The sequence below is a fragment of the Lynx rufus genome, unplaced genomic scaffold (assembly GCF_022079265.1).
Source record: "Lynx rufus isolate CCGP_SWC_20201006 ecotype Redwood Valley unplaced genomic scaffold, mLynRuf1.p SCAF_12, whole genome shotgun sequence".
NCBI lineage: Eukaryota > Metazoa > Chordata > Mammalia > Carnivora > Felidae > Lynx > Lynx rufus.
In genome coordinates, this window is record NW_025814826.1 from 6,751,237 (window position 1) to 6,895,415 (window position 144,179).

A 144,179-nucleotide genomic window follows, 5' to 3' on the forward strand; every position below is an offset into this window, starting at 1 on the left:
TGCTGACCTTTAAAACTCTAGACTTTAAGACCTGCTGGTTGCAAGAACTCATGAAATTCAGCCCCTCTCATTTTCCAAGCCAATGGCTTGGGGAAACGTTATCCTTATACATTCTCCTGTGTGCCTCTGTCTTTCCCACCCTTCTCTGTGACCATAGCTTTCTCCCCTCCACAGCAGCTGTGATCTATTTCTTCCCTAAACCACATCTCTGCACATCCTACCTTCTTCAATGTGGCCTCTTCTCTCTCTTTAGTTGTAGAGTTTGTTCTGTCAGTCTTTGGGTATATTCCTGGGGTATTTAGGATGATTTGATAGTTATCTAATTCATGGGATGTGTTCATGGGATGAGGCAAGCCTAGGTTCCTCTTACTCCACCATCTTCCTCTCAAGTTGTAAGTTCTTTATATACTTTGGACTATTCCCTTAACAGATGTATGATTTTTAAACATATTCTCCCATTCAGTAGGTTGCTTTTTGTTTTGTTGATGGTTCCTTTTACCATGCAAAACTATTTAGTTTGCTACAATCCCATTTGCTTATTTTAGCTTTCATTTCTCTTGCTTGAAAAGAGTGTGCCAGAAAATATTACTAACACTGATGTCAAAAAGGTTACTGCCTGTGGTTTCTTCTAGGTGTTTTTGTTTGTTTGTTTTTTTTGAGGTCTTACATTCAAGTTTTTATTGCATCTTGAACTTATTTTTTTACCCTTTTAAAAATAATATTTATTTATTTATTTTTAGGTGGGCGGGGGCAGAGAGAGAGAGAGAGAATAAGTGGGGAAAGGGCAGAGAGAGAAGGAGACAGAGAATCCCAAGCAGGCTCCATGCTGTCAACTCAGAGCCAGAAACAGGGCTTGAGCTCAAAAACCAACCATGGGAACATGACCTGAGTCAAAACCAAGAGCAGGACATTAAACTGACTGAGACACCCAGGCCCCCCCATTTTGAACTTAGTTTTGTTTATCATATAAGATAGTGGTTCAGTTTTATTCTTTTGCATGTAATTGTCCAGTTTTCCCAACATTTTTTATTGAAGAGACATTCTTTTTTTGGTACATTCTTCACTGGTAATCTCATTGGTAATGCTAGAGAACATCAGCTTCCGTGTTGTACAAAGGCAGAAAGAATGAGAAGCATCGATTAATTTAAGAAGGTTGAATTCGTTACCCCTCAACAACTCCCTTATGTGTTATCTCACTGTGACAAAAACTGGAGAAGAAAAAAATCTACTAGTTTTCAATGTTTCCAGCACCTTATTTATTACCTCACGTCAGTTTTGGGAGGAAAACACTGTTTTCTCCTAATTTAAAAAGAAAGTCCATTTAACCTGAGTCTGTATCTATAAGACAGTTTAGCATACTCATGCACCTCCTTGCTTGCTTTTTCAGCTCCTGCCTCTTCTCCTCTCATTCTTCTCTCTTTTCCTTTTATAGTCCCACTCTCACCATTATGGACTTAGCATTGAGTCTTCTTGGCTTGCCTTGAAGCTTCTTAAGGATTTTGCTTTTGCCCTACAAGTTGCTCAGTTTGGTCTGTAGAGAACTGGGTCTGTCAGCTCTATGCAGTTTTTCTTGACAGGATGTTAATTCCAGCAGGCACACGAGACTTGGAGAGATTTAGCTAGGGGGTGATTGATGAGACAGGACTCTTAGTTGAAGCAAGAGAACCCCAAAACTCAAATAAGCTCAAGTAGGAATGATAATTAATTATTGGGGAGAGGGTTCTAGAAGTACCACGCCCTCTATTTTTTATTCCTCTCTGTTTACCACTGAATTGTCCATCTCCTCACATCTGTGGCGCTATAATTTGCCAACCTTTAGGTTTGGGTGAACTCCTGTGTTTTGCTGAACATCCCTTGGCAATTAACTCTATATTTATGGGCAAGGCAGTTAACTAGTCTGAAGTACAGTGATCGGGACTTGAGGGAAGGTGCTGGGAAGATCTTTTTGTTAAGGCATTTGTGGACACAAGGGGAAATTGACATCAGCTCACTGCGATAGCTCAGTGGTCTTAGTCTTGGAGGCTGGAAGAATGCCAGGAAGCCAAAGAACTAGAAGCTTGGGCGTGAGAAGTATCAGGATGATAATGACAATCTGCTCAGCCCTGGAAGACCACAGTGAGAGAGGCAGGAGAAGATAGAGAGGTGACCCCAATTGATCTCTCATTATCCCCCTAACAGTTGATTCAGGGAAGGGGACAAGAGGGGTGAGGAGAACTCTGTAGCAGACTTTCTGGGAAAAGCATTTTTGTTCCTAAGGGAGTGCCATAGGAAAAAATGGACTGCCTCCATCCACTGGATGGCATTAAGCCTGGAACTGTTGAGGATAAAGATGATATTTAGGAGAGCAGAACAGAGAGATGGAAGGAACCTGACACCTGGTTGACTAGTTGAGCTAATGAGCTAACCAACCTGAAGCTTGCCCTGTGTCTACACATACTGTTATGTGAGATAGCACACATCACTATTGTTTAACATAGGCATAACCAGAGCACAGGAGTTGCAGCCCAATTCAACCTGACACAACTTGATACGAGATTATGAAGCAAATCAGTTAGATGAGATTATTTAACTACAGAAATGAAAGAGGAGGTGGGGAGAAAGAGAGAGTGAGAGGAGACAGTTATATTGACAGACAGAGGGAGAAATATGGAGATAGAAAACCTATGAATATGTGTAAAAAGGAAGAAAGTGTTAGAAGCATCTACTCAATAGCAACTCAATATATATTATAAAGTATATAGTGGAATTTTGGGAAGTATGAAACGCTAGACTCTACAACTGTAGGAATATGATACCGCACCAAAGACCATAGGAGAAAGTACAACTCCTTGAATTACTAGTGACATTCTAGTCTCTTTACATTTTTTTTAATATGAAATTTATTGTCAAATTGGTTTCCATGCAACACCCAGTGCTCATCCCAACAGGTGCCCTCCTCAATACCCGTCACCCACCCACCCCTCCCTCCCACCCCCCATAAACCCTCAGTTTGTTATCAGTTTTTAGGAGTCTCTTATGTTTTGGCTCTCTCCCTCTCTAACCACTTTTTTTTCCTTCCGCTCCCCCATGGTCTTCTGTTAAGTTTCTCAGGATCCACATAGGAGTGAAAACATATGGAATCTGTCCTTCTCTGTATGACTTATTTCACATAGCATAACACTCTCCAGTTCCATCCACGTTGCTACAAAAGGCCAGATTTCATTCTTTCTCATTGCCACGTAGTATTCCATTGTGTATATAAACCACAATTTCTTTATCCATTCATCGGTTGATGGACATTTAGGCTCTTTCCATAATTTAGCTATTGTTGAGAGTGCTGCTATAAACATTGGGGTACATGTGCCCCTATGAATCAGCACTTCTATATCCTTTGGATAAATTACTAGTGCTATTGCTGGGTCATAGGGTAGATCTATTTTTAATTTTCTGAGGAAACTCCACGCCGTTTTCCAGAGCGGTTGCACCAGTTTGCATTCCCACCAACAGTGCAAGAGGGTTCCCATTTCTCCACATCCTCTCCAGCATTTATAGTCTCCTGTTTTGTTCATTTTAGCCACTCTGACTGGCATCAGTCAGAAGTGATATCTGAGTGTGATTTTGATTTGTATTTCCCTGATGAGGAGCAACGTTGAGCATCTTTTCATGTGCCTGTTGGCCATCCGGATGTCTTTAGAGAAGTGTCTATTCATGTTTTCTGCCCATTTCTTCACTGGATTATTTGTTTTTCAGGTGTGGAGTTTGGTGAGCTCTTTATAGATTTTGGATACTAGCCCTTTGTCCTCTTTACATTTTTTAAATGCTTATTTATTTTTGAGAGAGAGAGAGAGAGAGAGACAGACAGAAAGACATAGAGACAGAGAGGCAGGGCATGAGTGGGGGAGTGGCACAAACAGAGGGAGACACAGAATCTGAAGCAGGCTCCAGGCTCTGAGCTGTCAGCACAGAGCCCAGTGCAGGGCTTGAATCCACGAACTGTGAGCTCATGACCTGAGCCAAACGCTTAACTGACTGAGCCACCCAGGCGTCCCTCTAATCTCTTTAAAGAAGAGATTCTTTTACATATGGCAACTCTTAGTAGTTTGCGTCTTTAAAAATCTGCTCTACATTGGGGCGCCTGGGTGGCGCAGTCAGTTAAGCGTCCGACTTCAGCCAGGTCACGATCTCGCGGTCCGTGAGTTCGAGCCCCGCGTCAGGCTCTGGGCTGATGGCTCAGAGCCTGGAGCCTGTTTCCGATTCTGTGTCTCCCTCTCTCTCTGCCCCTCCCCCGTTCATGCTCTGTCTCTCTCTGTCCCAAAAATAAATAAAAAACGTTGAAAAAAATTAAAAAAAAATCTGCTCTACATGAAGAATTACATACTTTTAATAGCAAGGAGGGATGATAATCCATATTTGTTTTTGTTACTTTAAGTATTTGAAAACCTACTTCCAAATTCGCTGGGCGGTATCATCAATTTTCATACCTACAGGATGTCCTCCTCTCAGCAGTAACCAGCCTGCAGGAAATGGGAATTTGGAGAAATCGTCAAATTTCAACTCCTTAGTGACTATTGAGTATTTAATGAAATTTATCGCCCTGAGAAGACATGAGTGAGAACGCCATAAATCACAAAATGGTAGAATCTTCACTATTTCACATTTTTACCTAATCTAATAATTTTTAATGCAGGATGGACTGTTGAAGGATGATGGTGAACAACCTCTCACTGGTTTTGAAAGTTTATCAAAACAGATTTTTTTCCTGCAAAAAAAAATGTGTCTCTTACATCAGGCAAGTTTGCCAAACTTATTCAGAGCTGATCAAACGCTCTTTTACATGGCCTGAGAAACGTGTTCTTTTTTTCTTTCTTTGGTATGGGAGTTTCAGAACTGGCACCCCAGCACTGGCACAGGGAAAATGAAAAGCACATGCTGATTGCCTGCTTTTGTGGCTGTATTGCACACTGCAGTTATCTCCATGTGGGGGTGTTTGTCTGGGGGTCCTACAGCTGCCTGTGGGTGAAACAGCAACTGCACATGAGCAGTGCACAGATGTTCCTCTTAAACACTTTTAAAACTAGGGCAAATAACAAAACAATTGGTTTGTCAGCTTGGTGCTTGTATCCCAGCCAGCATGGACTTCAGATGACAGTCAACTTGAGGACTGGCCTAAAGGTTATTTTTCCTTAATCCATTATAGTATAAACAGAGCATAGGAGGTTATATTAGTTATGTTAGTTTGCTGGGGTTGTCATTCCAAAGTATGCAACAGAAATGTATTATCTCACGGTGTGGAGGCCAGAAATCTGAATCAGGTGTCGGTTCCCTCAGAGGGCAGTGAGGGAAGGATCCGTCTAGGGCCTCTCTCCTTGGCGTGCTGATGGCCATCTCCATGTTCCCACGGGACTCCCCTGTGTCACAGACTATGAGTCTGGAGTTCTCCCTTGTCCAGCAAGAGAGTGGATGCAGAATTGAATACGAGAGAGGCTACTGCTTAGGAGGAGACAAGAGTCCAGATCAGGAGTTTCATTTCTGTATTTGTTGAGCTCACAAGATATTACCCACGTGGTAAACGTGAAGAAAACAATCAGACAGTAATCATCAACTTGTGTGAGTAAGAAGCAAAGGGTCTGGGGGGCAAGTGGAGTTTGTCATCATGGTGCATTGGCACCAGATGGAAAGTAGTTCCCTGCAGGTTATAACAAGTTACTTGTGATCCCATTACAATATTTTATTTCACCAGCTAACCTCAGGGGCTTTCACCCTGTGGTGGCGGCTTTCCACCATAATCTTTTTTTCTAATCCGTTTATGTAAGTAGAAGCCTATTTCCCCACACCCCTGTATATGTGCCTGGGTCCTAATTTTTTCTTATAAGGGCACCAGTCATATTGAATTAGAGTCCACTCTAACTTAATCTCAGTCTAACAATTACCTTTAAAGATCCTATCTCCACATAAAGCTGGAGGTTCTGGAGGTTAGAACTTCAACATATGAATTCCGGGGGTGGGGGGTGGGGGTGTGCACAACTCAACCAGTAACAAGGATGAAACATTTTTATTATAAGTAATTTATATATAGAAAGCCAAAACAAAATTACAATATGTGGGCAATGCCAGGCCTCAATTTATTAGATATAAATAAACTTAGATTTCATGAAAGAAAAATACTGCTAAAGTAATCTGAATATTTTCCAATGATAATGAATTTATACAAAGTAACATGTAACTTTAGCAGTTTCTTGGGTAATTCAATATCACAAATGCTTTTCCCCTTGAGGTATGTAAGAGTGGTTTTTTTTCTTCAATATTTCAGTTCTACTGGCCTGATAAAGTTCTCTGCTGAGCTGCACATCTCCTTTATGAAACAGATAACTGCATATTCCCTGGGATGATCCACGAGTACCTCAGACTTCATCCCAAACCCAAGTTACAAGTCCAGTTAATGGACTCTGCTTGTAAATCTCAAGTTCCTTTCAGTAAAATGATACAAGACTGACCGAGCAGTTATCCTAAGGGCATCCCCCTCCCACCACATTTTATTTTGCCCAATAACATGCTATGTTATTATATCTCTTCTCTCCATCTCTCACTTTTATCCTACCTTCATTCCTGCCTTCACTTCTCACTCAAAGAAACAATTAAGACTCCTACTCTAGTAATGTAAAAGCACAACTTGACCCATCAACTGGCACATAAAATACATGACGCTCACACGTACGTGTACCACATGAATTGGTCCTCAGTCCCCTTCTGTGTCATTATAAGAAGAAATTGGAAGAGGTGCTAGATTATTTTTAAATCTAACTTTAAGACAAACTGAATAAAGGGGCATCTGGGTGGCTCAGTTTGTTGGGCATCTGACTCAGCTCAGGTCATGATCTCATGACTTGTGGGTTCAAGGCCCACATCAGGATCTGTGTTGACAGCTTGGAGCCTGGAGTCTGCTTCATATTCTGTGTCTTCCTCTCTCTCTCTGCCTTTCCCTGCTCGTGCTCTGTTTCTGTCTCTCGTTGTCTCAAAAATAAGTAAACATTTAAAAAAATGAAACAGCAACAAAAAAGACAAAAGGAATAAAAAATTAATATTGAGTTATTTTCTTAACTTTAAATATGGTTAATTGACAAAAGTTATACTTAATCATAACTTTTTGGGACTGCTTCTATTACATTAAAGCAGATTAGAATTAAACAAGGCAGAAAGTTGGTTTTTCATAATATAATGGCAATTGCTGACTTGAGAAAATAGCTCTAAGTCGAGTGATTGAATATTAAGGATTCTTAGCAATGGTAGAAATTTATAGCATCTAGAATATATCTCCTGAAATAATTATTAGTTTTAAAATACAGAGTATTGGGGAGCCTGGGTGGCTCAGTCGGTTAAGTGGCCGACTTCGGCTCAGGTCATGATCTCGCAGTCCGTGATTTCGAGCCCCGCGTCGGGCTCTGTGCTGACAGCTTGGAGCCTGGAGCCTGCTTCCGATTCTGTGTCTCCCTGTCTCTGACCCTCCCTCATTCATGCTCTGTCTCTCTCTGTCTCAAAAATAAATAAACGTTAAAAAAAATACAGAATATAATTTGGTAAAGGGCTCCTTTTTTGAGCACATGTGAAATATCTTATGAACAGTGGTGTCATTTCCAAAATTTTGAACGTAACATGGTAATTCACAATATGATCACAATCGCTTCTTGAAAAGAAACCTTATGCCAGTCAGTCTACTCTATCAAGCATATTTTTTTCAACCTATTTCTTGAGGTATACCTGACATACGCTAAACTACATACATTTAAAACGTGCAATTTGATAATTTTTCACACTTTTATACTGCTTGAAACCATGACCTCAATCAAGATAATGAAGATCTCCATCACACCGCAAATTTTCTGGTGCCTCTGTGGTCCTCTTTTGCCTCTCTCCTCCCACCCTTTCCCCTAAACTCAGGTGACCACTGACAATGTGACTTAAGCTAAGTCCTGAAAAACCGCAACAATTAAGAAACATCCCATCCTTTTGTCTTCCAAAATCTCTCCACCCCTTTGTATTCCAAAAAAGAGCTCACACTAAAGGACTGCCTACCCTGAGCTAAGACCCATCTGCACCCTTCTTAATGATTCCCAACAGAGAGATGGATGAACCTCTTGTCGACCTGCCTTCTTTTCTCTGAGATAGTCTTCATTAATGAATGCGATAGCCTGAATAAAATCATCTCCTTAATTGTCCAGTGCACTTGGATTTGACAGCATGGTGCCTTGGCTCCATCAGATTGGACCTTGACTTTGAATTTTCATTTACTCCATCTGGGTGACAAGATCTTCAAAGGGCTCCATTCCTGGTTGGCCAGCTGGGGACCGAGCAGTGAGAGGAGCTTCTGGTTCTGTGGTCTGACTCCTGCCAGAACTCTCTTCTGGAAGCATTGTGAGGGTTTGGTTTTGCTTCCTTTCGTGTACTTGATTTCTGGTACAGGCTTTTTTTTCTTTTTTAAGTTTAGTTATTTCCTTTTTTTTTTTTTACATTAAATATAATTTATTTTATTTTTTTAAATTTTTTAATGTTTATTTATTATTGACAGAGAGAGACAGAGCATGAGTGGGGGAGGGTCAATGAGAGAAGGAGACACAGAATCTGAAACAGACTCCAGGCTCTGAGCTGTCAGCACAGAGCCCAATGTGGGGCTCAAACTCACAGACAGCAAGATCATGACCTGGGCCGAAGTTGGACGCTCAACCGACTGAGCCACCCAGGTGCCCCATAAATATAATTTATTGTCAGATTGGTTTCCATACAACACCCAGTGCTCATCCCAACAGGTGCCCTCCTCAATGCCCATCACCCACTTTCCCATCTCCCCACCTCCCATCAACCCTCAGTTTGTTCTCAGTATTTAAGTCTCTTATGGTTTGCCTCCCTCCCTCCCCTCCCCCATGGTTCTCTGTTAAGTTTCTCAGGATCTACATATGAGTGAAAACATATGGTAACTATCTTTCTCTGCCTGACTTATTTCACTTAGCATAATACCCTCCAGTTCCATCCACGTTGCTACAAATGGCCAGATTTCATTCTTTCTCATTGTCAAGTAGTATTCCATTGTATATATAAACCACATCTTCTTTGTCTATTCGTCAGTTGATGGACATTTAGGCTCTTTCCATAATTTGGCTATTGTTGAAAGTGCTGCTATAAACATTGGGGTACAAGTGCCCCTTGCATCAGCACTCCTGTATCCCTTGGGTAAATTCCTAGCAGTGCTATTGCTGGGTCATAGGGTAGTTCTATTTTAAATTTTTTTGAGGAACCTCCACACTGTTTTCCAGAGTGGCTGCACCAGTTTGCATTCCCACCAACAGTGCAAGAGGGTTCCCATTTCTCCACATCCTCACCAGCATCTATAGTCTCCTGATTTGTTCATTTTAGCCACTCTGACCAGCGTGAGGTGGTATCTCAGTGTGGTTTTGATTTGTATTTCCCTGATGAGGAGTGATGTTGAGCATCTTTTCATGTGTCTTTTGGCCATCTGGATGTCTTCTTTAGAAAAGTGTCTATTCATGTCTTCTGCCCGAATGGCCAAAGTAATATTGAAGAAGAAAACCAAAGCAGGAGACATCACAATCCCAGACTTTAGCCTCTACTACAAAGCTGTAATCATCAAGACAGTATGGTATTGGCACAAAAACAGACACACAGACAAACGGAATAGAATAGAGACCCCAGAATTGGACCCACAAATGAATGGCCAACTAATCTTTGACAAAGCAGGAAAGAATATCCAATGGAAAAAAGGCAGTCTCTTTAAGAAATGGTGCTGGGAGAACTGGACAGCAACATGAAGAAGAATGAAACTAGACCACTTTCTTACACCATTCACAAAAATAAACTCAAAATGAAGGACCTGAATGTGAGACAGGAAACCATCAAAACCCTAGAGGAGAAAGCAGGAAAAAAACCTCTTTGGCCCCAGACGCAGCAATTTCTTACTCAACACATCTCCAAAGGCAAGGGAATTAAAAGCAAAAATGAACTATTGGGACCTCATCAAGAAAAAAAGCTTCTGCACTGAAAAGGAAACAATCAACAAAACTAAAAGGCAACCGATGGAATGGGAAAGGTATTTGCAAATGACGTATCGGATAAAGGGCTAGTATCCAAAACCTATAAAGAACTCACCAAACTCCACACCTGAAAGTTATTTCCTTTTAAAGAGAGAGAGAAAGAATGAGCTGGGGAGGTCCTGAGAGAGGGAGAGAGAGAGACAATCCCAGGCTGTATCCACACTACTGGTTCTGTGCGGGCCTTGAACTCAGAAACCATGAGATCATGACCTGAGCTGAAATGCAGAGTCAGACGTGTAACTGACTGAGCCATCCAGGTGCCCCTGGTACTGGCTTCTTTTGGTTTTATGGTCAATCCATTTTGTGATCTCTCTAAGTGCACTGATGGTTTGTAGAGATCTTGTAACTATTTGTTAGTCTGCTCTATTTTATCTATTTTGATTTCAAATCAATTAAGGATTCATACCCTTTGGGAAGAGAACAGCTTTTTTAAATGTACCAGTGAGTATGGCACCTGGCTGGCTCAGTTGGTTAAGCATCCGACTTTCGATTTCAGCTCAGGTCATGATTTCATGGTCATGAGATCAAGGCTCAGCATGGAGCCTGCTTGGGATTCTCTCTCTCTCCCTCTCTCTCTGCCCCTCCTCCATTCATGCTTTCTCTCTCTGTCTCCCAAAATAAATACATAAACATTAAAAGAAAACAGTAAGTATGCAATCCTGCGTTTATCTTTGACCCATGGCAAAATTTTGAATTGAATTCATAAAGCTACACTGTCTATGTCATATTTATATGTCTGTGATTGTGTGAGTGTGTAACATTTCCCTACATTTGGATAGTATTAATAAATTAGATTACAAAATCTCTTAAATTAAAGGAACTATACTCTGACTGACTGCCTTAGAGACAATCTAAGCTAAATATATCTGAAATACCTAGAAATTAAGAAAATTTAACTTCCAGTACTTTTCATGCTCTCAAAATTTATATTCTTCTTAAAACCTGTTTATTTATTCATTTTGAGAGAGAGTATAAGTGAGGAAGGGGCAGTGAGAGAGGGAGAGAGAATCTCAAGCAGGCTCCACTCTGTCAGCCCAGAGCCCAACACCAGGCTTGAGCCCATGCACCGAGAGATCATGACCTGAGCTGAAATCAAGAGTCGGACACTTAACCGACTGAGCCACCCAGGCGGCCCTCAATATTTCTATTCTTATAGAAACCAACTCAAACAAACATTCTCTCTATTGCAACAGGCTGAATAAGATCATATCTTTCTCTGGTACCCTTTATCCTTGACACCACTTTATACTTTCTAGAACTATAGATTACTTTTAATTTTTTTTAGAATTTTATATAAATAAAGTCATACAGAATATACTGTTTCTTCTTTTGTCCGGTATTTTTCTCTCACCATGATGTTGTTGCATGCATCAATGGTTCACTACCTTTTATTACTGAGAAGCATTCTATTGCATGAATGTACCACAATTTGTTTTTCCATTTTCTTCTTGCTGGACATTTGGGTCATTTTTAGTTGAGTGCTATAACAAATAAAACTATTACGAACATTCATGTACAAATATTTTTATGGATGCTTTCATTTCTCTTGGGTCAATACCTAGAAGTAAGAAGGCTGGTAGAAAGCAAAGTTAAATTTTTAGCTCTGTGTTAATTTTCCCTTGTTAGAATTTCTTGAAACTGACCCTTCGCTGTATGACCAATGTGATGATTTTAAGTAGAAATTTTCCATAGAAATTTTCCTAGGCTAACAGGATGACCTTAATAATCTTTTTGTAAAGAATAATGAATTTTTAAAAATCTATTTGCCTTCTACACTTATGGACTTTATAGAAAAAATAGAGAGAGAGAATGTGGCCTGTAACATCTGTAAGTTGCAAATAGTATTTTCAATAGCATAAAATTATCATAATGAGATGCCATTAACAAGATATTACACTAATGATTGTAATAAACACAAATTAATAGACCAAAAGTGTACTTGATACAGGAAAGTAATATGAGGTTGATGGTGGGGGATATAAAACATAGGTAGTTGAAAGAAGATAAAAGAGGTTAAAAAAGGATCTCAAAACTGTTATTCTGGGGGCCCTGAGTGGCTCAGTTGGTTAAGTGTCTGACTTCAGCTCAGGTTCGTGGGTTAGAGGCCTGCATTGGGCTCTGTGCTGATTGCTCAAAACCTGGAGCCTGGTTCAGATTCTGTGCTTCCCTCTCTTTCTGCCCCTCCCTACCTCGTGCTCTGTCTCTGTCTCTCAAAAATAAATAACAAAGGTTAAAAAAAACCTGTTATTCAAGAACATTTCTTTATAAATAATATCCATGCCTCTTACCAGTTTCTTCCCATCAGCCTATAATCACATTCAAGTTTCTTCCATGAGAAACAAACAAAAGGATTCCTTTGAACCTGCTTGTCCTTCTAGCTGCTGGCTTGTCTCCTTCTCTTCTCTCTTCTGCCCCTGACACTGACAGTGCTAATGCTCTGGGAAGGTCCTAAGTGACCTACAGATGACCTTATTCAAAGGACAAATTTCCATTGTCTTTTGGACTTGTTTTTTACATTCAGCATTGTTCATTATATTCTTCCCTGAATATAATGGGCTTTTCCCTGAATTCTATGATGCTATTTTTCTCTTAATGCTTCTCTTACATTTCTGGCTTTTAGTTCTTGTTTTTTCTTTGTAGGTCTCTCTCACCCACCCTTTAAACATCCGCTTTCTAACTACTCTTCACTTTCTATATACTCTTGCTTTAAGGCTATTTCGAGGACTTCAGCTTCCTTTGAGTAAATTACAAACACAGGGGCCCGTTTAAATGGAAGCACTAGGAAAAGGCAGCCATGTCCGCTGGTGGCACACTCCAGGCCAGGGCACAAGGCTCATGATGACCAGATTGCACCCCCATTCATCCCCTTCCAGGCACCACGGAGCCTGGACATAAGCCACTCAGCTGCGCGGTGGCCTCCTCTCTCATGACAGTTCCTTTCTCCTTGCTGATCTCATTGTTTTGGGAAATGCAACTTAAAAGACGAAGAAGGGGCCAAAATGTCTAGCTGCACGCTAGTTTTCCTGTTTTAACTCACCGTCCCTTCCTTCCACTCTGATGAATGAGATTGGCATCTATGATCACAGCAAAGTTTAGATCCTCCTTCCACGTTTTCTGAGAACAGCATGGTGCACAGAAGTACCCGGTAGTGTTTTCTGGATACAATTACAGGCCTTTTTTTCCTTCAGCGTGGTTTATGGGAAACGTTTCAACTGTTAAGATTTTCCCACTCATCTCTCCAGTGATAACCTATTTATAAAAATACATGTTAGGACAATTATTGAGGACGTATAAGGGGAAGGTAAGGAGAAGGAATTTACTGCTGTAAGAAATGGCTGCTAATGAATTCTGTGTACATTTAAATACTAACATTTTGTAAAATCTCTTTTTAATATTTGTGTTTCCTGATTTTCAGTGCATTTTTTCTATAGTTACTTCTTTTTTTATGTTTTTATTTATTTTTGAGAGACAGAGAGAGACAGAGCATGAGTGGGGGAGGGGCAGAGAGAGAGGGAGACACAGAATCCGAAGCGGGCTCCAGGCTCCTAGCTCTCAGCACAGAGCCCGACGTGGGGCTCAAACCCACAAACTGTGAGATCGTGACCTGAGCCGAAGTCGGATGCTTAACCGACTGAGCCACCCAGGTGCCCCTTTCTATATTTACTTCTTAATGTATTTGTGTGTCAATAAAGAATAATTTGCAAGACGAAATACAACCAGGTATCAAATAACAACAAACATTGTCATTGTCATTTTCACCAGGAGTCACACAAAAACGAGCACGGTGGAGACGTTTTTCCTGTGCCTTTCATGAAATGTAATAAAGCAGGGCTATTTCCAATATATATTAAAAGTAGTCACATGCTTTGCATTTCTGTCCGCTTTTCCACAGAGCCAAGAGAGAATGAGTCCATTACCATAAATTATATAGTCAAAATTGTATCCGTTTATTACTCTTTTTAAATGAAATGAATAGTTTATGAATTAGTAACAAAATTGTAAGCATTTATAATGTTGTATTCTTTGTCCAATTATTGCTAATGTGACTCTTATAAAGATAGATGAAGTTTCACATATTTTTAAAAAGACATACACTGTGAATCAGAGAAAGGAGTTTATTCAAGAATCTCTCATAATAACTAGGCTGCCATACATGTGAGTGACGAACATACTTTATACATTATGTTAAGTTCTTTAGAAGATATGTTAAACATTAAAACTCAGTACAATCTCTGCATGTACCAGGAGGTTTCCCCTACCCCGCCCCCTTCCCTTGAATTCGTTAATCTAAATACAGAATGGACAGGCTTGGGGGCAGGGAGACCTACCTGGCTTTAGTTCCGGGGCTGTGTGAGCTCAGGCTAGCTCATGAACTTGTCTGACAGGTGTTCACAAGTGGAGGAAGTCATGTGGAATTCTGCCATGTCTTTGAGTGTTGGCCAGAATCCTGGAAGCGGGGTTTTAGAGGGAGAAGCCACCAGAAGAACACGGTCCCTCTGGGAACCCTAATGTGTGCGAGGGAAAGTGCTGGATGCCAGCAGCACACGGGGCGGAGACGAGTTAAATCTCAATTCTCTTCAATATCCCAAGGATTCTGAAACTAGCCCTTGAGGACTTTTCTAATACTTGTAAGTAACGCTGCCCGGAGCTATTATTTAATCTTGTGGAAGTTCAGTGAAACGGACCCCACAAACTCAGTTCCCGAGTGAGTGTCACTTCTAGGCTAGGACACTTCTGCCCTCTAGACACCAGGAGCTTGCCCTGTGTCTGGTCTTGCTCATCCTATCTCTCATTTGTGCCATTCTTGTTTCTGCAACTTTACTTACTTTCCCTTTCCTACCTTTTGCGCTAGTTAAATCTGGCCGAGTGATATTTGCCTCCCCAGACCTGATCCTCTAAAAAAAAAAAAATGCATTTTTTATTCCTCTTTTCACTGTTTCCTTCACTTAGAAAGCCCATCTTCCATCTAGTTTTCCAGAATTCTATCCGTTCCTCAAATCCCAGCTTAAATATTGTTGCCTCCACAACACTTTCTTTGGCTTCATCCGGCAGAGTTGATCTTCCCTCTACTATAGCACTTAATACATCTGGCTTTGCGATGCAGTGAGGAGAAAAAGAACTTCCTCTTACGTGATTGTGCTTGGAGTAAGTGCCGGGGGCACCCCCCAGTCCCTCACTACCGGGCTGAAGCACTGACACCCCTTCACCCCAGTTTCTGGGAGTGTGGCTAGCCAGCTTGCAGCTGGGCCCTTGTCTTGAAGTAAGCTGCCTTGGCCCGGCCATGCCCCCTCCACAGAGCTGGTAGGGTCTAAGGACTCATCTATGGGCGGGGGGAGTTTCAAGGCCCAGCTCCCTTGCCTCAGTGTGGAGCCATTTGGGCTCCAGAGTCCCCGCTGAGCTCAGCTGAAGTCTTTGCATGGACCGGATCACAGCTCAGCTCTCCCATCTGCCCAGTTCTGCTCCCACAGGACGTGATTGTATGGACACTCCCACTAAACATCCTCCATGCAAATTTGCACCTCAGTGTCTCTTTCCTGGGATCTCACTTCTTCCTTACTAGATGTGGCTGGCAGCGTGTGTTGGTTGGTTGGAATAAAACAGAGGTTGAATGCATTGAACAAAACAGAGGTTCCCAGTTCTGCCCCCTACCATAGCCCAACATCAAAAAGAAATCCAGTCCAGGTCTTGTCCTCATCAGAGATGAGCTTTGAGTTGTTCAAGGAATTCATATAGGAGACTGGGCCTTTTATTCCTAGGTGGAAATGCAACAAATATTGAATTAAACTGATACTTTAGATAGTGGGAGGAACTGAGGCCAAGAAATGTTGTGAAGGGGCGCCTGGGTGGCTCAGTCGGTTGAGCATCTGACTTCGCTCAGGTCATGATCTCGCAGTTCGCTTGGACTTCCTTCTGAGGCCCTACTTTGCCACTGAAGTAAAATTCAAATATCCGTTGTTGGAGTGGCTGGTGGGCTTCTCCTGATCCTCACTTTCCCTTTGTTCCAGAGACTTCTCTCTGGAATCGGAGCACCTTTTTGCGGGGGTAGCCTGGAGCGGTAGTTTCAAGAATTGCCTTTGAAACTGGGGCTTGACTGTCTCTGGGATCACTTGAAACCTGGGCATCCCCGCCCTGTAGTCCAAACAAAAACACTGGGAGAAACGGAGAGTCAGTTCGGCACTCTCTGGCTTCTCTCGCCAGTGATGTGACCCAAACATGTTTAGGAGTCCTGATGGACCTGCCTAAGTCAGCAGGGCGACTTAGGTTCGAACATACCCAGAGTGGCTCTAGTATTTGTCACATGCTGAGAGTGTAGCTTTGTGGAGCTCACTATTTCCATCTTCTCTGATAGGGCATTCGTGCACCCGCTGAAGGGAGGAGACCGCATTCCCTTGTGGCTTGAGAAGATGTCCTCCCACACGTCGTCTTGTGAGGAGGTTGCACACTGATGGTCACATTATGTTGTACTCTTTTCCGAATACTTCTTTGGGTTTCCCCAGGCGGATAAAAGTAAACTTAAAAGGTGTAGTTTCAGCAAAAGCCTTCAAATGTTTTAGGGACCATTAAAGGACATTATTAAGAGAAATTGTTCTGGGTCTGCAAAATAGAGAGTAGATATCAACTGACTACAAATCTACCAACCAGGGCTCTGGGCCAAATTAAATCAGAGAATACATTGGACTAATTTTCAAATAGAAATAATGCATAGGGTTGACTGGAAAAGAATTATGAGGACAAAAAAGAGGGAAGGAAAACAAATTAAAATAGGTTGTGGAAAGGTGATGAAACTGGGTCGGTGTTGTCACAGTGCGTGAAATACATAACCCTCACCCCTGCATTTTAATGAGCTCCTCTCGACAGGCCGTGTAAGCCAACCTTCTTACTAAAGAGTAAAGCATTTATCTATATGTGACATAAGCTTTCCTCACATTGAGTTCCGTAACTAAATCAGGTGCTTGAGGAATCAAATATAGAAACAGCCTGAAATTCATGAGGGAACATGCAGAAAAATGATATGCACTATGATAGGAAATGAGTTTTGAAATTAAGAGCATCGTGGGAAATGTGTATAATTCAGTCATAGGAACAGGCTAAAAAAGGCTATTGAAAAGTTGATTTACTCATTGTTTAGTGCCACATCCAAATGTAATTGCAGCGGAGAAATTAGCATTAGATTATTGCATAGCAGTTTTGAAAAACTGTCTTGGCCAATTTGTTTTTCTAAATCTATATAACATTAGCTAACATGAGTCAGGCTGTAATATTTTTCAGGCTCTGCCCATTTAGTGCCAAAACCTTTAGAGGAGAAGTAGAAAAAAAAAAAAACAAACCTGTGTTCAAACAGATACAGATGTTTTTAACTCTATATCAAATGTCTTACCTAAGTGCCTTACAGTTTTTGCTAATATGAATCATTATTTTACATGTTTGGGTGAAAGTGAAAAACGATGATTTGCGATTGAGATGTTTCAAAGTGAAATGTAGAGGAGGACGATCCCATCACCGGACTGCCTGCGGGTGCCTGGCCCTTCTATGCCCTCGAAGTAGGAGATCATGTACCTAGATGGGAAGATGGATGTTAGCTGAGCCTATTGTGTTCAACATTTCACAATAGATGTAATTCAAACTATTATGCTGTGTGCCTTAAACTCACACAGTGATGTATGCTGATTAGTATTTCTCAAACTGGAAAAAAAAAAGAGGTCAGGTGTAGGCAGGGTGGTGAAGTGATAAGGCTTGTATTTAGCCACGCCCCTACTCTGCCCACCGGCTACTCCCCTTCTCCCTGTGCTGCCTTACTTGGGTCCTTCACCCAAAGTCCCTAAGACCAGGACTCCAGGGCATGTAACATTGGGAAATGCTCCCGGGAAAAACTGGCAGGGGAGTTTGGAAGGAGGGACGAGGAGGCCCTCAAGGGTGGGATGTCAAGAAAGTCCACGGAGAGGGTGCACAGAGGGAAACTCTGGCTCAGCCCCACAGGAGAGCCTTGAGACATTGTGGGTCCCCTTCCGAGAGGGGCGATCCGAGAGTTAAGAGAGCCGCGGTAGTCTTCCCCCGGGTTTGTGCAACAGTCAAGAGGGGTCAGGGGTGAGAAGATATGGCTCCCTTGGCAGTTCCAGCTGGGCAGCAGCAGCAGCCTTGCCGAGGGGACCCCAGAGCGCCACTGCCCCCAGACCCCCGGGGCAGCGCTGGAGCGAGAGCACCACACCCTTTCCCAGCCTTCTCAGCAGCCCCACCGTCTTCCTATGAGACTGCAGTTCCTCGCTCCTTCTTCAAGACCCTAGCCCAAAGCCAAAGAGGCGGCCAACAGCCACATGAAAACGTGCTCAGCGTCGCTCGTCACCAGGGAGACAGAAACCAAAGCCACAGTGAGATGTCACCTCCCACCCGACAGAATAGCTGTGACCAAAAGACAAGAAATAACGAGTGTGGGCAGAGATGTGGAGAAAATGGAACCCTGGTGCACGGTTGGGGAGAATGGAAATTGGCGCAGCCACGCCGGAAGACAGTGTGGAGTTTCCTCAAAACACTGAAAATAGAAAATAGAACTACCCGATGATCCAGCAATCCCACTTCTGGGTCCTCGTGCAGAGAAAACAAAGACGCTTGCTTGAAAATGCACCCCCATGTTCGCTGCAGCATTGTTTACAAAGCCAAGACAGGGAAGCAACCTAAGTGGCCATGGACGTAGGAATGGATAAAGAAGGTGTGGCATATATATATATATATATATATATATATATATATATACATATACAGTGGACTGTTAACCCTAAAAAGGAATGAAATCTTGCCACTTGTAACAACGTGCATGGACCTTGACAGCATGACGGTCAACGAAAGAAGTCAGACGGAGAAAGACGCACAGCGATCTCACGCAAATGTGGAATCTGGAAAACAAACGCATCACACACACACACACGAACCCCAGCTCACAGATACAGAGCGTTTGGATAGGGGGTGGGCAAAACGGGTTAAAACGTACAAACTCCTAGCTATACAGCAAATAAACCCTGGGGATGTAACGTGCAGCATAATGACTGCAGTTAACGATGCTCTATTGTGTATTTGAAAGGTGCTAAGAATAGATCTGAAAATTTTTCATCACAAGAAAGTAAATTTGGGCACGGCAGTGGATGTTAACTAGACTTGACTCGCTGGTCATTTGATAATATACACAAATATAAAGTCAGGATGTTATACACCTGGCACTGTTATGTAACATGTCAACTACACCTAAGCACAAAGCAGAATAACAACTAACTCAGCCAGACCTCAGAGCCTCTGGGATCTGTGATGCTCGACGTTTGGGCTCCTGAGCCCCTGGCCTCTCTGACTCCCTTTCCTGCCCACACGAGAGGATTTAGCACAGATCCGGAAAAAAGCCCAGCTGTGATTATTCAAAATACGCAGAAACGGGCAGAGGGGGCTTGAAAAGTCCTACCGTGTGCCAGGCAAAACCGTCTGCCATTAAACCCGAACTCATTCGTACTTTGAAACAGCCCGACCTCGCCTCCACTGGGTAGTGGAAGAAAGGGGGTGTCCTCTGTTGGCTCAGGGCTCCCCCACACAGGGTGGGGCAAGGATCCCAGGGCCTAGAAGCGAGAGAGCGCGGGGGGCTGAGAGGGGCGTGGTCTGACCCGAGGACAGTTTGGGTGGGAGAGGCTGGAGCTGTGCGTCTGGTCCCACGAGGCACCCAGAGGAGGGAGAGGGGCCGGAAGGGAGGGAGAAGCCCGGAAGGAGGAGGGCTGCCGGGAGGGCAGGTCTGCTCCCCGCCTCACCGCCCACACCCGACTCTACTGGAGTGAGGTAAGTCGAGGTCACTAACGCGGCCGCAGTAAGCAGGACTGTTCTCTCTGGGGGCTGGTTCAAGGGACTTGGCTGAGCTCTGTGGCTCTGGTTTTTGCTCTTTTCCCTTTCTTGCCATCCTTCTCTCAGCCTGGGATGCAGGAGAGATGGCCGGAGATCCGGCAGCTATTTTGACTCGTGATGGCCTTATGGCTGCAACCTAGGGGTAGGGTCAGAAAGGGGCGCCAGGGTGGCTCAGTTAGTCAAGGCTCCGCCGCTTGATTTCAGCGCAGGTCGTGGTGTCCCCCTGGGTGAGATCAAGCCCTGTGTTGGGCTCTATGCTGACAGCACGGAGCCTGCTTGGGATTCTCTCTCCCTGTCCTCTGCCCCTCCCCTGCTCATGCTCTCTCTCTTTCTCTCTCTCTCTCTTTCAAAAATAAAATCAATAAATAGAAAGGTGGATAGAACTAGAGAGATCCAACTTCTTGGAGAGAGAACGAGAGAAAGAACTTTCCATGATGTTAAAGCTCCCCTTAATTGGGTCTCACTGTTAGCTTCAAATAAACCAAATCTGGGCGCCTGGGTGGCTCAGTCGGTTGAGTGTCTGACTTCGGCTCAGATCATGATCTCACAGTTCGTGAGTTTGAGCCCCGCGTCGGGCTCTGTGCTGACAGCTCAGAGCCTGGAGCCTGCTTCAGATCTGTGTCTCCCTCTCTCTCTGCCCCTCCCTGCTCACGCTCTGTCTTTCAAAAATAAACATTAAAAAAAAAAAAAACAAATCTAACACAATTAAGTGTTTGCTCTTTATATTAAATTGGAAAATCTTGGATGGGTCTAGAGGCTATAATATGCTAAGTGAAATAAGTCAGTCAGAGAAAAACAAATACCACATGACTTCACGCACATATGACATTTAAGAAACAAAACAAATGAGCAAACAAGAAGAGAGAAAAACAAAAAAGAAGTATACAGAACAAGTATACAGAACAAAGTGTTGGTTGCCAGGGAGGAGCTGGATTGGGGGATGGGTGGAATAGATGAAAGGGATTAGGAGCACACTGGTCATGGCGAGCGCTGAGAATCATGTCACCTTGTTGAATCGTTCTATTTCACACCTGAAACTAATATAACACTGTACGGTAATTATACTTGGAAAAAAAACATAAAAAACAAAACCCAGCAAAATTAGAAAATCCTGGCGTAATTATTAGTCATTCAGAGGATAGCAATTGTTCAGGGGCTCTGGCAGGAAGTTCTGGATATCTGATTGAACACGGACCCAGAAATAATGCCAAGATTTCCCACTTCTTCGTAATTTCAGTGCTTCAAAGGTATTAAGGTGACAAATGCCTCCCACTGAAACATTGAGAGGTTCAATGTTCACTTGGATAATAGCTGGAAATGGATTTCTGATCCGTTCCTTGGTCGCATGTGTCTCTGAAAGCATTTTGGCACGTATTTGATCTTAGTATAGCTTGGAAGTATATCCAATAATGGGGCATTGGTTTCTTTCTCCACTGAGTGAAAAAATCATCAAGTTTTGTGCAAGTATTAACTCCAGGTGATTGAACTGTTTGATCTGTAGTTTGCTTTATTCAGGAAATTCTGTCTTATCCTCAACATTAGAAATTATGATATTTTGCTTTTAAAGCTATAGGGTCATCATACTTCTGACACTATCTTTGAGATCCCAACTTAACAAAGCTGCATGAAATCTGAGAGATGATTTCATTAGCAGTATCAGGGTAATTAAAAATATCTTTATTTCATTCTTCATTTAAGGAAAATCTCGATTAGGGGCGCCTGGGTGGCTCAGTCAGGTGAGAAAGCGACTTCAGCTCAGGTCATGACCTCTCCGCTCGGTTCCTGAGTTCGAGCCCCGCGTCAGGCTCTGTGCTGTGAGCACCAAACCTGCTTTGGATCTTCTGTCCTCCTCTCTCTCTGCCCCTCCCCTGCTCGCTCTATCTTAAAAATAAAATAAAATCATTAAAAAAGAAAGAAAGAAAGAAAAATCTCAATTAACACGTACGTCTTCCCTTTTATTAGAAAGCGCACTTCAGGGTGAAAAACCAAACTCACTTCCCGGTTCTTTACAAAGAACGCCAAGAATGTGTATATTTGGTGTCCGAAGGTAATTTTCCAACTTTCGCTGTTTCCTTCAACACGGCATTAAGATCAAGAAGCATATTGCAATGCCAGCTGCCCCCTGTGAATGAAGTGGTTTGTGGGTTGGCATTCAAGTTGAACCAGCTCATTCCAGTACTAACGCCCTTCCTTTTTTCACACTTAGCAGGTGCTCCATTAGTACTGATACTAAGTATAAATAATGGCTTAAAAATTGTCATTCGTTCGGCAAAAAAAAAAAAAAATCTCACAGATTTTGGGCGATAAGAGAAAAGGCTCCCCCGTTAGCTGTGTGGCAGTGTTTGGAGACGCAAGCTCCAGACCCCAAATGGTGGGGTTCAAACCCAAGCTCTGCCACCTAGAAGCTTTATAATTCCAGTTTATTGATTGATTTATTAAGAGTGCAGTTTGTGGCTTTTAGTTTTTTAATGCTTATTTATTTATTTTAGGGGAGAGAAGGGGGGGAGAGAGAGAGAGAGAGGGAGAGAGAGAGAGGGAGAGAGAGAGAGGGAGAGAGAGAGAGAGAGAGAGAATCCCAAGCAGGCTCTGTGCTGTCAGTATAGAGCCTGATGTGGGGCTCAAACCAACGAACTGTGAGATCATGACCTGAGCTGAAATCAAGAGTCTTGGGTGGTTAACCGACCGAACCACGCAGGCGCCCCACGTGATCCCAGTTTAGGAAATCCCTACATGCTTCAGTCTCCCCGTATATCAGTGGGGAGAGTGTTCGTGTCTGCCTCACGGGAGTATGTTTTCTAGGTTGAAATACTTGTGTTGGAATTGCCGTCTCTTCGTTTCCACGTCGACGAATCAGTTTTGGGCCCTTGCTTCACTTCTGTATCAACAAAACAAGGCAATGAAAACGTAATCAACGCAAACATAAGGCACAGCAGACAAAAATACATTTGCAGAGACGAGCTGCACCCCATTAACAAAATGTCAGCCTGTATAAACTAACCCAGGGCATCCACAGCTTATGTGCAATTCTTAAGAACCAAACAGATAAAGGGGATTTCTGCAGGAATAATCATTTGGATTAGAGTCCCCTTCCTGTTCTTCTGAAACTGCTGCACCCCTGAGAGATTACGGGGCAGAACCCCGGGACTCACTGTGGCCTGCTCACCACACCTGAGAAGCCCAGCGTTAGATGATCAGCTCAGCTTCAGAGGTTTTTTTTTTTTTCCACCTGTCGTAAACAAACAAACAAACAAACAAAACTATCATCTATCTATATCTATCATCTATCCATCTATCTATCTATCCATCTATCTGTATCTACCCATCTATGTATCTCTATCTCTATATATCTACCTATCATCTATCTATCTATCATTATCATGTCTCTATCCATCTATCTATATCTGTCTTCTGTCTATATCTATCACCTATCCATCTATCCATCTATCTATATCTATCCATCTATATATCTATATCTATCATCTATCTATCTATTATCATCTATGTCTGTGTGTATGTATGTGTCTATCATCTATCATTATCTATCATCTATCCATCTATATCTATCTATATATGGATCTGTATCTATCTGTCTATCTATCATTATCATCTATGTCTCTATGTCTTTGTGTTTCTGTGTCTCTATCATCTATCTATCTATCTATCTATCAATCATCTATCATGTGTGTGAATTTTCTTAGCTACTCTCAAAGTTATAATTCTACCTTTATAAATGTTCCCTTGAACTTGGCCTTCCTCCTAACTTCCACTGTAATTACCTTTGGTCACGCCCTCACCATCTTTTAGCCTTTGCGGTAGCCTCCCAGCTGGTGTTCCCAAGTTACTTTCTACCATCTACTTCCTCCCCTTCCCAGGTCCAATCTTTTTCTCAGTCAAGGACCAGGTTGCATATAATGTGGGGAGAACCATGGTATTTCGAGTTAGACAGACCTGGGTTTGAAGGACTTAACTCTCTTGAGCCCTATGTAAAATACAGGTACAAATACCTGCTTTGTGGAGAGACTTTCTAAGATTACATATGTTCAGCAGCTTTTGGGTTACGTTAGACATCCCTCTTTTGGGTGCTCATCAACTTTGACTTACTCAAGGTTCGTGTGTCTGTGTGCTGGGGGCGAAGACAGCGTGTATGCTTTTGATTAATTCCTCCCCAGATACACACAGTAAAGGAGTGTTGGATCGAGGCGTCTATGGTCAGGCTGTGCTATGGTCATTAGTAGATAGTGGCTTGCTCCTGCAACATTCTGAGAACCTGCGGCGTCCCTTTGCCTAGAGACTCCTGCTGATGTTGGCTAGCTGGTCCCCACAGAAGGCCATCCCTGTCAGCCTTAAGGCCTCAGGATTCCTTAACCCCACCATAAAATCTCTGAAGATTTACCTTGGAGAGCAGAAACCATCTGTCTCACATAGCTTACCATATACATTAATACAACTAATTAATATTGTTATAGTGTCTTTATCCACTTGACTTTTCAATTCCAGGAAATTCTGCCCAGGAAGATAAAGCTGCAAATAACTTTATTCTTCATTTCAGAACCCCCCCCACCCCCAAATCTATTTAAATGGACGTCAGAGCAGTCAGTTTTCAATAGACAGCGTCAAACGTCTATTTGCTCTCCAAGACTCCCTGCAGAACACTCACCTCTTAACCCATGTCCAATGATTGTAAGCCATCATATCACGTAAATGACCCGATCCTAGTTAGGCACTGTCGTAGAAAGATCTGTCCTCAACCAGAACCCCACGGTATAAATAACCCATGACTGCCTTTCCCCTTCCAGAAGTGCTCTCTTCCTGTGGCAGTAATGAACTCAGTTTCTTTAATCAACAAAAGATTGTGCTTGTGTAAAAGACAAGAAATGCACCTGATGTTTTTTTTTTCTTTCTCCTCCTCCTCCTCCTCCTCCTCCTCCTGCACCTCCTTCTTCTCCTCTTTCTTCTTTTTTTAAGTAGGCTTCATGCCCAACATGGGGCTCACAACCTTGCGATCAAGAGTCACATGCTGGGGCGCCTGGGTGGCTCAGTCGGTTGAGCGTCCGACTTCAGCCAGGTCACGATCTCGCGGTCCGTGAGTTCGAGCCCCGCGTCGGGCTCTGGGCTGATGGCTCAGAGCCTGGAGCCTGCTTCCGATTCTGTGTCTCCCTCTCTCTCTGCCTCTCCCCCATTCATGCTCTGTCTCTCTCTGTCTCAAAAATAAATAAACATTAAAAAAAAATTTAAAAAAAAAAGAGTCACATGCTCTACTGACTGAGCCAACCAGGACCCCTTTTCTGGGTTTTCTAATTTCCTCTAGGCTCTCTAAGCTTCTAAGTCAGCACTATATGTAGCTATGTACTAAAAAAGATTCCAACTATTCTAGCGATCTTTTGTTTCTTTAAAAACTATTTACTTATTTTGAGAGGGAGAGAGACAGAGCATGTGAGCAGGGGAGGGGCAGAGAGAGAGGTAGAGAGAGAATGTTAAGCAGGCTCTGCACTGACTTGGGGTTCTGTCTCACAAACTATGAGATTATCACCTGCGCTGAAATCAAGAATTGGATGCTTAACCGAATGAGCCACCCAGGCACCCCTATTAGTGATTGTTTAAATCAGAATTTGATTCTGTAGATTGGTTATTCTAAAAAAAAAAAAAGCAAACTAAAATGATTAGATTTTCAGGTTATGCTAGCTTATTTGGTATACCTATGGATTTTATGGTCTGATTAGCTACTTCGTTTCTTTGTCTGAATACATAAAAATTATAATAATCTCATATGTTTTCATAGCTGGAGGATTTCTCCCTCAAAAAAACAAACAAAAATCATTATTGACTTCTAAGCTGTAGAAAAGGTAAAAAAGCAGAATATGTTCTTAGATTTTCGTTTCGAATGTTCTTCCGGCTTCTTGCAGAAGGAATGGTCAGAAAGCACCGTTGGATAGACGTGTAGTGAAGTCCACACGTGTAACTTCACATTTCCTAGCAGTTACATTGAAAATAAGTAAAAAGAAAAGGGGAATTTTCATCTTAAAACCGTAGTCTATTCAACTCAATACGCCCAAGATACTTTTGTATCTCCGGTGGCACCAGCCGTAATGCAGCGCTCAGCCCCTACTATTGCAGATGGTGCCGGAAGGGCAGGAAGGCTGGGAGGGGAGTCTGCACGGGACAGATGGAACAAGGCGGCTCTTTAGGGGAGGGCTGAGCAGACGTGAAGGGGTAAGCCGTCCCCAGCTGTGCACAAGTTACTTAACCACTTTGTGCGAATCTTTTCAGAATGTGTAATGATTAGGATTCTTAACTCACAGAATTGGACTGAGAGTTAATGTACGTAGAGCACTTGAGCAGTTCCCGGCGAACACGGAGCCCCGAACAAATGTTAACACGTACACACATACACACAGAGTGTTTCGGAGCACCTATGGAAACAGGGAGCAGGCTTGGTGCGTGTCCGGACCCCATGAGTCACCCTCTGTTCCATGTAAGGAATTTGAATTCACTTTTTACTTACTTCTCAAAATCCTTATGTTACCGGGGAACGATCGTTTTTCTTGTCTTTGTTCTCTTTTGCCGGAGTCCCGCTCCAGCGGGAAGGATGAACGGAGTCGGCGAAAAAGTGAAAAAAAAAATAAAACAAAAATAAAAACGGACACAGGCAACAGCAGTGGGTCGAACTGGCCACTTCATTGTGGCAAACGTGGCATTGTATTTGCCAGCAATTTCCTTGTAGCGTGCGTCATCTCTGTTTTCTGGCATTACCTGATTCTAAAAATGTTCCTTTGTGTAATCACCCTTTAAGGAATAACATGGTTATTTTCTCATAACGTTTCCTCCTGCCCTTTGCTTATTGATTAATTTCTTACATTATTTTCATTATGTATCTATGTTTACCTATAATCTATAAAGCGTTTGCTTTGGTGTTTTCATGAAAGGTCATCTATCTCTCAACACCTCAAGTGGAACAGTTACAGGGATGTGACCTCTTAGTTGTTTCCCCGAACCGCTTGTGGCTTGAGGAACAAACGTGTTCGCTTCGGTCCGAGGTGCCAGGAGGGGGCCAAGAAGGCCCTAGAAACCCACGCCTTATACATTCTCGGAGAGACCATGCACCTAGGAACTCATGAACCATTCTGTACTTGAACCGACTAGGTTCAATCATCATCTGGAATGCCTCCTGGGGGCCAAGTGGGCCTAGAGATCGGAGTAACTTGTGCCCATAGATACACTCCTTAGTTACTGGAGTGGGGCTTTCAAATCCATTTTTTCCTTCCTTGGCTGGGAAATGTATGGGGCTACCCTTCCTTTAGGTAGAGGAGCCTTTATAGGGGGTGGCAAGGGCTAAAGGTAGGGCCGCACAATTTCCTTGCGGAACCTTATTTTCTTTCCCCAGTGGTTCTTTTCCCAGGGGGCCTGTGGAGGGCAGTTCCCCAAGAGACAATTCCCCAGGTACTTTTATTGAGGCCAGATTACATAAAAGCGGAGTACGAGAAGCTTCGCCGTCGGCGGGCCACCCTGCAGTCCCGATCCACTGCCTTCAGGCTGGTGGGATTGCTCGGCTTCCGGCACTCTTCCCCCTTCACCCCCTCCACCCTCTACTCCTTTTCTTCTTCCTCCCCTGGCTCTGTGGACCGTTTACCCTTTCCTACCGATCTAGATGATCTGAGGGAGATGGTAAAGGGCACGTGGGAGAGAGTAAAAGCATTCAGTTTTGCTTTATGTTTGCGGAAGTATCCGGTGAGGTTGTGGAAAATGTTGAGAGTCAAGCTCTTAGCTGCTGGATGATTCAAAATTGATCCAGGGGTGTACCCGCTCAGCGAAAAATTGAACATCCAGATATGGATTCCTGGCTGTGTGTGGGAATTACTTGGGTGTGTCGAATGCTGTTCCCACAGAATCCAGACAAAATGATGTGTTGATAACACAAAACTCAGTTTACCCTGGCAGAGTCTTTGCAAAGGGGGGATGTTTGTGTGGTCTGGGGGGTCCGATTTAAGGAAGACTTTTTCATAAGAGTGCAACTGGAATGGGATAGATTCACGACATAACAGTTTAGAAGAGACGCCACAGCAAAGCTGGGTCAAGGTGAGTCTAGGAGAGAGAATAGTCCTTTCGGGCTGGCTGTTGTCCTGAGACGGGTATTTACTCTGAGAGTACCCTGAGCAGTTCCTGTTCAGATAAATGCATTGTGGAGAAGTTCCCGGAACAAATAATGAAAATATTTTCAATTTTTCTCCCTGGGCAGAGATTTCCCGGAATAGTAAACTCATGCTAATGGACACAACCCGATAGTGGAGACATGTCGGAGAGGACAGTGACCTGTGTCCGGGGCACAGCCGGCTGTGTGGGTGGAGATGTTTCTGGTCCTTGAAGGTTCTCCTCTTCGTTTTCGAAATTCAAGTACACCAGTCTTGGAAATAAGTGTTTACAAGGATGTCCCGTGGTTAAAAGTTTGATCCTTTAAAAGCATTATTAAGGTGTCAGATCCCCAAAGTGCATATCTAGCTCATACGTCCGACTCCCGATTTCATCTCAAACCAAATAATCAGTCACAGAAGAGAGATGACTGTATTTATATATGGTAATACATATTTGAGTGGAAAATTGTAAAACAACAGCTGTTTCTTAAGATCAGGGAACTTCACGTTCTCTTTATGTTTTTGAATATTTAATAGCTGGTAAAGGTCAGTGCAGTGGCCTTTTATTGAGCAGAGGTCAATCCCAAACTGTCGAGCACACACGAAGCAGCTGGTGCCAGAATACAGTAATTATGTTGTTTTGCCCTAAAAAAATGAGTTTTTACATTTTCTTTCTTTCTTTCTTTTTTTTTTTTTTTTGGCTGTTAATACAATGCGTAGTAAGATTTTCAATCCCAATTCATCAAATAAATTATTAAAGTGTCATATTTTTATGCTACGCCCTTACAAGAGAAATACATCATAAGAGTGTGGTTTAAATGTGAAAATGATGCTTCAGCGAACAACTTTCTCTGGAGTGGTGATTAAAATGACCGCCTCTTGCCCAGCGACCGCGACTTGTGGCGGGGGTGGATGGCGGCCAGCGAGCCAGGGGTTGGCTAAAGACAGTAATGACGGTCTGCAGAAGGGACAGGAGCTGCCCTCCGGGTCAGAGTTGGGTTGAATCCTGACCCTGGTACTTATCTCCGGGGCCTCAAGCAAACTCTTTATCCTGTCTGAGCCTCAGGTTTCTATTTGTACAATGTGGATCGTGATCCCATGCACTGTGGCCGTGAAGCGTAGGCGAGCCAGCCCAGGGGCACAAGCCGTCTTAACCAGCTCTTGTTTACCAACCGTGAGGCGGCATCTGACCATTCTAGACCGTCAGTAACTAGACTGATGCCCGTGGACTGGACCTTCCAAAGGTTAGAAAGAGGTCGGATCCTGTCTCCACCTTTTCCCAGTTTTCTGGTCTGGGGCAAGTCACTCACTTTCTAGAGCACCAGTTTCCTCATCAGTTTAATCGGACGGGGCGCTATTCACTCCATGAATCCGTTTGAGGATTTCACCAGACGCAGCATCCAAGGCTGCACTGATGGTGTGTGACAGTGTAGACAGCCATTAGCCAATTAAATCTGCTTACTTTATGATTATCTGCTGAATAATGAGAGGAAATAGCAGGGCACTATTCCCAGAGCACACTAAAATGGTCATGCTGTGTGGGAGGAGAGGTGGAAAACATTAGTTTTGTGAGTGTTAAGAAATCATCTATGTATCATCGCAAGGTTCGTTTTCAGAACTTCTTCCAGCGAGGCAAGTGGGAGATTCCTTCGGCGCCTTTCGTTTCGTCCAGGACATCGGTTCAAGTGGAAGCGTTTTAGTTCTGGGCCTGAAGACCCGGGCACCTTCCACGCAGCGGTGGGAACGGTCTCTAGGTGGGAACGTCTTGAGCTGGAAGACAAGCACAACACTCACCGTCAGTTGTGAGGTTCTCCCGGACGGCAAAGGCACAGCGCTGAGCCCAACTGCCTCGCTTTGACGTAGAAAACGTTAACTGTTTGCGTGATTAGCTCCAGCGGAAATCCGATCCCGCCGTTCCGTGGTCCCGAAGCTTCCTCTGGCATTCTGGAGTCTGCTCCCGGAAATGAACACCCCGCAAGGTGGCCGGTTACAGCGCGGCCCCGGTCGGGCACTCGCCTCCTCGCTTCTCCCGACGTTTTTGATCTGTTCACTGCCTTAGTCTGCTCTGTCGACGATTGGTCCCACCAGCCTGCCTTCGCACATGCAGTTCCTGCTGCCCGCAATGCCTTTCCGCGCACCTGCCCAGGGCCCCTGAAACCGGCGCTTTTCCGGGACCTGAGTTCCCTGTGCACGCTGTCTCCACGGGAGCCTGCACGGCCATCGCGGTGGCTGGTACTCACCTCGTTGTCCCTCGCCGGGCCGATGGGCATGGAAGCCGGAAGCGGGGCCGGCCTAAGTGTCCTCCGGTTAAACCTCTGTCGTGTGACTGTATGAGGCCTACCCATCACGCTCTTCTTTCCCAGAGGACTCGCGCTCCTCGTCTGGCGTGTTCAGAGACAGGGCCACAGACCCCAGTTACTGATGGAAAACCCCAGTCGGGGCAGGATGCACACACGCTGCGTGCGGAGGGTGAGCTGAGAACAGCAGAGCAGCTTTGCACCTGGCGACCCGTTTTCCCAGGGGGCGTCATGTGCCCGTTCGACAGGAATAACTTTCGTGACTCAGAGCCATGTTGGTCACTAACTGCCGGGCGCCAACCCCCGCCCCGTGGAGGTCCCCCCAAGTGCAAGCCGGGGCGTGCCTCTGGGGTTCCACCCAGGCTTCTCTTCGGTCAATTCTGCTTCATTGCATGGAGTACAGGGGTTTTACCACAGGGAGCATAACGTCAGCTAGTCCAACAGATGGGCAAAGCTGGGCAGAAACCGGACAATTAAATGAAGCTGGCTGCTTGACATTAGAGGCACAGAGAACACAGAGGCAAAGGAGACGTTGTCGAGAACTCACCATGACTTTCCTTTCCTTTGAGTTCAGCGGGCTTGGATGGATACAGGGATGTACCCAGTCCCCAAAGCGGTTGTGGAACTCGCAGGGTGGGGCCTCTGTCTTCCTGCTGACTAGCTACAGGGGATCTGGTGACCCATCCGTGCCAGTGCAGGTCCCCCCTGCCCCGAAGGCATCCGCTGGCCCGCACGTGTGTACTGAACCGAAGGCCGAGACAACTGATCAGTTGGCAAAAAGTCCTGTCCACTCGGGAAGAGGCCATCAGCCGAGGGGCCCGGCTGGCACAACCGAAAGGCACCAGGGCGGTTCGACTCCGCGGTAGCTCACCTCAGCAGAGCTCCTCGGGGATCGAACTTTCCGTGGCATGGCGACGGTGGGCCGTAGCTAGTGGCCCGAGAAAGATCACAGCACAGCTCATTATCAATTTTTATTTCCTACCATACATCAAACGTACAGCACTGAGCACAATTTCGTTGCTTTGATGTAAGAAATATTAATCGTTTGAAGAAACAGTATACAAACAAGCTACTTGAAATAAAAAAAAAATGCATACATCATTGCCTTTTTGTGGTTTACAAAAGACCCAGTTTACAGTATCTACCATTAACAGAGTTGAAAGGAAAAAAAAAATCAGTGCACATGACAAAACACATCAAGTACCAAGGAGGCAAATAAATACAAACATATTTCACCAAACATTCTGCTCAAACTATGCCAACACAAATAAATTAACCCGAAGTCATAGTAAATTATAGTAATAAATACATAGGTCGGTAAGAGATTTCTTTTAAATTAAATAAAATATATAACAGACTTGTTAAAATATTTAGCAAATTAAACTTTCGTCTTTGTCATAAGTGAACTTATTCGTATGCATCTATCGAGGACTGTATAGCAAAATGTTTGCAAGTACGTAACTTTTAATAGAAAACTTTGTTTGGTGTCCCATTTATAATAGACAGCACATATGGTAGCTCTTCTTTTTTTTAAATTGATTTTTAAATAAACACCGTTCCTACCTAAGAACAGACATCTCATTTTCACTAAACTAAGGTTCGAGGGTTCAAATGAACCCCAATCCGAAGATAAGCCCCACTTAGTACATAACAATGACCACAGTGTCATGGGAGTGGAATTACTGTCGATACTCCTTTTCATTTGTGCAGGTAACAGTAATAACAGTGGAATATATCAAGCCTGTGAGTGCCATCACTTTCAATCTACGTATCCATGAGGCTAATAAAAAATAAACACTTTTGTTAGAGCACAGAAAATGAAGCCCACACTAAGTTCAAGTGTCCATTTACACGGAGGCACATTGCACACGAGGTGTGTGTGCACACCAAAAAGGCAGTTTAGCTGGTTGTCTATACCTTTTTCTTAAAAAAAATAAATATAAAAAAACTTTTGAAACAATGCTTAACTACTTTACAATCCCTGAAATAGACATTGCCTTTACTATAGCAACTACTAAACTCTGATCCACCCGGAAATTCAAGATTGCGGGCTCAATTGCCCGTGTGCGTGAGTGCGTGTGAGTGCGTGTATCTGTGGGTGTTGCGTGGGTGTGAGTTGTGTACACTTGGTAGCGCCTGTTTGGTTTTTATCAGATTGGAAGTTTTCCTGTTGCTTAAGGAGGGTAAGACAACGTCGCCAGTGTTCAAAGCAGTTACTCACATGGGAGTAACGTTCTTTCGCGCGTTCGTGTGTTTTCCATTCCTTTCTAGTCCACCCAGTAAGATAAATGCTATTTCAGGGGATATGGTACCTACAGATTCTCCCATTTGGACGTGTTTGTATTTGCTAAGTACAAATCTACACCAATATTGTCACTTGTACAGCGTAGCCACATGTGGCAGGGAAGCCTGGCTGGTCACATCAAGCCTTATTTCTCATCTTGGGATAAGAGTTGCCAACTATCTGATACGACTTGAAAAACAGACAGACAAATCTGCATCACTAAAAAAGCTTATGTTTCTTTAAAACATGTCAAATAAATAATCCATAGTAACTAAGACCGTACAGCCAAGTCGAATACTTTGCTGATTGCTATAGTTAATTATTGCTGACAAATTCTGAACAGGCGGTCTTTCAGTGCGCTGCGCTTCTGCGAGTGCGCACTTGCCACTAGTGGGCGCTATTTATCTTATTTCTTCCCCGCTCCTCGCCTCAAGCCCGTTTACAAATACAAAAGCCAGTGAAAGGGGGGAAAAGAAGTGCGCAGTAAAAATCAAACCGGACCGTAGTGCAGTCCTTCGCCAAGGATTTCCTTCTTGCTTTTCGGTTTTCTCATTGAAACCCAGCAAGATATGTGATGTGAGAGTAGCCTTTCTCTCTAAACTCTATCGGAAAATAAATTAATAAACACACTTGTAAAAATATGGCAGACTTCAAAATGCAGTTAAAAGATAAAAAACTCTTTGATTAGAAATAAATAAAATATAAAAATGTCACATTTATTTTACATATACTTTACAAAAACAAACAAAAATAACCCAAAAGAGTGCAATGAAGAAATAAAATAAAAACATATGAAAATAAATAAGATCTAATATTTGACCGCATTGCTTTTAATCCACAGAGTCTATCATAGTTCTTCTCTCCTTTTTATGTCAGCTGGGGGGGGTGGGGATTAGTGCAATGTTGCAATCGTAAATGCAGTAGGGCCACCCGCGCGCCTTCGCAGCGCAGGGGCCCCTTCCAGATCCGGCTGTGTTCCCGCTGTTCGCAATTTCTGTTGCCCCGCAGCGCTGTGGTCCTACACATGGATGCCCTTCACTGCCTGTTTGATACTTTCCAGCAGAGCTTTGCATTCTGGGGAAGAGTCCCGTTCCAGATTGCTGTACATGTCTGTCAGTGTATTTACATATGCTTCAAAATTCTGCTCGCTGATAGGTCCCTAAATGAAGATAAAACACATTGAACGAATCAGAGTGATTGAGGCTGGGACAAAAGGGGGACCGAGTGACACAAAGGGTAGCAACGGCCCCAGAGTCTGAGAGGGAAGGGAAGGGTGCCCGTGGCTGCACGGAGGGTGTCGGGATTCGGCCGTTCCGTCTTTACTCCGTTAACGGGCTGGATGTGATGGACCGTCCGGAATTTTGTGCTCAGCTTGGAGCCACACGAGGTGGAGGTCTAGCTACTGGGCTGGACCCCTCGAAGCTGCACAACTTCCCTCCAGACCCAGCCTGAGCAACTGCACACGCTCGGCACGGCCCAGACTCCCTGTCTGCAGAAGGTGAGCGTCCGAGGGGCTTTGCCGGAACCAGGTGGTTCCTGTGGCAGCACTGGGCTGGGACTGAGGGCTAAGATCGGAGCAGGTTGCTCACAGGCCGGGTGGAAATGGTTCCTTTTTCATCCTCAGACGCCTTTTTGTCCATTGTCCCCTCGATGCATTGCGACATCATTGTAATGTGCTTTTTATTTTTCTGTTTCTTTTCTAGGTAGCATTTCAGATTCGCAAAGTCGGGATCTGCTCGTGCCTTATCCTTTTTGTGTGTTTTGGTAGCTCCTTTGCCTAGTGGGGTGCTTCACACAGTGGTCGCTTGATACATGTAAGTCACACGCGTGCCTGAAGGGAAATGGATGACACGGGGGGAATGCCACTAACCGCCTCCTGGTGCCTCCATTTCCCCACATTTTTGAAAATGTGTGACACGTGCTTTACTTGCTTCACAAAATGCTTGAAGAAAGGACTTTTTAAAGGTCTAAATACGGGGCGCCTGGGTGGCTCAGTTCGTTAAGCATCCTACTTGGGCTCCGGTCATGATCTCACGGTCAGTGAGTTCGAGCCCCTCGTCGGGCTCTGTGCTGATGGCTCAGAGCCTGAAGCCTGCTTCGGATTCTGTGTCTCCCTCTCTCTCTGCCCCTCCCCCACTCATGCTCTCACGCTTTCAAAAATAAATAAACATTAAAAAATTTAAAAAGAAAGTTTATTTTTGGGGGCGCCTGGGTGGCTCAGTCGGTTAAGCGCCGACTTTGGCTCGGGTCATGATCTCACGTTTGTGGGTTCAAGACCCACGTCAGGCTCTGTGCTGACAGCTCTGAGCCTGGAGCCTGCTTCGGATTCTGTGTCTCCCTCTCTCTCTGCCTCTCCCCCGCTCTTGCTCTGTCTCTGTCTCTGTCTCTCTCTCTCTCTCAAAAATAAAGCATTTAAAAAGGTCTAAATACTATAAAGGATGTTATTGTTATCGCTGCTATTTAGAAAGCAGGCTTGCTAAATCTGACGGTTATTTTGTTGTGCTGAGCAAAGTGCTGATTGATTGATTGATTGATTTTTATGTAATTTATTGTCAGGTTCGCTAACATACAATGTGCAGTGTGCTCTTGGCATCGGAAGTGGATTCCTGTGACTCATCGCTTCCATACAACCCCCAGTGCTCCTCCCAACAAGTGCCCCCCTCGATGCCCGTCACCCATTTTCCCCACCCCCCGCCACCCCCCGCCCCCTTCCACCCTCAGTTTGTTCTGTGTATTTAAACGTTTCTTATGGTTTGCCTCCCTGTCTGTAACTGTTTCTTTTTTCCTTCCCTTCTCCCATGGTCTTCCGTTAAGTTTCCCAACTCACATGTGAGTGAAAACACATGATGTCTGTCTTTCTGTGTCTTATTTCAGCAAAGTGCTGAGTTAAATCATGAATGTCATCTAACGACGGTTTCCTGTTTGCCCTGTGTGTTGTGTGTTTCTTGGAGAGTCTGTAACCCGACTACGACCCTGGCGGCAAGGTGAGTAAAGGCCACACGGTAAAGCCGGGTTCACCTGGCTCTTGAACCTTGATCAAATTACACGAACTCTCTGAACTTTGATTTCCTCAGCTACGGAATGCGAATGCCGAGGCTCAGTCTTTGGTGTCTGCGTGTGTGAACGGGTAGTGTAATCAGCCCTAAATCTCACCACTAGAATGCCTTGTAGACAGCTGTATGGGGTACATGGTCCTTTGTATGGTAGTGATTATTTTTATGACACTTGTGAAGGAAGAGCTACTAATGAATACAAATTTCAAGTAGGAATTACACAAACGTTCATAAATAGTATCATAATAATATCCAATAATTTACCTTGATACTGGCCATAAAGTAATAATTTATTTTCCTTTGTGTTCTCTATTATTACATTATCGATTTTCTTTTCTTATTGTCAAGAGACACATTTGGAATTGAGTCGGATGAGGGCTCCATGCTGGAAAGTGGGGTAAATTGAAGGATTTCGTGCTTTCAGGAAACCCAGTCATCTTTTGTCACTAAACTGCTGCTTCTTTAAATCATTCTGTATAAAAGATTTGCAGCTTTAAAAAACTTGTTCTAAAAATGCACGCATTAATGAAATGAAAAGCATTCAACAATGCAGCCTCTCTTCCAAATGTGTGTTTTATTGACGAAAACGTGATAGAAACCCGTCATCTCTGCAGTTTAAATAGCTGCCAAAACTCAAACACGTTTCGGTCTTGAAAGGATGTCTTGCTCACTTTTTTATTCCATGGGAGAACTTAAGTATGTTCTTCATGCTTAGCAGGAAAAAACCCCACCAAGTTAAACAACTTTTTTTTTTTTAAATGGTTCTTGAGTTGGGTGGCTGGCTTAAGCTTTCCATTTAGAAACAAACTTTTAGTGAGGGGGCTCTGGCCTCCGACATTCATCTCACATGGTAAAGGAGATTTGAATCAGCCGCCGCCTCTAAAGGACTCGGGCGAGATCCAGCACGCTCCGCCTTACTGTAACTTGGCCTGCGTATCCGCCACGGTCCCCGGCGGGGAGGTCGTCGCCGGGCAGCGGCCGTGGCCGGCAGCCCGGCGGCGACCTTGCTTGCGGAGGTGCCGCCTCGGACTTACCATCTGCGGGAGCTGGATGTCCGCGAGGCTGGAGATGAGAGCTTGGCTCAGGCCAGCCAGCTCCTTGAGCAGGCTTTCGTTGTTCTGCTCTATGAGCTTGTTCTCCTCCTCTATGGTCTTTAGGTTGCTCTCCATCGATGTGATCTGCAACGGAAAGGACCTGGGGTAGGAGCGGCTGATCTGGGGGAGCGCGAAAGGCTTCTCTCCCCGGGGGAAGGGCGCCCGCTCACCCTCACTGCCAAGGAGCGCGTGCCCCCCAGCTTCTCCTCACCAAACCGCAACCCATGCGACCACTCTAAGTCTTGGGATCACATCGCCAAGTTTACAGCTCTAGCCCGGACTTCTCCCGGGAGTCGCCACTTCCGCCTCTCCGCGTGGCCGGACGGTGGCCGTCTCCAGCTCAGCAGGTGCAAGAGGGAGCCTTCGCTGCTTCCCCCAATCCCGCTCCACACGCAGTCCTCGCCCACCCAAACGGTGGCAACTTGAACCTCGCGCAGACCTTCGAGGTGTCCCTGAAGGCTCTCTTTCTCTCTCACTGCACACCCACTGGGCTCCTCCTTCGCAGTCTCCAAGATGGACACCGTGCCCACCTGCACTGCCGGCCCCTGGGTCCACCCCCTGGAGTGACCGTGGATGCCTTCTCACGGGTGGCCCTGCACCTGGCTTGGCCCCATGCAATCTCTTCTTGGCTCGTCCTCAACAGTTACCAATACCAGTCTCTTCAAATGTAAGCCCGAAAATAGATCAAATATGATGGATTTATTGACCGATACTGGCTCAAAACCCCGTAATGGTTCTGCATTAAAGCCAAAATGAAAACCAATGGTTCTGGGGCACTTGGGTGGCTCCGTCGGTTGAGCGTCCGACTTCGGCTCAGGTCACGATCTCACGGTCTGTGAGTTCGAGCCCCACGTGGGGCTCTGTGCCGACAGCTCGGGGCCTGGAGCCCGCTTCGGCTTCTGTGTCTCCCTCTCTCTCTGACCCTCCCCCACTCATGCTCGGTCTCTCTCTGTCTCAAAAGTAAACATTAAAATAATAATAACAATAATAATAAAAACCCAATGGTTCTGCAATAAAAACCAAGCTCTTTAAACGGGCGTCCGGGACGCCCCATGGGTGACCTCTCTTGGGATCCCCACCTCCATCACTCACCTGCACACGCTCCCCTCTGCTCTTTCTCAGAACTCTGGGCCTTCTCAGGATTTAGGGGTTTTGCACTTGTGGTTTTTACGGTTTGAAATGCTCTGCCCCCATACCTGTTTGACGACCCCCTTCAGCTTCTCAAGTCTCTGTCAACACATTTCCTTCTTCCCAGGCCCAGGTTAAAATCCGGCCACCTCTCCCTGTCCCCTTGTCTCACACAATGTAATTTGTCACGTACGATTTTTTTATCCTGTATCTCCCCCTTCTAGACTTTAAGCTCGTTGAGGGCAGAGGTCTTGCTTGCTTCACGAATGGTTCCCGAGAGGGGTCCCCATGATTTGTAAACCAATGCGTCAAGCTCTTTTGTATACCTGCTAGCTATTAAAAGGAGATTATAAAACTGGTCACGGTGGCTTAGGAAACCAAGTTCTGTTTCAAGCCACAGTGAGTGAGGACTTCTGAGAGTCAGTAACCAGAAAGGCCCCAAAACCCCATGTTTCAGGAGAAGACAGAAGGGGGGAAGAAACTTCTGCCCAGGCTTTGTCTCATTATTCTCATCCCTCTGCCTTGCTGCAATATGGTCATTATTCGTGTTAAAAAAAAAAAAAAATCCTGGACTGAACTTTTAATTTCCATTTGGATACATTTAGTCAGGGGTTGGTGCAGACATAACACAGGAGATTACAGAACTGAGAAACTGCTTGGGTTTTTTCAGTAAACACTCTGTCCAGGAAAATCTCCAGAAAGACCTGTTTCCTTTTTTTTTTTTTTAATTTTTTTTAACGTTTATTTATTTTTGAGACAGAGAGAGACAGAGCGTGAACAAGGGAGGGGCAGAGAGAGAGGGAGACACAGAATCTGAAACAGGCTCCAGGCTCTGAGCTGTCAGCACAGAGCCCGACGCGGGGCTTGAACTCACAAACTGCGAGATCATGACCTGAGCCGAAGTCGGACGCTCAACTGACTGAGCCACCCAGGCGCCCCCAGAAAGACCTGTTTCTAACAAACACACGTTCAGAGGTGTTCCAGAAAAAGTAAGTGGGAAAAGTTGCTCTGTTTTATTTGAGTTTTGAATAAAACTAAGTCTTCTTGTATCTTTTCGTGACAATTTTTCTAAATCACCATGTGTTCTGCGGGACTCTAATTACAGGACGATCGGCTTTGCTTCTAAATCCTTTAACGCACCCAAGACAAACGCACGAGTAGCTTTGCCTCCAGCTACCAAACCAGTGGTGGCCCGGGGTGACCGACCTACCTACCCAAGCTTTGCAATATGGTGTCACCGAGGCACGCTCAGTGTATTCATAGTAAGGTAACGGTTTATCTTTCATCACAGGGTTTAATTGTTCAGTGTTTTGCCCCCACTAATGGTCGTGATCACTTTAAAGACAACGAATAGCTTTCTGTCGTTTTGTTGTTTTTACCTGCGTCTGGAGTTTCATCATATCTGCTTCAATTTTAAGGTTGGATTCATTCAGTTCTTTTATTTCTTCATCCAGGTGCCGAATTTCTTCATCACTCTCTATACCTACAAAGAGTCAGACCCTCTTGAGTGCAAACGGAAATGTGAGACAATGAGAATACAAGTCATTTTATGTTTCGTTTGTGGTTTGCTAAGTGAGAATTAGACGTTAATTTGACATGCTGAATGTTTACCCTGACCCATATCCAAGATTCTAAAAGAGTGGGTTCCAGAGTTACAAGATGGGATTTCTTTGTGAGACGAGGGAGTAGAAAAGAGCTTTTTCTACTTTTCTACATTTCTACATTCTGCCCTGGGGTTACTACCCTGGAAAAGAGTCCCTTGTCCCCTGAAGGTGGGCTTCCCATGCTCTGTGACCCAGCAACTCCATTCCCAGGTCCACACCCGAGACAAACGGCCGCCTGTGTGCAATGGGAGGCGGGCATGAGACGTACGCGGCACATTCACAAAAGCCCAACCTGGCAACACACGGCACGCCCACCAAAAACAACGCGAACAACGCTTACCAATATAATGTTAAAACGACCCCGTAAGCCCTGAAGCTTTCCACAAAGCAGGAAAAACCAGGTGGCCGTTTTGTGGGCACGTGCTTCCTTATTGTTAAGGAATTAAGTGCCTGAATCAAAACGGGCCAAGCGGGCACCAATGAAGAGACTACTTCACGAGATCGATCTAACACTGGGCTCCGAGATTCAGTAAAGAAGAAAAGCGAACCGACAGCTAAGATCCCGGCAGTTCAGGACCTAGATCGTTTTGAGTACGAGTCAACCGTGGGACACGGCTCCTAAGAAAAAATACACAATTCCCCAGGACCACACTAATGGTTCTGTAACATCCGGGATACGGGACTCAGGATTTATTCCGAACTGGCTGGCTGCACCTGGAGAATTCCGAGCACCGAGCTCAACTGGTTGCTACCCTAGACAGGATCTTCTTCAGACAACTGGGTCTGAGATACTTGATTTGGATGACACCAGGGAGCGCAGATTCCCAATTAAACATGTTCCGCGTGCTCTAAGCACTTGGCATTTTTCTGATTTCAGCAGACGAAAGCTTCTATTGCTATATTTCTTTGTCAAATTGTTTTTCCTTTCTGTCTCTTTGGAATAAACTTCCACTTCAGAAAATGGCATTTTCTTACATAGTATCTGGTGAGGCAGACCCTAAGTCTGATAAAAGATGAAGACCTGGGAAGGAAACACATGCGGTGCTTTGAGAACCCTCACTGGGGAAGGCTCTTTTAATCTGAGCCTTTACCACTACAAAAAAGGCAGGCCCATGAAAAGCTTGGGACCCGGGTGGGATGAGCATCGCGGGGGACGGAGTAGAAAGCACAGAGGCCTGGGGTGGGAAGGCAATGAATGGGAAGGTCTGCTCCTTGGACTGTAAGAAGGCCCCCGTGAATGAACACACGGTGTGTGACGAAAGCAGGCCACCTCACAAAGAGCTTGGGTTTATTCTCGGGCAGTGGAAACCCGTGAAGAGTTTTAAGCAGGGGAGTTGATGCGATCTGGTTGGCTTTTCAAAAGCATAGCTCAGTCCTGAGTAGAGGATGCGGTGAAAGGGAGCCGGTAGAAACCAGGAGACTGGTTAGGAGATTATCCCTGGGGTCCTGGCTCGTCGGATGGCCCTTTGCCCCATGGCAGTGGAAGCAGGGCTGACGGAAGTGCACTCAAATAAAACTTGCAGGTAGGATTTGCAATACTTGTGACGGATGGAAGAAAGGGGATGAGTGAACGGAGTCCTCGAGGAAGACCATTTGTTTCTGCTCAAGCAGCTGGCGACTAGTGGCATCCCTGGGATGAGGAAGGCTAGCGGAATGGCAGCTTCCAGAGGGAAAACCAAGGGTTTAATTTTGGCTGTTAAGTCATGGATGCTTTCGAGAAGACTCTGACAGCCCCGATTCTCGGTACTGAGATCTAGTTAGGATTGCGTTCCCCTGGCATCCAATGAGAGTGAGAACGCTCACGTCTCTTGACCACGATGGGGCCATTTAGAAGATGCCTCGTAACAAAAGGTACCTGGACACCTATGGGAAAGGTATGATTTGGAGACGAGATCTCACAAAACGGTAATAGCATAAATTCTCCATAATTCCATAAATTCCATAAATCATCATGCAATTAATGAATACATGAACTAATGTTTTCATTATGACTTCCGGGATTGGGGGAGATACTTTATTTTATTTGGGGGGAGGAGGCATTTCAGCCAATCTTTTTGTAATTTTTTTCCCCATGAATACATGACTTTATTTATTTCTACTGATCTATTTGTCTGCCCCCCTCCTCTCCGTACCTACGGTCTTTAAGAGCCTCTGAGCGGAGTGGAGCTGGGAGGCTGCAACAGATGAGCTTCACACCTGCACTTGCCAGTGTGAGCTCGCTGGATCCTCTTAAGGATCCCATGAAGCAGGTACGCTTATTACTCATTTTAAAGATGGGAAAACCAGGGCATGAAGGGGTTAAGTAGAGCTGGGATTCAGCACACAAGCTCTCCGGTTCGAGAATATGTTTTCTCAACCATTATAATGCTACCTTTAGCATAGATATTTAATGTATTTTGAAAGTATCCATAAAATGTGTGCACTGATGTTCTCTGACAGATACACACACGACAGAACGTAGAGTGGAAGTAGGGCCCTGGGGTAGGCCAGCTATGTATTGTTAACCAAGGAAGCCATATAAACTTTCCAAGGAGTATTCTGCTGAACTATTCAGTGGCCCTGTTTCTTTAAAGGGTGTACCTGTTTAAAAGCAAAGGAAGGTGCTTTCTTTGCTTGGGTTAAATCTGTGCCTAATATACATAACTAGGGATTACCTAATTTATAACGATATTTTATATTCTGTATAAATTTATAAGGGATGCATATACTCATATACAGCAGATATACTCAACTTGTAAGGGGCTTTAAGTAGTTAGAGCTCTATCCAGAAAAGAATGATGTATAACAATATTTAGAACATGGAAAGACCTAGAAAGGTCTACTAAGTATAAGAACGTATACGTAGGTCAACCATCATAACTTTTACTTGTCCCACAAAGAATAGAAGGGCAAGCATTTGTTCATGTACAGACATTGTAATTTTACTATCAAGGACTAGTCATGGTTTAAAAAATTAGGGTGGCAATTTAATTATGGCAAGGGCAGAGAGCTAAAGACCAATTCTTCTAAAGTGAATGTAAGTGTTTTGGTGTAGAGCTTCCATGTTTTAACTGGTTTGTCGGTAAAATGCTCCCAACGTGTCCTGCAACTAACCAATTTGCCTGAATGATCTGTACCCAGTTTAACTTCATATAGCCCACCAGGAGGCTGACAGTCATATGCACTCTTGAGTTCACTGCAATTTGACTTTCTTCTTAGGGCCTAGAGAGTGTTGGGTTACACCCCCTTTGTAAGTCATCCAGGGAACCACGGCTGTGTCCAAGCGTCAAGGCAGGGGGCCAGGGGACTAGGGGACGATGCCCCACTGTTCTAGAGGACCTCAAATGAACTTATGTCCTCGCTGACCCTGACTTGAACCAGGTGGGGTTTTCCTCACACACAAGTCACTGTGGGTTCTCGGGCTTTCGATGAGCATCAGTCCCTGGCTCCTTAGATTGTGAGGCTGTGCCATTTCCAATGTCCTGGCCCGTTTGGAATAGAGGCAGATCAGACACTTGTCAATGTTTTCTAGCCATCTTGCTGCTGCCCGTGTCCTTTGAAAGTTCGGCTGAAGATGCTCAATTTATAAAGCACCTTTCGAAGGACGTGTGTGCAGTCCAGCCGCCCCCAGGGTTCTGTGACCGTCTACCAGGGGGTTTGGGCAGCCCAGCAGAGCCGTGTGCCCCGCACGGCTTCGCTGTAAGTTGCTGTAGTGCCAACAGCTGGGCGTCTTGTTCTTTATCAGGAGCAGCCTGCGACTTCTGTGACTTCCGTTACCTTTACTGCTCAAGGTGTTGCTGGGTTCTTATAATGAAGATTCATGGGAAATGTTTTCTTCACGCACTCAGTTCCCGAGAAACTCTTTGCTCCGAATTTACTTACTGACGGTGTGATTCTCAGAGCGATTATATTCTCCTTTTGCTTTGGCTTCTGAAAAGCCGGAAGTCACATCCGAGATCCCTTCTGACCCACCGCGAAGTGCCTTGCCTCACACGTTCCTTCCGGGATCCTCAGGCTTGGCCCACCTGGCTTCCTTATCTTCGATCTCCTTTTGTCTCATTTTTTTTTTTTTTTGAATTACTTTCTAAGTAGCTTTTCCTTTTTAATGTAGCATCGCACTCCCTTTCATTTACATATTGTTTGAAATAAGGTGACATGTGAATAAATAAATATTAAATTGTGCCAGTTTCACAGAGCATGTGCTAAGAGGCTGCTGAGAAGTGAGGAGTATTTGTAAAGAACAAGGAAGACACCTGGAGAAAGCACTTTCGCTGAGCATCTAAATGTGGGACAGAATGGCGAGCGCAGCCCCTAACCCCCAGCGGGTCTATTCCTCCCCCAACCCCCTTCGCCTCTTAGCGGTGGCTGCGGGAGGAAGAGCAGGTCCCCAAGGGGCCACTTGAAATAACGCATCTGATGGCAGATGAAAGCCTTAGAGGGAAGTAGGAAGCTCAAAAGTGTTGCCCTCCTTTGGATATTGCGCATCTTCGTTCTAAAAACTCACACACAAGTTAAAAAAATGGAGCAACGCTTTCGAAGAAGTAAAGTAACGGTTGCTCCGTTCCAGTTATGTGCCAAAGACACCATCAAATAAATCTCCAACGCAAACACGATTGCTTTGCCATGGTTTCCGGATGCTTTAGAATGATGTTCTAAGGAAACAACACGTGCCTGAGATAATAGTGATGAGAAATCTTGGGGAAAGCGCTCAAGAGTCAAAGGAAAATTGAAGGATCCAAAGACAGAGCTCAGAAACTGCATCTATTAACTTCGATGAGGCATTGACACTAGGGAAATACAGATACAGATTTGGATATAAATTTAATTCATCCAGATTCATCACAAAAATATTCTGAGTATGGAACAAAATTTGAGGATTCAAAGATAAATGCCAAAAACTGTATTTCTTGAAATTTAATAGAAGACTTATACCGGGAACGCGCGCACGTGTGCGCATACACACACACACACACACACACACTAGTGCAAAAGCTATCGTTTTGAGCACTGGGAAACAAAAGTTCACCCAGTGTTTCCTAATCCCTTGAATAGCATTGCTTGATTTTCCGTTGGAGATCCTTACTAAGAAGGAAGGGAAAAAACCCAAGAAATTGCATTTTAGACGAAGTTATGGCTCTAGTTCAAATTCAAGGAAAGCTTCCTTCTTGTATATTAAAATCGCACTTCCCACTTAGAGAATCCCTTGGCACAAGAACACTTTGGGGAGCCGGCTGAGACCTTGGTGGGGACGGCGGCCTTCAGCTCTGTGCTCTTACCGCCTGTCGCTTTGAGTTTGATGGTCATCAGTTCTTCTGAGACCTTGCCCTTTTTGATGGCTTGTGCATTTAGAGGACATCCAGATAAGCTGTGAACATGGAAATTATACCAATGTGTGAAATACATATTATTTCTCCCTTTTCACATGCATTGCGTCTTACAAAAATTAAAATTTTGTATTCCCACTTACTGTCTTTGCCTGCCAAGTAATTACATTATAATCTGCAGTCTCTTTGTAGAAATAACATGTAACATCTATGAAAACGAAAGCAAAGGCCCTCAAATAATGTAATAGTGCTTTGTGTTTTTGTTCTTTAAATCAAAACACAAATAGCTACTGCTGATACTATCATTTAATTACTTTTGTTAAAGTTACTATTCTGCATTCATATAAGTGCCTTTTTTTGTAGGGGTCCCTTTATTTTCCATAAATGTAAGACTGTACGTATGTGCTACAAATAACAATTGTTCCAAATTAGTCAAAATTCCATGAATAATACAGCAGAATCTTGTTCCTCCTGTTTCTTATACACTGTAGTCTGATCTTTACAGAATGGCTTGAATTAATACACACCCAAAATAATAAAAATAAACAGGTGTAGCACATACCATTTGGGCATGGGACTGTTTCTAATTTATCCTCTAGCTTTTAAAACGTTAATTGTCATTTAAAAAATCTCTACTCCGAAAGGAGACTAAAAGGAAGCACTGTAAATATATTCAGATGCGCTCCCTGTGGGCAGTGTCTATTCCTGCAGTGGGGTTTACCCCTTTTCCTTAATAGCTACACCCTTCCACTATGCTTCCTTTCTTTAATGTCACCTGTTTTATTTAAATTGCACCAAAATGATCATGACAACGTTGAACAAAACTTGTGTCTTATAGTACGTGATGAGACAGTTTTGTTCTTTTAAGCAACCATTGATTCTGTTGCAACTTTGCTATATGTTTAGAGACAGGATTTTTAAGCACCATTAAAAATGGTCACAAATCAGCCACTTCAAATATTTTTTCCCCACAGACATTTGGTTACAATTCGTATATGAAACAATCATTTTCGACCTGAACATCAGGACACTCAGCAGAGTGAAAAAAAATATTTCTGAAGCAAAGCCCCTTATAAATGTTTGCTAAATGAACATTTTTAAATGACTTCTAAGTCATTCTATATGGAGATTATGTGAAATATAAAAATAATAGATATATAATATTACATATAAAAAGAAGGCCATGTGGTTTGCCAAAATTTGCTAAGTTATGAAATATTTAGCACCGGAAAAGAAAATAATGAAAAAGCACAAACAGAACCGTAAACTGGATTTTCCCTATTTTGTGAGCTTCTCACTGTAAAGTGTGGCCTATAAGCTTCATTATCTGTATTTTTTCTGCAAAGTTAGCACAAGTCTGTCTTTATGTCACATAGTGTGTTCTCAGAAAACTGTCATGTACAAGATTAGTATTTAGCTGGTAAGGTGGATTTTGAAAGTGACCTGTAAGTCCACTTGTAGTGGAACAGTGATGGCTTTTAAGAGCTCAGGAAAATTCTCTGGCCCTGTCCTCTAAACAATCTGCTCTGTTCCTACCACAGGGCAACACACGTCCAGTTGTAACAGTGGTGAGGAGAGTTAGTGACGCGTCCGCAGCTGTGTGACTTAGAGCTAAAGCGTACGGGAAGTTATGAAAGTGAGGATATGATTTCAAAATACCACTCGATATTTTGTATTTTCCACCGTAGTTATATCTTCCAGGGGGTGAAACAAATCTTAAATGTAAAACAATGGGATAGGAAAATACGATCAACGGTTGTCTTCCCATTTGAGGATGAACACGTCCTCCACGGGGTTTCCACCTGCTGCGTAGGTGGAGGCTGGCTAGGGTGTGTGTCACCATCACGGTCTGGGCTCCGAGTTGCAAAGGCAGGAGAAAAGGCAGGTCACAATGGTTTTGACCCCGTTTATAAGTCTACCACTTATCAGCGCGATGTTAAACTATATCTTCATCTGCCTTGTTAAAGTGAAATAGCAGATGACACGATTTACATGGACATCACTGTGTATATTAAAGCTCTCAAACAAATTACAAAGTTCTGGCATAGCACTAAATGAGGTCATACAAGTTCTGGTTCTGAAACTACAAACATCCATCGTGTGTGTGTGTGTGTGTGTGTGTGTTAATATAAAATCATTTGTCTTCTCAGACTGCTATTTTTTTCAGAGTAGAAGTTTGTCATGTAAGACTTAAAGCAAGGTTTTAAAATAGTCTGTAAATATTATGCTGATGTAAATGCATGGGCCAAACTGTTCTCGACCATCCTCTAAGGTAAATTTTGTACTTATTCCCGTTTTGCGGAATGTTAGCATGAAAAAAACGGCAGAATTTACCTTAGAGAATGGCTGGGGGCAAACCGTGTGCGTGAGGCTGGCACACAGAAAGATTCACCGAACACCAAGGAGGGTCACGACAGGGGCGCTGCTGGCCCGACACCGCCTGCAAAAGGGCAATTCCTGAACCTCCCTGCACTTGTCCTCTTCTGTCGGTGGAGGGTAATTGCACTACCTCTGTAGCTCACAGGGTTTTGTAAAGGATTAAAGGAATAAAGCACGTAAGGTACTTAGAACAGTGCTCTCTACTGGAACAGAGCGTGCCCTGAATAGATGTTAGCTATTGTCCGCGAGCGGAGAGAGTACCAAAAAACCTCAGGGATTTGAGGGTCAAAATACAGAATATATAAAAGTGTATCAGAGGTTAAAACGTGCTATTTTAGCATAAGTCATTCTCACTTTAATGAATTATTAATGAATTACTGCATATATATATATGTATGTATGTATATGCAGATGTTAATATAATTTTTATGAAAGGGAAAGGAAATCGTCTGGGTTAAACACCATTATGTGCCAGGCTATAAGCTAGGCATTTTATTACGTTAGTTCATTAAATTCTATCTAGAGTAAAGAGAAGCATTCCACCTTAAAGAGAATACGCCAAAGTAAATTCAGTCTCTTAAACCCTTTAAACAGCAAGAGAACTCTCCGGTAAAGAACAGTGAAATCTGAATTATTCATTTGTTTAAACACTTAATTATTTTCTTTCTCCTACAAAGTTCTATCTTGGCATTAATACTGAAGCTTATATTTTTTGACTCATAATTTCCTTTTTCTTATCATGAAGCACGTAATATGTGCATTGATACATACAATGTATATTCGCAGTTTAAAGAACACCGTCAAGGTGAACACCTTTTACCTTCAAACACGAAAATGACTTTGAAGCTCCCGTGCCCTCAACAGTCACCTCTCCTGCCCCCAGAGATCACCATTGCCTGTAGGTGAAGACCTAGCTTTCTAAAATGCAATTCTGCTCCTTGTTTTTAACTTTTTGGAAACAGAATCACACCACACATATTCTCCAGCATTTTCTCCCACTCAGCATTGTGTTCTAAAATCCACTGAGGCTTCACTTCCTTTTCACCGTGGACCACTGCTCACTTATGCACTTGACTGTCAGCGGGCATGTGGGTGGGTCCCAGTTTGGACTTAGGAGGGCAACGCTCCCATAGACATTCTCTGACATGTCTCTGGGCTTCCGTGTGCAGGAGACTCTCCAAGGCGTAAGCCTATCAGCTCGGTGTCTAGGTGGCTGGGAATGTTCATCTGTTCTTTTCTCAACCTGACTTCCTGAAGGGATCGGCTCTAGCGATTCTCTTGCACCTCTAGTGACAGCCCCCGTTGCTCTCTATCCTCACCAAGCCTCGGTGTCATCATTTAAAACTTCATGATTTTTAAAGATAATTCTGTTGTTGCTGACCGAGGGATGTGCCCCCCATAGGACGGCGTTAATATTTCATTATCGGTGTTAACATGGATATTACCGAGTCCGCGATAAGGAAGTAACGCTACTTGGCAGTTAACACGCCATCAGGCACACTTGATTTGTGAGTGTCCTTCCCGAATATGAAATAATGACTCAAACTCAGGACAATGTGTGCTGTTGTGAACATGACCGTGCATTTGAAAATCAGAAAAAAAAAACCACTTCAAAAATTTAGGTTTTCTCGATAAGCAGATATGGCTATACGTCCACTTAAAACAGCAATTCCTGGAAGGCTTAATTTTCTGATGCCATTGATACGTATCTTTAAAATCAAACAAAATCCAGAACGCCCCCGCTTTGCTCAATTTGCATACGCAAAGCATCAGGGCTCACTAAAGCTGCATTGGATGTCAAATCCGCATCGTGCACAGGGGGCCAGAAGACTAGAAGGGCCCTCCTTGATTAGAGAAGTGTGTGGTGAATCTTCTAGCCTCTTTTCTTTAGGTAGAATGTGAACCAAAAAGCTGGACGAAGATCAGTGTTCCCAACAAAGGACTCCATTGAAATCCACGACACCCAGTGATAAAGGAATTAAGTCATTGTGAAACTATAAAGGGTTTTCTAAACCTCTTTCATCCTGTGGTATCCTTAGTAGTCACTGTGTCATTCTCTTTCTGGCTGCTGGGGATGAGTCACATCTCCCCAGCAGCAAAATAACTACAATTTGGCCTGAAATCGAGCCAGTTCACGAGAGGGAGGGACATAAATATGTAAAGAGAAAGTTTACAATTACGCCGCATAACGGAGTAAATATCACCACTTGAAATCGAAGCGGACTGTTAAAAGACTAAACCATTAAAAAGTAGCAGCATAAGCAAATTTTAGAACCCCAAAACCAAATGCAATTTCTACAGCCCTTGCAAACTACGGAGTAAAGTTTCAGAAACAGAGAAAATAGCATTTTTCATTCCTCGAAGTCACCAAACATCGATCTGGCAAGACTCGTCGCAACATCTGAAGGGCTACGACTGATGACCCCCAGGAGGGATTCCCCACCTCGACCCAAAGCCACTGAGGTGACACACCCTCACAACAACAACACAACAAAAGACAGAAAACAGACGTTACCTTCTGTGGGTGACAAAAACATTATTTACATGGCCCAGCCCGTTGCAGCCTGGCAAGGGACAGTGTGGCAGCTCTTGTTTGTTCAGTTTCCAGGAGAGGGGGGCCCCATTGACAGGATTCTCCTTCTGTCTCTTGGCGGCCAGGGGACAGCCAGAAGCTGTGCGGTGGGACGTGTATTTACCTGATATGTGACCTTGGCCGTCACACCCTATCACAGGACATCTAGAGAGACAGAGCAGAGACGTTACCAGCAGGGAGCCAGGGGAAACCTCTGCAGGAAGCACTGTAACTAGGTGAATGGGAAGGCAGCGGCGATTCCATACCAAATAGATGGCAAGTGTGAAATTAAGGAGCTCTGAAAATGCCAGTCCAACTAGCAAAACAGCATTGTATTCTCAGAGTGGTCCGCAGGCCCAAGCTAAGGAAGGTTCGTGCATGATCTCAGGTAAGCTTCACTATAAACCCGTCGGGCAGAGAGCGTTATTATCCCGTTTTTTAGGCGGGGAAAACTTTTGGAGCTCAGGTAACTTGCCACCCATTTTCCTAGAAGTGGAGTCATGTTCACACCCACACGTTTTAGGTCTAGAGCCAATCACGTGAGCACTGTGTTAGGCTGCCTCCAAACAAAAGACCAAGTGTATAAAACGTTAACCACTTTGCCCTACATTGTATGGCACATTGCCCGTAGAATGGGGACGCTGGTTTCTTAAATGCCGAAGTAACGCGTTTAGAAATGTTGTAGAGCAAGAGATTTACAAACTTCTACATCTGTAGCTGCCTATAGTATCCAAGACTTGGTAGCACATTTCTCAGCAGAGGGAATTTAATTTAGACAAAATTGTACCTTAATGAAAATTAAAGTGTTGGGGGGAAATGTTGCCATATTTATCACGCTATGGCCCTTCCACCAGGCTGCTTTCCATTTAAAACTCTGTTAAAAGTATAAACTTCCTCTTTTCTTTATTATTATTGTTATTTTGCATTATCAAAGAACTGTGTACACATAGCTAGGAACAAGACAATTTTCTTGAGCTTTTAAGCCCTCTGACTGCTGCTTCAAGCGTCCGTGCATTTCATAGGCTACCCCCTCTCCCCAAACGCTCAGTTGCTTCCCAACCAATGTCCTGCCCATCTGACCAACAAGCGGCTTCTGGCCCCGGTGCCCCACCTCAACGGTCACACTCACTTGAGTTCAGGATCTTCTTTTTCTTCCTTTGTAGGAGTCATTTTGACACCACCTTTCCTGGCACGAGGGCAGCCGGACAAACTAAATATGTGCATGACAGAGAACAAAACCAAACCACGTGATCTCACTGGCCGCTGCGGCAGAGTTCTGATTTCGCTACTTCCGAAATGAAATCGATCTTACCTTCTGTGGGAAGCGTAGTTTCCAGTCACGTGCCCGGAACCATCGCAACCCGGGGTTGGACACCTGGAAAACACAGGAACAGAGTGCCCGCCGCGTGGTTGTGGGGGAGGGAAGGGGAGCATGCCACGTTCAAGTAGAACTAAACAGAACGAGTTGCTTTTTGTGGGGCTCTTTTTTTCCCCCTTAAATGTAATGAGTTTTTGCCTAAGAATACATTTTTAAGGAATATGTTAAGGTGGGGGCGTCTGGGTGGCTCAGTCTGTTAAGCGTCGCACTTCGGCTCAGGTCATGATCTCGCGGTCCGTGAGTTTGCGTCGGGCTCTGTGCTAATGGCTCAGAGCCTGGAGCCTGCTTTGGATTCTGTGTCTCCCCCCCTCTCTGCCCCTCCCCTGCTTGTGCTCTCTCTCTGTCTCTCAAAATATGAATAAATGTTAAAAAAAAGTAAAAAAATAAAGAATATGTTAAGATGTATAAGATAACTACCATGTGATGCTTGGCAGACAATGCATTAGCTGTTATCCTACCTTCTTTCTTTCTTCCTCTTTTTGACTTTATTTTGGGAGGAATCAGAAATTTGGCCTGCAACCTACTGCTGGCCTTCTGTCTACATCATGCAAAGTTTTTCTTTTTCACTTAAGAAAAAAAAAAAGTTTTCCAAGTTGTTTTTGTGCACAATTTATTTTCTTTGATTTGCTCCACGACCATGATAATCTATTAAATTCACACGGACGAGAGTGGTATGTGTGAGCTCCCGAGACTTGGCACGTTAATATAGTTGCCAAAGAACCCAAGTCGTTTGCACCTGGTCTGTTCTGCCTCATGGCCCAACTTAAATGGCCTTTTGGAAAATCTACCAATAGCTATTATCGACAATCAGCCACTAAATTTGGAATGAGAAGGGGAAAAAGAGGAAGGGGAATCCAATTCTACTTGGAATGCTAAGTAGGAATAGGTTTCAAAACATACTTGAAAGTAAAAATTGATACAACCTCTTACCGATCGTTACCCTTCTAAAAAATCCCCAATACTAATGAAAACACAGTGGCCAATATAAGATGTTTGCTTTTCTGAAGGTTGCTGTACACATTATCATTGTTAGTGTTCCACTTGTATGCTCACCCTGGTTCAGATTTCTCCCCAAACAAGAGGTTGAAAATAATAATAATAATAATGATAATAATAATAACCAACATGAATACCATTCCTTTTCTTAAACTCTAACCCACTGAACTTTCATGAAAATACTTTTATATCCAGTCCTGAGGCAGAACATAGAGTGTAAATGCTTTTTTTCCAAATGAAATTTAAAATCAGCATACATCTCGGCGAGCTAACCAGAGAAACCGGCTTGGTATCTTTAACCGACCTTTTAAAGACAGAGTTTATATTCTACATTGTAGGAGAGGATTGAAAGCTGGTCTTTTTTTATTAACATTTCTAGGAAAATAGTGGTTTCTTAGTATATTGCAATTACAGAAAAATCAGTGACCTTGTTTTGGAATTCTACTGGAGTATCTAAACAAGAGGTCAATGAAATGTCTCTTTTTCTTTTTTGTATAGAAAAAAACCCCAAAGATGTTAGCTATCAGATGGCTGTACAAAACATGTAAATACTGAATATTGCTATAGAACTTCTCGACCTACATGCTTTCAATATGTTATCAACATTTTTTTTTCTAGAAATAATGCTCAGAAGAAATACTTAAGAAAACCCACAGTTACAATTAAGGTAGGGAAATGTAGACATTTAGAACAACTGAGTAAGACTGAATAAAAGTACTAAGTAAGTAAGTAAGATAAGTCTGATTGAGTATTTCTCTCTTTTCACTGGCACTTCTCTCTTTTCAATCTGTTAATTATTTCTCAACCTAACATTCTGACATTTCAGTCTAGAAAAATGGCAATGTATAGAACGATTTCCAGAATCTATACTGATACAATCAATTGGACTTTACATATTGAAAATGAGAAAAGTTGCATATTTCATAGTTCACTTCACTATTTCTGGTACCAAAATTCCCCAGTTTTATATCTGTTTAATATCACCTCTTATTTCATAAATTTGTCTTTTGTAATTTTTAGAGAGATAATTTTAAACAAGTTAGAGAATGGAAAGACTAACAAAAGAAAGAAAATAAAATCTCTGCATTTTTACTTGTGATTTAGACATCAAATGTTTATTCTACTATTTATACAAATATTGTTTTATCACTAGACTTAGTAACACTCAGTTTTCTTAAAATATTATTATTTGCAAATAAGTTTCATGAATTTTGTTTAATGTTATTCCTTATCTTTTCTAAAGTTATGCCCTATTATATTTTTAAATATAATGATGGATTATAACTTACTATTCAGATGGATTATAACTTCTTATTATTCTATATATAATGTAACAAGATGTGAAAATAAACAAGTGAGAAGTTTGGAATAAAAGAAGAGAAAAGTAGGAAAAAATAAAATCATTAAGTGGGGCGCCTGGGTGGCTCAGTCAGTTAAGCGTCCGACTTCAGCTCAGGTCACGATCTCACGGTCCGTGAGTTTGAGCCCCGCGTCGGGCTCTGGGCTGATAGCTCAGAGCCTGGAGCCTGTTTCCGATTCTGTGTCTCCCTCTCTCTGCCCCTCCCCCGTTCATGCTCTGTCTCTCTCTGTCCCAAAAATAAATAAACGTTGAAAAAATAAATAAATAAAAAAAAAAATCATTAAGTAAAAGATAATAAACATGTGACTTTGAGATCCTGTACACTAGGTTGAAATGAGCTAGAATTGTGCCTAGCTCCCAAAAGTGAAAGACAATCATATGATTCAAAATTCCCATAAGGCAAAATATTATGCCGTTTACTTAAAATTAGATGATGAAAGGGCTTTGCCACACCTTCATAGTTCTGATTTAGTGTATAAATTCTGAAATCAACAGAAAAAAGCATTATGTTTAACTATTACACGGTTACTTTAAAAAATACTATAATATAAAAAAAAAAAAAATCCCCCAAACGAGCAAATTAACTAAATTAAATTAGAAGGAGTTGGTTTTAGTCATTTGAACTTTTTGGTGAAAGAGTGCATTGGTCATACTTTCGTTAGGCGTGATTTACTACTTGTTAGTACGGACCCCACAGGTCTTGAGCGTGGGGAGTCCTGACTCAGTGGGTGCAGGGCAAGGAAGTCTTGGTTCCAATACTTACTTAAGCTCCTGGGAATTTGCAGCCATGAGGGATTTAAGAGTCTTATCTGCTAAAGGACATCCAGAAACACTAAAGAGGGATGAGAAAAACAAAAGCAAAACACACAACACTGACATGTACAAATCCCACTCAAATGGCATCTTGAGTCTGTGAATATATGCTAAATTTACTGGTGACCGAACACTGGGAAAAATACAACCATGTTTGAATCTGGCTTTGCCACCCTGACCGGTCTGGGCTTGTGGGCCCCTCAGTTATTTCCCACAGACTCAGGTTTGCTATCAAATGAAGGGCTTTAACCCAATGAGTCTCTCCGACTCTAGAACTCAGTGATACGATGATTACTGACTTGGAGTTCATTTCCATTGCACGCCGAGCTGTGGTGGCTTAAAGGTTGAAACCAATGCCCAAAGGGAAAGTGAATCACATCAACGAAGAGGTAAGTGGAGACACTAAACCCAGCTTTTTTGCATTGCTTCATCTAACACATTGACCTTTTAATTGCCCAGGGCGGAGGATGCCACATCTGAAAAGGTGAATGGTCAACCCAAGTCACTCTACTGTCTTACCTTGGTTTCACTTGAGTCCTAAAGCTAGATAGAACCAAAGCCGTGACATAAACTCTAGCTTTTGGTTTATGGTCTGCATAATAGGACCAGAAAAACATTTTTGACCAAAAATCATGATTTCTACACCATATAAATAAAAAGCCAGAAGATTTAACTTCACTTTATTTCTGAAAAAAAAAAAAAAAAAAACAAAACACAAAAAACAAAAAACAAAAAAACAAACAAAAACCAAAAAAACCCAAAATGCCCCCAACCACGACTAACTCACTCTTCAATTCGGGATCCAGATACTGCCTTTCTAGAATGGGTGACAATAAGGATTTACAAAGTATTTACATTAGAATAAGATGTTGTAGGCTATCAGGTACCTGCGATGGGACGCATAGTTCCCTGTGACATGGCCACTTCCGTCACATCCTGGCGTTGGACAGCTGAGTCAAAAAATACATACATAAAGTCAAGCACTTTTCACAGATTCATTTGCTGTGTCTACAGGTTATGACGTATCGTCTCTTTTCAAGATCGGTTAGCACAGTACAGGGCACGCAGGGGCTAGCGAACTAAGGACTTACGTCCTACAGGAACCAGGAGACTAGCTAGAGAAGACTGGCCAGATCTGAAGGTATTCGTTTTCTTTTCTTTTTCTTTTTTTTTAAACTAGGGGAGTCTGAGTAGCTCAGTTGCTTGAGTGTCAGACCCTTTAAAAAAATTTTTTTTTAACCTTGATTAATTCTTGATAGACAGAGCATGAGTGGGGGAGGGGCAGAGAGAGAGGGAGACACAGAGGGAGACATAGCAGGCTCCAGGCTCCGAGCTGTCAGCACAGAGCCTGACGAGGGGCTTGAACCATGAACTGTGAGATCATGACCTGAGCCCAAGTCAGACGCTTAACCGACTGAGCCACCCAGGTGCCCCTGAAGGTATTCGATTTCAATATCACATTAGTTCTCTGACTCGAATCATGTAGGAAAGCGATGCGCAAATATATGCCTTCATGATGTTATGAGTCAACGACCAGTGATGTCTGATTTCTTTGAAAATACAAATGTCCTAAACCCGCGCATTATGATGAGAATGGCTCTTGGGAATACTGGCACCAAGTACATACCAGATTTTAGGAAGGAATTTTTGTGAGTTTTTAAGGGAAGGGCATCAGAGTAACTTCATATACATTTTTAAAAACTGCCTGAAGGGGCGCCTGGGTGGCGCAGTCGGTTAAGCGTCCGACTTCAGCTCAGGTCACGATCTCGCGGTCCGTGAGTTCGAGCCCCCTGTCGGGCTCTGGGCTGATGGCTCAGAGCCTGGAGCCTGTTTCCGATTCTGTGTCTCCCTCTCTCTCTGCCCCTCGCCCGTTCATGCTCTGTCTCTCTCTGTCCCAAAAATAAATAAACGTTGAAAAAAAAAATTAAAAAAAAAAAAAACTGCCTGAAAAAGAAAATCTTTGAACACACTACCTATCTCTGGAAAGGTAAGCTAACATTTTAGATGGGAAAGTTGCTGACGATACAGAAGCAGATAAGAAACTTAGTTATTAAAGCTTGGGATCCGTTTCATCTAAAGCTTAAAACCAACATAGACAATTGCTAATTAACAACCAAAGCAGTAGGCTCTCCAGGCTACCTGCCAAAGCCTCGAGTCGGTACTGGTGCACTCCATTTTATCTCAGAAGCTGGTCACATTCTGCACATCTTATGTGTTTTAAAAATAACGTAAGGGGATTTGTTTCTGTAGTTAATAGATTCCTTGGTTTCTCAGTCATTTATTTTCCTCTGATGCTGCTCAAAAGTCACTCATTTGGAGTAAGCAGATTGACCCCAGCCTACTCAGTGCTATTTGTGGCCATGTTAATCAGAGGAAAAATCAGTTACATCATTCAGGCTTCTGGTTTTCTCTGACACGCTGCCTAACGTGAAGGCTTACCCGTATGTGTAGAATACAGAGTTTACCTCTTTGAAGGGACATTTAGAGACAAATTGCCAACATCTAAGGCTTTTTGAAATACCACCTTTTAAGTTTCTTTTCGTTTGTGTTTTTCCCCTGTGAGCTACTTTCTAATCAATTTCAGGTAATCTAAAGAGACTAGAAGACTCAGAACATTTCCATCTCTCAGGGAGATGTTTGATTTTCAGGGCTTGATCTAAGCTGAATCGCCTAGCTCTTCCCCCATCACTTTCCCTAGATGGGTTCTCAGAAGGGAAAATGCAAAAGCTATAGATGTATGTAAACAAGTAAAGAAAAAAAAAAAAGAACAACGATCAACATTTGAGCTGAGTGATCTTGCAAGTGCCGTTCACCCACTAAAGGAAGAAACAATCTCTTCTGAACACTAAAGCAACTGGAATATTCAGAGCGTGAGAGATGTGTTTAATTGCCTGGGAATCCTCGCTTTAGAAATGCATGGCCACCTAGTGTGCAAAAACAGCATTGTATGTACTTTATTTTTAAAAAAAAATTTTTTTTCAACGTTTATTTATTTTTGGGACAGAGAGAGAGCATGAACGGGGGAGGGGCAGAGAGAGAGGGAGACACAGAATCGGAAACAGGCTCCAGGCTCCGAGCCATCAGCCCAGAGCCTGACGCGGGGCTCGAACTCCCGGACCGCGAGATCGTGACCTGGCTGAAGTCGGACGCTTAACCGACTGCGCCACCCAGGCGCCCCTGTATGTACTTTATTTTATTATTTCATTTCATTTCTATTTTTAAATGACTCCTGTTAATACTGCCAGGAGAGGCAAGGAAGTGCCAGTGATTTTTAAATCAATCAGCTAAAATTATTTAGGAAGTAAAATAATAAAGCTAATTAATTAATTTAATTAGCTGCTAATTACTTTTTTTAAGTTTGGTGGCATAAAGAGGTTGAAGAATAAAGAAAGGATTGGAGATGTCGGTGTTGTGGGAAAAGCTTTTGTTTCAGATTCTGATAGCTGGCTTAAATTACAAATCTTCAGGGGCGCCCGGGCAGCTCAGTCGGTTAAGTGTCCGACTTCAGCTCAGGTCATGATCTCGTGGTTTGTGGGTTCGAGCCCCGCGTCGGGCTCTGTGCTGACAGCTCAGAGCCTGGAGCCTGCTTCGGATTCTGTGTCTCCCTCTCTCTCTGCTCCTCCCCCGCTTGTGTTCTGTCTCTCAAAAATAAATAAACATTAAAAAATGAAAAACAAAAACAAAACAAAAACAAGTCTGCAATGAAAAGTCTTACCCAATCACATGGGCCTAACTAGTTGGGCAAAATCTTCTGGGAAGGTTTGCAAATGAAAGTATTAACCTTGGAGAAAGGAAACACGCTAGTTCCTTTAGTAAGTGGCCTCAAATTCTAAGACTGTTTATTCTAATCAACATTAAAAAATTCTATTTTGAGGGGCACCCGGGTGGCTCAATTGGTTAAATATCCAACCCTTGATTTAGATTCAGGTCATGACCTCTCAGTCGTGAGATAGAGCCCCTCCCAGGTTCCAAGCCCAGCGGGAGTCTGCTCGGATTCTCTCGCTCCCTCTCTTTCTGCCCCTCCACCACTCTCTTTCTCCCTCTCTTTCAAAAATAAACAAACATTAAAAACAATCCTATTTTGGGGCACATGGATGGCTCAGTCAGTTAAGCCTCTGACTCTTGGTTTCTGCTCAGATAACGATCTCACAGTTCGTGAGTTCGAGCCCCTCATCAGGCTCTGTGCTGACTGTGTGGAGCCTGTTTGGGATTCTCTCTCTCTCCGCCCCCCCCCGCCCCCGCTCTGTTCTTCCCCCACTTGTGCTCACTCTCTCTCTCTCTCAAAATAAATAAAAAAACTTTAAAAAATCTTGTTCTGCCAACAGTTTCCGGTAAGTAATTAAGGTACATTTATCTGTTAGAAACACAAAGCAAGACATAATTTTTAAAAAGGATGAAACTATAGAGTAGTCAGACTTTAACAAAACCAGTGAACTACTGCAGTTACATGAAGATCAACGGTATCTGATCTGGAAGATGCGGAAAGAGCCACAAGGTCTCTACAGAGTTAATTTCCCAGGAATTCAAGACTGTATTCCCAAAACTGTTCCCAATGTTTTCAGAGCCTTCCTCTTTCCTGTTTGCTTTGTCCCAGCAAGAAGTGCCCACTGCAGGGGCACCTGGGTGGCTCAGTCGGTTAAGCAGCCGACTTCGGCTCAGGTCATGATCTCGCGGTCTGTGGGTTCGAGCCCCGCGTCGGGCTCTGTGCTGACAGCTCAGAGCCTGGAGCCTGCTTCGGATTCTGTATCTCCCTCTCTCTCTGTTCCTCCCCCACTTGTGCTCCGTCTCTCTCAAAATAAATAAACTTTAAACAACAATTAAGAAAAATAAGAATAAGTAGTGAATCCGACGTCTGAGAAAGGGCACACGGTCCAGTGTGAAGGGAACTCAGCCAGTTCCTTACTGACACCACACGTACTATGGAACTTCCCACCAACTGCCTTCGGAAACTGGATTTCAAGGGGCACCGGGTGGCTCAGTCGGTTAAGCGTCCGACTTCGGCCCAGGTCATGATCTCACGGTTCGTGAGTTCGAGCCCTGCGTTGGGCTCCGTGCTGATGGCTCAGAGCCTGGAGCCTGCTTTGGATTCTGTGTCTCTCTCTCTCTGCCCCTCCCCTGCTCTGTGTCTGTCTCTCTCTCTTTCTCTCTCTCTCTCTCTCTCTCAAAAATAAACATTAAAAAATTAAAAAAAAAAAAGAAGTGCCCATCACAAAATAATCTCACTTCATTTTTCTGTTCAAAATGACAATGCAGGTTAATTATCAATCTTTCACACTACATTTAGTTTGGAATGACTCTGACGTTTTGCAAATATTGACCTTTAAAGGATGAAAATTTGCCATTTTTGAAGGGATTTAAAATAAGATGCAGACACAAAATCCATATAAAGTTTTCTCCCGCGAGGGAGCAAGTATATGGCTGACCCCAGGTCACCTCTGGGAAGAAACAGTGTTCGGTGAAATTGAACCTTTAGTGTGTTTGGTACTACACCCATCACACTGTTCCAGCCACCAGGCTCCAGGTGAACATTAAGTTTTTTATGAAGTCCATTAAGAATGTAATCTGAGATTACTTAAATATCAGTCACAGGTCAAGCCAATAAACCGATGTTGCCCTAGGAATAATTTCATCGAACACTTCCTAGGTGCAAGGTTTGCAACAGCATTTAAGATGTGTTCCCTGCTCCTGATTCGTGTTCGTGCAGCTGGGAAAGAAGAAGCAGCATGGTAAATATTATTTACCAACGGCGTGGATGTAGGAGAACACAAAATCAATGAAAGAAGAACCCCCCTGCCCCCCTGCCCTCCTGCCCCCCTGCTCTCGTGGGGGAGGCAGACAACAGAGAATGCAGGCGAGCAAAATGTAGGAGTGTGTTAAATACTGAGAGACCACAGGAGATCTGGGAAAGAGGATGGGAGCATGAGGGCTGGGGGTGGGGGGCGGCTACAGTAGCCAGGAAGACCCGTCAGGGCAGTGACATCTGAGAGAAGAGTCGAGGGAGATCCCTGCAGAAGTCCGTGGTGTGGTGGATGGAATGGCAATAGTGAGGCCGTGAAGCCTTAGGGGAAAAGCAGAAGGGGTGGCTGGTGGGGAGGGAGGGGCAGGGTCCTACCGGGAAGGGACAGCTCACTGCCCACGGGCCCTTGGAAGTGGAGGTGACATAGGCCTGGGAGTCCTTGGAGTAGAGATGGTTCCAACATCATCCTACATCCAAAGGACTGAGTGTAGACAGAGGAGAGAAGAGGTTCCAGGACTGAGCTCTGAGACATTCTGCCTTCGGAAGGCTGTCCAGGAGTCTAAGAAGGGGTCCTAGGTGAGGTGGGAACTGTCCTGAGGTGTGGTTCCCTAGAAGGTGCTGGAGACAGAGCAGGACGTGATCAGCTCTGCTGAATCCTGCGGCCCCGGAAAACAGGGTCAAGAGGACCAAGAACTCACACCAGATGGGTCCCCTGGAGAACTTGGGGACGCTTTGGGCGGAACGGTGAAGGCACAAGCCTGTCTGAGAGAAATTCAGGGGAGAAACTGAGTCACGCAGTAGAGGCAGCTTTCTTGAAGACACGGGGGCTGAGGTGAAAGGCAGGTCAGGAGAGGGCTTTTAAGTCTTCTTACTAAAAAAATTTAAACATACTTTTATGCTGAGGGATTCAGAAGAGAAGGACCAGATGCTGGTGCCTAAGTGAAGGGTTACTTTTTGCTAGAAAGTCTCACTGATCGGCAGCTTTAAATATATTTGTGTAAGAACGCGCTTTAATATTTCACCACGTACACAGAGAGAATATTTTCTTGCATTTCGCTCCCTCACTCACGTTAAACACAACCCAGCCAGGACTATCCCGCCTCCTGGGGATGTAAATGTAGAAAACCAGCGGCTCCTGCCTTGTCTTTGCCTGAAACCCCCTTCGCCTCTCCCCTTCCTCACTTACCACCGTCTATCCTGGTATCTCTACTCCCCTGCCCGACAACTCGGGAGAAGGAACTTAGCAGCGCCTCCGGTCTGACAGGCCCAGGTCAACTCATGTCCGTAAGGAATTTGTGTGAATCGCGCCCTAAATTCTGACGACACACGGTCACCCGTCTCCAAGGCTGGCCGAATGAGGCTGTGAGAGCCGGGCGAGGTCCACAATCTTAGTTTTTGTCACTGCACTGATGCGGTGGCTGTCCCTGTGCTGTCCCTGCGCACAAACTTCTCTGAATTTCTCCACCTCGTGCTCCCTTCTCTGCCTCCGTGACTTTGTAAGACCCATTTTCCCAAGGTTTGTTCGGCATTTTCTTAACCTCTTTGCACTTAGGGTGCAAGCCAATAATACCCAATGCCCAGTTTGGCATTTTGTTAGCTTTTTGCTCCCATGGCCATCATTTGCCACGGTCACCCTCCCGAACCTCTAAACGGCCTCATTTCTGCATTCTCTGTGGGCTTCTGTTTTCACACTGCTCAGGTGTGTTCCTCAAGTTCTGTAATGAGCACTCTGTCCCTTTCTTTGGAGACTTTCTCTAGCATCATCTCCCAGGGGCCACTGCCTCATGATCTCATGTCTGAATCTCTACGTCGGTGTCTTAGGTGACCTTCCTGACACAGCCCCCGAGGGCCTCCAGCCTCACAATAATTCTGCGCACTGTTCCCCCTGAGGTATACACCCTTAGCTCACTTCTCTGTCTAAAACCCACGGCTTGCTAGTGCAAACCTGCAGCCAGGCCCTCTTCTCCGCTGCTTGGCTCCGTTCTCACTCTCTCTCCAGGTCCAGCTGGTCCTCAGGGCTCAGCTCAGGGCCTCTGCCCCCCACCCCCCCCCGGAACCTGGTCCCTGTTCCCAGCCTCTACCGCAGTCTTAGCTGGTGCTTACTGCCATCGGGCGCCCTGGTCTTTAAACTCTTCTGAGTCACAGAACCCTTTTCTCAAAGGGGTGATGGAAACCATTACCTCCCCTACCCAAGAAATCATTTACATGAAATGCTGTCGGGTTCACACACTCCCTGAAGCACTGCCTTGGAACTTCTGGGGTCAGTAGGGTCAGATTAAGAACCTCTGATCAAAACATAAACATTTCTTCAACTCATTCAACCCACCCAGAAGCAACATTCTCTAGCCCTACACCCCGTTCATTTCCTTGGAGACACTTTCTGGAAGGGCAGAGTTTGTCTGCTCCTATATTCCCAGCATCTATATGTGCCTACTAACACATGGTAGGCATGCGAAAAATTGTTACTGAAGGGGCGCCTGGGTGGCTCAGTCAGTTAAGTGTCCGACTTCAGCTCAGGTCACGATCTCACCGCTCGTGAGTTCAAGCCCCGTGTCGGGCTCTGTGCCGACAGCTCAGAGCCTGGAGCCTGCTTTGGATTCTGTGTCTCCCTCTCTCTCTGCCCCTTCCCCACTCATGCTCTGTCTCTCTCTCTCTCAAAAATAAACATTAAAAAATTTTTTTTTTTAATTATTACTGAATAAATTAACAATTGTTCCACTGCCATAGAGAGAATAGCAAGACCCAAGTAGTCCTAAAAAGATGTGACTTCTTAAGAATGGATTCTGGATCTGGGGCACCCGGGGGGCTCAGGTGGTTAATCATCCAACTCTTGATTTGGCTCAGGTCACGATCTCGTAGTTTGTGGGATTGAGCTCCGTGTCGGGCTCCACGCTAACAGTGCAGAGGCTGCTTGGGATTCTCTATCTCCCTCTCTCTCTGCCTTTCCCTTGCTTGTGCTCTCTCTCTCTCTCAGAATAAATAAATAAACTTAAAAATAATAAAAATAATAGAAAATAAAGAAGAATGGATTCTGGATCTTTCACTCCATCATCACCACTGACTGTAGAGCATCACTACACTCATCATGGTGAAAATGGTAATTGATTTCTAACAGAATCCCCAAATTAAATGTAAAAATTCCTCTTCAAAAAGAAAAAGCTGGACTCTGCTTTGTTTTTGTTTTGTTTTGTTTTTAATTTTATTTATTTTTTTTTATTTTTATTTAAAAAAAATTTTTTTTTTCAACGCTTTTATTTATTTTTGGGACAGACAGAGACAGAGCATGAATGGGGGAGGGGCAGAGAGAGAGGGAGACACAGAATCGGAAACAGGCTCCAGGCTCCGAACCATCAGCCCAGAGCCTGACGCGGGGCTCGAACTCACAGACCGTGAGATCGTGACCTGGCTGAAGTCGGACGCTTAACCGACTGCGCCACCCAGGCGCCCCTGTTTTTAATTTTAGAGAGAGAGCATAAGCAGGGCAAAGGGACAGAAGGAGAGACAGAGACAGACAATCTTAAGCAGGCTCCACACTCAGCATGAAACGTGACTTAGGGCTTGATCCCACGATCCTGGAATCATGACCTGAGCCAAAATCGAGAGTCAACCGACTAAGCCACCCAGGCACCCCGGTCTCCGCCTCCCAGGAAAATCTGTGAGTCTGCGAGGGAGGTTAGACCGACGGGTAGTAAGTTTTTTGTATCATCTGTGTGATAACAATACTGTTAATTATGTTATGGAAAGGAACATTAATTTACTGACAGGTACTTAATATTTATTGTAAAATCAAAAAGAAAATGGCTGCCGCCTGTATTTCAAACACAGGTGTAATATTTTAAAATTTTCAATGCAATAATTGTTTAAATTCTCATTAAATGTGATTAATTTATCAAAAAAAATTTCAATAGGAACATGAATTAATGTACTTCCCCATTAAAAAAAATATTTATGCCTTTAGTGGACGAAATGCAATAATCTTACATAGAATACTGTGACCTAGTCTATGCCACAGGTAGTAATAATGATCACAAAATGAGAACATTCTGCCCGCTAGGCATTTTATATATTCTTATAGATTATTTCATTAGATTTTAACAATTTCATGAGATGACCATTGATATCCCTGTTTTACATTTAAGAAACTGGAGGTTCAAATGAGTTAAAAAACTTTGTCTAAGGCCATGAGACTAGCAACTGGTACGATAAAGACACAATAGAACAAAGCACAATGAAAGATTTTGATGAGCCAAACAGAATAAAAAATGTACACATTTCTAATTGTTTTATATTGGTTTTGTGTTTTTAAATCATTTCTTAGCATGAAGTCTCGTCATGTACACTTTGATTTTTGTAATTCTCTTAGTTCTAAGCAGAAATTTCGGTACATATCGAACACTTAACTATCGACTGGTTGAAATTGTCCTAAAACATTCCGAAAATCAGGTACACAAATCAGGATATGATTACTCAAAATTATGAACTTGAGTCTCCTAGTTCTAGAATCTCGCAGAATATGCCGTTGAAGATGACTTACGTAATGAGCTCTTTTTTGAGGTCTCTCGCATGGAGCTTGGGTTTAGGACTTGGTATGGAGGCCTCTCCAGGAAACTTTTTTTCCTCTAAATTTTCTAGAGAGCTCGCAGGGTCTTTCTGGAAAAAATAAATTAAAAAAAAATATAGAAGCACAGAAGGCATTAGGGAACCTGAAAAGACAACTGTATATGGAGTCATTAGGGTGGAATTTGAGTTTTAGCTTAATGACTTAGCTGAAGTTCCTCATTGGATTTGTACTCAAAGTTAATGAGCTAATAAAGTATAATGATATCCTGATTAGGATGGACCTCTATCCTTGGTGAAGAAAAGAAAATTATAATTCATGAGGACATTTTGGCAAATATAACTACAGAGGCATTTCTTGAGCTATATAGTGAATATGTTTCTGATTTTATTGCATAACGAATGTTTCCTGGAGAATGTAGAAATAGTTCTTTACGTACACAGCGGTCATTGGTAAAACAAAAGAAATATTGCAAAAGTGAACCACAAATTTTTAAATGAAAAAGAATAAGTAAATTTAGGTTAACAAAATGTTCTTTCTGATATACGAAAAGTTAACATTTAAATTGTTTAAAGATGTAATAATTGGTCCACAATATGTAGGCATTTGATTTGATCTTTCTGGATAATTGCTTTTATTCTCACATCATTTCCTATTTTCTTAAGTTACCTCTTTTGCTTAGTATCTTGTAATGCTTTTACTCATTGGATGGAATTTCTTGCTGGCTTACCCCTCATTTTTGTGGCCTTCTTTTAAGCTTAATACTGATCTTGATTTCACAAGGAAGATTTATTAATCCTTTCAAATAATTTATATACCGTCTGATATATTATCTTACAGAAAACTAATGATGGTTTTCCTCAATTACATAATTAGCTTACATTCATCCTTAAGCTTATATCCAGTAAATATAATGCTTCCTGGATTTAATATTAAAATCAGATTAACTAATATGGAAAACTATTCTAATTCTCAAAAGTACTGATCTGTTGAAAATGAGAAAACTATTCTGAATTATTCAAGGTAAATCTCATTTAAGTCAAATGGATATAAAAATGTGATGGCAAAATATAATATATATAATAAAACATATATAATACATTTTAATAATTCTGAGTCTACACTCAAAATCAGTGGAAAAACAAAATCCCTGGGTTTTCCCAACCAAGGAAAAATTCAAACCTTGAGCTCAGTCATAAAGGCACGTGTAATCATTTTCATTAATTACTGGGATAACAATTCGGCTGTTTTCCACAAAACCACACAGCGGTAAATACATTGGTAAACCATCTCAAGTAACACCATCCACAGACCAAATTAATAAAACCTGGTTTGGTCCAACTTCTTTCTGTATATTCTTTATAGTGCTAAGTATTCCATTGTATTTAATGGATATATGTTTGAAAATAGTAGGAGATCATAATGCACTGTTTAGAAATAAAGAGAAATGGATGCCCGATAGTAGTTGCCTTCTAAGATACAAAAAGAAATGCTACTTTGATGCTCCTTCCATGGAATCTACAGCAAAATAGACGGATGGCGCTTATCTTTTTCAAGCTTTACAGTGTAAATGCCTAACATGAAGCAACTCCTAATTATAAGACCTTAAACCTGATAATACCACCATTTGGGGCTATCTGGAGTCCACCCGGGGAGTGTTTTCTGCTATAATTTATAAATGTCTTGGCTTTTTGAAAGTAGACACAAATGCTGAATCCAATATTGTCTCAGTGTGAAACAGCCTTTGTTTTTCTGTCTAGGTGCTGAATTTTTTTTAAAAATGGCATAAAATGAAAAAGAGCCTTTTATTATTTTCTTCATGATAAAATTAAGAGCAAAGTATTCCTAAAGGCGTGTACATTTATAGATGAACATAAAAACATATAAAGTTTATAAGCTATTGTTGAACTGCGGAATCTATACATTATGAGAGGCAAGAGAATAAGGGATTTTGAAAGAAATGATCACTTATGAAAATTTATGCTATTATTGTGACTAAAATGTATATAAACATAATGCTTGCAGAATGTATGGCATTTAATTTGGAATAGGAACATGTGGTAACGTTTTAATAGGATAATTTTATTGGATATGACCTTTTAAATATTTCGCAGCTTCTTAGGAAAACTATGGACTCTTATGCACGCAATTACATTATGAAATAACTGTCTTTTTCCCTTTTCTTCACTCAGCATCCTACCCCTAGAAACCTGCAGAGAGCATATACACAGACAACCATCACTGAAAGAATTCCTAATTTTGTTGCACAAGCATTTTATACTAGAAAAAATTTTAAGCAGCACCCAGTAAAAAATAAGTCAATATCATTTGGAAGAATTTTTTTCAAAATTTCAACTATAATTTTAAAAATAATAATTTTATCCTCTGGACATGTAAGAGAGAATGCGGTATATATGCATTGCATTTAGAGAGTATATGGGTGCAATGAAATTCCTTTAACGTACAGATGGAAGTTTATATTGATTTCAGTAAAGGCCAGAACATAATGGTAACATGAATAACAGATAATAGCATCTGGCACTTTTAACATTTTAAGCCCTGAAATCTTTGGAGAACTGACAGTTGAATGCAACTGACAGCCCTAGTTATTTCTCCGCACTTTCCTTTCGAGATATTTTGAGTTTTTTCCAGATTCAGGATTTTTTTTTGCAGGGGGCATCTGGACAGGCTATTTCACTGAGAGAGACAGACAATATTTTCTGAAAATTACCACCAAAATTAAGCAACTGTTGTGCATATGAACTAGATAACAATGAATTAGAAATAATCGCTCTGTTTCTGGTTGTGTGTGTGTGTACGTGTGTGAGTGTCCTGTGTGGCAGGGCTCGGGGAGGCGGTGGAGGTGGGAACGGGCAGGACGGGGGTGTCAGAGCAGACCCGACCACCCTTCACAGCTTATGGCCTGGGCGGAGCACAGCATCCCATTGGGCTCACTGGAAAAGTGTGGTCACGTCCTGTAGATCAGGGTCAAGGGGGGCTTGGTCCACTGTTGCCTTGGCCACACCTCGCCAAGTACCGTTTCTTCGTTGTTCTCTTCTTCCCTTTCCTCTCTAATTTCTCAATATTTCCCGGCTGTCACCATTACTTGATGTGCTTTTTAATCTTTTCCTTCTCTTTATTTTTACCCATCTCCTCTTTCTTCATTTTAGGAGATCCCAGGCCCATTTCTTAATTTCTGTATGACCAAGGACAAACAACTTTACCTCCTCGAGTCTCAATTTTCTCCTCCAAAAACTCTGACCATAATCCTGCTTTTCAGGATTGTTAGGATGATGAGACACTGTGTCTAAAGATCCCTTATCTTTATCCTTACGGTGTCCCTCTGCTACTTTCACAACGAGGACAATGAATACAATCTATTTTTTCAAAATAGTAACTATCAAGTATCACAGTTTTCATTTACAAGATTCAGAACAGGGAGAAAAACATTGTCTATTTGTAGATTACCTTGGCGCAGAAGGAGGCACAAAGAACAAGGGCTGAGAAATTGTCTTAGGGAGTCACAGTGCTTTAGAAACACTTTTGTGTGTGTGTGTGTGTGTGTGTGTGTGTGTGTGTGTGTGTGTCCCCATCAGGTATAGTTTCCCCAAGCAATGAATTGCTCATGGTCAAATAACTGTGACAATAAATATTAAGCTTAAAAAATATTGTCAACTCAAACCTAGGGCAAGCACTTTGACTTCGAGAACTCACTTAGCATCTTCAACGTCCTCTTGCGTTATTCTTAGTGACACTGAATTTCCACACAGCTTCTGGATTCCAGATTTCAGAATGCTTAGGTTGTAAACAGTAGCAGTAAAAGTCTCTACTGTCAGACCTGAAGTAAGCTAGCCTTTCTGAAAAGAGCAGAAATCTAATCTAAACAAATCCATTTTCTCCACGATTTTGCTGGGAAACAAAACACTGTCACAGATATATAAGCATTAGATAAGAACATACTCCAGTTGAATCTCCAGGGTGAATCCAGATTTTTTTTGGAATTACATACATAAATGAGATTGGAAATAAAGATAAAATATGTATTATGAGACCTCATTTTCTGGCTGATAAGACGAATAACCAAGGAGGGTTCCTCAGGCACTTACTAGACCCCCAAAGGGAGGCGTGTCTCAGAATGTGAATGCAATGTTGACATTGTTGCTGATGCCAAAAATTATAACCAAGATCAAACAATACAAGAGATCCTAAAGGAAAACAAGAACCCACTTGACACAAATTTTCTTCATTACTACTCAAGACTGAATCAGTATGTATGACACCAGAGGGAAGATTTCTGGTGACTGTTGACCATGGTCCATTTATAGCACAGTCACAAGGGTGGGGACAGAAAGTCTACATCCCACCCTGCACATGACATGGAGATACTCCCAAACAAGGTGGGTGTTGTCCTCATGGGATCCATCCAAGAATACGGCACAGTTATGCTTACTTTGTAAATACCATACTTCATGTGACATAAGACCTTTTACCAAACTCTCAACAATAGGTCTTCTGACTAGGATTCGGCTTCCTTTTGGTGGTGTAGAGTGGGATGAGCCGTGGTCTTCTCAGCTCTTGGACTAGCTGGTGATTGAGCAGTTTGGGAGGGTAGGCCCGTTCTCTACAGCTGGCTACTACAGAGGGGGACTGAATCAACAATCTTGAAAGGAAAGAAAGAAGGAAGAAGGGAGGGAAGAGGAAAGGAAGGGATGAAGGAAGGAAAGAAAGAAGGAAGGAAGGGAGGAAAGAAGGAAAGAAAAAAGGAAGAAGGGAGGGAGGAAGGAAGAAGGGAGGGAGGAAGGAAGGAAGGGATCAATGAAGGAAAGAAAGAAGGAAGAAGGAAGGGAGGGAAGAAAGAAGGAAGGAAAGAAAAAAGGAAGAAGGGAGGGGGGAAGGAAGGGATAAAGGAAGAAAAGAAAGAAGGAAGGAGGGAGGGAGGAAGAAAGAAAGAAGGAAGAAGGGAGGGAAGAAGGAAGGAAGGAAGGAGAATTGCAGAAACAACCCAATCTTGTGATCACTATGTCACATTTATGCTTCTTTACGTCAACTTAAGCTCTCAGATGTTAAAAATCAAATTAGTATTTCCCCCAAAACTTTCTGAACTTCAAAAAGCTCAAAAACGTGATGGACACTTCCAAAGACAGTAGCTATTTTAGTTCTTTGAATGTATCAACCAGCAAGCATCAACAAGTTTCCTGACAGCAAAGCAAAATGAACCACTCCTGTAACAGGGTCCCATTTGTAATGATATAGTCTAAACAGTGGAGGTTTCTGGCCATGAATTCTTTTGAATGACTCTAAGTCAGGACTAATCAGACTAAGCCAGGTGGCTCAAACTATGCAGATGAAGGCTTGATGAATCCTGCACAGTGACAACATCTGGCTTTCAAGGGTGAAACCACTCCAAAGAGAACCAAATACACAGATGCATCTCCTTGACTTTGGGATCGATACAATCTAGACGCCCAACGTTCATGATCCACATACCTCGGCCAATGGCTCTATATGTAGACATCCTAATAGTTCCTTCATGAAACCAAGGGAATGAATCTGACACTTATCCCTGATTCTTACTTATCCCTGATTTGACTTCATCTTCTACCCTCTGGTTCAGAAAGAACGAGTACGTTGGCATTTCAGTGCTGGGTTATATATGGCACCTTACAGGCCTCTGTATTCTGAAGGGATGAATAATATAATCTCTCATTCAGTGCACACAATTGCAGCCCAAATGGGGATACGATGTACTATGGCGACGTCATTTTAGGTAAGTGACAGGAAAAGTTGGATACGTTTCTCAATTTCTGATGAAATTTTAAGATCACCACTTTACCAGAGTCTGAAACAAGGTACAGAATTATGTATTGTCTACACAGGAATACGAAAAATAATTCAGGAGGAAAAAAAAGCTAAGAATACTGTCCAATCATGCTGTGTCTTAAACTTAGTGATTGACATATTGAAACAATACCTCTTTCTCCTCCTCTGTCTTCCCATGAGTTTTGCTATAGTTGATAGGAGTGTCCCAGCCCTCTTGATCACAGAGAGCCTGATAGAAGGCTGCATTGACCAAAATGCTGCTTGTTTTGAATGGGGAAGAGGAAGGAGTTGGAATAGAAGTGTTAGAGGAAGTTAGGGGTGCAGCTTTGTCCAGGATTCGATTTTTTTTCAGGCTTAAGTCCAATGTGCCATTTTCATCCACTTCTATCTCGGCTCCCTGGTATACAATAGGAAACAGAAAAACATTTAAGCAGTTTGCAGTTACAGCTAGCCATGTGGGGCTTTTAAGGGATCATTTTAAATGCAAGCTTTTATGTAAGTATATCTGATTTAAAATCTAGCTTTCTGATTTGCTTTGGTTAATGTTCAATTCTTAGGCAGACTTTTAAGAGCAGTGCCATTAGCGAGCTTCGTGTTTCTGGGTTTAAACAAAGTAGAGCCTAATATAAATAAGATGTTCCAAACGCTAAATGTATTGGCTAACCCTGTTTTATGTATTTTTTTGAAGTTTAGCTTTAAATCTCCTTTCCTGGCTTGCAGAATTATCACTCTCAATTCATCATTTATAGCATTAACACTTGAGTTTATAAAAAGGCACAGCACTCCTTCCCAGCTCGCCCCCCCATCACAGTATTAACCTAACACAAATAAATGCAAAAATAACCAGCTGCAAGAGAATTTTTATTGAAATATTAGATTCATAGGAACGTGACCTTTTACCCTGGGTGACTTAAACCAGAAAAGCTTTGTTACGTTGTGGGGGCGGGGGTGGGAGGCCAGATAGGGCAAACCGTTGTTGATTGGGGGGAGGGGGGGCGGTAGGTAGCAGTTGCCATTGGGACTGCTTGGGAGTAAATTATACAGTGAAACTGCACAATAAAGATGATTATTTTCCAGAAACTTAGTATGAAATTAAAACTCACGATACCTCACAGCCTTTCTCCTTGGGATACCTCTGGCTATGTTTTCGTTGTTGTTGTTTTTTAAGGTTCAAGGCCCGACAACTGCTCAGGTGCTCCGGATCGTCCAAATGATGCATTCCTAAGGACGGCCTCTGTGCTCTCGTCAACTGTGGTCACTGCCATCCAGTAACTCAGAACGCGGGACAGCGTGCTGGGCTCTTTCCTAACTGGGCCAGATAAATACCTCTCGGGTATTTTCACTATCATCTACCAATTCACAATTAAATCTTGGACAATGTCTCCGCTTTTTTTTTTTCCTTTTGGCTGGCAAAGCAGGAGGTCTCTTTGAATACGTTAGCAAGATCCCTAACACATATGGTAGCCAGTTACTTCCCGGGGGATTTATTTTAACTCCCCATTTACACTCTGCCTCCCCCGCCCCCCAACAGTTGCCACTGAAGGGTGGGCCAAGGTAGCCGCCTCCAAAGGCTCGCTGCTTGCACCTGATCAGAAAATAAAACCCCTCTTCTGTTCGCTTGTTTCACCTGCAAAGTTCCTATTTTCCACCTCTCAGCCCATGAGGTAGATATGCTTTATTAAATTTGCGGGAGGTAAATATACTTCTAATATGTTTGTGCTAAGATGCTTTGGCTATATCTTTCTGTCCTTTTTAGTAAATAGTTTAATCTCCTGTGATAGTTTTAAGCCCTGAATTTGACAGTGCAGCTTATCCGGGATAATAACTTAGTAACCACAACATCTTATGCCATCTGTATAATATCAAATACGTTTTTATACCAGCATTAATAAACCTTAGTTACAAAAATCCAAGATATTAACCATATCCGTGCCACGTGCTTTCTCCGGGATCTAACAATGTATTCTGCCGTGAGCCCATCGAAATAATTCTTGGCATCATAGCTGATATGTAACTATAGCAATGAAACGGAGCTATAGTAATCAAGTTTAATGGCCAATGTGAAGTAAAATGCTAAATATTGTAGTTGCTGACATTTTTCATTAAAAAAATAAAAAACTTGGGTTAAGACTGCACAACCAACATTCACATAAAATTCCAGACCTCTGTGACAGATGGCTTAGGAAAAAGAAGCCATGTGACTGGGCTGCAGAGTTTTATAGTGCAAAACCCATAAATAGTGCAGATTCGATCTCCCTGAAAAAAATATCAACTATTCCAAGACAACACTGATATATATATTTTAGTTTTTACAGAAGAAAATCCAAATAGTAAATAAAAAATTAGAGATTCTCAGAGTTGTTATGATTCTACATCTTGAGTAATAATGAGCTGATTGGGGGGAAAAATCACTCCTAATGTTTAAAAGAGGCACTCTTGTACATCCCGCGCCCCAGCCGGCTGCTCTGAGCACCTGACTTGACAGGGAGAAAGCACGTCTGGGTAGCAGGGTACAGATGGGCTTTAAGTGAGCGCACAGATGCATTCAACAATTACACACAGTACCAGAGAAGGGTCCCTTTCTGCCCATCGATGGGTGGATCACACGTTTACTGCATGGATTTTTATTCACAGCCGTATCAATAGACACCACTTCTGTCTGTGCCTGAACCTCCAAAAGGAAGCGCATAAAGGAGGGGGTGGTGGGAGAGGCCGCGATGTGGACCCCCACCGCCACCTTCTCATATTCTCATTTCTCAAAAGTGCCATTCCAGACCCTTATTTTAATCATATCAATTTAAATTTAAAGGTTTTTTGGAGGGTAGACGTCGGTCTAATACTATCCATGCACTCTCCAACTTAGGAGCAACACCAAGGACCATCACTTTCAGCCACTTTTGAGGTACAGGTGCCACGCAGGATGTATTTATTAATTACATTATTGAGAATCCATATTTGGGAAAAGAAGATTGGAAAAATACTGTTCCTGCCTTCCAGAAGTGTGTGTCATGCATAGAGGAGATTGTCAGGAAAGGTAATTTAATAGATATAAGTTATTATTCAACTGAAAGTTGAAATAATTATTCGTTAAAATCCTTATTGGTATTATAGAATAAGAGGTGATTCGGATGTCCACCAACAGCGAAATGATTAATGAAATTATGCTGCATCTATTTAATGGCACATTATGCAACCAGTAAAATGATATTGATGAGGCTTCTGTTGCAATCAGGAAAAGATGTCTATCACGGAAAGCAGGAAACAACCCCGAATCCCTATTATGCTTACAACCAGGGGGGAAAGGGTAGACATTTGTTTTCTGAAGAACAAAAGGGAAAACACAGAAATTACTGTGCTTGGATTTAGAAGGTAGTCTTAAAGCAAGCCTCCAATATTATCCAGGCAAATGGCAGTGTTATATTGTTTTAATAATGAAAAAGTATACATTCAAAGATGGCGATGAAGTAAAAGCAAAAAGAGAACTTTATCTTAAATGTTCTGACTGTGAAAATTATTAACTCTCAAAACACAGATATAACAGGACAGCCTTGTTTTCCTTATTCGACAAGGTTTCCATGAACACAGGATAGGCCGTCTTTCCCTTTTTGACTTGGCTAACAGGAGTGCAGACATTAAGCGTCCCTCCGCTTAGGCTGCTGCCGCGATTAGCCCCCGACTTTCACCTTCTGGCTCATGTTCTTCCACTTTTACTGCCAGGTGCTTTGTTTGGAGAGGATCTTTTCTGTATTGAAAGCTATCTGATGTTGTCAAAGCAGGCAGGGTATTAATAATAAAAAATATATATATAATATATATTACTATATAGTACCTGAGCATCAAAACTATTAAGTTCAGAGTATTAGCTTATGAAGTGTGCTCAATATAAATAGAATGACGGAATTCAGGGGAGAAATCCGTGTCTGACATAAGGTATGAAATTAAAATAAAATTTCTAACCATTTCCCGAAAGTCATTGTCTGAGACTCGGAACCAAAGTCAGTGAAGATTCTTAAGTTGGACAACAGTCTACATAACACGTAATAAGATAATGATAATGATAATGATAAGATAATGATAAGAACTTCAAGAGCGTAAGAAATTGGACAGGTATGAATTAAAATTTTAGTTCCAATTAATAAGAGAAAATTATTTAATGTCTCCATGCTACTATTTCTTCATCTGCTAAGTGGGATGATATCTTCTTTACAGAGTCTCTAGAAGGATTAAAAAGAATTAACATAGGCGGGGCGCCTAGGTGGCTCAGTCGGTTAAGCGCCCGACTTCACCTCAGGTCATGATCTCATGGTCCGTGAGTTCAAGTCCCGCGGGGGGCTCTGCGCTGACAGCTCAAAGCCTGGGACCTGCTTCAGAGTTTGTGTCTCCCTCTCTCTCTGCCCGCTCTCTCTCCCCGCTCACGTTCTGTCTCTCTCTCAAAAATGAATGTTTATTAAATTTTATTAAATTAAATAAACATTAAATGAATGTTTATTAATGTTTATTAAAAAATGAAAAAAAAAGAATTAACATAGGCAAAGTGCTTATTTACAGTGCCCGGCACATAGTAGGTGTTCAATAAATGACAGCTAATAATAATAACAATTTGATTGGGTTTTCGATGCCGAAAGAGACATCCCACTGCTACTGTACTCAGGGGCAAGGAGAGAATTATTAAATGTAATCACACATATCAGTTGGTTCCTTGTGATCTGTGACCCACGTCTCTTGAAACATTTCACTGAAAATACGTGATACAATCTGACACGATACTCAAGTTACTGAAAAAGGCTGCTTTTGGATTCTAGGCATCCCAAGAGCCATCAGGCGATTTCCGATACCGGGCAGCAAGAATGGTGAAGTGCTATCATGTTGTTTCTCGGCCTTATTCAAGCACAAAACAGATTTTGAACTTTAAGCGTTTCAACCGAGTGTCAGTTTTTTGTTTTCTTTTAAGGCATACTGTGCATATGCCACTTCGTCTAAACAGGTGGGGAAAACACCAAAACAAACAACAGAATGCTTGGCAAGCAGAAGCGATCGGGATAAAGATAGACCGTGTGCGTGTTCCTACCTCTGCTGCTGAGGGCGGGGGGAAGGAAGGCCGCGGGGAGGGTCTCCAACAAGCACTGGCCCGTGCAGTCAGGGGCCAGAGGAAAGCGCTCGGCGAACTCAGCCAACCCGGGCTTGCTCTGCACCTGCTGCCCCTTTCTGCTAATGCGGGGCCCCTAATGGCAGCGACGGCCGTGGGACCAAAGAGGAAGTGTTTGAGGTTGTGGCCCATGCCCGTTTTCCAAACTCCTATTATTAAGACGAAGGACATTATACCAACGATACGATACCCACTACTATGGGTACCACTGACTTCTTCTTCTGACTTGATGCCTTAGAGAGACATTTAAAACAACATACAGGTGACGTGGGTGGTGTACATGTGCTGGGAACGTGCCGGATTGTCTTTTAACAAATACACAATTCCTCCCAACCTCTGCTTTCAAGTTATAATGGACTCAGTGGGGCAGTGATGGGCAATGTTAGCACTGATTTTTCTCAACGCGGTGTGGGGAAAGGGTCCCTGAGGGAAGCGTCTCGGCGTCGGGTAGACCGTGGCTTGGGGCCGCGCGGCTTCAGAAGAACGACGTAGAGTATCCGCGTTGTCCCTTCACTGCTTCTAGACTCTGCAGGAACTCACAGTTCCGTTGACTCTCTGAACGGTCTCTGCTCCCTTTGTTTTCTACGAGAGCAGGGATTTCGCACGAAACCATGAACCTGCCACTGAACTCGGAGGCAGTCGTGAGCTTACACGTGGCACAAAGAAAACCTGTATGTGCCCCCAACAAGTGGGCAGGAAGGCAATTTCAAGGTCAGTGTCCTTTGGCTTGATTTTAAAAAGGTGGCCTCCACACGTGACAGCGTGGTCTCTAATTTGTTCTTCGACTGGGCTCTTCAGGCAACGTCAGAGAAGCCCATTCCATCAAGGAAGTGAGCGGTCTGCCCTCAGCCAAGTTCTCATAAAAGCCACTCTTGCCTCCCCTTAACACTAGAAATGTCATCTCTGGAAACCTGCCTCCCCACCTGGGACAACTCTTTCTTTCTTTCTGCCTTGCCCATAAGCTCCCTGAAGGCAGGGTCTGTGGCAGGATTTAACACGCAGCTGGCCAGTCGAACCCTCGTAGACCGTTTCGTGGGTACGGCTAAGAGTCCAGCTGCCAAAATATCTCTCTAGTACATCAAAAAACGCTCCTCTGCTCAGCTATAAGAGAGAGGAGGGCACATCTGTATATCTCTACATCCTTCCAACCAAACAAGGAGCTCAAGAGATCTGCGGGTTTGGGTTAGCAGAAACAAGCACGGGAACCACCACGGAGGAAAAATCAAATCACAGTGGATAGAGAATTCGGCTAGCATTCAACATGGAGGGGAGGACTGTTCATATATAGTGAATCCTAGATTAGGTAAAGGACACGGAGCAAACTGTAACACTGAGTAGAACTAGCTTGCGCTGGGCACTCTTGGATCAGAGGCCACTTGGCGGGGTTAATTGCTTTGGCCTTTTCTCATTGTTTTGCTACGATCATTATTTTTGTTGTTGTTGCTATGCGTCAGGGATTTATGAGGTCCTCTTTTATATCTGGAGCACAGGGTCCAGCTAGGAGAGAGCTCTGCAAGACGTTGCAGTCGTGTGCGAACGTGTGCCTGGAAGAGGGATTCGCCCGTAGTGACGCCATAGGGGGGACCTATTTATCCTGTTTTCACCACCGCTGTAGGAAAACGGCTTTTTGAACTGCGAGTGGAATAAAGTCCGCCTGAAAGTCGCTTGTTGCACTCTGTGTCTCCTCTTCCTCATCATACATCAGTGGTTTGGCTTCTGCGGGTAAGACTTGCTTGGCTGTCTGGGGGCTGGGACACACAGTGCGTCCTGTCAGCCCGGGCAGGGGCATCCGCTCCGCAGAATAACCCTGGCGCACACAGTGCTCCTAACAGGGGTGTAAGAACAGATGCAGAAGCCACTTATTTGGATTTTTGGAATGCGCCAATTTAACAGTCACGCTTCTGACCAGAAAGTATTCAAGAAAAGAACAAAACACGTATAGCAATAAGAAAAAAAAAAAAAAAAAAAAAAAACAACTCTCAGATTTCGGTTATCTTTGTTTGATTCCTTATCTGCCCCCAGCAACTAACAGAACGTGGAGAATATAAAGGTTAAAGGCGGAATTCCAAAAAACAACAAAAAAATATCTACACACGCAGATGGAAAGCCTTCATTCTGCAGCCCTTTGCTCAAGTAATTTAGGTAGCATTAATCATTATTCTCAAAGGACAGCCTTAACAACAAATACTATAAAGCCTAAGACGATAGATATTTCAGGCTTTCTCCAACTAGCTGCGTGTTAGAACATCCCTTTGCAAAAGGAGAAATTTACTCAGGTTTTAAAAAATGAATAAAAATTAACTAAAGTAGCCCTGAGAGCACCCTAAATAATAATTCGTTTGTATAAATAATTTCTGACCTGAATCCTTTTGAATTCGGATAGCTCGGTATTTTCTTTACCGTTTTCAGAGGATGCGTTTTTCTTTGTTTAAGAACCTCATTTGTTTAAAAATTGTTTTTGAGTGGTTTTTGGCCACCAACTCTTCCTGGGGTTTACTTGGCTCAGATTTGTCCAGAAGCTAATTCTGATTCTTCTGTCAAATGCTCGATGGCACCACGTTCCCTGCTCTCCTGAAGGCCTGGCAGGCTTAGGTGAGCAGCTGACCACACCAGGGATGGGGTTGAGCTTACAGGGAAAAAGAGAGCCATCCACGCTAATCGCCTGAGTTTCAGGGTTAGAGTTTAACCCAGGAGATCTCCCACTTAAAGCAAGGGTAAAATCTCTTCTCCAGATAAGCCTGGGCACTTTGCTTCAGCTGGCTTCAGCCATCTAAGGAGGAAAAGCATTTCTTTTAACTGAGCCCTTTGCGTAGATAGGAGTTACAGGCTCCAGCTGACGGCCTGCGGAGAAGCTCTTCTAGTCCCTCTGGGGCTCTGAGGCTCGCTGGCTACCCTGGAGCGTGAGAAACCCCTCCTCTTCAAAAGGCAAGAACTGGGACATCTTTGTTTTTTGTTGCCATCAAGGTATCCTAAACATGGATGTCTACTTCTCGTTGTTAGAGGGAGAGATTAGTGGAGAGACGTGGTTAATTTCATGGGCTTCAGAAATGTGGCATCTTCAGAAAGTTCGCAGAATTTGATTTTGGATTTGAACGCCCCGAGTTCTCAAGTGCCCCCCACCTCCCAAACCATCTCATGTTAACTTAGTGTATCCAGGTTTTACTATGTGTCCTTTGAGAATACCATAGCAACTGAGACTACCTTCCATCACACAGTAGTAATGCGGACCATCACCAAATCGCACGGGTCAGTTTCGCAACTGTTTCACAAGTCCCTGTGTACCCCGACATTCCCTACCATCTTTCACAGCGGAAAGCTTCCATTGTTCACACTGGTTTTAATGGCAAGCCTCTCTCCTGTGCGCCCAACACAAAGGTACGGCTGAAATCTACAAAGTCCCCAACACAAAGCCAGGTCTGAAATCTACAAATCTCCACAACGCACGTCTCCCCAGACTCCAGGGTACCACCTTCAAGAACAACACTCTTTCACCCCTCCCCGAAGCCACTACGCTCAGGCCCTCTTCCTAGGATGGGGAAGGGATGTGCTTTAGGGGTGGGGGAGCGGCGTGGCAGTGAATGTGGTTAGGAACACGAAAGGCAGTTTATTCTCACGGTTCAGTCGCTGGCCCACCCTCCGGGCTCTTGGACTGGCCTACCTTGGCATGCAGACTCTGTGGTTTGTTGGAGAGGATGTCTGCAGTTTCCCTGCAGCGGGTGGAAAGGTTCAGGATGGCAGCAGTTGCTGCTATGTGGGTGTCTTCACTACATTGACCGTAGCCGTAAGAGCTGGCACGACAAGGGCTCTGTGTGTGGGCGCCCGCACTAGGCAGTCGATTAGGAAATTTCCCTGGATTTGAAAAATGCTTTGCTGTTGAAGAGAGATTTGATTAGCAATTGCACGGATGTGGTTTTCGTCATTAAATAGATTTGTTTTAAAGATACAACTTCTTGCACTGAAATACGTTAAGAACAGACTTTAAAAAAACACGATCCATTGTCTACTGGTACATCAAACAAAGGGGATTCAGATCGGTTTTCGCAGAAGTCTCCCAGACCAAACGTTGTGATTGCTGGGGAAGAAGGTCTATTCTCTTGACATTTTTCGTCTTTACACGTCTGATGGTAAAAACTCTGTAACTCATGTGATGGGGCAGGTGCACTGGAAGCATTTGTGGCAAAAATTGTAGATTAAAAACCACATTAGCAAAACCCATCAGAGACTACGGGAGCTTAAGACTCGTACATCTGTGAACCGTGTATGTGTGAGGACCAGTGATTCCTGTAGAGAAAGAAGTGTACCCTTTCGACATTTGTTTTCATAGTAACCGTTTATATTTAGACATCGAATTGCATTTTTATTATTTGACATTCAGGTTTGTTTTGTGCTTAAAGCAGCAGAAGTTGCTCCTCACGTCCAACTACATGGGACTACATACACGGCAGTGTCTTTAATGAGCTGGCATTTTGCATATTTCGGTAGAGCACGATAAGTAAAGGACAGAGAAAATGTTCTCAGGGTGGGCAGAAAGGCAATTCAGTTATCAAGGCTGAGTTTCTGTTTTATGTTTCTGCTGTGGCACCAAGGCATTACTGAGAGAGAAAATTAACCGTATTTCCCTTCACTCTGGGTGTTTGTAAACATCACCCAAGGTCATGGGAGAAACACCCAAGATTTAAGTGGGATAACATAGAAGTACTTATTTATTTTGCTGTAAATGTTGCTTATTCTAAATATTTGATCATTATTTTTCATGAAGTAATTGAAAGCATTAGTAAATGTTGTTCCTATGGTTGTAAAAACGTAGGAATGTCACTGAATGGTTTGCATTTTTAAACCAACATCTGTGTTGCGTAAGTGTATAGAATGCCCTTAACCAGCTTCATCCGAATCAAACATCTATGTGTATGTGCACGCATGTGGGTATAGTTTGCATTTTTATAATAGAGAACATTGCGTGTGTATGTGTAGGTGCAAACGAATTTTTTCCTGGATCTGACAGGATTATTGTCAGTGTTATTTATGTTGGCTGGGCCTATTTTGGGTAAGAATAGATAAAATACCTTTTGGAGTGGAATGTACTTGCTCTCGATGGGCCAGTTCCTTTCAAGTCTGTTTATCACTGCTAGGTTTTATATAACATGCCAGTTCTTGGAAGGAAGTGACCAACACCACAGAATGAAGTGCATAGTGTGTGTCCTAAGAGCACTCAGTCTAGGTAACTAGGTAGATCGAAGAGATTCCATGGATGTGTATGTTGTAACTAATCCATGGTCTATGGAGAACTCAAACTGGGGAATCACTTCACTTCTTTCCTTATGACTGTTACCACGACAAAGAAATCATGCCTGGGTTTCTCCCAACGCTCACTCTCTTACGTTTTCATTAGAATATTCAAAGACTCTAAAACATTTGAAGAAATGTGTTAGTAAGAACACCCAAGTTGTATATATCACAGCATCTTTGAGCTCTGATCTTCTACATGGATGTGACGCCATTAGAGTATTAACACACTTTAAGTGACTCTATAGTCATTCTTAAATACGCGGTTACCATATTGCTCTCTAGTAAAATCTTGATTTCTGAACCGTGAGCTTCTCAGACTTTTCACTTCTTCTCTCACTTTCGGACTAATTCCTCTTGCAGATTTAAGTACCATTTGAAGTAGTATTTCAACATTTTATGTATTAAATTTCCATCATTTCAGTATGAACCAAAATTGTGATGATTATTACAGTTTCAATATATTAATCCCAATCCCACCTAAATGTGAACTAAATATGTCTTTAGGAAATTACTGTATTTCGATTCAGCAATGGCACAATGTTTGTAAAATAATTAGTCCATTAACTATTCACATTCAGTGCAACCTCATGCAAAATCAGAACACTGAGCGACACTGAGCAATATTCTACATTTGAGTACACACCCCCCCCCCCAACACACTCAGGCAAGGTGCTGGTTTTGGAATAAGGATTAGGATTTGAAGCTTACATTCAGGAAATGGTGGCGTTTTTCGTCCTTGACCTGTTTGTACGAGAGGGCGTTTGCCAAAAACCTGGGCATCGAAACTGGCATAATCGAATGGTACTTTCCCAAACTTCTCTTGTTCTTTTGACACCGTGGCTCTGGGAGAGGTGATGGCTTGTGATCGGAAATTGAATTCAATTTGTTTCACCAAGCTCGTCCTGAAGAAAAAGGGGAGAGTTCAGAAGAAATATGGTGAAACTCTTGGTGAGCATATTAGCATCAGAATTTAAAGCAGACCGAATGTGTCATGCCTGTTGGTACCCACAGAGACAGTGCACTGTGGAAAAGAGCGGTGGTCACAGCAGGATAAAGCACAGAGTGCCAGGAGCCAGAGACAGGAGGTACTGAGGACTCCGGGTGGCTATGGTTAGGCTGCACGTCATGGGTCCGAGTGCCCCACGAGTAAAAGAGGAATGTGCAATTTTGCACGCATCTTACGCGGATGCAATGAGGAGCAAGTGTTTGATGACTGTTGGCGCTTTGAGCTCCACAGAGGAAAGTGCCATGAAACTATCATTAGGGCACTGACGAGGTGTGCGCGTTCTGCTTGTTAGGCCTGTTCATCAGACTGGCTGATTCACGAAAAGTCACGATTGTAGCTGGTGTCGAGATGGCATTACAGTCAGTTCGGAAGAAGCAATGCAGATCCCTGCTCTCCTTCAGCAGAGCTGATGGGAGCCTGACGGGGGCAGGGGCAGCATGGGCACCAGAAACTTGACTTCTGGATTAGGAGTTTCGCAGGCTTTTCACCCTTTTCCCCCTTTTGTCTGAACGTTTTTGCTGATGTAAATAATACTTAAGGTATCATCTTATCTATTCAACTGCCATCATTTCAGTATGAATCACAATTACCATATTGTCACAGCTATCACATTTTTCAATAGAATTATCTTAATCCAAGTTACATCTGAATTAACGATTTCCTTAGAACCACTGTACTTAGATTAAACAAGGGCATCATATTTGTGTAACCAAGAAAAACACAAATATGCGTCTAATGGTAAAGAGCATAAACAAGTGTACCTCTCAGGATTTAGCAACATCGAAAATACGTATGTGTTTTTCTTTCGTTTTCCACCAAAACTTCCCTGACTCATCCGAACGCCAAAATTTCAATGATATTTCTCGGATTAGGTAAAATACATTTTAGCTGCTACATAAAAATATTTGAGTAGTTAGTTGATCTAATTATTGTATATGTAACTTGGTTTCTACCCCTAATATATCAGTGTTCTAGCCTAAAACAACATTTATTTTTTTCAGAAATTAGCAAAATAAAACATCATGCTATTTCTGTATTTGATAAATAACCTGCTTAGGGAGAAACTAAGAGAATATGTTTATTCTCTTACCCAAGAACTTTGTTGTAAGATGTTTTTGTCTTTTTTCAAAATGTTTATTTATTTATTTTTGAGAGAGAGAGAGAGAGAGAGAGAGAGACAGAGGGAGAGAATGAGAAGGGGAGGGTCAGAGAGAGAGAGAGAGAGACAGAGACAGAGAGAGACAGAGACAATCTGAAGCAGGTTCCAGGCTCAGGGCTGTCAGCACAGAGCCCCATGTGGGGCTCAAACTCGCAAACCGTGAGATCATGACCTGATCTGAAGTCGGACACTTAACTGACTGAGCCACCCAGGCGCCCCTTTGTTGTAAGATTTTTCATTGCTATTTGGTAATTCATGATCTTTGCTTGACATATGTTCTCCACTCATGGGATTTTTGACTCTTTTAATTAAATCTATAAGAGCACATATTAAGGGAAGTCCTATCTTGAAAATACTCCTAATAACTATTTTGCATTTCAGTGTCTCAGTAACAACAATGAAGATCTGGTCATCTATTTTAACCCCGAAATCACTTTTCCTACATATACGATTTGTATATTAATAAACATACAACTTCTCATTGTGCCATCACACATAGCTTATTTTTTAGGGATATGTAAGGTCTTCCAACCTGCTAGGGCTTATGAAGTACTTGGGGCAAATAGGAGAGGTTTCATTAATAGTTATCAACTCATGGAATGAATTTTCGTTTTAAAGGAACTATATGTATAGCTGGAACAGAAGAATGAATATACACCATCACGTACTTTGGGTAGGTATGAGTGATTTATGAAGGCATTTTCTGCAGGCATAAAGGTTAATCATCGGGAGTGCTTACCTAACTAGTGGGGGATGGGTTGCACTTCGTGACAGAGAATTTTGATTAATATATGTTATACACTGTATTTCTTTTTTTAAGCTTATTTATTTTGGAGAGAGAAAGAGAGCCAGAGAGCGCATGCACCAGAGCAGGGGAGGGACAGAGGGAGAGAGAGAGAATCCCAAGCAGGCTCTACGCTATCGGGCTATCGGCACAGAGCCCGACACGGGGCTTGATCGCATGAATTGTGAGATCGTGACTTGTGCAGAAATCAAGAGTTTGACGCTTAACTGGGTCACCCAGGAGTCCTTACTTTATTTCCTTTAGATTCACCCACATTATGTTTCCTTTACATGCAGATCAATTTCATGGTGAACTTCTGGAGGGTCTGGCCACTTAAGCCCATTTAAGTGACAGTACGATTAACTGGGCCAGCCTCTCAGACCCTGGTAGTTGAGAACGAAGGTCAGGCCATAGGGAACTGGCACACGAGGGGACATGGGCAGCATCGTGTGGGAGCACGGCACGCCCACTAGGCGTGCTACTAGGAACGCCATGGGAGGGTCATACCTGTGAACCTGGTCAGGACACTGGCCGCTTTTGGGCGAATCAAGCTGACTTTTGTCTTGGGACATTGCCAATTTTTCGGCTGCAGCAATTGGACAACCAGAAAGACTGTTTAAAAAAAAAAAAAAGGAGGATCTGAGTTAAAAGATGAAGTAATTTGCTTTGGCATGTACCTTAGAGCGTACTTGGCATACGTTAAATGTGAAGTCATATTAACATTAGCCCCCTTCCCACCCTAACGGATCCCAAAAGCGTTTTGCAAACTATTGTGTCATCATTTCCCCCACCCCCCAATCACATCCCAGAACTGATGAATAAGAAAGTTAGTTTTAAAATCAGAAAATTGTGTAAGGGAGAAAAATCTAAATTCTTCTGAAACTCCGTAACATTTTAAGTAGAGCGCACTCACTCCAATTGGAATGTGCCCAGCTATAGAAGCTAGCATGAAAATTCCATGGTTTATCTTAAGATCTTCAGAAAAATGTTAGGGACTTAATTTTAAATCAGTTCAAATTTAAAGTACAGAATACGAAGTTTTCTGGCCATATGCTTACGAGTCAAATGGTTTCTCATGACCACATAATCGATACATGGTATAAAGTACACATAAAACAGTAGGAATTTCCAACAAAAGCATTTACATATACCCAATACATTTGTGTGTAAATGCACATATGTGTTTTAAGTGGGTGACTATCTCAATGTAACGCATCTGGAATCTTCATCCTGGTTTATAGTGAGAACCACAGTACATTGAAGCCCTTTTGGTACCTTTTTTTATTTTTTAAGTTTATTTATTTATTTTGAGAGAGAGAGAGACAGCCAGGGAGGGGTAGAAAAGGAGAGAGAGAATCCCAAGCAGGCTCCGCACTGTCAGTGCAGAGCCCGACGCTGGACTCGAACTCGGGAACCGTGAGATCATGACCTGAGCTGAAACCAAGAGCCGGACGCTTAACCCAACGAGCCACCCGGGCGCCCCTCTTTGGTGCCTTTTTAATGCTTACCGGCTGGAGTCCAAGATAAACCCTACGCAACTCCTTTCAATGCAAAAACAGCCATGGTGAGATTCCAGAGCAAAACAGAACACATTCTATTTGTGTGACTGTATGAATACATAACCCTAGTTTTCAAATAGAACATTTTTGTTTGCATAACTGGCTGCTACATGAAAATTTCTAGGAAAGTAAATTGTGTTTTTTCGTTTGATTCACTCTGCACATGCTGAGAATACTTCTCTGTTTCAAGTGGCAACATATTTGATAGCGATGCAGCGATTTTGGTAACACATTGTTAGTTCCTTCTTTTCTTGGGGGAAAGGTTCTGCCACGTCTCTTTGTAAGGGAAAAGGTTGGCGCCTCATGACGATTACCTCCTGTGGGTGTTGCGGTTGCTGTTCACATGCCCTCTTCCTGTGCATCCCGGGGTGGGGCACTTGAGCACGTTTTCATGCATGGCAAGAACTAAGCACAAAATGTCACATAAAAGAAGAGAATAATACACCATAAATACATAACCCACTGACGGACTGACCTCCCAGCTTTGCATTCACACGAACTTGGTTATATAACCCACCACGCTCCCTCCCACAGGTGTTTGGGTTGAAATCAATGAGCCCTTGAAGAACTTCAACGATGAAATTCAGCAAGCTTGTTCAAGTTTTAGTTTCTCTAAACTTCACGTTGTGGGTAACACCAGGCTCAAACGAGACTATGCTGCTTCTATTTTCCCTAACCTGAGAAGCTCATAAACTTCCTTCTACGGGTATGTGCTTTTCCTTGTCAAATCGTTCCTTCCATCTTTTCCCCACAGTGTGACCTGAATACAGTCTTCTTTACTTTCTAAGAGGTATTCTTTTGATTCCTTGTCCATTGCCCCCCACTGCCCACCCCCACCGCCATCCAGCTACTGGTGAAACAGCACGGCCGGGTGAACGACCGGGTAAGCAGGCGGGTGAAGGGCTGATCTGGTAGGCCCGTGCTGAGCAGATCAGATTCGGTGATTGGCAAAAGCGTGCTTTGGAGAGAGCTGACGCTTTGGAGAGGCATCCCCACCACTGTGGCTTGGATGACCCAAGAGGGGTTTCAATAAGTGGGTTCAGAGAGGAGAGGACGTGGCACGTCGCTACTTCGAAACTGAGGAGGCAGCCCTTTCTGTCCCCAGTCTCCTAGCGTCAGAGCGAGGCTGTGGCTCGTGAGACCAACCGATGTTCGCTTTTGCTCAGCGCCTTCCGCTCCTGCAGGACGCCCTGGGGAGCCACGGCCGCCAACACCAGCTTCTACAGGGAGCGGGGGCCAGGTGGACACTGGGTGGGATGCATCCCTTACACTCAGATGCAGCACCGAGGCTGAGACCGCTCGTGGGCTTAAGACAGCCACACCCGCGGGTGAGGAAGGGCTGTGCGGTCACACAGCGTATGAACTGTGCCTTTTACTTTCTGTGTTCCGATGCTTGGACACCTGGGGCCCCGCACGCCCCGGAGAGGCTGCCCTCTCAAATAGCTTTCGAAGGCAAAGCAACCCATCGTGAGCCCACACCCAAAACCGCCTCCTTTATCAGACTCGCACTCTCCCCCTGCCAGGTGTCAGACACTAATGGACAACCCCCAAGCCCAGAGCCTACTGAGAATGTTCAAACTAGCCAGTCCTAAGCTTGCTTCCTCTGCCCCTTCCCACAGAAGCCGCAGGTAACCCCTCTCCCCCCCACCCCCACACCGCTGGAGGACGCCTGCGCTTCCCTGCGTGGCCCTGCCTGGCGTGGCCCGCACCCTTCTCTCAGGAACGGTAACAAATTCTTTTCTCAACGTCGGTTGTCTCCTGCTCTATTGGCCTAACTGTGCCCCAAGTGTTCTTCTTTTAAAGACAATCTTTTAATGTTTAGCTATTTTGGGGAGAGACAGAGTGTGAGGGAGGGGCAGAGAGAGAGAGAGACAGAGAGAAACAGAATCCAAAGCAGGCTCCAGGCTCTGAGCCGTCAGCACAGAGTGACGGGAGGTATAAACCCACGAACCGTGAGATTGTGAGCTGAGCTGGAGTCTGAGGCTCAACCGACTGAGCCACCCAGGCACCCTTACTTCAAGTTTTCTATTAATATAGGTACTTGCAAATTACCGTGAGGCAGAGAGGAATCTTTCTATTTGCATCCCTAAGTCCACATTGGAGGAGAAAGAGGGTAACACCCCGATGCCAAGGCGCGTATGGCAAGAGGCCTACTTGCTTTGGGGATAAGCAGTACTCACTTTCCAGGGGAACCCGCACTTTGTGGGGGCACCCCGAAAGGCTGCGGTGGTGGGGGTAGAGTCCCGTCACATGTCCCGTGCCGTCGCACCCCGGGATGGGGCACTTGGTCTCCCTCTTTTCAGGCCTCGGTGAATCTACAGAGAAAGTAAATCAAGAGATTCATTCGACACGCCTTCTTTCCCTTCCCATTCAACACAGTGGCCTTGTGGGGTGACATTTTCACTTCGTTCCGTGTTTACATCATAAACATTCTTCTCACGCTGCCTTGAATCAGACCCTCAACTGAGACCTGTGGAAGCATGAAAAACATTCTCAATTTTCTTGGTTTCCTAAGCAAAGGCTGACACGGGGCAGGCGAGCGTTAACAAACGGAGATGGTCTGAAGTTGTCTTGTAGTTAGAGTCTCATGATGAGAAACGAACCCCACGGCCAGGGGAGGAAAAGAAAAGAAAGTGAGAAAGAAGAATGAATTTATTCAAACCCAAATGATGTCGTATTCAAGGAATTTCAAAAAAGCCAGATTCAAAGTTAGAAAACTGCGAAGCCACCATGTCTAGAAGGGCTGCTCTGGTCTCAGCCCTGTGGGCCCCTGCCCTCACGTTGCCCTAAGGTTCCAGTCCTACCTGGGGCGGAGCCTGCTCTGACCAGAGTTAGGCAGGAGTCAAGAAGGCCGTCTGGTGCCATGCCCCACCAATCAGCACTGCCGCCGAGGCCCAAGGTCCCCAAACCCCCACGGTTTGTCACTCTGGATCAGGACGGAGCAGCTGAGGAGAAGCTTTTTTTACTTAATTCACTCTGAATGCAGGAACTGAAACCTGAGGCAACAGGAAGGTGGGCCGGCCAGGAAACATTCTAGGGGGAACGGAAGTACGGAGTGGAGGAGGCCTCGAGAGGTCTGCAGTGCCGGGAGCATCGGGGTAGAAGAGGGGACCGCAGGGATGCCTTGCGCCACCACCTGTCAGGCCACCAGGGGGCTGCGGCCTAGAGGGCGAGGGCGGGAATCGAGCCGTGCTGAGGGTGGGTTAGATAAAGGGCTGTGTAAAATAAACATATAGCATGATAGGAGTACAAATACAAATAAAATATGTGCAATAAACGAGGATTCGCACGAACAGCGGTGGGATTGGAACTGACACAGAAGAGGCCTTCTGGAGACATTTTCGTAGTCGTGCCTCCGACGTTACGTAAACTGAAAACAGAAATGTGTTTAGAGCCCAGGCCACCCCGTAGCTCGGGAACGGAATGGTAAGACCAATCACGGGCACTCCCGGTGCTGACAGAGGAACCAGAATCAGCGCAGGCCCGGGAGCCCCAGAGACAGGGCTAGTGCACAGCCCAGGCTGGCTCGCCAGCCTCTCGGCACGCCGAGGGTCACAGAAAGTGAACCCACTTGATGCTGGGAGCCACAGCAAATAATCTGCGAGATCCTGCCGCCCGAAGGCCGCGGGCACTGGAGGAGGGGGCCCATATGCTCCCGCCCCAAGCGCCGCACCGACGGCAGAGTGATGTCGCGGGATGCGACAGCCGTCTCCGGTGGGGGGGGGGGGCGGGGAGGGGGAGGCTGCTGCGACGAGCAGACGTGCCTGTGTGATACCACGCCACCCCAGTTGTTGGATTATTAACGGTCCTGGGCAGATGGGCACAGCGGGTTGCATGTAATGCAATTATTTGGGGGCAGGCTTCCAGCAAAGCGGGAGGGGCCAAGGACCCTTCAAGTTCCGCACGCATTGCCGGGGAAGGACGGTGGGCAGAGAGAAAGCTGGAAATTGCAAGTGAGAAATGAACAGCCCGAAGACAGGGAGGCCTCGCGTGGGCGTTTACGTTTAAGGAGGCACAGGCTTTAAATGCCAGGGTGTCCGATGTTCTCTGTCTTTTGCAAGACACCAAGAGGCACGTTAAGAGCTTTGACTTGCTCTGTGGTTTCATGGGTATGTAAATCCCCCAAGGCTGCCAACTCTGGAGTCGATTCAGGCCTATCGTATCTGTAGACCGAGGATCAAAAATCCTCGAGGTTCGACTCAGGTGACATGAGGAGGGCTGACGAGAGGGAATTAGAGCAAAGGAGAAGCCGTGTGGGTTTCGATGCCCTCCCTCCCTTGGATCCCGTCCAGGTGAGGCCACATTTCTAAACCACATTGAAAGGTCTGGCGCCTCTCGTTTCCTCTCCTCGCCACGTTACTTGTCTATAGGCAGCCAGAGAGGGTGTGGGAGATAAGGCAGGGCTGGCACCTGACCAGGTGTGGTCCGCTGACAGTCCATCAGGCGCGTCTGCCTGGAAGCCTCCTCCGCTGGGTGAAACGGATGCCATGGAACGCTCTGTGGGGCAGAACCTGTTTGCACGATAAGAAGACGGAGCCCGCTCTCAGGTGACTCTCAGGCCTGGCTCTTTTCCTTTGATCTTCTTTGCCGGATGCATCTTCGTGAGGGTGACCTCATCCCCCGGTGACCTCCCATCCCCGTTTGCCTGGGACAGTCTTATTCACGCCCGATATACTCATGTGATTGTTCCTATGGCTCTGCCAGCGTCTGAGGCTGTCCGATAAATTCTATCCGCTGCGACCCCCAGCCTCGCTAAATGCTTAGTCAACGAGACCAACTTTTATTAGTTTGGGATTCCTGGCTCATCTGAAGGCTGGAGTGAAACGATATTTTAAGATGCTAGCGCTCTCTCCCTTAACAAGCGGGGCTGCACGCCCAAGGCGGATGGGAAGTTAGGACAGTCTCGTGGAGAGCTGGAATGGCCCTTGGCGTGAGTACTGACCTCGGAGTGTGGACTGCACAGCAGACAAAGAGGCGCCTCTTAAGCCACTGGCTCCCACGCCTGGAACACGGATCAGGGAAATGAATGCCTACCTTGGACGCTGCAGGCACCCTCTAGACGAAGCCTGTGGTTCTCGTGCGTTGTGAGCTTTACCTCTCTTTGTCTCTGTTTCGTACGGGTCTGGTCTAGATCTGGTTGCACAGGCTTCTAACACCGCGAGGCAGGACCATGGCACCAAGGCACGCCTGGTTACGCTGTTGAGTCACCCAGCCCTCGTGAGCGATTCCCTAAGTCTTACATGACCCGCGTTCACAAACACAGATTCTGTGGCCTTGTTGTCTTTTTGAAAACAGACAAACAAAATGTTTAAGTTCTATAGAAATGACCAAATATTTTAAGCTATGGCACAAGTAATTAAAGTGTCTCCAAACACTGAATGTCACGGGCTGGAAGATATCATCAATTGTAAGATGCAACCTCATTTTGTGTGCTAGTAAGAAAAAAACAACAACAACTAGAAGTTAAATTATGGCGTACCCTTCTGATTTCAGAGATGTTAAATGGGAAAACAGTGTATCTTAGAATGAACGAAATGTAGTATCTCACAAATAATGACTTTTTGGAATCTGAAGTCAATTGTATCTTTTTTTTTTTTTCCTGATTTTGTAGTTCATGAGAAGAAAAAACAACAACAAGCACGTGCACAAGTAAGTTCAACAAGTTGCATACCAGTGGAGCGCGCAGAGCTAAGTATTTAGTAGGTCCTGTCCAAACTACACGCACTGCTCATTAACAGTCCATCCTGCTCCCGACGCTGGCAGGATGCTTGCCTAGTATTGTTATCTTGCTCCTCACTACATGACATTATTTTATTCTTTTTTAATTTTCTCAGCTCTGAGCTGCAAGACAATAACTGACAAGATTGCACGTGAGTACTAATACCGACTTAAAAGGACAAACTATGCAATTCATTTCCGCATAGATCTCAGCAAGAAGATCATCTAAACTAAGACATTTTTCTTGTAAGCTCCCCGGGGCCGTGAGCTTGATTTTTCTCTAAGATATGCCTCCCCTAATTCTATGGTTCTCAGACTTTAGGGCACCCAAGAATCATCTGAAAAATGTGCTTAAAAATGCACGTTCTGGAGCAGTAGGTCTGATGGGATCTGGGAAATACCCATTTGAAACAAGCTTTCTAGGCCCTTGAGAACCACCATTTGAGAATTATCACCAGGCCCATCTGGTGCAAGACTTGGGGTGGGGGAGGAGTATCTTTATGGGACAGGGGACACGCTTTCCCTAAAGTTGAGGGACAATTTTAAAGTCCAAGCACATCTATCCTCTCATTCATGTCTGGCCCAGATATTTGGGGCCCTGAGTTAGAGCCCTGGTAAAAGCACAGGCTTAAAACAGCATTAACATCCAGTTTCATCCAAGAAGGATCATCCTGGCTGACTTGCCAGTTCCTGAAGCTCCAAAGCAGTCAGATGACCCCAAAAAGAGGCTGGGAAAGAAAAATTAAATTTCTGGAATTGATTTGATCAATAAAAGGATTTAAAACCAGTAAGTACTAATGCACTTCTAACATGTCCAATCAAGTACTGCATGAGGAATACTATCTATTTTCAAGAAGCAGTCATATTAAAAGAAATAGGGGCAATGGTCCTTTTTTTGCGTGCAAGAACACTGCAAAACGGACCCAGTTTGGTCTGACAATAATCTAGAGAGCAAAGCAGAAAAAAAAACAAAAAGAAAGAAATCGTTTATTTTGTAATATATATTGGTTTTTTAAATTGCATCAAGTTGTCAAAAGCTACCTGGACGTGGTCGTCAAATCTCACTAATTTTTTTTTCCCAACCCTTAAAGCCATTTTATTCCTAAAAGAAATGCAAAAAAAAAAAAAAAATGTGTCTTACGTTTACTGTTCAAGATTTGTCTTCCACCCATGTCAATAACTTTGGTCAGCCTCCTTTCCCCAGCCAGGTGCTCCAAGAGAAACCTGTCCAACTCCTTGTAGGTGTTATGGAAAACACAACCTCGCTCAGCCTGCAGAGCAATCGCCTGCTCCAGCACGCTCAAGCTCCCCTTCGCTTTCTCCAGGTCAAGGGACTCTTCTCTCATGGCTGCCAGGCTCCCGTTACCATCTTCCTCCACCCCCGCGCACGAGGGCTGGCCTGTGCCATCTAGTGGCTCCACGCGAGTGTTCTGTGGGTCTCTCCTTTCCGTTTCGGGGTCACACGTGTTTTCACAAGAGATAAACTTGTCACCTTCGGTTTTGATTTCAGGAGCTCCCAGTAGGTCTTTTCTATCATCCACCAAGATATACTTTGGGACCCTGTGCGGTTTGGTTTCTTCTGAGAGGTTGGAGCCACTGTCCCAACCGTTCTCCGCACTTTCAGAGTTACTCTCGCTGTCATCTGAAGGGCAGAACCGAAGCTGGGGATCATTGATTTTTTCTTTTCCGTCATCAGAATGAACCACGAAGTGCTCGTCCGCTTCATCACTCTCTGCTTGGACACGCTGGAGGCCACTGCCATTTAAATTCTCACTCACGGTCTGAACAGACACATTGTTTTCAAATTTCCCCAAGTGCATTAAAGATTTGACCACGAGCTCTCGATAGCAGCCGTATCTGTCTTCCTTCCCATTGGAGTTTTCTTGGGCAGTTGAATGAAGGTGCTCATCCATAGGTTGTATCATGGTTTCTTCTATGGAAAAAGAAAGCCAATATTTACAAAAAACAAAACAAAACAAAGCAAAAACTATTTTAAGAAAATTGCACAAATAGATGATAGATTGATTGATACAGATATACACATAGAGTAAGTACAATATGTGAATATGTGAGCTCTATCAATTTTATAAACACTGAAGAGAAAAATATGTATCTTCTTAAAATAAAACAAAACAAAACAGACCTTGATAGGCTGAGAATTAAATTTAAAGAAGTGAGCTAGGAGAATTTTCAGCATATTAAGAGCTAATTGTTTCCAGGGTACTGAAATAGATACTTAACAATAACAGAGTGCTGAATGTGAAATTATTGTTTCTTTTTTTTTCATACAGAGAGTGTGTGTGGATGAGTGGGGGAGGGGCAGAGGGAGAGAGAGAGAGACAGAGAGAGAGAGAGGGAGAGAAAGAGAGACAGAGAGAGAGAGAGAGAGAGAGAGAATCCCAAGCAGGCTCCACACTCCGTGCGGAGCCCAAATGTTGTACTCAATCCCACGGCCATGAATGAGATCATGACATGAACCAAAATCGAGAGTCAGACGCTTAACTCACTGAGCCACCCAGGCGCCCTTACTATACCTCTTTATTTGCAAATCCCAGCCAGCCAGAAGGAAACCAAATATGCATAGTACTATGCATTATAACAGAAACATTCATCAGATTTCTCTGCTGGCGTGGCAATGTATCTTCAAAGCTTATTTGGTTTCTGTTCTCTACCTCCACAGTTTCTCAAGCACACTTTCAGATTTCGTGGAATGTTAGCTAAAATGCAAAATACATGCACAGAGAGATGGTAACGAAGGGTTCTGAAGCTTTCAAGGCTTCCTGTTCACTTTCATAACTGTCACGCGGAAATTCCGTGCCAAGGGAAATACAAGCAAATGGGAGAATTAGCATGATCGTGTATCTTAACTAGTAACACATTTTCCGGCCTGGTATTTGCACACATTTGTGTAAGAAGGCAATGAGACCAGAGGTGAGTGGCCGCAGTATGTGGCACATGAACTCATCATTTTCAGTAGAGGGTCAACTGGAGTCTTGACCGTCAAGAGCCCTGTGACTAAGAACAGGCCTCCACGTGCCACTCCATCCAGAACAGTCCACCGGATCTCTGTGGTCCTAGTCCAGTTGTTAGTGTCCCCCCTTCACTCTTGGCAGTGGCCCAGCTGCAGGGACAGTGTGTGCGTGTATAGTCGCATGTATGTGTGTATGTGTTTAGCTGTATGTGTGTGTGCATGTATATGCATAACGACAGTCAGCCTACCCAAGCTGGTCCCAGGGCAAACGCACCCGTTCAGGGTGCAGAGATGCAGATTCCCCAGTAACCCAGCCCCGGCTGTGAAATGCACCTGACAGCCCAGCAGTGGTCCCCTAATATTCACTAAGACAAAAAAAAAAAAAAAAAGGAGAGGAAGCAGGGCCCTCTCTGTGTCTCTAAAGGCAGAGTGGGGGATGGAAAACGCAAAATAATAAGCCCCCTTAAAGACTGTGAAAGACACCAAGTGAAGTGCATTCTGTGTTAATAAACATCTTTGGAGGGAAGAAAAGGGCAGCCATCCTGTGTGATGGCTGCAGGAGAGAGTGTCTGCGCCCAAGACAATGTGCCTTTTTTGGTCTCATTTAATTTTTTATAAACATTGTCTCTGACAAGGACACTCAAAAATACATCTCCATCATCTTCCTTTCTGGTAATTATCTCCCTAAATCAACACTGGACTGCCAGGATCAAGTAAATATTGCCATAGTAACTAAAAGCATTTTTGGATGCAGGGAAGAATTTAGTCACAACACTAGCCCCTTTAAATAATGCTGATTATAGGGTGCAGCCTTTTGTGGGGATCTATTCAACATAAACTGAAAAATTTAACATTTTACTTCCTAGAAAAGAGGCTGGAAAAACAAGCACATAATATTTGATAGGACGGTCTATTCTCTCCTGAATTCATATCAGAGGAATTCCAAGTTTAAATAATATATTAAACATAGTCTAAAATGCAAATGAAGTTTTTCTCAATGTCACGGTTGGCTATTAGGAGAAAGTGTAAAGGGTTATGATAATTTTAAAGTATTATGAACTACAGAAAACAAATAAAAAGCATTTTCAGTGAATATGCTCAATTCATTGAACTATTCTCTCACTCCACTTAACTACCCACATGTGTACAATAATGATTTATAGACATTATACCTAATTATGCATATTTGGGCTGTGTGAGAGTGCTAACAAAAGCTCTAGAAAGCAACAATTACCTCTGTTGCTTAGCTACATAGTTTAAAATATTCCTATTAAGTGCAGATCACCAGAGAGGCGGGAGCGACAAAAACGCACATGTGCACGACAATGCGTTTCACTGTGCCGCTGCTAACTGCTAGCATTTTGGGTCATTTCCAGTTTACATAATTGTTTGGTTCAACTGTTTGTTACATGCTAAAAGAAAATATTTATTAATTATTCTTCAGAAAGAGAGGAGTCCTGCCGATAGAGGTGCCTACGTGCGTGGCACGCGATGGTTTCCGGGGACGTTCGCAAATCTGCAAACCAACTTTCCACGGACCCACCCCTCTCTGGCTTTCTCTGTTGTTACAAGGGAAAAAACAAAAAGACAAAAACAAAACGAAGTTGAGTCAGCTTTTGAGCCTGATAGATCTGTGGTGGGCTGCTCACTTCTCTTAGCTTTGTAATGGGCTGCCTACCTTTTTAGGTTAGTGTGTTTTTATTTTCACCGGGCCACTGGTGATTTATCTTGTGCCTTTGCCATTAAAAACAGCTGACCTGGTTTTGACTGTGGGCTCGCGTGCTCACGTGTGCGCAGACCCCGAAGGCATCCTGCACCTTTCCGAAGCCTGTGTCCTCATGCGCACAGTGAGGCCCGCTGCGGAGGTCCCACGGGAGTGCATGCAAAGAGGGTGCCACACAACAGGTGCTCGTAAACGGTGGCTCTCTTCTCCCTTCCCCCAGATACAACTTCAGGAGACAGTCACGGCAGAGGATACGTGGACCCCTCCACCTAAATGAGGTGGGGCCCGGTTTTTGTTTATTTACTTTTGAAAGGGGGCAGGGGCAGAGAGAGAGGGAGACACAGAATCCGAAGCCCTCTCCAGGCTCTGAGCTGTCAGCACAGAGCCCAACATGGGGCTCGAACCCACGAACTGCGAGATCATGACCTGAGCTGAAGTCGGCCGCTCAACTGACTGAGCCACCCAGGTGCCCCTGGTTTTTGTTTAGGATAAGTGGTCAATCTGGGCACCTGGGTGGCTCAGTTGGTCAAGTCACCGACTCTGGATTTCAACTTGGGTCATGATCTCACAGATCCTAAGTTCGAGTCACACATTGGGCTCTGCACTGCGGAGCCTGCTTGGGATTCTCTCTCTCTCCCTCTCTCTCTCTCTCTCCCTCTCTCTCTGTTCCTCCCCCACATGTGCTCCATCTCTCTCAAAATAAATAAACTTTAAACAACAATTTAAAAAAGATAATAAGTAGTGAATCCGACGTCTGAGAAAGGGCACACGGTCCAGTGTGAAGGGAACTCAGCCAGTTCCTCACCGACACCACACGTACTATGGAACTTCCCACCAACTGTCTTCAGAAACTGGATTTCAAGGGGCTCCTGGGTGGCTCAGTCGGTTAAGCGTCCGACTTCGGCCCAGGTCATGATCTCACGGTTCGTGAGTTCGAGCCCTGCGTTGGGCTCCGTGCTGATGGCTCAGAGCCTGGAGCCTGCTTTGGATTCTGTGCCCCTCTCTCTCTGCCCCTCCCCTGCTCATGCCCTGTCTCTCTATCTCAAAAATAATAAAAATATTTTTAAAAAATTAAAAAAAAAAGAAACTGGAGTTTCAATGCACAATGCACAATGCGGATGGAAAACCGCTATACGTTTGAGGTCCAGAGACTGGGGCCAGACTGCTGGCCCGGCAGCGCCTTTCTGCGTTCTGAGTCCTGTTCTTGTAAATGAGCATGATCCAATGACATCCTAGGACAATAAACTGATGTTCCTGGCATGGTGTTCGGTGCTTCATTGCATTTAATCTTTACAACAAGGACGAGAAAGGTCTATTCCATTTTGCAGAAGGGAAACTATTTCTCAGGAGCTACGGACTTGCTCAAGATTACACGGCTAACCAGTGGCGGCAGGGGTGTGGTTTGGGGGCTTTCAGATCCAGACCCAGAGCCACATGCTTCCCAACTCCATGCCCATCCCTCTGCAACACATCCCACAGCCCAGGAAGTGCATACGCCACGGGGGATGCTTGCAAAACACAGCGACCCTTAGGAGAAACTGTTCAGCCTACTAATAGCCAAGTGTTCCCAAGTTTGGATGCTTTCAAGAGTGAATTTATAGGAAGATACTAAAACATGATTGTCAGCTGACTTGCAGTAAGGAAGAATGGCTCCTGAATTATAAAATTATAAATAAAATATGTAAAGATGAATCAACAACAACCACACAACAAAAATTAACAAGGAACCACACCTCGGCTTTCTCAGCACCACAGCAGCACAGGTCAGAAAATTCCTAGGGTACATTCCTGGGGGCGGTCAGAGCCTTGGGTGATTACCTAGGACACCCCTCCCTCCCCCTGAGAGCACTTCAAAGTGTGGAGTAGGGAGGAGGGGACGGAGCTTGGAGGACACCTTCTGCAACTTGGGGTAAAAAAAAATAAACGTTTTTGCCCAATATGTAAAAGTTCACATTTGTTTATTTGCTTTAAATCAAAGTCTCTACTCTGAGATGTCTGGTCATCCTAGAAAGTCTATGTTAATAGATTCTCACATTACGTGTCCGCTGTTCTACATCAAAACAATTTTAAAAAGTCATCTGAAAATCACAAGTTTGGAGTTTGACTCCTTTAATATAAGTGGATTTTATTATAATTGGATTTTAGTTCTGTTTCTGGAACTATCAACGTTGCTTCTATAGACAAATTAGTTTTCCAGGTCTCTTGCATATGTAAATTCTGCTGGGAACAAAAGCCCTAGAAAAATGAATTTATCCTTCAAAGTTCTAAAATCGGGGTGGTTTATTCATTATTTGCAATTTTTTGAGAGGTAAGATGTGTTAAAACGATCATCCCAGCCCCTAGAGCTCTTACAGTTGTGACAGATTTCCCTGAGTCACCAGTGCGTGCTTAGAAACTGAGGAGAGGGGGGCGCCTGGGTGGCTCAGTCGGTTACGCGTCAGACTTCAGCTCAGGTTATGATCTCGCAATCCGGGGGTTCGAGTCCTGCGTCGGGCTCTGTGCTGACAGCTCAGAGCCTGGAGCCTGCTTCCCATTCTGTGTCTCCCTTTCTCTCTGCCTCTCCCCTGCTTGTGCTCTATCTCTCAAGAATAAATAAACATTAAAAAATTAAATAAAAAAAAACTGAGGAGGGACTCCACACATTTGGCTAATGTCACTTCCAGGTGACCTTCCTTTCCTCGTCTGCACTGGGGAAGCACGCGCTTGCCCTACCTACCTCCTGGTAGTACTTTGCAAACTTGTCTTCCCTTTGCCCCAGTGAAGAAACTGCATCTGTATGGGTTTTCCACAATCTCTTCTATCACCACTAATGTCCACCTGCAGCTCTTTGAGAGATAGCCAGTTGAGGGTAGGAGATGCAGTTGTGCCATTAAATGAATTCAAGCTTAGGACCTTAGCCTTCCTGAGCCCTGCTCCCTCTCTCTGTCGTCTGAACTGCCTGCTGAAGACACAATTGGGCACACCCCTGGACAGGTAAAGACCTTAGGGTACCCGGAGTAAAGGAGAGGACAGGTGGAAAGCCCCGATGTTGACTTGCGCCCTAACTCAGCTCTCTTTCCTTCTGGCGAGAGGGGGTGACGGGCTCATAGACTGAAGCCAACAGAGAGTTTTGCTCTTTCAGCCAGGATAGGAGCATCTGTGACCTGTCATTTCTGGAAATGTGACTTTGTGATTTGATGTTGTAAAATGCTGCCCTGTCTACTTTCTGGAGGTAGTCAGAGCATGGGAGAATTGGATTATGGAGCATGGTTAGCTGGGAAATAATTATTTTGCTTATCCTTCAGTTGTGTCCTAATTATCTTCTTTTCAACACCTATGAGTTGCATTACCTTAAGCATTAAATCTCTTTGGTCTTCAGTGATCTCATCTGTAAAATCATGACCATAATCATGCGTACCTCATGTCATTGTTGGGTAGATTAAGTGATGTAATTTATGTGCCTGGAATATATTAAGAATGCAAAAATAATGGCTACCACCACTATAATTTCAGCATATTCATTACTAGTAATGCTTCGAGTGCTAAATATAAAAATAGGTAACATTTGGGAACCTGCAAATAGATGTCCATCAATGCTTGTAACTGAATGTTTCACTGAGAACATTCTGACAGTACACCTTCTTGGTTGGTATTACGCATCTATGATGATCACGTGACTAACGTGAAAGGCAGGAAGTCAGTGGGCAGAACAGTCCTGTCCTCATGGTACTTACAAGAATGGGTTGGTGTAAAAGATGCCCATTTAAAAAAATACTCGGTGAATTAATGTCAACTAGATGAATTATGCCTCAAGTCTAACCACATCGATTCAAGGACCTTGCCTAATACCGGATTCACCCCGCAATTTTCACAAATCAACAAAAAACTGACCAGCTCAAGGAAACAAAGAGTCAAGGATGATTGTAATTTACAGATGACCGATGAGGCTGTAAGCCATATGCTGACTACAGAAAAGCCAGGACATATACTTAAACACTGTCAAATCAGAATACAACTTTGTTTTAACTGCAAAATCTCAAACTACTCACAAGCCCAAATTACCGAAGATCTGATGGTTGTGACCTGACATTAGTGTTCATTCAGTCAGTACGCTTTTACATCTTTTCTAGTAATACCTATCGCTATTACTATGATTCTTTCAATAACAGATATTTATGATCTAAGAACTCACTGCCTTTGGCTTGTATAATACATACTTCTTTTCAAATAACATCTTATTGAGTGCATTTTGATTCCTTAAAAAGTCACATTCGGAAAAGACGTATTTCGTAGAATAGATGTACCCCTCATTTCATTTTCTAACCAGTCAAGCTTTAGACTTCCATTTATTTTTTTTCATAGATTTTTGAGATATGTTATGTGTCCTTCGATTTCAGCCTCATGCATAAAGTGGTTGGTGGTGGTCCAACTCCTGGAGGTGCTGTGAGTGCCATGGGCCGAATAGAAGCAACTGTGAACTGGGGAGAAGCACATCCCAAAACTTCAAAATAGTAACTACATATCACTTAGGATGCAAACAGCATGTCATGAGTGAGTGAAGAGTCAAATTCAGGAAATATAATGCATGCCTAAAGATAAATGAAAATTATTTATTTCTGAACTAATGCGCACAGTGATACATTTTCTATAATGTATCATTTTCCCACTGAAGGAGACCCTGGACAGCCAACTTTAGGTCCCTTCTGCTAAGTCCATTGCTGTAAGTACTTATTTTTAGAATGGTAAAAATATTAAGGTCACAGGCCACCGGAATTAGTCTGTGTTATTACCAAATATATTTGGGGGGGGGGTAGTTGCTAAATAATACTCTGCATGTTTATAAAACAAAATAAGTAAATGCTTTATTTCTATATGTCCTATCTTAGATACCTTAAGCTTAAATATGTCTGCCCTTTTATTTTTAAGGGTTCTTTCAGGGATAGACATCCGTCCTATTAGGAAGTCGAGGTTCTCTTTAAGGCTTAGTATCTTTTATTTTCTTCAGAAAGAGGCACAGTCCAATTCCATACTTTTGAAAATGGACTCGGGGCAAGGACTCTCCGTGGCTTGTATTTAGACTCTCCACAGTTACCGACTGAAAAACATCGGCTCTCAGTAAATGGACGCTGAGTGAAAGCAAGGTTTGCTTTTGCTTCCAAACGGGGATCTGCCTTCACAGCCACACAGACTATGTTCTACACAAGTGAAGACTGGGTCTTTGGTGCCAGGGAGTAGACAAAGTTTGGGCCACCCCTGCTCGCTACCTGAGGCGGTGTGATCGCTGGCTTCCGGGAGGCCATCTTCCTCCTCCGCCTCGGTCCTGTCGTCACATTCTTCTCTGCAGTCCACGTTCGGGCTGTAGTGTCGGGGCTTCATTAGCAGGGATTTTCTCTTGTTGACTGGGACGCCCAAAGCCTGCTCTGCTGCTCTCCTCTTCTTCGCCATGGAACAATCGTACGCAGCACTGTAGTGATTGAGGCAAATTAAGAACATGGAGAAAAGACTTTACTGCTACTTGCCATCTGATTTCCATGAAGTGCAACCCAAAGCCTGTGGACACCTGGGACCAAAGGTTTAGGGTTAGTTGTTGGCACTAATGAAAACAGCCCATCCGTTGACTCTATTGAACTGTGTGGATTCTATTTTACTGCCTATCAGAAGAGTTTTTTTTAAAAAAAAAAAAATCATCCTTAATCCTGAGTAAGCATATGTTAATCTGTGCTTTGCTTGGCACTACATTAAATACCCAGGGAGGGATGAAACAAGATTTGTACTGGTTTGCTAATCCTAAGAAACAGCTAATGTGAAAAATATACCACCAGACACACACACACACAAAACGTGTCCAGTATGGATAAACCACAAGGTTTTTCGAATAGTTGTTTGCTACCCAAACTGCTTATCTCTCCCACAGTTGTGCATCAAACTTGAGATGCCACATCCTGAGCTTTGACCTGAAAGGAAAAAGCATAAAGGGAGGGGTAAGCTAGGAACACTCTGTCAGCCCATCTCCAGTCACAAATAAAAAAATAAAAAAATAAAAAAAGGTGGAAAGATGCTACGTGGCATTCTGCCTTTTGATTCTCACCCATTTGGCACACAGAACAAACAAATAAAAGGAGGAGACGTAAGATTGGATTTCACAAAAATGGACAACAGTTTATCCCTATTCTTGTCCTCGTATGATTTTATTTGGAAATGCTCCTGAGGGCGGCCCTTTCAAAACAGATTTCCTACCTATAGCTCACTCAGAATTAATGCAGATCACTCTATGTGCTGAAGTTAAGACAAACATTCTCTTGGCAAGATCCAGGAAGACCAGAGGGTTTAGCCCACAGTGAGTCTGTGAGAGATATTTATTAAATGCTCTTTGAAGAAAAGCACAAAGCTTTAGAAGCAAAGATCCAGAACAGAGAATCTTAGAGCAATAAGATATTACTTACTCCATCACGAAAAAATTACTGAATACTCAGTAATATTATCAAGTAGATAAAGGACTTAAATTGTTCTCTTAGGAACATCAATGCAAAGACAGTGGCCCCGTTCACAAAAATTATGTGATTACAGCTGTACGTGAATTCTTGAACTTAGAACGGTAGATCTAAAAAACTTCAGAGGGAAGTAAAAAAGGCTATTCCTTCCAGGAAAAAAGGAATATAGAAAGAGAGATAATCTGAGAGGGTTAGAAATCTTTCAAAAAAAAAAAAAAAGATTAAAAAGCGGATAATTGGGAATTATCCTCCAGAAGAGAACAGTGACCTTCCCAAATAAACTAATTTCCCTTTGCAAAATCTCTCCGATGAGCCCAAATTTAAAGCGACCCTGTACAGAAGATGGAACAAGAGAGAATATAATCAGATGACTACAGTAGCTAAAACCTGCCTTTATATGGTGGTGGATATATAGCATTCATATGGAGACTGCAGAAAGTGGAAACCTACACGGCCTAAAATCTGCTGGTTTATCGAGGAAAAGTCTACAACGTGGGGAGGTAATGGGAATGTGCAAAAAGAAGCAGAACTAGCCTTCCACGAGTTTTCTTCGTCAAGGAGACTGACCTGGGAAGGAAGGGGGACAGAGAAATTTATCAAAATGGGTACATTTCCTAGGTATGTGAGGAGAGTTCAAGAACTTCCCCAAATGAGTTAAAGTGTCCTGAGTCCAGTGAACTTCCATTAAAGATGCTCAGAAAACATACCAGACCACTAAACTATTATCTCAAACCAGGAAGATGCATAGAAAATGAGAGAGGCTCCTGGCAAATGTCATTCAGGTATCAAAGCAGGGAAAGAAAGCGGATTCTAAAAACCACTTTAAGCATACCATCTGTGCCAGGGAAAAGGCCAAGAAAGTTTATCAAAACAAAGATTTGTCAGTGGCAGGAAACACTGATCAGTAAGACCTGGGTGGCAGGGCTGGTTTACTAACTGGTTGATGAGGACACTGTCATTTCTTGCTTTGATGGTTGACGAATGAGGCTGACCATCTATTACTTGGACAATCCTTACAAACTTTGTGTCATTAACACTGTTATCCAAATTGACTTATAAAGACAAGTATCGTTCTCAAAATCACGTATCTGGTCAATGGTGTGGCTGATATTTGAATCCCAGGCTGCTGGACCCCAAAGCTCATGTTTTCTCCTATGTGTTGCCAGATTAAAACAATGAAGTTGCTAATTTCCATATGCATTTGGCAACTGGGTGAAGTTATACCTGAGTCAACCAGCCACGTATCTATCTGGAAGGAAGCTATCACAGGGCTTTGCCCAATGATTTAGGTGTAGGTATGTAGGACGCTCGTCAGATCTGGAGATAGTACTGAGTTGCAGCAATGAAAATCATGTTGCAAAATGTAATTAAGATCCCCAAAGTGTCCATAGTCTGGGGTTGTAGGGTGAACCTAATGAGATGACATTTAATGGTAATAAAACTCAAGTTCAGTGTTTAGGTCCAAATACTAACTGTGCAAGGATGAAGGGGCTATGTAAGGTTTTACTGAAAGTACAAATTTAGCTTAAAATAAATGATTGTGTTTGATAGTGTGTAGGAAGTTCCTCAAAGAATATTATCTGTGTAACCCGGAAAAAATAATTGTACTTTTTGGAACATCAAATCCCTTATCCCTCGAATAGGGATAATAATTTCTATATCACATGTGGTGGATAGAGAAGATAACATCTGTGCTGTTACTGACTAAAATAGGTTAAGATAGGACTGTTCTGACTCCCGGCTCAGTGCTCCTTGAACCCCATCAACATGAGACTGATGCTGTCACAATGCGACATCACAAACCCTCTCCCTAGCATACTGCATAGATTTATGCATGCTTGTATGTCCGTAAATGCATTCTAATTTTTTACATATTATTTATATTTACATAAATTACACGAGATTTATACATAACATTTGCTTTAAATCTCACATTCTGTGCATTTCTCCATTGCAAAGTAGCCATGGCCCAGGCAGCATTTGGAGCTAAAATGAAAGGCTTTATAACAAATATTACCCTTTGTGTGTGCATGGAAAATGGTCCCTTTCCCTAGTTTTCCCTGAGGGCACACTATTTTGGCTTTATTGTGACACTTCACTGTGACACTGCAATGAGGGAAAGCCATGCTTTACATGTCACTGAAAGAAATGCCACAAAATGCTAACATATCTTCTCAAGGTTGCCAGAAATAATTTCCACTGGGTTGTGTTTTCCCATCTGCGGAGCTCTGAAATGTTAAGGAAATAAATGAGCTCTATTATCTATATTTTTCTAGTAGATGAGAAAGAAAGAGAAAAAATACACTCAGCCCTGCATTTATTGTTCTATTCAATCAAACTGTTGCTTTAAACATCCACAGTCCTCGAGGGAACTTTATCAATGCACCAAATACCTTTCAACACCACATTTTCATATCTGTGGTTTTGACTTTATTAAAATATCTTTAAAAGATCTGTATGTTTACTTGGGAGAAATTTTTGGTTACATATTTGAGAAATGCTTCCATTTAGAAACTCAGAGTCTAATTTGAAATGGCATTCCCTTTGATGACAACATATGGCTGAAATTTCATTCAAAACAATGAGAAAAACAACAATTAGATAACTTTAATGATAGACTCAGGGCTGGAAGTATGTTTAGAAGTCACATCCATTGATCTTTCAGATTTCAAAGAAGAGTACAACAAATTATAAAACTGTGAATTCCTAAAATCTGTCCAATAAACAGTGGGTTCTACAGTTTTCCAGCTTATTTTCCAGTCATAAATTCTCAATGCAAGTTACAAGAAGACATGTAACAAATTAAAAAATGCAGGTTCAGCAATAGATCTATTCTGAGTGCACTCCCCTCAAAAAATAAAATACAAAAATCAATGAAAGTTATGAATCCCTGAGCCTATGGAAATTATTTATAGGTTCCATTTCTATGGAATATTCATAATAGGTATTCCTGTGGATTTCTTTTAACTAGGAAGAACACCACAGACTTGTGGAAAGGAACCAAGGAGTAGAAATTTGAATTAAGGATGATTCAGAAAAAAAACAACAGTATGATGATTGAAAAAGAAAAAAAAATTAAATTATTATTTTCAGAGACATCCTTTTATTTAAGGAAAATCCAAATGAATCTACAGATAAAATATCAAAATAAGAAAGCAAATTTAATGAAGTCATTACAAATTATTTGAGCTTCTATAAACCATCAATAAAAAATTAGAGGGGGGGTCTGGGGGCTCAGTTGGTTGAGTGTCTCAGCTCAGGTCATGATCCAGGGTCGTGGGATCAAGCCCCACATCAGGCTCTGTGCTGAGCGTGTAGCCTGCTTAAGATTCTTTCTCCCTCTTCCCTTCTCCCCCACTGTCTACCTCTCCCTCAAATAAAAAAAAAAATTAATTAGAAAAAAAGTTAAAAAATAAAACCATTTATAATGCATAGAAATATAAAATACTTAGGGATAAATCTAAAAAAAGATGCATAAAACTTACACAAAACAACATTTAAAGAAAACTAAAGAACTAAACAGAGAAATAGAAGATGTGCATGGAATTAAAAACTCAGTGTTGGAAGATTTCAATTCTCCCCAAATTTATCTATTAGATTCAATGAAATCTCAAAGTCCCAAGAGTAATTTTTTTTTTTTTTAGAAAGTAACAAGTTAAGGGGCACCTGAGTGGCCCAGTGGGTTAAACATCCAACTCTTGGTCACGGCTCAGGTCATGATGTCATGGTTTGTGAGATGGAGCCCCGCATGGAGCTCTGCGTTCACAGGACGGAGCCTGCTTAGGATTCTCTCTCCCTCTCTCTCTGCCCCTCCCCTGCTCACAATTGTTATCTCTCTAAATAAATAAATAAACTTAAAAAATAGAAATTAACAAGTTAATTGTAAAATTTCTATGAAAATGCAAAGAACTAAGAACAACATACACCATCTTGAAGAAAGCAACAAAGTTGAAAGACTTACAGTTTTAAATGTCAAAATTTATCATAAATCTCTAGTACTTGACATAGGGTGTTGTGGTGCAAGCATAAACAAATAGACCAATGTAACACAACAGATATTCTATCCACTGGGTTCAGAAATAGGTTCACACATATGTGGTCAATTTTTGACAAAGGTATTGTTGAGAAAAGGGTTGTTTCCTCAGTGAATGGCACTGAGTCAATTCGATATCTATCTGAAAAAAAATGTCTTGACTTCTATGTTATATCATATACAACAAACAATCCCAGAAGAATTATGGATTTAAAAGACTAAGAAGAGAGTAGAAAAAGCAATCCATTGAATGGGAGAAGGTATTTGCAATTCATCTTTACTTAAAAAAAAAAAAAACTTTACATACAGAATCTATAAAGATTTCTTGCAAATAAATATGAAAATCACAACCTAATGGAAGAATCACAACATAGATCCACAGGTCTCTGGAGGAGGGCCACAACATTGCAGCAAAGAATTAGAAATTCTCAAAAAACAGCACTGGCAGAGATAGAATCCCTGAACTTGAAGCCAGAGATGGCCATCGTCAACTAGTTTCTGTTAGATCTACCAAGTCATGATGGCAAGCAGACATAGAAGTCATGGAAGGCCCACCATTAGGCTGAGGCAAGTCTAGAGGAAACAAGCAAGATCAGCGATCAGATTCCATAACATCCACCACTATGGTGGCAGTACCTCACCATCAACAGCCACAGATAAGCCACATATAGGGGTCTTGAATATCAGACACAAAGGGAGAAAAAGGATGAACTTGATTTATAAATGAGTTGGCTCAGCATCTGAGGGCAACTGGAAAACAGGCCGCAGGTCACCATGTAAGGGTGGCTCTGAAAGGACAGAGAGAAGAAACTTCCCAGTGGGCAGAGCTACAGGTCAGGGCAGGGATGCAGCTGGCCCTCCACTTTGCATGAAGAGAAAAGTTGCCAAGGAAAGGAAATATAGGTGCCCATAGGCAAAGCGAATAGTTTAGTTAGTCAGGCAGGGACAGAGATGAATGGTTTAGCTGGAAAATCAGGGACAAGAAGGTCTGAGGAAAAGGCATGTGAATGCAGTTATGAAAGTTAGGATGAAATTTGAAGGCCTTTGTCTTGTGCAATGACACCCACCATATAGCACATACCAGGAAATGAGCATTAAACCACCTTCCAGACACAATGGCCTTGTCAGACATCAGCCAGGCCCTTTCTTTAGCTTTCAGATGCTGTTGCAATGGAGTCATTAATGGAGTAGACTCAGGGGCAGGGGAGGAGGCATTGAATATACCGAAAACATGGATTCCCACCAAGACTGAATTAGCTACTCTCACAGCCCAATGTCCTGTGTGTCAGCAAAAGAAATAAATGGCACGTGCCCAGTATGACACCATCCTTTGAGAAGACCAACCAGCCAGTGGGCCCTTTTCATTCTGGAAGGGGCAGCAATTTAACTTGACTGGAATTGACACATATTTTGGATATGGACTTGTTTTTCTCGCCTTCAGAGCCTCATAGCACCACTCTCTGAGGGCTTACGGAATGTTTGTTCCACACAAGAAATTCTCATACATCTCATTGGACCACAGGAGCCTGTTAGGAAGATGACTGTGGGAACAAAACAATTGGATACATGTTATTATCACTTACCACACATCGCAGAAATTGCTGGCCTGATGGAGTGATACAATGGCTTCTTGAAGGCATAGCTGAGATGCTACCTTTGGAGGTGATACCCTGCCAAGATGAAATCATATGGCATTTGTTTTTCTTCATCTGACTTATTTCACTTAAGCATAATACCCTCAAAGTCCATCCATGTTGTTACAAATACAAGATTTTATTCTTTTTTATGGCTGAGTAGTATTCCAGTGTGTGTGTGTGTGTGTGTGTGTGTGTGTGTGTGTGTGTGACATCTTTATCCATTCATTCACTGACAGACACTTTGTTTCCATATCTGAGCTACTGTGAATAATGTTGCAATGAATATAGAGGTGCATATATCTTTTCAAATAATTTTTTTTGTTTTCTTCAAATAAGTACCCAGAAGTGGAATTGTTGGAATATACGACAGTTTTTTTTAAATTATTCTTTTTTGAGAAATCTCCTTTCTGTTTTCCATAGGGGCTCCACGAATTTATATTCCCAACAACAGTACACAAACATTCACTTTTCTCCACATCCTCACCAGCCTTGTTATTTTGTGTCTTTTTGATAATAGCCATCCTGGTGGATATAAGATGATATCTCAATGTGATTCTGATTTTATTTTACTGATGATGAGTGATGTTGAACATATTTTCATATGTCTGTTGGCAAACTACATATCTTTGGAAAAATGTCTATTCAGATCTCTGCCCATTTTTAATCAGATGGTTTGTGTTTTGTTGTTGTTATTGAGTTGTAGATCTTGATATATCTTGGATATTAATCCCTAAGCAGATACATGATTTGCAAATATCTTCTTCCATTGAAGATGTTGCCTTTATGTTTTCCTAAGGATTTCCTCCACTGTACAGAAGCTTTTTAGTTTGATGTAGTGTTATTTGTTTATTTTGCTCTCGTTGCCATTGGCTTTGGAGTCAGATCCAAAAAATATCACCAAGAGAAATGCCAAGGATCTTACTGCCTATGTTTTCTTCTAGGAGTTTTGTGGGTACTGGTCATATATCCAAATCTTTAATCCATTTTAAATTAGTGTGTATGGTATTAGATAGCGGTCCACTTTCATTCTTTTGCATGTGGCTGTCCAGTTTGCCCAACACTATGTGTTGAAGGGACTGATCTTTCTCCATGGCATATTATTGCCTCCTCTGTCATAAATTAACTCACCATATATATATGTGTGTGGGGGGGGGTGTGTGGGGGGGTTATTTATGACATTTCCATTCTGTCCCATTGATGAATGTTTCTATTTTTATGCCAATACCATACTGTTTTATTACAGCATTGTAATATAGTTTGAAATCAGGGAGTGTGATGCCTCCACTTTTATTCTGCTTTATCAAGATTGCTTTGGCTATTCAGAATCTTTTGTGGTTTCATATAAATTTTAGGATTTTTTTTTCTATTTCTGTGGGAAAAATGTCATTAGCATTTTGATAGGGATGACTCTGAGTCTGCAGAGTGCTTTGGGTTATATGGACATTTTAACAATATTAATTCTTTCAGTTCATGAGCATGGGATATCTTCCCATTTATTTGCGTCCTCCTCAAGTTATTTCATCAATGTCTTGTAGTTTTAGAGTACAGATGTATCACCTCCTTGGTTAAATTTATTCCTACATACTTTTTAATACAATTGTAAGGATGTTTTTTAAATTTCTTTCTGATAGTTTGTTGTTAGTGTATAAAAACACAACAGATTTTTGTATGTTGATTTTGTATCCTGCAACTTCACTGAATTTGTTTATTAGTTCTAAGTTTTTTGGTGAAGGCTTTAGAAAAGTCTTCTATGTATAGTATCATGTCATCTGAAAGTAGTGACAGTTTAACTTCTTCCTTATCAATTTGGATGCTTTTTATTTATTTCTCTTGTTTGATTGCTGTGGCTAAGACCTCCACTACTATATTAAATGAAAGTGTTGAGAGTAGACATCTTGCCCTGTTCCTGATCTTAAAGGAAAAGTTCTCAGTTTTTCACCATTGAGTATGATGTTAGTTGTGTACTTGTTATATATGGCCTTTATTGTTTGAAGTACATTCCTCCCATACCTGCTTTGTTGGGCATTTTTAGCATTAATGGATGTTAAATTTTTTCAATGCTTTTTATGCACTGATTGAAATGATCATAACATTTTTTATCCCTCATTTTGTTAATATAGTGTGTCACATTGATTTATTTGTGGATGATAAGCCTTCCTTGCATCCCAGAAATATAGGCCACTTGATCACAGTACACAATCTTTTTCGTGTATTGTTGAATTCAGTTTGCTAATATTTCTTGAGGATTTTTGCATCTGTGTTTATCATGGATATTTGCCTGTAATTTTCTTTTTTGTGCATCCTTTTCTGCTTTTTTGTAGCCAGGTGATGCTGACCTTGTGAAATGAGTTTGGAAATACTCCCTCCTCTTCAACATTTTGAAAAATTTGGGAAGAATAACTATTGAATCTTCTTTGAATATTTGGTAGAATTCACCAGTGAAGTCATCTGGGATTGGACTTTTGTTTTGTTGGGAGGTTTAGATTACTGCTTCCATATCCCTGAAAATTGGTCTATTCAAATTTTCTATTTCTTCATTAATCAGTCTTGGAAGATTTTATGTTTCTAAAAATTTATCCATTTCTTCTAGGTTGTCATTTGTTGGCATATTATCGTTCATAGCAGTCTCTTACGATCCTTTGTATTTCTTTGGTATCAGTTGTAACTTCCCTTCTTTCACCTCTGACATTACTTATTTGAGCCCTCTCTTTTTTTCTTATTAAGTCTAGCTAGGAGATTATTAATTTTGTTTATCTTTTCAAAGAACCAGCTCTTAGTTTCAATGATATTTTCTATCGTCTTTTTGCTGTCCATTCCATTTATTTCTACTCTGATCTTTATTATTTCCTTCCTTCTTTTCTTTAGCTTTGGGCTTCATTTGTTTCCTCTTTTTCTCATTCCTTTTGCTGTAAAGTTAGTTTATTTGAGATTTTGAGTGTAAAGTTAGATTGTTTATTTAAGATTTTTCTTGTTTCTTGATGCAGGCTTGGATTGCAATGAATTTCCATCTTAAAACTGCCTTTGCTTCATCCCATATATTTTGGTATGATGTATTTTCATTTTCATTTGTCTAGGTATTTTTTTATTTCTCCTTTGATTTCTTCATTGAACCTTTGGTTATTTAGTAGCATGTTGTTTAATCTCCACATATTTGTGATTCTTCCCAGTTTATTTTCCGTGATTGATTTTCAGTTTCACACCATTGTGGTTTGAAAAGATGCTTGATATGATTTCCATCTTCTTAAATTTATGTGGACTTATTCTGTGGCCTAACATATGATCAATCCTGAAGAATATTCCATGTGCACTTGATAAGAATGTGTATCCTGCTGCTGTTGGATGGAATGTTCTGTTTAATCTATCTGGTCTAATGTGTCAGTGTTTCCTTCTTGATTTTCTGTCTGGATGACCTATCTATTGATGTAAGTAGGGTGGTAAAGTCCCCTACTATTGTATTGTCATTGATTTCTCTTTTTAGGTCTGTTAATATTTGCTTTCCATATTTAGGTGCTCCTATGCATGATGTATAAACATTTATAAATGTTACATTTTCTTGCTGCATCCCCTGCTTATCTTTTATTACAGTCTTTGCTTTTAAGTCTATTTTGTCTGAAATAAGTATAGCTACCCCAACTTTTTTTCCTTGGTTTCCATCTGCATAAAACATCTTTTTCCAACACTTCACTTTCAGTCTGGGTGTTTTCTTACATCTGAGGTAAGTCTTTTCTAGGCAGCGAAGAGATGGGTCTTGTTTTTTATCCATTCAGCCACTCTTTGTCTTTTGATTGGAGTATTTATCCATTGACATTAAAAGTAATTATAGATAGGTAGGTACTTACTGCCATTTTGTTGATTGTTTTCCAGCTGTTTTTGTAGTTTCTGTCTGTTTCTTTCTTTTTCTCTTGCTTTCTTCCATTGTGGTTTGATTCCTTTCTTTGGTGTTATTTTTAGATTGCAGTCTCATTATTTTTTGTTTATCTACTATAGGTTTTTGCTTTGTGGTTACCATGATGCTTGCATATATCAGCCTGTATATACTGGTCTATTTTAAGTCACTAGCAAGTTAAGTTTGAACACATTCTAAAACTACATTTTTATTCCCCATTCCCACATTTTGTATTTTTGATGTCACATTTCATCTTTTTATTTTGTCTATTTCTTAATTTTTACATTTATAGTTACTTTTTTTTACCACTCTTGTCTTTTAACTTTCATAGTAGCTTTATAAGTAATTACTGAATTAACTATATATTTACCTTTACCAGTGAGATTTTACTTCCATACATTTTCTTGTTACTAATTAGTACCTTTTCTTTCAGCTTAAATAAGTCCGTTTAACATTTCTTGGATGGCAAGTTTAATGGTGATGAACTACTTTGGTTTTCACTTGTTTGGAAAACACTGTATCTCTCGTTCAATTTTGAATGATAACCTTACAAGTATAATATCCTTGGTTGCAAGTTTTTGTTTTCAGCATTGCTAACATATCATGATACCTCTTCCTGGACTACGAAGTTTCCAGTGAAAAATCTGCTCATAGTTTTATGGGTTTCTTTGTACATAACAAGTTGTTTTACTCTTGCTGTTTTAAGATTTTGTCTTTAATCTTTGACACTTTAATTATGATGTATCTTGAGGTGGATCCCTGGATTCATCTTATTTGAAATTCTGTGGAGTTCCTGGATCTGTCTGTTTCCTTCCCCAGGTTAGGGATGTTTTCAGCCATTATTTCTTCAAATAAGTTATCTGTTCTTTTTTCTTTCTCCTTTTGATAACCGTATAAGTGAATGCTTTTCTAACAGATGTTGTCCTAGAAGTCCCTTATTTTCACCTTTTAAAATTCTTTTTTCTCTTTGTTGCTCTGTTTGGGTGAGTTCCACTGCCATGTCTTCCAGGTCGCTGATCCTTTCTTCTGTTTCACCTAGTCTGCTGTTGAACCCCTCTAGCATATTTTTCAGTTCATTTATTGTATTCTTCAGTCTGTGGCTTCAGTTTGGTTCTTTCTTATAGCTTCTATTACTCTGTTGAAGTTCTCTCTGTGTCCATCTATTCTCCTAAGATTAGTGAGCATCTTAATGAACATTACTTTGAATTCTTTATCAGGTAAATTACTTATCTTCCATTAAAGGTTGTGTGTGTGTGTGTGTGTGTGTGTGTGTGTGTTGTGGCTTTGTTTGTTTTGTTTTTCTGGGATATTATCTTGTTCTTTTGTTTGGAGCATAGTCTTCTGTTTCTTCATTTTGCTTGACTCTGTGTTTATTTCTATGTATTAGGTGAACAGCTACCTCTCCCAGGCTTCAAGGGGTGGTTGTAGGAAGACTGAGGGAGTGTCTGCCTGTCTGTTCAGGGCCCTCAATATGGTAGCCTGCCAAGAATTATCTCTACAATGTTTCAGCCTCTTGACACTGAGAAACACAAGCCCTCACACAAAGCCAGGCATTCAAGGGATATCCCCTGTGTGGACTGTGTACAAGCACTGGGTCACGGTACAACACCCACTGGGTTTAGGCCCAGGCAGGAACACCAGGCCAGGGTAAGCCTGTCCACTGGAAATATGCACTTTTTAAAAATGTTTGTTTATTTATTTTGGGGGGGGCAGCAGGGGCGGGAGAGAGAGAATCTGCATTGTCGGTGCAGAGCCCAACACAGGGCTCAAACTCACAAATGGTCAGATCATGAAATCAAGAGTCAGCCACCTAACTGACCGAGCCACACAGGGGCCCCTGGCAATATGCAGTTTTAATGATTATTGCATAGTGTTATGTCCTTGATAGTTTGAATATATGGGTCCAAGAGCTATGAGGTAGATTAGGAGTGGCTCGGTGTACCGTGACGTCCAGCGGCCAACTTGAGGGACTTATATATCCCTTACCCCAAATCTAGACTCTGTGGGTCTGATGATCTCGGTCCCCAAAAGGAGAATGCTTACATCAGGGAACATAGTAAAAGTCCTGTTAAACTTTAAGCCCCAAATGCCTCTCAGGCACTTGGACTTCTTGCACTGGGATATCAGCAGGCAAAGAAGAGTCATCATCCTGGAAAGAGTAACTGACCCTGATCATTGGGAGAAGTGAGGTGGCTGTTACATTTTCAGGACGGAGAAGACTACATTTAGCACCCAAGTGATCCACCGAGGTGTCTCCTGGTTTTTCCTAGCCGAACCGGCAACAAATCAACATGTGCAGCACACAGAGAATCTGAATGTTACGCTGACCAGGGGCTCAGATCCCTTAAGGAGGAAGGTCTGAGTCAGGCCACCAAGTAAGCCACCTAGATAAGCAGATGTACTTGACAAGGATGTAGGGAATGACTAGACGAGTAAATAGAAATTAAGCTTGATATGTGAAGCAGGTGGATCCGAAGTGTGACACGTAGACTGTAGTGGTTGCCATGATATGCCCTTACCCTCACTCCAATTCAGGATTAAGGTGCTCATTTCCCCTGCCTAGAGAGAGTGCTGGACTCTAATGGCTCTTAGCTGAGTCCAAGAGAATTGCCCTGAGAGAACTTGTAACTCCAAACACATCCCCACAGGGGCAGCCTGCATTCACCCTGGCCTTAAGGAAGGACGAACTCTGAAGAGCAATCTCAGAGCTCTCAGTAGAAATGGCCAAGGCTTCTGTTGCAACCGCACTGCAATTCATCTCCCCATGTGCAATCCTGCCGCCCTTTCTTCTGACGGGTGCTGTTCCCAAGAACATGCCTCCCCGCCCACCAAAAACAAACACAAAACATTGTGTGGCACATTCATGTCTCGGTCTGCTTCTCTCTCTAATGTTGGGTAAGGACTGATGAAATTAGCCCTGGGGGCTGCAGGCAGGTACCTGCTAGGCTGAAAGCCCTGGTAGGTGTGCAGCTCACCCCTGACCTACAGAACTGGATACGGTCTCTCTTGCAATTCTTGTTCTGAGAGAATTTATGATCTTGGCTGCAGTATGTAGCTTTGCTCTTGGCTCCGTTCGAGGCAAGAAGTTGAAGGCACAATTCATTATTACTCACTTAGAAAACCAAGAAACATTGATGCTTTCTACTTGGAAGACTGATAGTAAAAACCATGTTAGTTTCTTTGACAACATAGCGTATTGTTTTGACATATGTTTTTCACATCACTCCATTGGGATAGCCATTCGTGGTGAGTCTCGTTATATATTTAATTTTAAAATTTGAAAAAATTGGCATATTTCAGTGACTTTTTCAAGGAGCTTGTTATTAGCTCAGCAGAATAAAATATGCAAAAGTGTGAAACATGATCTCCGTTAAGAACTCATAATCTAACTCGGGGGAGAAAGGAAACACATGAGACAAAAATAACTGACAGGAGGGAATTTATAATTATGTTTGAAATGAGTGACACAGCAAATATATGAGACAGTAGCTCAGAGAAGAGGTAGACAGGATCGACTCGCCTGTCCCTGTGTTTCAACAGACAAACTTCTTTTTAGTGATCTAAAACACTACCTATTGAAGTCTAAGAACCTCACTAAAAAGAACAAAAAAAAGCAAGAAAGAAAATGGAATCTTAATGTTATGTACTAGAAAATTGGGTCTTCAATATTTTTCCACTGTATTTTCCACAAAGTGAATGGATTACCCTAAATGCCTAAATCACTGCCGGTAAGAATATAGGCAAATGTGCAGGAATTTTTAGCCTGGACATGATGCTACATCTGATGCAACGTTATATTTTCTCTGCAGTTTTTTTTGTTTGTTTGTTTGTTTTAATTTAAGAAGCGTCACTTTCTTTCCTGAAACTCTGCACCCCAACACTCTGAGGTATGGATACCCATAGTCTACAATAGCTACTTGACTGCACTTTTAGCAACTCAGGAGACAGGACCCTGTGGGAAAGTGAAAATCCCGTCTTCATTTGAAATGGGTCTCGTGATTCCCGACAGAACCTAAAGGCTACTGTAAATGGCAAATCTACAAGGAAGACTATAGCGATATTGTTCATTCTTTGAGGACAGTGCCTGCAATTCATGAGCCGGCTCTCAGCTCTGTCTTGGAAACTTGTGGCCATGCTCATGTTTACGGAGCTATGTCAAGCTAGAGTGTGCCCAACAGTAAACCTATAATTTAAGCTTCTCCTACTACTCATGTCATAAATTCAGCATCTAAGCTGTTGCTATTTACCGATGGTTGGTTTGCCGTCATGGAACACTGATTCCACGGGCAAGGTTATTTGATAATATCAGGTTTACAAGAGGGAGGAAGGTTTTTCCCCATAAGGCCAGAGCTAATAGATGCCTTTTGGCTCATTTAATTGAGATTAAGTTTTACGAATGATAGATTAATTTTCTAACATCCACAACAGTTTTTTTCATAAAATAGTCAAGCCATTCAAAGCCACACTGCAACAATAATAGTAATAAAAACCTACTCTTGAATCTCCCTAAAGACCTCCTGTCGCTTCTCCGTGCTGGTGAACACTTCAACTCCACCCAGATGGAAGCATATAAAAATGACAGCAGTTCAAACACGAATCGAGGGAACTGCCTTCCTCCAGGAGACGCACCAAAAAGCTACTCGCTGAATGTGCGCGCGACGTGGCTAGCCCACCTTCTTGCTACAGAAGTTCACTGACCTCTGTGAACTTTTGCTTCTAGTTCCCTTCACCACTGAAGATGTGCTTTTGCAACATGGCAGAAAGAGATGGGAGGTAAGCTGACAGTAGCAGGTAAGTCAAGAAATCCTAGTCGGTCCCTGTGAAGACTAACCAAGCGACCATGATGTCATGAACCAATCAGTTCCAAACTCTGCTCTCCAAGAATGCACAACAATCATGCCTTTTTACAAATAATTCAATCCTCACACAAACCCAAGAATTTTATAGAAAGAACTATTCAACCGTTCAGTAAAACACGATACACCAAACTTTGGAATATGGTATAACATAAAATATACATTTCCTGCAATTTATAGCCACAGGCAAATGACGTACCTCAGGTAAATAATGTGTGCACCACCAAATTTCTTTTAATTGTCTATAGATTGAGTAAACAATTTAGTTAACGTACAGCAACAGCTTAGCCATGCAATATATAAATAGTTCATTCATCTTTTCAGAAACATAATGTGATGGGTTATACAGATTTCTCCCAAAAGAAATTGGATATAGTAAGATAGAATCAGAAAATTGAAGACAGCAAGAGATGATCAGTTTGTGCATTTCAGGATGAGGGTACCGAAAGAATTCAGAAAGAATTTAAGTACAGAAAGAGATTTGTCGTTGTTTGCTGGGAAATCTAGCTTCATCAAAGCCAGACTGTTATTTTAAATTATTAATACTTCGGGGTGCCTGGGTGGCTCAGTTGGTTGAGCATCAGACTTCAGTTCAGGTCATGATGTTAACGGTTCGTGGGTTCAAGCCCTGCGTCGGGCTCTGTGCTGACAGCTCAGAGCCTGGAGCCTGCTTCGGATTCTGTGCCTCCCTCTCACTCTGCCCCTCCCCCACTCACACTCTGTCTCTCTGTCTCTCTCTCTCAAAAATAAATAAACATGAAAACTTTTTTTAATTTATTAATACTTCAAAATACTTTTATAAGTACATAAAATAAAAAATATATGTGGTTTTATATTTTGTATATCAGTATAGAACTAAAAATATTAAGAAAAATGGAATGTAGGGATCTTATTTTAATCCTAAAGAAATACAAAAATGAAATTCACATAGTTCGTTAATGTTTGTCTTATCAAAATAGTATATATTTTTTTCTTTTTAAACATTTTTTTACCTTTGGGAGAGACAGAGGCAGAGTGCGAGGGGGGGAGGGGCAGAGAGAGAGGGAGACACAGAATCGGAAGCTGTCTCCAAGCTCTGAGCTGTCAGCACAGAGCCCGATGCGGGGCTTGAAATCATAAACCGCGAGATCATGACCTGAGCCAAAGTTGGTCGCTTAACTGACTGGAGCCACCCAGGCGCCCCTCAGAATAGTTTTTCTGAGGAGAAGATATTTAAAATAAGCCCTACTTAAAAAAAAAAAAAAAAAACACTTTAAGATTATTGCATCATCTTAATTGATCTATAAGTATTTTATTATAGATTGTATCTGCTAAAAAATTAAATGTGGTTGAATAAGAATAGCATTGTGACAATTCAAGTTAATGCATTTGTAGAATTGAGTTCAAAGTGACTCTTTTTATTGTAACTAATGAGTCAACAATCTGAATTCTTTTATTTGAAACTTCTATTCCTAGCCAATAAAATAAAATAAAATAAAATAAGTTAAAATAATGAGAGCTGTGAAATTCCATGATAATGGGGATAAAAATACAGTATTTGTGTATCTTATGTTAGTATACAAGACCATATACATTCATTTCTTTGGCATATTCACAAATACCTAGTTTTAGAGGAAAATAAAATGTACTCTCCTTTAATTTCCCTAGCATCATGTTTTATAAAATTTTATATAGCAATTTTGCTACTAGAAGAAATCTTGTTAGCAGAAAATGCTTTCAAAAATGGTTAAATTTAAACAGGAAGGCTTAGGTGCCACTGACGTGGGGGGTTGGGCCGTGCCTTTGCTCCACCTCCGGCCCCTCCCACTTGCCTAAGCTCGGCCAACAAGACACTGGGATGTCAGGGAGCCCTGCTTCCTGGGAGGAACCAGCCATGCTGGCTTGGATCTTCCCTGGGGGACATGGTTTTTAAGCCCCAAACTTCAAACTTGAAAGAAAAAGAAATCTTAAATACGAGTATCTTCATACTATTTTCAAATCACCCCCGTGAAGTCTGTAGAAAAGCTTCAATCATCTGGCCATTTAATCAATATCCCATTTTATTTTGTTTGGTGCATGTCTCGCAAGGACTGACACCCTGTACGTCTTCTCCCTGACTTTAAACCTTATTCATAGTTTACTTATATGTGTTTAGACGTTATATATGTGTGTGTGTAGCATGGGGCCTGGGCTTCCTAGAGGTAATGAAGTGTCTGCTTTGATCATCTAGGCACCGGGCAAGTGCTCTCTGCAGCTGGAAGAGAAACAACCCTTCCATGCATGCTTCTAAGGAAACAAAAAAACCAGTTAACTTTGTCATAAAACTTAGGGCTCAAAGTAAATTGCAGTTATTTAATAATCAGAACGAGAACTTCAGGTTTTAATGGAGGGTGCTGAACAGAACGTAGACCCTGCCAAAATTCCACTTCAGCTCTCATTTTTGAACAGAACGTCAGAAAGGAGAAAGTGACAGTGATTATAAAATACACATAGAAAACGTCTGCTTTAAAATTACTTTTGAACAGGAGCGCCTGGGTGGCTCAGTCGGTTAAGCCTCTGACTTTGGCTCAGGTCATGATCTCACCGTTTGTGAGTTCAAGCCCCACATTGGGCTCTGTGCTGCCAGCTCAGAGCCTGGAGCCTGCTTCGGATTCTGTGTCGCCCTCTCTCTCTGCCCCTCCCCCACTTGTGCTCTGTCTCTCTCTCTCTGTCTCTCAAAGATAAATAAATGTAAAAAAAATTTTTTTTAATTATTTTTGAACAAAAATGGGGTACCTGGGTGGTTTAATTGGTTGAATGTCTAATTCTTGATTTCAACTCAGGTCGTGATCCCAAGGTCATGGGATTGAGCCCTGCATCAGGCTCCGTGTTGTGTAGCCTTCTTGAGATTCTCTCTCTCTCCTTCTGCCCCCTCCCTCACTTGAGCTTGCTCTCTCTCTCTCTCTCAAAAAAAATTACTTTTGAACAAAAATAACAAGGTAATTAATATTTAACACATGACTATGTAAAAAAATTCAAGATCATGTGAATTAGCCAGACAACTCAGAGGAGAAAAAAAAAAGTTTATTGTGGACAACTTTATCAAAACTTATCTCTATTGTATACCATGCCCAAATCTATTGAATATCAAGTTCCTACATGTTTGTGATGCAGGCATAGCCTTATTAATGAAAATGATCTCATTTATTTACAAAGTAAAAACCATTAACTAGTGATGGGGTTTGAAGCTTCTTTGTTTCTGTGGGTCAATCACTCCCAGAAACACTCAAATCAGAGCCACATAAGTAATATCAAGTTAATTTAGTAGAGCTCTAAATGAAGATCAGGAAACACAAAGGTCTAATTAGTATTATAATGAATAAAGTATAGGTGTCCTTCTGTTCTCTAGTATGAACACTTTATTTTCTTTTTCCCAAGATGTGCATATATGAATTCTCTCTACGGAGTAGGTTTTGAATGGTTATTGAGAATAAAGCTTAATATATGTTTAAAAATTTGATGTCAGAATCAAATATTTTCACATACTATGGATAATTATAACCATATCTTGCATATTAAAAGCTAATATAGTGGCTGCTTTTCTTTGCAATGTAATGAATTCGCTACTCCTGGATGAAATTTATATGTGAATAGTTTTACCAGGTATTATTTATATTTGTACTATTTTGTAGTAAAAAGGGGAGTCATGTTATTTTTGTCATCTAGAACAGAGTTTATCAAAGTTGACCCTTTCACTAGTCGCTGATTTTTTTCTGGCAACTCCCACTGTGGTTTCCATTATAGACATTTTTCGGTGTTCAAAAGAATGTTCCTCTCAAATTCAAGTAGGGTAGATCTAGCGTGGACGTGTAGAAAAGAGATTTGCACAAGGACAGATACTATGAAAAGAAGGAGAGCTGAGAGAGAGGGAAAGAAAGAATGAGCTAGAAGAGATCACAAGGAAGTCAGGAAGGTTGGGGGGGGAAGGAAGGAAACCAAGCATAGGGTGGGGGAGGGGAGCAACTCGATTGTCAAAGATGAACAGAAATACAGATACTGAGAGCAGTCTAGAGTGGGAAAGACTGGGAGACACAGACACATCTCTAGGAGGCAGAGGTATACCCACTGAGAGAAAACGAAACAAACAGGCACAAATACAGATACAAAGACAGAACTTCATCAAATAATGTAACTACTAGGACAAATGACTTTTTAAGAGCACATGGCTGTTTCACGACTCCTATCATAAATGCCAATTTTATTTCCTGACATTTACCTGAATGCAGATAGTCGGTCCAGAAATCTAGGTTCCTTTCTTAGTCCTCTGAACTGACATACTAGAAACCTACAGATATGCACAAGGTCTCTGCTATGAGAAAGAACTGTCTGATACATCGAATGTTCCCATTTATCCTTCCCAGCTTCACGAGGACATATTATGAGTCATTTCACAGAACTAGGCTGCTGTTCTGCAGTAACATTTAAAAGGAAGAACAAGGGTTAAAATAGCAAAGTGAGTACTGAGTTAGTAGCCATCACCTACTTTAATATATTGGTATAATTACGTGTATATAAACGTATGTGTAATGTCTCTGTGTGTGTGTGTGTGTATGTGAAGGTATATGTAGGTACACACACAAATCTGCAAACTGTTTCAGCAGCCAAGCATCCTATTGAATCAGAAATAACTTACTCAGAAAGGCTGTCCCTGCTTTACAAACATGCAACCACCAATGAAGCTGTAAGTCCCACACCTCACTTCCTGTATCCCAGCCCCTTCTACATGTGCCTGTGCCTTCCTTGCTATCTACCTACAGAGCTTCTGAGGAGCCACCTCCCCAGACTTCCCCCATGCAGACAGGCCTGGTCACCACATGGTTCTCCTGCCTCCCAAGCTAGCAGGCTGGCTGACCCCCTGGGCCACTCATTAGATGCCCCCACAGTTCCATTCACCAGCGGGGGCAGGAGTGAGTGACAGTCTTATCAGTGACTCCATTCGAATTTAATACTCCATCACGTAATCTTGTTTTTGTAATTCACAGCCTCATTCAGAGTATTACAAAACTGCTTCTCTGAGAACACCAAAGCAACTGGGAACCCAGTTCCGAGCCACAGTTCGCTCATCCAGACCAGTTGGACAGTAGTGCTTCAGGGGACGCGAGGGCTCAGGATACTCATTTCACCATTTGACCCACACATTGGTTGGCTGGGCTTCGGGGAGCCATCTTGTAAATCAGTACTTACAGGGATGTTTCCATGATTAATAGATATCATGAGGTTAAAAACCTATTTGCAGGCTTGGTCTACAGTGTTGTTAAGAAATCATCCCTTGTTTTTAGATGTAGAAATAAACTGATTATCAAAGCTTAACTCATTAAGCACAAAAATCAGAAAAAATAAAGACATTTGGATCTTACAGTATAATCTTTCTTCGGATACATGATTTTTTCATTGCTTTTAAAAATACGGGGCGATCTTGTTCAGGATGGGCAAATAGAAGTGAGTTTGAAGTAACAGAGGAAATTGGCCTCCATATGCGCTCAAGGGACAACCTCTGTTCTTTTCCATTCCTTTTCCTTTGACCTCCCAGCCACCCAAACCCACAGCAGGCCAAGAACCAGGCTGATCGAAGACTTTGCCATTCAGTCGAATTTAACTCATCTTTACAGAGTGCCCTCTCTCTGCCCAATGGAGTTGCCTGGGCAGACACCCTCTCAACCTTCCAACCCGGGACAAACCCCACCAGGATTAGTTGCTCATTCCAGCGTGCTCCCTTACATAAATCTATTCTATAGGAACTATCACACTGTGTTTTCATGACCCGCAGGCTATTTCAAAAACTGTGAGCTCTTGGGGCGCCTGGGTGGTGCAGTCGGTTAAGCGTCCGACTTCAGCCAGGTCACGATCTCGCGGTCCGTGGGTTCGAGCCCCGCGTCGGGCTCTGGGCTGATGGCTCAGAGCCTGGAGCCTGTTTCCGATTCTGTGTCTCCCTCTCTCTCTGCCCCTTCCCCGTTCATGCTCTGTCTCTCTCTGTCCCAAAAATAAATAAACGTTGAAAAAAAATTAAAAAAAAAAAAAAACAACCTGTGAGCTCTTGTCTTATTCCATTGCTTTCTATAGCACTTGGACCACATTTAGGCAAAGTTTTTCATTAGCTCCTTATGCGAGTGTCAGGCACCTTTCTAGGTTTGGGGATATTATCAATGAAATAAAAGATCACAATTCCTGCTTTCAGGAAACTTAACGATGCCTTAAAAAAAGACAGATTAGAAACAAGGTAGTAAGTAGTTGCACCACATGTGAAAAGGTGTTCTTTTTTCTTTTTTTTGCCCACCCAAAATAAAACAGGGAAAGAGAATAGAGAAAGCTGAGAAATGAGGGCTTGGCATTTTAAAGGCTGAGGTCAGGGAAGGCCTTGCTGACGAGGAAGCATTTGAGTAAAGACCTGAAGCAAGAGAGGGACAGAGACTTGCAACAGTGCAAGGAACAGCATTCTAGGCAATGAGAACAGCACGTAAAAGCCTGAGGCATCAGCAAGTCTGATCCAGGGAACAGCATGTGTACACAAGAGAAAATGGAGAGGTCAGAGAGACCAGGTCGGAGTAATAATTTTTTTTCTTTTCTTTCAGAAAAGGGAAAACCATTGGAAGGTTTTGAGAAGAGAGGTGACATGGTCTGAGTTTCCCCTTAACAAGATCATTCTGGCTGCCTTGTGGAGTAAACTGCAAGTTGCTAATGGCAGAGAGAAGAAAACTGGTGAGGAGGTTATCTTAGTAACTCAAGTGAACAGTGATGGTTTGGGAACCTGGAAAGAGCAGTGGGGGTGGGGAGAAAGGGTCAAACTGTGGGTTTATCTTGAAATTCAACACATAAGAATGTTGAGAGATTGCATTTAGAGTGTGAAGGGAAAAGTCAAGGATGGCTCCAGGGCTCTTGTGCCTCCCAGGTACTGATACAGGGAGGGCTGCGGGTGTGTCCAATTTATAGAAGATCATGACTTCGGTCTGGGATTATTGAGTTTGAGATACACATTAGGGATCCATTTGGAGATGCTGACTACACAGTTGGAGTGTGAAGTTTAGGGAGAAAGGGTTTATTTGTGTGTAAATATATTAAAAGCCTGAATGAGATCACCAAACGATCAACTGCAAAAAAAATCAAGGACACACCTAGGGAGACCCAGTGTTTAGAGTCTGGGATGTTGAGGGTGAACTATCAATGAGAACTAAGAAGATACGAAGAACTAAGAGGAAATCAGGAAGTGTGCAGTGTCGGGAAGCCAAGTTTCTTTAAAAATGATCATGGCAGGGGAGCCTGGGTGGCTCAGTCGGTTGAGCCTCCCACTTCGGCTCAGGTCATGATCTCACGCACGGCTTGTGGGTTTGAGCCCCACGTCGGGCTCTGTGCAGACAGCTCAGAGCCTGGAGCCTGCTTCGAATTCTGTGTCTCCCTCCCTCTCTCTGCCCCTCCCCTGCTCATGCTCTGTGTCTCAAAACAAATAAAGTAAAACGTTAAAAAAAATGATCATGGCAGAATGAACCCGCCGGTCCTTACTTGAAGGAACCCAGAGCTTAGCGATCCTGCAGGAGAGACTGAAGGCTTTGTGTTAGCTTCCATCTACAAGGACACAGGGTCCTCAGAAGCTCTGGAGCCATGACCACAAACACCCTGAGGGCTCTGGAGTCTAAATTCTCTCTGTTCTCATTGGGTTGACCTAGCAGAACGGAGTCTCCTCTGGGACCCCCACACAGGAAAGGTGGTGGAGAGCGTGACCTCACAGACATACTGCAATCACTTCCTCCCATAGGCCCACTCCCCTGACCCTGAGTTGGAAACAAGTCCCTAGAATGCATTTCTCACCCCACCTTTGAGAAACATCTCCAAAGTGCCTCCCCCACTGATGAGAATGTGCTCCTGTGCCTCAGGCTGAGAACCAGGGTGAGGGTCTTTTTATTTTTTTTATTTTTTATTTAAAAAAAAAATTTTTTTTTTCAACGTTTATTTATTTTGGGGACAGAGAGAGACAGAGCATGAACGGGGGAGGGGCAGAGAGAGAGGGAGACACAGAATCGGAAACAGGCTCCAGGCTCCGAGCCGTCAGCCCAGAGCCCGACGCGGGGCTCGAACTCCCAGACCGCGAGATCGTGACCTGGCTGAAGTCGGACGCTGAACCGACTGCGCCACCCAGGCGCCCCGAGGGTCTTTTTAAAAACCCCAAGCTCAAGACATTCTTCCTTATCTACACTGTTCTGTACCTGGCTGCCCCAGCCTTGGATTCCTTCTAAGTGATCACATGTCCAGGGGTGGCTTTACTTTCTGACCTTGTGGCACGAGGCCACTCTTGTCCGAGGACTCATTTGGCTGATCCTTCATACAAATACAGAAATGTGAATTTCTATTCCAGTCCTGGTTTCTCTTCCTGACTGCAAATGACCAAATGAGACCAAAGGAGAAGTAGCAGAATTAAAGTCACCTCACTTTTCCGTCTGATACTTTGATAAAATATATTTGTAGAGGAAGACACTTATTGACGATAGAAATATGACTGAGAAATGAATTTGAAGCCAGCCAGAGGAGGCTGGTTTGTAGTTAAGGAGCCAGGGAGAGTTTTGCTAGCTAAACAGTCTTGACTTTAAAGGGACAGAATGAGGGAAAGAATCTAAGAATTTGGAACCAAAGAAGTTGTGGGCACTATATAAAAATAGTTAAAGAGTACTGACATTAAATAGAAATTCCTTTACAATGAGTTACTAACTACATTACTTATTCTAAACGCAAACATTGGTAGGCAATGCAAAATAAATTTTTTTCTAGTAACATCATGTACTAGGGATACACTGGTGAATAAAATAGATTCTTTGTCCTTAAAAAGTTGAGCAAATAAAAGTGTATTGAGGCAAAATTGTGTGTGACTAATTAAAATTTTTTAGTTTTTAGTTTTAGTTTTTGTTTTTAATTTTTCCCAATCAAACTGTAAACTTGAAGGCAGGGAATCTGCTTTCTTTTGAATGGGTGGACAGATGGACGAATGAATAATAAAATAGCTATGATTCAATGTAATCAGTTGCTTTAACACAGACAAGAAAAGAAGTACTTTGAGTACACAATGGAAAAATTGTTAGTCAGTCTGGAAGGTCATGGGGACAGTTCCTGGAGAAGATGACATTAGTCATTTGCCTTAAAGGATGAGGATGAATCCCACGTGGGAGAAGATGAAGGAAAGAATTTTGCCAGGAATCGATTACAACAGTTGAGATGAAAAGAGTTGAGGTGAGTTGAGATGAAAAGAGCACTTTATAAAAAGAAGGATAAGCAGTAGCTTTAGGCCTTGGGGTTTCCTGTAGGAAACAACATCATGGTGAGATTAGAAGACCAAAACGTGAGGATAAAGGTGATTAGAAAAAAAAAAAAAAAAAAAAAAACAACGCTTTCTCTTTCAAGAAGAGAAAATAAACAAGGAGAAAGATCATGCAAGGAAAACACCAACAGGTGAAAAGGTAGCCAAGGAGAGGTTCAAAGGCAAAGATGAACTCAGAGGATAGGTCCGAATAAAGCAAGAGTTTCAGTGTAGCTATACTTTGGGATGGGGACGGAGGGAAGTTGGGTGAATTCAGAGGCCAGGACTCAAAATGCTCTACAGAAGTTTCCTGAGCCAACAAGGCAGCAAGACTTTGAACACCTCTCCAGAGTCACATGCTAACCACTGACAGAACTCCCAGAACCCAGGGCTGCTGTTAATCCACTGTTCTTTCTACCACGTGAACTGGTCACATCCTAAGTGGGGTTTGCATTCGTGTTATGAGAAGTCACCCATGGTGAGGAAATACTGAAAATTCAAGCACACCATGGTTTAGTTGCGGGAGCCGATTTGTCAACACTGTGGGACGTACGTATTTCAGTTCACACTTGATGCAGGAAAAATACTGCAAGATGTCAGAAACATTATTTTTGCAAGCATACAATGAGATTGAGATGGGACTTCAAATGGGTATCGTTTACCTAAAACATAACAGGAAGACATGAAGTGTTCTGCCTGAAGATTAAAGTCAATGCCTCCCCTTCCAGAAGGATTGAGGTGAAACAAGCAATAGTGTTAAATAATTCCACGTTGTGTTCGAGGTGCTCGAGAGCACATCAGGGCGACAAATGTCCATCGGCTGATGAATGGATAAAGAAGAGGTGCTACATATATACAATGGAATAGTACTTGGCGATCAAATAGAATAAAATCTTGCCATTTGCAACAACGTGGATGGAGGTAGAGTGTATTATGTCAGTTAGAGAAAGACAAATATCGTATGACTTCACTCACGTGGAATTTGGGATACAAAACAGATGAACATAAGAGAAGGGAAGCAAAAATAATATAGAAACAGAGGGATACAAACCATAAGAGACTCTTAAATACAGAGAACAAACCGAGGGTTGCTGGAGGGGCGTTGGGTTTGGGGGGAGGGGAGGGCTGAATGGGCAAGGGGCACTAAGGAGGGCATTTGTTGGGATGAGCACTGGGTGTTATATGTAAGTGATGAATCGCTAAATTTTATTCCTGAAATCATTATTACACTACATGTTAACTAACTTGAATGTAAATTTAAAAATAATTAAATAAAAAGAGCGCATTAGGGTGAGAAGATGGCGACCAAAGGGAACAAAGTGCCTAGGCAAGTTAGAAGGAACCTCAGCCTATTAGTTACTAAGGTGTCAAAATGGCAAGGCAGTCATGTGACATACGGAAGCTGACGGAGATTTTGGATTTTGCTTGAGACATAATCATTAAATACTCTGAGAACACACTCTGGATGACTATGAAGTCATCTACGGAGGCATATAATACGCTGTTTACAAAGCATCCTTACATATTTTCGCTTTCTAATGATCTGTGGAAAATATTTAAGGAAGATTTGGTTGATTTCAAACACTTGCAAGAGGTCAAAACAAAGACTCACAGGAGACCAGGGCTCATACTTTTTGCTACACTGCCGTTAAAACTGTTCAGTATTCTGCGACTTTTCGACGAATACAAATGCAAACAATGGGTTAATCCCAGACCTAGGTCTGGGGGTTCTATCAGTGGCTGGTGTGTGACCTTGGAGAAGTGTTCAAGGTCAAGTCTTGCTGCTTCTTGGCTAAGGAGCCTTCTGTATCAACCCATGAATCCACGAACTAGGAAAATCCCAAAGAAGCCCAAACATTAGACTTCCCTGCTGACCCACACTGTTGAAAATTAGCAACAGAGAGAAGAGCTATTCCAAGTAAGCAGCAAAGTCTAAGCTAGTGCTTCTCGAAGTTAAGTATGCATGTTACTAGGTTAGAGATCTGAGAAAATGCATCTGGGCCGGGCCTGAGAGTGCATTTCCAGCAAGTTCCCAGGGGATGCCAGCCAAGCAGACACTCTAATCAGCCAGGCTACAGGGTCACATTCGATCCCCAAGTTGGAAGTGATCTCTCCTGCTCCACGCCTGTCGCACTTTGCTCACGTCACCCACGGTGACAGTATCACATAACTCCCCGGGGTCATGATGCCGACACCATTAGTGTTCTCTCTCCCGCAACACCCGGCGCTCCACTGATGTGGAGGGAGCCCCAAATGAACAGCTAGCAGAGGAAACGTTCACTCCTCAGTCAAGAGTGGCAAACACTGCTGTGTAAAAAGATTTACGTTACACAAAAAGAAAAGCTCAACGGCTGGAAAAAATTATCTCGGCGGGTGAGCTCCACAAATCTGAAAGCCACAGTGAGGTAAATCTTCACGTGCGGCCCACAGTGGCAGTGTTTTGTCACAGTTTTAGAAAATGTCAGATTTCTAGAGATGTTAGTGCCTCAGACTCTTTTAAGCTATTGGTTGACACGGACCAGTGATATCACTTCCAACATCAGGAGCAGATGTGACCCCGTAGCCTGGCTGCTCCAATATGATTCTTGCGATAATATTTGAATGTAAGACTAAAAGGTAAAGAAAGCACATTTTCTTGTTCTTATTTTTTTCTGAGAAACTTCACTCTCAGGATTTACTTACAAGCTCCATAGCATTTTTCTGAAATGCAGAAATTCTAGTTTAAAATAGAATATATACAATTAAGTTACATTGCCTCTTCCCATGTAATCACAATTTTATATATAGTATATACTATCGATATAAAAATAGACAGAGAAACGATGTGCCAACTGAAGCACACACAGCCATTTAGTCTCTAAGTTCAACGTGCTTTGAAGGGACAGGACCCCATCCTTGGCCTATTTCTAAATGCCTGTCATCAGTCTCAGGTGAATGTTAAGTGACACACGCCTCCCATAACGTAAAATCAGTCCCCGAGGGCCACCTGGGTGGCTCAGTCTGTTGAGCGTGTGACTTCAGATCAGGTCATGATCTCGCAGTTCCTGAGTTCGAGCCCCACATCAGGCTCGCTGCTGTCAGCCTGTCGTTGCAGAGCCCGTTCTGGATCCTCTGTTCCCCTCTCTCTACCCCTGCCCCACTTGCACTCTCACAAAAATAAATAAATACTAAAAAAAAAAATAAAAATCAATCTGCGAAGTACAAAGCCCATGGTAGATCACCCGGAGGTAGCATTTTGAAAGGAAAAACAAATAGAGGAGACAGATTTGTATCATCTCCTGACACTTTAACATAGACTTAAAATCGCATGATCAATTCATGGAAAAAATCAAGAAAGGAAGGACACTGGTCTCTTTATCACTGGCACCGTGATGAATAAAGAAAATGTGCCAGAGTCAGTTGGCAGATAGATTTCAACCTGATTTATTAATTTATTGATAAAGTTCAAGTAATTATTTCCTCCAAATGTGGATGACGACACAGAAGGCTGGTGTGTTAACGTAGGTTCATCAGTTGTAACAAATGAGCCGCTCTGGTGGGGGTGTCGATACTGGTGGAGGCTGTGTGTGTCGGGGCACCGGGTCTGCAGGAAGTCCCCGTACCTTCCCCCTTCTGCTCAGTTAGTCTGTGAAGCTAAAACTGCTCCAGAAAGTCCAAAAAAAAAAAAAAAAAAAGGCGGGGGGAGGGGAGGGGTGCTATGAGGGCTTGCAGTAATGGAAAATAATACACCGACTGCAGTGGGTTTGGGAACGTGTGGGATGTGCCCTGCACCACAAACAGAATCGAGGTTCTACTTCCAGTGCAGTCACTTGTTACTCAAACCCCTTGTATAAATAAATCCCTTAACTTCCCCTACTCGGCTCATAAGTTAAATGTGGCTCATGTCATTTGTCCTGACTATCCCCAGGCTGCTCGTATGGATCCAATTAGACACTGTGTGTTATTTCAACAACTCACTCAATAGGCACCTATTGAAGGCCCACTCAATAGCAGGTTCAGTGCTAAATGCTATTAAAGGCTATGTAAGTACATAAATATATGATAGAATTATGGTGAATGGGATTTTCTTGTTAAGTAACAAACTCTTTTAAAAATTTCACTCTTATTGAAAGACTCCCTAATCTATTTTAAGACACTCTCTTACCCTAGCAGGCACAAATGATCTCTCTGGAGTGATTAACTGATCTTACGCTTTCATGTCATATGTCCAACAAGAGCCTGTCCATTACCCAGAGGTGAGGACGAGGAAGGCGGAGAGCAGGCAAATGAACGGGGACGCATCAGGCACCCCAGATGGACACTCCTCTTCGATATCCAATCCTTACCGTCATCTGCCTTGGTTATCACTCTCACCTGCCCCCCAGAACAGCCCATAAGAAAATGAGTTTTCTTTAAGGTATCAGGCTCCTGGATTCTAGTTTATAGGCTTGGCAACAACATTTAGAAAGACACGAATGTAGGAGATATGCTATTAAATACCCAAAGCATGAACTGAGCCCTGCATTTGGAAATCATAGCAATGAAAGGAAAGACGAGGATTTCTTCCTTCTTTCCTCCAACCTCGTGATTACAGCTACGTATTTCCTCTAACCTGGATGATCGATTTATGGGACACTTAATTTTAGAAATCAGCTTATGTCCATTTTATTTCCTTTAGTTGTCATCTCCAGAAATCTGTGCAATAAAATCATATTTATTAAAAGAAACTTTATCCCCCCTCCAAGTTGGAAAAGCTATTGAGTAAAACATTTAACTGATATAAAGACTATCATGAATGAAATAAGATAGAAGGAAAGAGAGAAAGCCATCTAAAGCTGTAGGTTGCAATTTTTTTTCACACGCTGATTAAATGTTATGATTAAATCTACAGCCTACTGATTATAGAGCCTAGAAAATATTTAACATTTTAGGGGCGCCTGGGTGGCTCAGTCGGTTAAGCATCTGACTCTTGACTTAGGCTCAGGTCATGACCCCACGTTTGTGGGATCGAGCCCCACAGTCAACAGGGAGCCTGCTTGGGATTCTCTCTCTTCCTCTCTCTCTGCCCCTCCCCCTACTCATGCTCTCTTGTGCTCTCTCTCGAAGTAAATGAATAAACTTAAAAAAAAATACTTACCATTTTAAAATTTACAAGAAAATGCCAAATAACGTGGTTTTAAATGAAGAAACAAATTATACAAAAGAAAAAAATGTAAAAAGACAACTAAATTGAAATTTTCATTAAAAGACTGAAGCCAACAAATCAGTAAGCGGTAATAAGGCCACGAAAGGACAGTGGGATCTGAATCTAATACACTTAAGAGTCTTGAATTCATTTGTGTCTCTAAGTAGTCACATAGGAAAGCCATTTCAGAGGCTAGAATATATTTTCCTAATTAGAGGAAAGGGCTGGATTGGTGTAAAACACTTTGCCAATGCATGAGACAATTACCAATGTTAGTAGATGCAATAGCATTCGGGTCAGATTAAGGATACTAGTAATAAAAGAAAAGCAGAGATAATACAGCGCTCATGATTTAGAAAGACACGACAGCGCCTTCTCGACACCACCTGTAACCTGTATTGTGCTGGAGGAAAGACTGGAAATGCTAATAAGGAATGTGATTAAAGGTGGGCCTGTGGTTATAAATTGCTTTTTTAATGGTGATGATCGTAGCTGACATAGAGTATAATAAGAAGATGAGAATGTCACTATCAATTTTTATTAGTGTCATGAACAATATACAGTATATTTAAATTAGCTTCATTTGTATTAGTATTTTTGTAAGTAGTAGCTCTAGAAGCAATAACATGTCCAATGCATTCTAAAAAGAACTAAATAAAGTTGCCAATGTTCCCTAGAAAACAGCCGTAACTTTTACACTGGGGAAAATGTGTCCCATTTCCTAAGATACTCAGAATTCAGGTGCACAAAAACCCTGGATTCTGGAACAAATCTGCAGAATAAGTTGGAGGAGTAGTTGTAGCAAATGGATAAAGTTGTGCAAAAATTTAAAAGACACTAAAAACATAACCTTCCATATAAATCAGAACATTTTCCCAAGATTTATATAGAATTAATACTTCGGGTTGATACTTTGGTCAACTTAAAGCCATTTAAGAAACAATTTGGAACACACGCCTAAGCATGAATATTCTGTTGAAAATTCGTAATTATAAAACAAACAATCATCAGTTAGTAATTTTTATAAACTGGATCTTATTAAAGAAAAAATAGGTGACTTAGTTTTGTTTATGAATTTTCCCAGCAATTATCACCAGCTTTCTGAGTTGGTCTAGTGAGAAATTAGGTAAAGTTGAATATCTGACAAAAAAATCACTTGTAGAGAATTAGGAAAACAGGAAATATTATCACTTTTAATCAAACCACCTTCTTTGTTTGAATTTCAGAAAACTAAGCTGTTGAAAAGCAAACCATACGGTTAAAATACAGAATTAAAAAAATCCAGCTGCTGGGAATAAGAACAACAGACCATGTCTTTTTGATTTACATTCTAGATGGTTAGTATTAATTGTGCATGGGAGAAAGCATGGCCTGACAATTGAGAAGCCAGCCTGAGTTAAAAGACTGGATTACTTACTCGCTGCATAATCTTGACCTATTTACGAAAACTCTTTTCGCTTTCTTCACCTAAAAATTGGAAATATCATAGTTTCTACCTTAAATGGTTATTGTGAGGATTAAGCGAAATAATAACGTAACCAAGAACGCTCAAGAGTGTCTGGCACACAAGAGCTCAATATATATTAGTTTTGCTTCACAATAATAATAACGATTATCTTAAGTAGGCTTCACGCCCAGTGTGGAGCTCAGTATGGGGCTTGGATTCACAGTCCGGAGATCAAGACCTGAGCTGACATCAAGAATCAGACGCTGAACCGTCTGAGCCACCCGGGCACTCGCATTTATTATAATTATTAAAGCTAACAACGTGGTTAAATAGTAACCTCCATTGCCCTAGAAAGGTGATATTACACATTTTCCCCCACAAAGTTGCTGCTCTCTGCTGATTCCTTCCTTTTTCTCTATGAATTATAGATTTCTCCTTAAGCCAAAGCACACACTTATTTGTTCCTTCAAAATTCTCTTTTCTCTTTCAAGTTATTTTTCAAGACTTCTGACTCAAAAGGCTCTCTTCCCTCCCAGATTGGTTTCATTCCCTGGAAGGACGGACTGGAGACACAGTTATTTCGACAAGGGGAAAGACCACGAGTTCACAGGTGCCCCGTCCCAGCAGTGGGCCACTAGGAAACCACTGGAATGGCAAACGTCTCATGTGCTGTGAGCCCTTGATCGTTTTAAACTTCCTTTGATCGTTCTATAGGGAACATGAAGTCTCCAAACAGATAGGAATTTTACATGAGAGCAGGCTTACAAAGCGAGAATTTAAGCGAGCCAGACAATTCATTCATTTAATCCTGTCCTAGTGTGAGCGTGCTATCCGTTCTGCTCAAGTAATTTCAAATATAAACTTCTCGTTGACGATTCCCCACTAACTTGCACAGAGAAGAGATCAGCATGGGTGTCTAACGGTGCTGATAGACACGTGTTCCACGAAGCAAGTGGACTGAAACTGCGACACAATGAATCCTAGGAAACGTGGAACTGAGAGAGCCTTTGCTTCAGGAAATGACAGAACACAGTTGCCTGGAAAAATAACCACGTAAAGAACGGTTTTCAAACGTTTTCCTGAGGAACGCACATAGACCATCGTCGTTTTCAGAAAGGTGGGTTAGATCGTAGGCTGGAGACTTTCTGGGTTTGCAATAGCAAATCTAGACGAGGGACAAAGGACTCATCTTGCCCTGACACCATTTCTCTAAAAAAAATATCATCAGTACAAAATATGTATCGTCGGCACATGTTTCTTTTTAAAATGTATTTTTTCATACACTACACCTTGACAGAGACGCTACAAAACAAAAATTCGAATTGGAGTTTATTTTGCAAAACCTATTGCAGTGGACTTTTCGTAACATTGCCTGGGGGGGGGGCATTCTCAGTATCTGAGGTGGAAATGTATGGACGCACCCACAAACCTATTATCTTCCAATGTCTACATGTAAAAACTTATGATAGAATTATCTATTTAAAACAGAAACTGGAGAACTTAGCACCTGGGCCATCTGTTGCTCAGGTTCACGGACAACAGCTCGTTCTTCACTGGCCACCAGGGCACACACAAGCCACGGGTGAGGTATGGGCACAGAAAAAGCAAATACTCCACAGAGAAAAGCGGGGAAACTACATCACAGCAAAATGTGGTTGTGTTTTCTTATCCAAATATTAGCCCTAATTGTTTTGAATCAATTATTGGTGGTTTTCCCCTCTCTTCTCCTTTGGGTTACAGACAAAGAGGCCTGTCGGCCTATGGTTCTTACTAACACAGGGATTCTCCGCTTTGAAAAGTACAAAACGTTCTAATGATTAAAGCCAATCGATATTAGAAAAAGTAACATGGGGCAAATCTTACCTAAGCTCCTGAATTAGAGAATCTATTGGCACTGTGGACAAAAAGAAAGAAAGAGAAAATCAGTTTATAATTTTGAAAACGGTATAATTTTGAAAACTTTTCACGCACCCAGAGTTAATGACCGATAAATGGTTAGTCCAGACTCTGCTTAATTTCCTGCTGGGTAGACTGATCTTTTCTGGTTCTGGTGCTTTGGAAACCAGTGGGTAGATGAATATGGCCCAGAACAGATGACTCTGGCTTTAGTGCCTCAGGTGACCCTGGGGCCTGACAGTCATGGGTTGGGTTTTTCAGAGGCCTGTCTTTAACGAGTCACTGAAAACTTACAAGAATTTGAAGGACTTGAATTCTTTTTTTATATCAAGTCTATTGTTTATATGAAGTTTTTCAGAAGGATCCCAAGCTTACATTTTTATTGACATTAAACAAGTCTTTAAATAAAACGGGTAAAGTTTTACTAAATGTGTCCCAAGATGATGCTCCATAAATTTCACTTGTATGCAGAAAGGAAGATATGTTCAGCTGAGCTAATGTCAAGAATGGTTTAAAAATAAGAATCTTGTAGAAAAAAAAGAGCTTTGATTTTTCTGACAAATGATGCGAGTGAAAGAAGTTCATGTTTATAAATACCTGCCTACACAAGGGTAAGCAGCATATTGAGAAAGACAACAGGTGGTTTTAAAGATTACTCATGCCGCACGAGAAAACAGTTGTTTCATTTCTAGAAGAACATTTTGGCTCTATTTAAGGGTGGATATCATGTGCCAAAAGAATTCAAAGTACAAGAAGAATTGCAAATTAAAAGACCCACATTTTAAAAGTCTGCTAGAATAGTGTGCTTTTAGAAGTCAAAACAAGAGATTCGTATAATCCAAATACTGTCTCTAGTATGCCGGATGTATGACGCATGTGAGCTTATCCTAAATAACAATACGAGTCATTTTTTCTCTTAAATTTGTATTCTGTTGAGAAGTTTGCTGCGTAAAAGTTTAATGTCTAGAATTACTGCATTCTAAATATTATGATATATAATGTAGTAACTTTAAAGTAACTTGAAGTAAAATTAGACACTGACATGGTATCAAATTTCTGTTTGGGTAGAAAACGCTGCTGCATGTTGCATAGCATTCTGCATTTTGGTTACCATCGCGAAAGACAACCATGGTTGCATTTGAACTAAAAAACACATCATTCTGGAATTTATTAAAGATTCTGGGATTCCAGGGGCACCCATGTGGCTCAGTCCATTAAGCGTCCAACCCTCGACTTCAGCTCAGGTCACAATCTCACAGTTCGTGACTTTGAGCCCTGCATCCGGCTCTGCGCTGACAGAACAGAGCCTGCTTGGGATTCTCTCTCTCTCCCTCTCTCTGCCCCTCCCCTGTTCACACTGTCTCTCTCTCAAAAAAAAAAAAAAAAAAAATTGAGGGGATTCTGGACTTCAAGTCAAACAGGAATTATTTAACTTGACTACAAATACGAACATCACTACGGAAAGCATTCCATTTGATTAGCGACTTTCGACTGTACATCTCAAACCCTTCCGAACAAATTGCACTATTGCTTCCTGACTCAGGTCTTCCTTAGCGAGGCCTCTGGGGAGAAGAGTTGGGTAAGAAACAGCTATCCAGAGTGTTTTCAGAGGCTATGGTGAGCTACAGTTCTCCATTTAGAATTAAGGGTCACAAAAATATAGCTAATTATAATAAAAGTTATTTTCCTTAAGGGGTATTATTGCCAGTCAATCCTGTTTTCCAGATGTTTAGATCATCAAGGGCCTGTTTATATTTCAATATTACATTACCATCTGTTGGCTCCAAAAAGAGAAGGATAACCAGCAAGTTAAACCTTTCAAACATTACTTTGCCGAGCTGCCGGAAATTCCCAGCAGGGACAGGCAAAAAACAAACATCATCATTTTACTTGAACTAAGTTTAGACTGGGAGCCACTAAACCAGGTAACATAAAAATCAAAACTGGCTTTGGCAGGAAACTAACAATTCTGTCTTTTCCCTTGCCCATTAAAGGTCACTTCAATCATCTGGAGGTCTCTGTGAAGCATCCTCCTGCCCTTGCTGACCCTTGTGTTGTTTTGCATGATGTTTAAATCTACTCATGATCGCATTTGGTAAAAATCAGCATCATACACCATTGGGACTTTTCTGAGTCCTTTAGCTCCTGGTTCATAATATTTAGCTCTCAATGCCATGATCCAGTGTCCTAGCTTGATTTAAAAAAATAAAAGAAGAAGCCCCGAGGAAGTTGTAATCATTCTGACTACCCATTAGGGACTGAGCATTGGAACTCCCATATTTCATGGTGTGGTGGGCACGGTGTCATGGAACCTGCTTACTAACTCACCCTTGGTTCCTTTAGAGCGGGTACGCAGCGTTTTATCTTCAGTCTCTGCATCCATCTGTAACGTGAACACAAAGTCCTGAGGTCATTCCTTTGATATTGACCAAAATATGAAAACGTGTCCTTACAAGTTCTGAAGGTCATTATGAAAAATAGACCAGCCTTCCATGCCCTTGAATAGCACTCATCCTCGGCAGGTATAGACCTGTGACTGCTCTTGCAGTCCATGAATTTTGGAAATACTTTTATAGATGCTGAAGGCAGAGGAAACAGTGACAAGAGGGCAGATGTCCTTGTCCGTAAGTGTTTGCTAGCGATTCAAACACTTCTGGCATTACGCAGATAGAAAAAAAACAACAAAAAAAAAGGACTGTCTGAATAACAGTGGTTGCAAGGGAGACAAAACCTCAAATGCCAAACCAAACGGTTTCAGGCTGATTTTACTAAAATCTGATTCCTTTGCATTTCTAGACCCTTTCTGATACATACCTCCTTCTAATTCGGGAAAAATAATCCCCTGGGTAAAAAGCAACACGAAGGCAAACCCCTGAAATACCGGCATTTCAAAATACCACTGGAAATGTTGATCATCAAATGACATACACTGACTCCCAGAATTCCAGAAATAAATACCGGCTATAATCATGCAAATCTATAAGGAAAGTGAAATTTGAGCATCATGTGTGTCAGCATCAAACTCCCTACAGCATCATTACTAAATATTTTAAATGCGATGAAATAAGCTACCGAAAGGATGGAAAGACTTTTAAAAGCCTGTTGTTTTTGCCCCTCTGGAGATAACAGTCAGACATGACTACTCCCATCCGTTTCACTAGAACCTTGCCATCATCTCTAGCTTAATTCACCTTTGCACACTAGCAGAAGGAATTCTTCAATGCAAAGAAGTTGTTTTGCTTGCTGGGAACGCGAGGCAGGCAGAAGGCACTCTCCGTGGCGCCCATCCTTAAATCCTGACACTAGTGTGGATGCCGTGTGACTGCAATGGTAATGGGAGACGCATCTCTGCTCTCTGAGGCTGAGTTGTGATTGAAGGCACTGACCTGCCATAGACTTATAATAGGGGAGCAGGTGTGGCAATGATGGACTTTAATTTCCTTTAATAAACCTTTTATGTGCCACACTTTTACTGCCATTCGACGCTCTCCAAGGTCCTGCACATAATAGGTTCATTACTTTTGATTACTATAGTCTATTGAGACAAACAACTCCAGAACATACTATATATTATGTTCAGTTAAACCAATATAGACTATTTATCCATTGTGCATTTTTTCACCTGCAACACTACAGACAAAATTAACGACAGCTCTCGTAAGCTAAAACTATTAAAACCACCAGTACCCTTTTGTCATCATTTCATAATAAACACCACACCAATCACTGAACTGTTTTTTTAAATTAGCAAACAAAAAAGTGTCCACTGCTTTTGCTAAGCAGCAGTCACTTTCGTCTAAATAAAACGGTCCATCGTTAGGAATATTTGAAAACCACATGATGAGAGGAAACAACGATAAAACAGAGGTGATTTTTTTTTTTTTTTTGCCTGTAGCTTTCCCTTCTTTTAAAACCACATGAATTTAGGACAGATGTGGCACTGCCTGGGATTAAAATGGCTTGGTTTACTCAGGATGGTGAGCATTGCGTTGTGAAATCCTCCTCCTCCACGAGTATCTCTGTTGCATATAAATTGGCTCAACTCATGCAAACTCCCCTCCATGGGCTACAGGAGTAACTCGATTAAGAGAGGTCAGTAGCAAGGAGAGTTCAAATGACGAAAACCACCAACTATTTCTGAGGAAGCTACTCCAGTGGGTGAGTAGTGACTCAACATAACTCTAACAGTCTCCTGCCACACAGGTGCTATGAGCTCTCCCCAACCACTCTGAAAAATCTCCCCCAAAAAGGCAAGTGAAGATTGAACTCCATGAGTCTCTTAATCGAAACTGAAATGCAGGTTGCAAAGAGTGCCCCGAGGTAAGCAGAAAAGTTTCAGAAACCTACTTCAATGTAATCTTCTTTATAACAGCTTTAAGACTATTTCCATTTTGCAGTTCAGCTATCCCCTTGGACCCGCCTGGTCTGCAACCACTCCATGCAGCCGCCTCCCCATTAGTCATTGGAAGGAATGCATAAATATTCATGGATCTCTGCTTGATTATGCTCGGAATGCTAGCCCCATAATTGTATTTTGTGGCACAATTGTCCTCTTGACGGTGTAGCATATACATCCTGTGTAAACATTCTAAAGACTGGTAACTAAGCTAAGTTTTCAAATTTAACTTGTGGGCCAAGGGGTAGGAGTGAAATGGACGGAGGCCGTAATATATATTTCACCTTCTTTCTCCGCTTCACAGCCGAAAAATAATAAAAGTTACTAAGTTCCGTGCCTAGTCCTGTCTGATGGCTCATTGGGGAATAAGGACATCAGAAACCTAAAGCAATGTGCTTTCTTTTTAGGGGCCGAAGGTTTTAACATTCATGAGGTGGCTCGCTCTCCTGACAGATCTCAATCTGAAGGTAAGTCTTTGTTTTCCAAAACCTTATAAATGGGAGCGGAAATTTCTAAGTATTCTTTATATGGAATACTCTCATGGATTTTAATACATTTCCAATAAGCAGACTTAATTTTGGTAAAATCAAACCTCAGATTCAGTGTGTACCTCCTTCTGGGAATGGCTCCTTAAAGGTAAGAAGAGGTTTCTGCCTCAGGGCGTGCGTTGAGACCAGGATGGGGTTGGGGATAGAATTCCCCTCCTTTAAACTTTTCCCAGGGCTATAGGGAAGACTGACCTAACTAACTCCTGCTACGATCTGGGAAACTACATTTCTCTCTGGGAACAATTTTTTTTTTTCCTGTTGGAAAAGAAGACTTGATCATTTTTACTGCTTAAGTCCCAAATGCTATTGACAAGGCTCCAATGAATTTGGCAACACTTAATGAATCACTTCCTTTCTCAAAACAGAGATTTGATTTTCTGAAAAGCTGTTCTTCTGGAGGTTTCTTAGAACCTTTGTCTATCTCATTTCATTGTTTATGGATGGGAACAAGACAAGATATTTTCTCAGATACCTCCTCGCTCTGACAATCTATTTCTCAATAGATATAAAATATTAAAGGTAAGCTTTGCCATTTATTTTTCTTGATCTGAAACTACTTTGAGAAAAGTACATTTAACCTACAAGTATGAAGATTTTACGTACAACATTTATATGCAAAGGAGAAAAAAGTGGTTCTTTCTTCGGTTTCATAATAAAGCCATGAAGAAAAATTTTAAAAGATTTCACTTCTCAGTTCTCTGGGAAGAGGAGTTAATAACAAGGAGAAATGACAAGAGGGAAAGACACTTATGAGATAAAGAAGGTGACAACGCAAAACTTGTAGGAAGGACATGTAAGAACCAACAATAGAAACATGTCGATAGACAATGAAGAAGAAAAATAACCATAAAATGAAATTTGATTATTTAACTGAATTTGGAAACCTCTTATTTAACATCCTTATATACTTACAAACTTATATACAGGCATACATCGTAAATTCCTAGTTACTTTTATTTGACCATCTTTTCTTACTGGCACTTATATCAGGGACAATCAGCAACTCTCCTGTCCACATCACCCCAGTGCCTTCCTTTGGGCTGAAAAGGGAGCTCTGAAATTGCTGGTTTGTAGGAACGAGAGCATCAAGGAGCAGGACACAGAATTCGTAAACTCAATTTTGCTTTCATTCACACAAGCAAAGTACTGGTATGTGAGGAGATTTACTTCCCTTTGATTTTTATTGTTCGCTCAAAATCTCATTTTAACATAATGGTAAAAAAATTTCTTTTCAAGTAAATATTTAATTACTTCTTAAAAAAATACCTCTTGGTGATGTTGAAGTTTTATTTTTCCTTTCAACAGCACTGTAGACACTGACATCCTCTCTCTCTATATACACACACATATTTATAAGTAGTCACAAATTTCTTAATATTAACAGAAAAAGCTATAGTGATCATAACATTCTGAGTATACATCTTGATTTAATTAATCTTAATACTGTCTAATACACATAATCTCTGACGGTAGCTACCTTTAATTTGAGAAGTCCTCCACATACACTCAACTTGCAATAATTTTCACTTTTAACAAGATTTCATTGTGTTGCCCTCCTCAGGGCTTTGGACTGGCCATGCATTTTTGTAGCTCGTGCCACATGACTTGTGTTAGATGTCGTTTCAGTCCCGGGGAACACGTGGCAGTGGAGAGAGGAAGCTCTGTGGCTGCCGAGCAGAGGTCCTGGGGTCCTCTCTATGAGGAGCCTTTTATCCTCAGTGGATGCCTCCTTTACAAAAATCATTTTTTAAAAAAAAAACAACAAAGAGAAACTCAGGAAGTTGGAAAAGGCGAACCCCAGAAAACGAAACAACCGGAGGATGCCAGTATCTTAGGATGCAATTTGGCCAGATTGAAGAACAAAGAACCTTACACGGAGTGCCCTTTCTTTTTCTGATCCTGGCATCATTTTCTTTTAAATACAGGTTTGGATCAGCCCAAAACGGCAGCAAAAGCTGTCTCCCTGTTACACAGGGAAAGGACGGGGCATGTGAATTGTGATACTAAAAGAATAGTTTACTTGTTGAGAGGAATACTGAGATGGAATGTTCAAGTATTTGTTGTCTCTCTTTGGACCCTCTTTTTACTCTTCTGATTTTCTTTCCATATGTTTCTTAATTACTCAGAAAGGGTATTAAAAGAGTAATAAACTTTTTAAAAAATGTCAACTAATAAAAAACTTCTTTACATCATTCAAGCTGTCATGTTAATAATTTTCACGACCTTCTCTAAATCCCTTATTCTAAACACAATGAAAATCTTCTGGCTCCTTTATTAGGGCACAATTATCCCTGATTCCAACTCTCTGTTCCTACCTCTATGTCTCTTGTGATACAGTCTTTGATCCTGTAAGAAAGCCAAAGAATTGAATGATGTGTTCCCTTTTAAAATTTTTAAAAAAATTTTTAATGTTTATTTCTTTTTGAGAGCGAGAGAGAGAGCGAGAGAGAGAGAGAAAGAGAGAGAGAGAGAGCGAGCACGGGTGTGGGAGGAGCAGAGACAGAGGGAGACACAGAATCCAAAGCAGGTTCCAGGCTCCGAGGTGTCAGCACAGAGCCCGACGCGGGGCTCAAACTCACAGAATGTGAGATCATGACCTGAGCTGAAGTCGGAATCTCAACTGACTGAGCCACCCAGGCGCCCCAAATGATGTGTCCTCTTTAGATTGAGGATTCATCTCTTGTCTGCCCTAATCCTTCCCACCCCGACAACCGCCACACCTCAGGAAGCAGCACCCTCAGTCCTCGGTCAGATCAAGTCCAGTGCTCTGCAACATTGCGCTTTCTGAGGGCCAACGGCACCACATTCCCCCTAGAGGAAGTGATTCTCACAGGGATTTCCAGACTCACTCAGAAACTCCCTGCAATCAAAGCAACCTTAGAGCAGAGACAAGCTTGGGGAGCTTTATAAGGAAGTTGATCTATTCTGAGCCTCATTTCTCATTTCTGAGTTGTCACTGCTATTGTAGACTTCATCCTGTAACTTCGCACAACTGGCAAAGCGGAATATAAACCAAAGCCATATGTTTGTGTCCTTTTGCCAAACGACTCCAGCAAATAGTTCTATTATTCCCTTAGGTAGCCAACGTGTGCCAAGGATTTCTATTAGTCGCTGTACCATGGCCTCTGAGTCACAGCTTTGTGACATAAGGGGGCAATCGCCAGCTTTATGTTTTAGGAGACTTTTTTTTTTTGGTATTGTTTTTAATAGGCTCTGTTTAAAGATAGCTCAGAGTAAGTAATACCCTAAAAGGGCCTTAAAAATTGTTTTTCTTGCTGATGTATTGAGCTGCCTGTGTACCAAATACGTAATTGTCAGAAGACAAGCTCCTTCATATCCCTTATATGTTATAAGTTATTTTAAATAGGTTTTTCCCAAGGTCAACTCAAGTCCTTACTTCCCAGTGTTTGTAGGCATTAACTGTAGAAGTCACCCACAGTGCTTTTAAAATATCTCACTTGTTTATTCTTAATCCTTAAGTAAACTAATTTCTGTACAAATGAATTTAAATGGACTTTTAAGACTATTTTAATGCTGAACTTTTCTTTAAAGGTAAACAGGTATGAACAGATAATATATACCAATCGATATGCAAAAGCATTTGTAGGCTCAAAGGACTTCACCTGTTTCATACTTTTAAATATTAAAGCAATCAGGCTTCTGACAAAAATGCCAGTTCTAAATTCAGCACTAACAAATTCCTTTCAAAGCAAATCCACAAAGTGCTGTTATAAAGGAGAGCTTTTATATAAATGCTTTGATTGGCTGCATTTTATTTCAACATATTCTCCTTTTAATTAAAAAAAAATGTTGCCTTACCTCTCTTCTTCTCAGGTAACTTGTATGCGAACTCAGTTTGCCCTGCTTTGTCAAAGTGACTAAATGTGTTTGTCCACTTTAGTGAGAAGTCCTTAAATTCATTCTATTGAGGAAAAAAAAAAAAAGAAAAGAAAGGAGGCACAGCAGAGAGGACAAATGAAACAGAAGACCAGCTGTAAACCCTGAAGTGGACAATGGGCAACACACTGACACTTTTACCTGTAATTTGCTTGGGCTCTAACTCTAAACAGAAAGAAAAATTTTATGCTACAATATCAATCAGAAAAAGATTCTTACGGTTTTAAAGGTAGCCAAATTCATTTTTGTTTCTATTACTGACATATATATATATAGAGAGAGAGAGAGAGAGAGACACACACACACACATATATATATATCGTCTTCAATTTATAGACAAATTGGGTAAAAGGGACTCTCTATTATTACTGGTATTTTTACTTTTAACCACCAAAAAAAAAGTTCAGGCAAGATTTGGAAAGTACTATACTCAAGAAGTCACAAAAGACAGATTCAAAATTCATCCTTTTGCTGTTTAGAGCTCTCTTTAATGAGGCTGTCGTAATCATGCTATTTGCCAATATTCCAACCCGCTTTCCATAGAAACAATTTGTCGTTGGTTTACTTTGCACCCATAGAATGCAGAGCTGCTTCTCCTCTCTTTGGTCTCAGGGCTGGGAACAGAATCTGTCTTTAGGCCACTTGGCCCTTGAGAGGAAACTCTGAAGTTCAGCATAGCGCACTCAGCCTCCTAGAGAGGGGCTATTTATACAAATAGCACATATATCAATGCGCATCTAAAGAGTTTACATCCGGCAGTTCTGCTATTGTGTCAAACACAAGCCACCAACCTTCCTTGGAGAAGATTTCTATCTTCCTGTATTTCCCCCTTTGCAGTAGATTGTGAAGTA

At 42.4% G+C, this 144,179-nt stretch overlaps 1 protein-coding gene and 1 long non-coding RNA gene across 5 annotated transcripts in view; both read right to left on the bottom strand.

The window, feature by feature from the left end:
* Positions 1-33,629: 33,629 nt before the first annotated feature.
* ST18 (ST18 C2H2C-type zinc finger transcription factor) lies at positions 33,630-101,246 on the bottom strand. 4 transcript variants are annotated; one of them, XM_047073719.1, is made up of 19 exons: positions 101,047-101,239; positions 92,661-93,042; positions 92,251-92,573; positions 87,572-87,706; positions 85,706-85,796; positions 84,340-84,444; positions 81,592-81,785; positions 79,256-79,467; positions 70,603-70,848; positions 64,608-64,723; positions 55,224-55,286; positions 54,287-54,355; positions 51,102-51,164; positions 50,919-50,999; positions 49,733-49,954; positions 44,791-44,879; positions 39,311-39,414; positions 36,744-36,887; positions 33,630-33,815 (listed from the first exon to the last, which is right to left on the bottom strand). In XM_047073719.1, the coding sequence occupies exons 1-19, from the start codon at positions 101,225-101,227 to the stop codon at positions 33,675-33,677; spliced, it is 2,961 nt and encodes a 986-aa protein (XP_046929675.1). In that variant the 5' UTR covers positions 101,228-101,239; the 3' UTR covers positions 33,630-33,674. The 4 variants fall into 4 exon arrangements, with proteins under 4 accessions (XP_046929675.1, XP_046929674.1, XP_046929676.1 ...); XM_047073718.1 differs by having other exon boundaries at positions 92,251-93,042; positions 101,047-101,246; XM_047073720.1 differs by lacking the exon at positions 70,603-70,848 and having other exon boundaries at positions 92,251-93,042.
* Positions 101,247-134,461: 33,215 nt separating this feature from the next.
* The window catches only part of LOC124507922 (uncharacterized), an 18,182-nt gene continuing 8,464 nt past the window's right edge, over positions 134,462-144,179 (bottom strand). Inside the window, exons 2-3 of the long non-coding RNA XR_006961167.1 lie at positions 136,816-136,870; positions 134,462-134,485 (exon numbers count right to left, since the gene is read on the bottom strand). This is a non-coding gene — a long non-coding RNA (uncharacterized LOC124507922). The remainder of the gene's footprint in view (positions 134,486-136,815; positions 136,871-144,179) is intronic.

What these genes read in the sequence shown, in the direction of transcription:
- ST18 (XM_047073718.1), bottom strand. Translation starts at nt 101,227, where the DNA reads ATGGCGAAGAAGAGGAGAGCAGCAGAGCAGGCTTTGGGCGTCCCAGTC. An exon ending in AGTGCGGGTTCCCCTGGAAA is followed by an intron (nt 85,797 to 87,571) that starts GTGAGTACTGCT and finishes TTTTGTGCTTAG; the next exon opens with TTCTTGCCATGCATGAAAAC. An exon ending in AACTACGCTTCCCACAGAAG is followed by an intron (nt 51,000 to 51,101) that starts GTAAGATCGATT and finishes GCACATATTTAG; the next exon opens with TTTGTCCGGCTGCCCTCGTG.